The sequence below is a fragment of the Rhinolophus sinicus genome, linkage group LG01, assembly GCF_036562045.2.
Source record: "Rhinolophus sinicus isolate RSC01 linkage group LG01, ASM3656204v1, whole genome shotgun sequence".
Lineage (NCBI taxonomy): Eukaryota > Metazoa > Chordata > Mammalia > Chiroptera > Rhinolophidae > Rhinolophus > Rhinolophus sinicus.
Genome location: NC_133751.1, coordinates 48,107,420 through 48,245,953, shown reverse-complemented (window position 1 = coordinate 48,245,953; position 138,534 = coordinate 48,107,420). Strand labels below are relative to the sequence as shown.

General features: G+C 49.0%; 7 protein-coding genes and 2 non-coding genes across 27 annotated transcripts; 2 read left to right on the top strand and 7 right to left on the bottom strand.

Moving 5' to 3' along the window:
- Positions 1-55,983: 55,983 nt before the first annotated feature.
- On the bottom strand, positions 55,984-65,211 carry CHRD (chordin). 6 transcript variants are annotated; one of them, XM_074328874.1, is made up of 23 exons: positions 64,678-65,211; positions 64,341-64,444; positions 63,737-63,866; positions 63,471-63,599; positions 63,296-63,395; positions 63,087-63,174; positions 62,586-62,727; positions 62,332-62,472; positions 62,165-62,274; positions 61,942-62,089; positions 61,682-61,788; positions 61,441-61,560; positions 60,647-60,803; positions 60,075-60,295; positions 59,513-59,626; positions 58,898-59,170; positions 58,723-58,816; positions 58,547-58,603; positions 58,213-58,316; positions 57,660-57,762; positions 57,059-57,213; positions 56,789-56,888; positions 55,984-56,469 (listed from the first exon to the last, which is right to left on the bottom strand). In XM_074328874.1, exons 1-23 carry the CDS (start codon positions 64,823-64,825, stop codon positions 56,393-56,395), a joined length of 2,922 nt encoding a protein of 973 aa, XP_074184975.1. In that variant the 5' UTR covers positions 64,826-65,211; the 3' UTR covers positions 55,984-56,392. The 6 variants fall into 6 exon arrangements, with proteins under 6 accessions (XP_074184975.1, XP_074184980.1, XP_074184983.1 ...); XM_074328879.1 differs by having other exon boundaries at positions 55,984-56,448; XM_074328882.1 differs by having other exon boundaries at positions 55,984-56,445.
- A 147-nt stretch (positions 65,212-65,358) lies between these two features.
- On the top strand, positions 65,359-74,804 carry THPO (thrombopoietin). Its single transcript, XM_019735771.2, is given in 9 exon segments — positions 65,359-66,885; positions 66,888-66,926; positions 66,928-67,034; positions 68,359-68,395; positions 68,398-68,527; positions 68,765-68,892; positions 69,173-69,259; positions 70,708-70,875; positions 71,113-74,804. Coding segments are annotated over 9 exon segments (1,446 nt in total). The 5' UTR covers positions 65,359-66,798; the 3' UTR covers positions 71,776-74,804.
- A 378-nt stretch (positions 74,805-75,182) lies between these two features.
- Positions 75,183-79,993, bottom strand: POLR2H (RNA polymerase II, I and III subunit H). 3 transcript variants are annotated; one of them, XM_019735774.2, is made up of 6 exons: positions 79,856-79,993; positions 78,275-78,450; positions 77,260-77,343; positions 77,083-77,176; positions 76,466-76,549; positions 75,183-75,536 (listed from the first exon to the last, which is right to left on the bottom strand). In XM_019735774.2, exons 2-6 carry the CDS (start codon positions 78,345-78,347, stop codon positions 75,419-75,421), a joined length of 453 nt encoding a protein of 150 aa, XP_019591333.1. In that variant the 5' UTR covers positions 78,348-78,450; positions 79,856-79,993; the 3' UTR covers positions 75,183-75,418. The 3 variants fall into 3 exon arrangements, with proteins under 3 accessions (XP_019591333.1, XP_019591334.1, XP_074185025.1); XM_019735775.2 differs by lacking the exon at positions 79,856-79,993 and having other exon boundaries at positions 78,266-79,452; XM_074328924.1 differs by lacking the exon at positions 79,856-79,993 and having other exon boundaries at positions 78,275-79,452.
- A 251-nt stretch (positions 79,994-80,244) lies between these two features.
- CLCN2 (chloride voltage-gated channel 2) lies at positions 80,245-94,292 on the top strand. Of its 3 annotated transcripts, XM_019735770.2 has the most exons (24): positions 80,245-80,462; positions 82,737-82,893; positions 83,035-83,166; positions 83,511-83,639; positions 83,727-83,860; positions 83,966-84,043; positions 84,126-84,204; positions 84,325-84,450; positions 84,547-84,631; positions 84,722-84,823; positions 85,751-85,835; positions 85,972-86,127; positions 86,515-86,584; positions 86,816-86,926; positions 87,152-87,365; positions 87,694-87,827; positions 88,047-88,219; positions 88,336-88,450; positions 88,676-88,749; positions 88,980-89,039; positions 89,176-89,214; positions 89,390-89,494; positions 93,460-93,546; positions 93,689-94,292. In XM_019735770.2, the coding sequence occupies exons 1-24, from the start codon at positions 80,391-80,393 to the stop codon at positions 93,881-93,883; spliced, it is 2,712 nt and encodes a 903-aa protein (XP_019591329.1). In that variant the 5' UTR covers positions 80,245-80,390; the 3' UTR covers positions 93,884-94,292. The 3 variants fall into 3 exon arrangements, 2 of the variants coding, with proteins under 2 accessions (XP_019591329.1, XP_074185003.1); XM_074328902.1 differs by lacking the exon at positions 83,035-83,166 and having other exon boundaries at positions 80,255-80,462; XR_002137711.2 differs by lacking the exons at positions 93,460-93,546; positions 93,689-94,292 and having other exon boundaries at positions 80,255-80,462; positions 88,639-88,749; positions 89,390-89,489.
- On the bottom strand, positions 94,202-102,845 carry FAM131A (family with sequence similarity 131 member A). 3 transcript variants are annotated; one of them, XM_074328919.1, is made up of 7 exons: positions 102,653-102,845; positions 101,426-101,486; positions 100,255-100,397; positions 97,940-98,033; positions 97,513-97,695; positions 97,214-97,330; positions 94,202-95,927 (listed from the first exon to the last, which is right to left on the bottom strand). In XM_074328919.1, the coding sequence occupies exons 4-7, from the start codon at positions 98,007-98,009 to the stop codon at positions 95,452-95,454; spliced, it is 846 nt and encodes a 281-aa protein (XP_074185020.1). In that variant the 5' UTR covers positions 98,010-98,033; positions 100,255-100,397; positions 101,426-101,486; positions 102,653-102,845; the 3' UTR covers positions 94,202-95,451. The 3 variants fall into 3 exon arrangements, with proteins under 3 accessions (XP_074185020.1, XP_019591332.1, XP_019591331.2); XM_019735773.2 differs by lacking the exon at positions 101,426-101,486 and having other exon boundaries at positions 102,653-102,823; XM_019735772.2 differs by lacking the exons at positions 101,426-101,486; positions 102,653-102,845 and adding an exon at positions 101,078-101,237.
- A 638-nt stretch (positions 102,846-103,483) lies between these two features.
- Positions 103,484-122,080, bottom strand: EIF4G1 (eukaryotic translation initiation factor 4 gamma 1). 8 transcript variants are annotated; one of them, XM_074328849.1, is made up of 34 exons: positions 121,929-122,080; positions 121,052-121,108; positions 120,735-120,828; positions 120,353-120,439; positions 119,855-119,875; positions 119,098-119,274; positions 118,767-118,866; positions 117,580-117,692; positions 116,677-116,769; positions 116,408-116,474; positions 115,281-116,102; positions 114,932-115,020; positions 114,659-114,845; positions 114,442-114,575; positions 114,159-114,317; positions 113,824-114,012; positions 113,479-113,676; positions 113,110-113,256; positions 112,676-112,912; positions 112,400-112,504; positions 112,127-112,286; positions 111,817-111,917; positions 111,154-111,256; positions 110,831-110,933; positions 110,366-110,598; positions 110,104-110,222; positions 109,839-110,011; positions 109,410-109,535; positions 109,173-109,254; positions 107,436-107,534; positions 107,187-107,321; positions 106,992-107,073; positions 106,711-106,851; positions 103,484-104,101 (listed from the first exon to the last, which is right to left on the bottom strand). In XM_074328849.1, the coding sequence occupies exons 3-34, from the start codon at positions 120,792-120,794 to the stop codon at positions 103,920-103,922; spliced, it is 4,824 nt and encodes a 1,607-aa protein (XP_074184950.1). In that variant the 5' UTR covers positions 120,795-120,828; positions 121,052-121,108; positions 121,929-122,080; the 3' UTR covers positions 103,484-103,919. The 8 variants fall into 8 exon arrangements, with proteins under 8 accessions (XP_074184950.1, XP_074184957.1, XP_074184962.1 ...); XM_074328856.1 differs by having other exon boundaries at positions 113,824-114,009; XM_074328861.1 differs by lacking the exon at positions 119,855-119,875.
- LOC141568102 (small nucleolar RNA SNORD66) lies at positions 112,005-112,079 on the bottom strand. Its single transcript, XR_012491115.1, has one exon. It is a non-coding gene; the product is annotated as a small nucleolar RNA SNORD66 (small nucleolar RNA).
- LOC141568103 (small nucleolar RNA SNORD66) lies at positions 112,556-112,626 on the bottom strand. The gene has a single exon (XR_012491117.1). It is a non-coding gene; the product is annotated as a small nucleolar RNA SNORD66 (small nucleolar RNA).
- A 3,408-nt stretch (positions 122,081-125,488) lies between the features above and the next one.
- On the bottom strand, positions 125,489-134,305 carry PSMD2 (proteasome 26S subunit ubiquitin receptor, non-ATPase 2). The gene is made up of 21 exons (XM_019735769.2): positions 134,119-134,305; positions 133,613-133,669; positions 133,066-133,230; positions 132,154-132,275; positions 131,734-131,958; positions 131,284-131,442; positions 130,974-131,118; positions 130,735-130,795; positions 130,331-130,477; positions 130,056-130,162; positions 129,722-129,849; positions 129,406-129,493; positions 128,272-128,434; positions 128,047-128,148; positions 127,729-127,874; positions 127,389-127,472; positions 127,001-127,169; positions 126,817-126,911; positions 126,493-126,619; positions 125,980-126,098; positions 125,489-125,830 (listed from the first exon to the last, which is right to left on the bottom strand). Exons 1-21 carry the CDS (start codon positions 134,251-134,253, stop codon positions 125,648-125,650), a joined length of 2,727 nt encoding a protein of 908 aa, XP_019591328.1. The 5' UTR covers positions 134,254-134,305; the 3' UTR covers positions 125,489-125,647.
- Between the last annotated feature and the right edge of the window lie 4,229 nt (positions 134,306-138,534).

Below are 138,534 nucleotides of genomic sequence, written 5' to 3'. Positions count from 1 at the left end.
TGGTTTCCTTCAGTGATATGAACTGTCTCTAAGATCGACAACACTGTTCAAGCTGGAAGACACTGAAGTTATTAAACGTGCACTTTCATGCAAGTCCTTTGTTGATGGCATCAACTTTTCTAAATAGCAGTTCTCCAATATGATTGCTATGGATGAAACTACAGTGTTTATGGGCCAAGGATCTCAAACGACAATTGATCAGAAGGGTGCCTCATCAATCTACTTTCCCTCCACTGGTTACAAAAGTGCATGTGTTACCTGTATTTTGGCAATTCGTCTGGATGGAAAGAAAGCCCCACCTCTAATCATCACTAAGGGCAAGAAAGATAAGGTTGAACTTGTTTCAGGCATTTATGTTCTTGAAACCAAAAAAGCCTGGTACACTCAGATGCACCAGGTGGCCAAAGATGGGGGCTAGTCTGGGATTCAGCCAGCACTCACTGTGCTAAAGACATGAAGAACTTCCTTGCAGAGAGAAGAATAGATCAAAAATGATTCCCGCAGGAATGACTGCCTATCTCCAGACTCTTGATATTGCAATAAACAAGCCATTCAAGGACCATTTGCTCATGGAAATCAATGACTACATCGAAAACAGAATGGAGAGAAATCAGCGTGGAAACTTTTTGAAGCCTAGCCTTCAAGAGGTCGTGACTTGGGTGAAGAATTCATGGGGTAAAATCACTGATAGCTGTGTTGCCAGTGCAATACGAGCAGGCTACATGGACAAGAAGTGCTCATTTAAGGAGAGCTCTATTGCTGGACATGAGAGATTGGGGCTAATGGTTCTACAGGAAATAGAGTTGCAAGAAATTCAAGCCGGAATTCGGGGTTTGGAGAGTTACATGACGATGTTCCAGAAGATGATAACATGACTGTATTTGAATAAATGTAGATTGTTGTACATGAAAAAATAAGACATTCCCTGAAAATAAGTCCTAATACGTCTTTTGGAGCAAAAGTTAATATAAAACCCGGTCTTATTTTGGGGGAAATATGGTAGTAGAGGTTTGGGGTCCCATTGCTAATTTCTGTAGTTTCCTGTGGATGTCAGGTGCCTACTGGGTAACAAAATGTGTCCCCACTACAATGCGTCCCTTCTGGGTGGTAGGATCTAATAAAAATACATTAGTATATTGCGTAGGGCATCTACTGAGCAAGCATGAAAAAGGGCTGGGTTTTCATATGGCTCCTGTGTAACTTCCTTAATCTTATCATAGTTCACAGGCTCATGCATGTCCTCATCCCCTCCAGGAAGCACATAACCATGTGGTCTCTGTGAATAGTTCCCTCCTGCCCTGCCTGATAATTCCAGTTGGGATCTCAAGTGGGAATGGCCATCATTCCCACCGGGTATTGGTTAGGTTGAAATACACATAGGGAGTCAGCAGAAGCCTGCGATTATCCCCAAATACAAATTTTTTCCTCTGGGGTACAGCAATGAGAGAGAATAACATTTAAGCCCCTCCAGGTGAGATAAAAAAACCAGCCAAACCTTTTAAACTCATCAGTGAACTTGCCTGGATCCTCCAAGAACCATCCTAAATGGTCTCTGCAATGGTTAAGGACTGACACAGAAAAAGGGACATGGACCTGAATGGTGCCATGAGGTCCCCCTGCCACCTTCTGGAGTAGGCATAGAAATTCTCCCACGGGTTTAGGATTGGGTGGGGGGGGTGTAGATGGGCTGGTCTGGGGGTAGAGTGGGTGCAGTCTCTGTTGGACTCTCGGGAAGACTGGTGACTCCAGAGAGCCCGGGGGTCTTTAGGGCTGAAACTGGGAGTCAGGTCAGAGGAACTCTTTCTCTTGATCCCTGTCAGGTGGGGAACCCAAGTTTACATGGCGGTGAGCCAGACTGCAGGCCCAGTCCTTGGGGTTGTCTCTTAAGTACATAAATGCCTGGACATATGGGATTTCGGACCACTTTTCTGTCTTCTATAGAAGAGGCCTAACTGTAAGATGGTGTTATAATTTAGGCTTCCATTTATAGGTCACACTTTCCCATCTTCTAGTTTATACTGGGGCCAGGCAGTGTTACAAAAGAAATTAAGCTTTTTCTTTCTGATACTGTCCAGTTTTAAGGTGGCCCAATTCTGTAGAAGACAATCGAGAGGGGAGTCTCTAGGAACTGAAGAAGTATTACCCATTTTGAGTCCTTGGGATATAGCCTGAAAAGGGGGGAAGGGAGGGATTAGGGGTTTTCCCAAGCCTCCAGGGGTATGACTCTCCCGGAGAGTCTAGCCAGTGTGGTGGTGGTCGCAAGCATCCTTGGCCTATCCCTGCCAGCCTCATCACGGCTATGGCCAGTTGCCATGTGACCCTGACTGGCTCTGGCGCCTCTGAGTTTATAGTCTCATTCCAGTTACAGCCCCGGGAGCTGGGATCCCTGTCTTGGAGTCTGCAAACCTGAGGGCAAGGGCACTTTGAAATTCTGAGGAGCTTGGTAACTTTTATGCCCTATGATGGGGCATACAACACGGGTGGATTCCCCATGACCTGACATCATTAAAGTTCCAGGATCTCTGTAGGTCCCATTCCCGTCTGGCCAGAATGGAGCCTAGGAGTTTCAAACAAGCAAAAATGGCTAGTGGGGGAAAGGAGAGCTGCCTCTCCCTCTCTTGGAGGAAAGCCTCCCTTCTCTCCCAGAGGAGATCCCTTAGCTCATTTAATTTACAAGCAGTCCAGATAAGATTTAATTTCATTGATTCCTTAGGAAATCGAATGGTGTGGACCTTAGGATAGTTATGCAAACGATGGATTAAACAAACTCATAGTCTGAATTCTCTTTCTTTAGAGTCAGTAATCCTACCCTCTTTTACATCATCATGGCTCATTCTCTCATCTCCTTCAAATCTGGGCTCTAAACTCACCTTCTCAGTGAGGTTTTCCCTGACCACCCTATTTAAAGTTGCAGCCTCCCTCCCAATGTTCCCAATCTCCCATAATTTTCCACTATTTGGGTTAGGAGGAGGGGAGGCTGAAGTCAACAAAGGTAGAGAAGCCCCAGGAATGTGGTGCATGACCAAGAACCCACATGGGCACTCGAGGGATTAGACCTAGATGCTCTATGACAAAAGAAGTAGGCAAGAATCCTAGCTTCATGGAAAAAAGATGTGGCCTTGACATTCAGTTAGAGAACATGCTTCAAATGTGTCCCAAAAGCGAGACAGAGGTGGGTCAGGGGCAAGGTAGGACTAGGTTAGTGGGGAAAGGGATGGTTATGTCAGGCAATATACTAAGAACTTCACATTTATTACCACATTTAAGCTTCACAACCAATGGTAGGACACTGTGACCCCCATTTAGGTTCAGAGAGAGAAGATGACCTACCCAAGATCACATGGGTTGTCTCCACCACACTGGGCAATATCTGCGAGAGTGGTGCGTATTGGCCTGAAGCCCAAAGGAAGGATTTTCAGGACCACATAGAGTATGTTTTCCTCGATCAAGAGTCCAGGTTCCAGGGTGTTCTGGGAGGCTCCATACCCCATGGAGCTGATGCACAATCCGTACAGACCAGAGCCACAAGAGAGCTGTGACTTTGGTTTCAGAGAATGGTCTAAGATGCAGGTTGTGTCAACTCAAAAGAGGGATCCAGGGGGGCTGACTCTCCGGGTCTAGCATCCAAAGCCAAACACTGTGAAGAAAGGGCTCAGCTCAGCCAAGACTGTCACTGCAAGAGGATGGGGAATCTGGGCTGAGATCCCAGCCATGCCTTTGCCTCTGTGTTTTCTCAGTGTATTTGGGCCTCTTTTTCTCAATAATTCTGTAAGTTTATGAGCAAAGCATGCTGGGCTTTAACAGGTGGTCTGTGAGGAATGGGAAGAAGCTGGAACCACACATTTCTCTAAATATCTGATAGAACAAGTGCTCACCCATCCCTCCCACAAACACACACACACACAAACTAATAAGGATATAGAAATCTGAACAACATACCATATTTTGCCATGTATAATGCATACTTTTTGGCCCAAATTTGTGAGGGAAAAATAAGGATGCGCATTATACATGGGTAGTACTAATTCTGTATCTATATAAATGTTTTTAATTCTTTTATTTATGCTTATGAATTAAAAGTGTAACTCTAGAAATTAATATCTATATCCGTATGCAAAATAATACCCTGGAATATGATAATCAGTTTTGTTGAACTTACGACGAACTTACAACAATGAAGAGTTCTTGGCCTTCTAGTATGATGTGTAAATATCGTAAATTTGTTAGCGGTACAGAAAATTTCTTGTACCTTGTGTCTGTTCTTGTGCTTTATAATTATTTGTTACATAAAATTTCTTGCACTATAATATCTTAAAAAATAAATGTTAAAATTATTTTATAATGCAAAAAATAAGTACCTAAATGTAAACAAATAAAAATTTGAATTAAAAAATTAAAACAAAAGATTTTTTTCCTGAAAGTTTTGGCCAAAAACGTGGGTGCACATTATACACAGGAATGCATTATACATGGCAAAATACAGTAATTAAAAATTTGATTTAATTGATGTATATAAATGTGTATAGAATACTACACCCAACAATGACAGAATACATATTATTTCCCAGAATACATAAAATTAATGAAATTTATTAAAATTGACCACATACTATGCCATAACAGGTGCTTTATCAAATTTCAAAGGATTTAAATCATTCAGAGTATTCAGAGTATAGTTCTCTAACTATAGTGGAATTACTCTTAAAAAAAGAACAATAACAAAAAAGTAATTACAATATTTTCAATTGCTTGGAAATTAAACAATATACTTTTAAATAATCCATAGATCAAAGAAGATATAGATCAGAAATTATAAAATATTTCAAATGGAATAATGAAGCTATAACATCAAAATTTGTGTAATGCAGTTAAAGCAGTGCTTAGCGGTAAATGTATAGTCTGGAATGCATATATTAAGAAAGAAGAAAGGCTAAAAAAATAATAATCTAAGTTTTTACCTCAAAAAACTAGTAAAAGAACAGCTAAATAAGAGGTAAAATAGAAAATAAGGGCAGAAATCAATGAAATAGTAAAAAAGAGAAAATCAACAAAGCCAAGTGTTGGTTCAATGAAAAGATTAATAAACTCTTGGTAAGACTGATCAAGAAAAAAAAGAGAAAAAACACAAACACACAAAATACCAATGTCAGGAATAAGAAGGGGGGAAATCACTACAGATCCTATGAACATTAAGAGATAATAAAAAATATTATAAACAGCTTTATAACCAATATAGTTTGCAATTTGGATAAACTGAATAACTTCCTCACAAAATTTACCAGCGCTGAAAGAAGAAATAAAAAAAAAGCTGAGAGAAAAATACAACATGAAAAATGACCTTAGAGAAAACAAAGCTAACTCAGGGAATAAGAGAAAACTTAAAAATACATACATAAAATATCTTTAGGGAAATTTGAGAAGATATTACAAGTATACAAAAGAACAGAATGTTCTAAAATCATAAAATTCAGTAAACAAGATAGCACTCTTAGAAATTAAAAATATAATCACTGAAAAAAATTCAATAGATAAGAAAATAGATTTAAAAGACAAAATAGAAATGTGAGAGAAAAGATAAGAGCTATAGAGGATCAACCCAAAACTCCAACATCTGAGTAATAGCAGTCCTAGAAACTGGGGACAGAAACATACTGGGGCAAGAAGGGTGGATATGCTCAAAAAATAAAAGAAGAAAATTTCCTAGAGCTGAAGAACATTTGACTTCTATCCAAGATCCCAGAGCAATGAGTTAAAAATAACTCCACCAAGGCAGACCTCATCATCATCATGAAAGTTCAAGATGCTGGGGATACAGAGATTGTTAAAAGATTCCATCAAAAGTGTTAAAAGTAAAAGAAACCTCACTTAAAATGGAGCTGGGAAGCCCTAAAGGGAGAGTGCTCACACACTGTCACCCAGACCCCAAACAAGAGGACATACCACATCAGGAAGAAGGAAGCAAAACACCTGAACCTCTTTAGTGGGATGCCCTCAAGCTGGCTCCACAGTCCAGCCAATGAGAATTGCCACACTCAGCCAATGAGAAACCATCACCGCCTTGAACTCTCCAGAAAGCCTCTGCGAACTTCTTTTTTGCCTATAAAAGCAAGCCTCTCGCCTCTGCTTTTTTGACTTGCCTGTGGTTTGCCAGAGTTTGCTTATCCTAAATTGCAACTCCTCTGCTATTCTCAAATAAACGCGTTGTGCTGGTGAAATAAATGGCTCTTTTGGTTTTTAAAGTCAGCAAGAGATATAAACAAACATTCTTAATATGTCACCTACAGAGGACCAAGGGTCAAGTAAGGTTCTGAACATTTTTACCAGACAGCTTGACGCTGGGAGCCCCTGAAGGAGTGTGCCTCGTGGCGGGAGGCCTGGGCAGCCAGAGGCCTTGTCCTTTGCCTGCTACCGCAGTTACTGGCATCTTTCTTTTTTCATAAGAAAGCGAATTACCTGAGAACAAGAACACCAACTTATTTATCTTGCTATCCCCCTTTCTTTTTTATTTCTAAAATCCTACAAAGAATAGACAAAGTTCTTTTAAATAAGCTCTAGTCAGTCTGTCTCTTTATCTCATTATTTCCTTCTTTCCCATGTTCTGTCCCCTTCTTTCTCTGGTCACTTGTTCACCCTGGAAGCACTGATGGAGACCTCAGTGCGCTAGGTCGGGGCTTATCGAGTGAACAAAGACCAGTCCTGGGTTCCAGGAGTCCACATCTGTGAGGAGAGAGTCTATGAGCGGGCACATGGCCCTCCTGGGAACTTGGCCGTCTTCCTCTCCAAACTACAGCATAGAATCCAGATGGACCTACACAATAGTTTAATGCTCCCTGTTCTTAAGCTTGAGTTAAACATGAATTAAATTTTCTGTTTTTCTAGTTTACACATTTAGCTGGTTTTTACTTATGGAATTTTCTAAATGGCCAGTGGCTCCTGAGGGAACAAAAGTTTCCTCCTAGGTATTGTTAAAATCAAAAGCAAATGGAGAACAGCCTTGGAGGTTTCCTGAGCAGACAAAACCAACTTCGTTATTAATTTAGCTTAATTACCAGTCACTGTGAAGCACTGCCTTCTCACTACAGAAGCTGCTTTGTAACGGTGTTCCTTTGAGCCTCATTCTATGTTTTCATTTGCGTGCTCCCAGTTTGCAAATTTTTTGGTGTGTGCACAATAAATTTTTACTAATTACTACTTCAGTGCTTCATTGGTTTTACTTTGGCTATGTCTGAAACTTGGACAGTATAACCCAGGTAGAATCCATGTGTACTCCCTCCCCTTGTGAGTTGCTCTTCGAAAGGGAAGGTCACTGGATGCAGAGGAGGTCTCATCAGCAGACCTGAGCCTGAGGATAACCGCGGGGAGCAGGCGGAGGACCCTGGGTGCCGTGGAAGGGGGACTGGGAGGGTGAGTGAGGCTCTTCACAAAGTTTCCAGAGGAGCATCGCCCCCTCGTGGCCATAAGTAGAAGCTGCAGCCAAGGAAATGCCAAGGAGCAGTGTAGGGCTTTTCCCTCACGCACCCCACACACCCCGACACACCCCGCAAACCCTGGAGCACCTTTTCAGAGTCTGTCTTGTGGTAAAAGCACACGCCACCTAGAGTCTCCATCTATACGTCTCTCTGGGTCCTGGGTGGAACTTGCGGGTGTACTGGACTCGCCTTGTCTGCGCCAGACCAGAGCCTTCGCTCAAGCCTGTTCTGTGCAGGCAGCTGCTTCCTGCGCTGCCCATCTGAGGATCAGATAATGAAGCTTAGGCTTCGGCACCCCTCCCTTGAGTCAGTCCCTTCTAAGGCCAGGGGAGAGGCCTTAGCAAAGTGTTCCTGTGGACCTATGTCTATGCAAAATCTGCAAAAGATAATATTTTTAAATTTTATTTTTACTGAAGAGGATCCCACAAACCATAAGCTTCAGACCACGTAAAGCCTGTATCTGAGCCCGATGGCCACATAGGGACCACTCGGCCCAGGGCTCTCTGAATAGTTCTTTACACTCAAATGTCCAGTCCTCAACCCGCCCCACACCCCCACGAGGCTACACAGAGGATTTGGGGAGGGCAGTCTGTGCAGGGGTGAAGAACATGGGTTCGTAGCTCAGACGATGTAAGTCTACACCCCACCTCTGTCCCTAGGCGTGCTACTTGGCTGTGCCTCTCTTTCTTCATCTGAAAAATAAGCATGATAATTATACATACTCTTTGGGTTGCTGTGGGAATAGAATCAGATAATTCATGGTAAGATTTCTGTGTGATGCCTGGCCTGTAGGACGTGCTCCAGGAATAAAGGTTATGGGAAGGTCCATAAATAGAAACCCCAGCCTGGGAAGGAATATATATACATATATATTCCTAGCTTAAATTCAACTGTATATATTAAGTGGAACCAAATAGAATTGCCAATATTTCAGTGTTTTTTGACCTACAAAAATAGCATTTTCACATAATCCCCACCTAATAGAACGAATGACAATAATTCCATAGAGTGGCTGGAGTATGGGTGATTGGTAGGGACCCTCGGCCCCTCTCATGGTGTAGCTGTGCTTTGTCTGGAGAGGCTGAGGATTCTTTGCCTCTCTTCCCTCCTGGAGCCCTGCGCTGTAACCATAAAGACCTCTGGAATAAAATAAAGAAGTCCTGGGGATGTAATGTACAGCATGGTGACTATAGTTAATAATACTGCATTGCATATTTAATAATACTGTGTTGCATATTTGAAAGTTACTAAGATAGTAAACCTTAAAAGTTCTCATCACAAGAAAAAAAACATTGTAACTATATATGGTGACAGATGTTAACTAGACTTACTGTGGTGATCATTTTGCAATATATACAAATGTCAAATCATTATGTTGTACACCTGAATCTAATATAATATTATATGTCAATTATACCTCAATTTAAAAAACAATTAGGACCTTTGATAAAATGACCCCTCCCTGCCCCAATGCTGTTATTTTTAATGGCCTAGTGAGTGTGCAGCAAGAGTTTCAGCAACTGTAACCCCCACCCCCCATTCTCATCGGCCAGACCACAAAGAGTCCCTCTGCCCCTAAAACTCCATGAAGCGCTGTCCCCTGCTGTCAGTCTCTCTGTGGCATCCGCTGCCTCTGGAACACAGCTCCTGTTTTGGAGATGCTGGGGCTCTTTCTGTGGCCTCCTCCTGTCTTAGTCCTTGGCACCTAATGCAGAAGTCTCTCTTCACCTGACCCTCAGGGAAGCAGGGGAGGGTCTGCTGAGGAGGGATCCAGGTCCAGATGGAGTCCACACTGCAAAGGCCCCACCTGGTGGCCAAAGTCCGAGGCCTAAAGCTGTCCCTGAGAAACACTCACAAACATACCCTCTGGCTATGGTGCTTGGGCTTCTCCTGTTTAACTATTTCCCACCCAGTGGCACGCAGACCATACTCTCAGAGGGCACACGCAGAGTCCAGGAGCCCCTGCCGGAGGCATGGAGCACAGTCCTGCCGGCTGAGCTGGGTGTTCAGCTAGTCAGTCAGTCAGACTACAATCAACTGCTGTAAAGACAGGGGCCTTCCGAGATCAGAGGGAGTACGTCATGCAGGCTGGGTGGAGTTCTTGAAAAACTGAGAACTGACACACAGTTGGGAGTGCACCAGGTTCGTAGGCAAGTAATGCCCTGAAAGAAAGGGAAGGAAATGGATTGAGAATGGATGGTCTTTGCGATGCAGGCATGACAGTTTCTGCCAGCCCCACAGGGGCATTGAAACAAAAACGTCTAAGGCTTCCAGTTAGGAGAGTCCCTCACTGGGCAGAACAGACAGGTGCTATATACCATCGTCATACTCTGTCATGGGCTGGGGCCACTCCAAAAGAACATGACCTCAGCTCAAAAGCTGAAGCTGACCTTGAATGGGGAAGTGGGAGGAGATGAACATGGATTGGATGGTTGTCCAAGTTTTCCCAGCTCCATTACACACTGATGAGAAAGGAAAAGCCTCCCTTTCTTATTGTTTTTAAAAAATAAATTGTCTCATTCTTGACCTTTCCCAAAATTTAGGATAAAGCTACTTTTATAAGTAAGGTAATAATAAACACAAAATTCAAAAAGAAGGAAGTGAGGAAAATGGCGGAATAAAATGTGGTGGGAACACGGAGGTAGATGTAGGTTATTGATAATGTTTTAGTTCTTAAAACTAGTGGCAGGTTCATAGGTATATCAACAGGTAAATAAAATAAAAAACTAATCTTGGATCAATGACGAGAGTCTCATGAGCCAAACTCATAATTAATCCAGTCTGCACCTGAGATTTACTTAAAGCTGCAGATGGAAATGGCACAGAGAGTGGGTCTCTTGGGTGGAAAAGGCTGTGTGCACTTGTGCCTGAGGCTGGAGTGTTGAAGTGACAGAGAGTCCGTAACAGTAGCTCTCATCCACAATTAGATGATTGTGAGGATTGCAGATGCCTTCGTTTTTCTTTGTCCTTCTCGGTATTATGTTTATTTTTTAGGTGAATTTTAGAAGGGTGGAGAACTCATTTAAAAACAAAACTGGCTCTATCCACTTCTGACCTGTGGAGAAAGGGGGCAGGGGTGGCACAACTGGCAACAGGCTCTGGGCAAGGAGAAGGGGAGCAGGGTTTCTAGCAGAGGCCTGAGCCTGGGTAGAGAAGGCATCTGAGCAGAGTTTCCAGCAGTCGGGTAGCTAAAGAAATATGGAATACTGTGGGAACACAGAGGTAGATGCAAGTTACTGATAATGTTTTAGCTCTTAAAACTAGTGGTGGGCAGGGATAGCTAACAACTAGTGCTAAAATAGTTTGTCTTGCTGTGATGTAAAAACACCCAGTCTTTTCTTTTTTTAATTATGTTTTTTATCTTTCAATTATAGTTGACATTATTTTATATTAGTTTCAGGTGTACAGCCTAGTGGTTAGACATTTATATAATTTGTGATCCCCCAGGTAAGTCTACTACCAGCCTGGCATTAAACATAGTTTTTATATTATTGACTATATTTCCTAAGCTGTACTTTACAATCCCATGGCTATTTTGTAACTACCAATTTGTACTTCTTAATCCCTCACCTCTTTCACCCAGCCCCCAAGCCCCTCCTATATGGTAACCATCAGTTTTTTCTCTGTACCTATGAGCCTGTCTCTCTCTGTCTGACTTATTTCACTTAGCATAATACCCTCTAGGTATATCCAGGTATATCCATGTTGTTGCAAATGATAAGATTTAGTTTTCTTTTGTGGTTTAGTAATATTCCATCGTATATATGTACCACGTTTTCTTTTTCTTTTTTTTTTTTTAAGGAGGGCGCAACTCAGTGGCCCATGCGGGGATCGAACCAGCAACCTTGGTGTTATTAGCACCACGTTCTAACCAACTAAGCTAACCGGCCACCCCACTTCTTTATCCAATCGTCTACTGATGGGCATTTTGGTTGCTTCCATATTTTGGCTGTTATAATAGCACTGCAGAAACACCCAGCCTATTCAATGAAGTCTGCTTCTCACATAAATGTTTTATGTGATTGATTCTAGGGGAAACAAAGAAAAGGCCTGCATCTGGGTTGGTAGGAGCTGAAGGGAAAGAGTCATCATGAAATGTGGGGTGCAAATCATCTCAGTGATACTGAAGATGCTGGGACTCAGAGCTGAGAGGGAACCTGAGAATGTCAGCCCCCTGGAGTTCACAGAAATTTTCAGAAAGCCCTCAGACTTCTCCCAGAATGGGGAGAAGAGGTGCAAATAAACTATGTCAGCTGACACATTATGTAGATGAAATGAAATAGAGCTAAAGCAAGTGCTATAGAAATACGTATCCTTTGGTACAATTGGGGGCACCACTTCTATCGCCAGGAACCGGCTCTGTGAGATGAATAAACATAACATTTGGAGGTCTGGAGAGGCAAAGAGAAGGAAGGAGATGTCCATCGTAAACATGAAGAAAGGATCCCAAGTTGAAATCACCACTACTGGAGCTGCTACAATTCCTCAATGGATTATGTGGTCAGAAATGCTATTATCAGAGATTGGAAAGATTCAAGAAACATTGGAAGTTTTTTCCAATATGGCAGACAAGTTGAGCTGTAGTTCAAAGATATCACTGAATTATCACATAGAGAAGCAATGTTCCTGAGCATAGAAAATAGACCCTGGATGGCAAATGGTAAAGTTAGAGAAGGGGAGCAAGGGAAGGAACAGGGAGTGGGAAGGGCCTGGCAGACCCATCCTGGAGCCAACGACCAGATGTTGGAGAACAAAAGTTGCCTCATTCTTCAACTACTGGGACCAGAGCAGCCCTAGCTTCTCTTCCCAGGGGAGAGGCCCAGCCTGGACATCTCATTCAGGCAGACTTTCAGGAATCCTGTTGGTGAGCACAGCTCTGCACTTACTTGACCAAAGACACGAAGGTGAACAGGTGGGGAGAGAGGGTGAGACACGCAGAGGACAAGCTTCCAGCTGGCCTTCTGGGAGGCACATTCACACAGGTCAGGCCTGTTTATTTTACTTTTGGTGGCCCTGTGGACAATTTGTGGTTTTCTCTACACATGTGTGCTCTCACCCAGCTCAGTAGGAATCTGGCCACACAGACATATGACTCACACCAGTGGATTTCTCCTGTGTCTTTGAGACTTAAAAGAATGTCAACTTCATTATAAAAGAACTTCACTCTCAAATATTATAATTGAGATGTCATTCCACTGTGCTATTTCCGTGGAGGAAAAAATAATATTTATTCATTTTTTTCTGATCACAGAAGTAATGAAAGTACATTGGAAAACAGCTATAAACTCAGAAATGTATGAAAAAAATTAAAATTGCTCACAAGCTGAGCATTCATTCATCAACAAACACATACTGAGCTCAGACATTTTCAATTCCAGTTCTGCTCTGGGAACCGAGATGTTATGCTGCTTAGATGCTAGTGGGGAAGCAGACAAGAGACAATTCAATAAGCTTAAAATATGTCAGGTCGTCATAAATAACATGAAGAAGAATAAACAGGCAAGGTGAACAGGGAACCTAAGGAGGGGTGGCAATTTCACATTTGGAGAGGCAAGGGACATTCTGCCCAGAAAGAAGTATAATGAACTTTTGGGTATTTTTTCTTCCAATCTTTTAACTATAGTACATTAACATTTTTATTATCAGTTGCAAATTTTCAGGTGAAACTTAAAAAACAAACAAACATATTTTCTCTGACTTATTTCACTTAGCATAATATACCCTCTAGGTCCATCCATGTTGTCACAAATGGCAAGATTTCATTCTTTTTTATGGCTGAGTAATATTCTATTATATATATATATATATATATATATATATATATATATATATATATCACTTCGTTATTCAATCATCTATCGATAAACATGACAAATACCATATCATTTCATTATATGTGGGATCAAAAAAAAAAAAAGCCAGACTCATAGAAACAGATCAAACTGATGGTTGCCAGAGGGAAAGGGGGTGGGGGGATGGATGAAAAAGGTGAAGAGGAATATAGTCAATATTGTGATGACTATGTACGGTGACAGATGATTACTAGACTTAGTGTGGTGATCACATCGTAAGGTATATAAACGTTGAATCACTATGTTGTATACCCGAAACTAATATAATATTGCATGCCAACTATACTTAAATAAATAAACCTGTTTTCTTTGAAAAGTAATATTGTACCATATGGAAAAAAAGGGGACTACTAATAGCAAAAGATTCCTCCATAAAACATCAGGAGGAAATTCTAGCCCTGTTAGATGCAGCCCAGTTCCCAAAAAGGTCACAGCCATCCACTGCAGAGGCCATGAAAGAGTTGTCTCTCCTTAGCAGGTGAAACAGCAAAGGCAGCAGCCAAAACAAAGCTGATGTCACAAATAGCTGCACTGATACCTAACTCAATAACCCTACCTCCCACCCCATTTTATTCCCTTGAGGAGACCAAATAGGCAGAATAAAAGGATCTACAAAAACACCCCATGGGATGGCTAATGGGAGGTGACAAACTCCTGCTCCCAGAGGCTGACCAATGGAAGGCAATTAAACAACTCCTCTCACTTGGGACAAGACTCTCTCCTCAGGCTAGTCTCCCAAATTTTCCTAGAAAAGAAACTGACCCAGGTTGTAAAGAGAGTCACCGAGCCTGCAAGTTTTGTGCCTGCAATAATTCAGAGAGCCACCCCATTCTCCCGCCCCTAACTCAGACCTGTCCAACATGGAGGAACCTTCCAGGAGAAGACTGGAAAATAGACTTCACACAAATGCCATCCTACAAGGGCCTCAAATATCTCCCAGTGTGTATAGACACCTTCATTGGCTGGGTAGAAGCTTTCCCACACAGACCTAAACAACTTTAGAGGTGTTCAGGTTTTTACTTAAAGAAATTATCCCAAGGTTTGGATTACCCAAACGCTTACAGAGTGATAATGGACCCTCCTTCACAGCCAAAGCAACTCAGCAAATTTCTACTGCCCTAGGCATCACTTTTCAATCGTCTCCACTCCTCTTGGAGACCTCAGTCCCCCAGGAAGGTAGAAAAGGTTAATTACGTCCATAAAAAAACACTTACTAAATTCTGTCAGGAAACCACAGAAACCTGGGTTCCCCTCTTACCCATAGCCATCTTACGAATAGGAATAGCCCCCAAAGAAATGTTAACATTCAGCTCATTTGAAATGACCCACAGAAGGCTCTTTCTAACCTTAGATCTTATGTTTAATGAAGAAACCTATAAAATAATCTCTCATATAATCAGTTTAAGCCCCATTCAAAAGGCCCTTGAGGAATATGGAAATCAGCTACTATTATACCTTCTCCCACGAAGGAGAAGGCTGATTCCCCTGTCCAGCCAGGAGACCTAGTTCTATTAAAAACCAGGAAGGAAGGGTCATCTGAGGACAAACTACGGCCTCAGTGGAAAGGTCTCTACCAGGTACTGTGAAGCATCCCAACTGCGGTCAAGCTTCAGGAGATTACCAGCTGGGTTTACTTGTTGAGAATTAGAAACCTGTCTCTTACCAGTCCTGTGTAGAGCGCCCCTGGAAGCTGTTAGAATTAGTTTTGTGTGAGCAAGAATAACTCCATACTGAATGAGCAAGAGTAACTCCATTTTGGACATGCGCTGAGAACTTAGCAGACAACGCCCAGAGAGCTTCCCGATTGCCCTGGTAATTGGATGTAACCAGCTACACTCCGAGGTCTGCTACTGAAGATAAGAGGACAATGAGGGTCACCAACGGGCTGGCTGCCCTGATAAGTAACGTCAGAAAGGCACTCAGAACTGCATACGAACTGAGGACTTTTGCAGCTCAGAGAGCTGGTCTCGACTGAGAGGTGACCACGCTGTCATTTTGCTCCAACAATCCTCCACTCTGCTCTGCCAGGCGGACCTCCCTGACCAGCCACCCTTCCTCGCTCCACCTGGACTCTGATTGACGTTGGGACTAGTTCATTACTCTATTTGACCCAATTATTGCATTACTCTGTGTGCTTTACTGTGTGGTGTGTTGATGGTTGATGTTTGAGTAAAGAGCATATTGAAAGGCCTTTAAGATTTTGCGTGCTCTGTTCTTCACTGGTGCCACAGCTGCTGCGGAGGCCTCAGGTAGTGCCAGGTAGGTCCTGGGGGTCTGAGAGTCTCTCTGGGGTTAGTCCCCCTGACTTGCAGAAAGAGACTCAGCATGGACTGTGAACCTAGCAGTTGCTCGTGACAAGTCTCCACAGGAAAAAAAAAGAAGATTCTCCATCATACACCTGCAAGCCAATAGAAGACCTAAAACTACTATTCAAGAAAAGAATACCAAAATTTTAGAAAAGACCCAGGCAGGTGGACTCAAAACATCATTCTTAGCAGAGATCTTTAATACCCTTACTGGTTGGTTCGGACATCTCCTGACCCGGTGCTCCCTGAAGTGACAATCATAATTTTTCTGTTAATTTCGGTCCCTGCATATTTTACCTTTTAGTAACGTTTGTATCTTCCAGACTACAACAATTCCATGTAAAGATGATGCTCATGCCAGGCTTCCACCCATCCTGACGGAGGACACTGCCCAAGAGACCTGCCCCTGGTGTCCAGAGATTTTAACTCCCACGGCAGTCAATGCCCCAGCCAGCTGGGAAGCGGTTCCAGAAGAGGGATCATTGCCCCTCAATTCCCCATAAAGAATATGGGAGTAAAATCTCTGAGGGGGGAATGAAATAGGGCGGGGCAGGGCTACCAAGAAAACCATTAACTGCCAGTCAGAGACAAAGGACCAGTAGTAATTCAAGGTGAGACAAGGAGATCAGCCAGAACCAGCCAAAACCAAGATGATGACAAAAGCCTTGGCCAAGTAACCTCCAGCCACGTTATACAGTCATTACATCTCTGTGCTAAATGACACTCCCATCAGCGCCATGACACCTCTGGAGAGGACCATACAAGGACAAAATAGGGGTGTATTCCCAATGCCCAGAAAAACCCACCCCTTCCAGGAACTAATAGGAATATTCCTCCCCCGTACTCTCACACTAAAAAGCTTAACTAATAAAAACCACAGCGACAGGGAGGACCGAGGCTGTCTCTCGCTCAGAGGCCAACTCTGCTCTGCCTATGGAGTAGATCGTTATTCAGTCGACTACTTTCACTTAAAAAAACAGTACTACTGTAGAACACCTGGGACATATGGAAAGGTAGAAAGAAGACAAATCTCCCGTAATCGTACCACTGCAGGAGAATCCTTCTAGGTGTACTGGTACATTTCCCTCCTTCTGTGTCAATTGTTAAACTCACACAGTATTTACATTACTAAATCCTGTTTTTCTTCTCTTAATTCTCATAAATGTTACCCCATGATGGTCAGAGTTTTGAGAGAGAAAGTACCAGGAGCCATGTTTCACTTATATGTGGTTAAAGGCCTTCAGAGAAACCCAGGTACGCTGCTCCCCTGGCTGCCTGTCTGGGTGCTGCCCTGTCTAGAATGACCCTGGGCCCTCCAGCCAACGTGTTATTGAGAGAGCAGGACCCAAGTAATAACCCAGCTGCCCACAAGTCAAGTCTCAGGCAGGTGAGTCCCCTGTGTCAGACCCAAAGACAGCTAAAATTGCCAGCAGGGCCAAGGGAGTACTGGTATTAGAGGGGAGGGAGGGCGGGCACAAACCCTCAGGGACATCAGGTAGGAACCACAGAAAGGTGACATCAGCAACAGGAATGTCTGTCCCCAGAGCCAGAGTTGACAGTCCCTGTATCCCAGAGATTGGGGCAGCCCCAGACTTCCTCCTAAAGTTCCTCCTACAAGAGATTCCATTGTCTCAGAAAGCCCCAAAGACACTGACCATCCTCTCACAGGAAGAACTGCTGAAGTTATAAGCTGCTGCTATTCTGTCCCTCTCCTGCGGCACCTCTGCCCTGCTAGGTCTGGCTCCCTCCTTCTTGCTTCTTTGTCTTAGTAGAGCATCATTCTGGACCTATGACCACTCACACCCACCCCCAACCCTAGCCAACCAGGTCATTAGAGAGTTTTACAAGTAAAGTGTTGCTCTTCAAAAATCTTCAAACATGTCTACCAAACCCTAAGAAGGGTTTGGTCATCTGTGAAGGGTGGATGTGGCTGGTCAAAGGGGTCAGAGACCGTCTCAGGATCTGCGCTCACGTCCTGCCTATTTCACCATGGTCCAAATGGTCCAGTACTTCAAGCAATCTTTGCTCATGCTCCTACAAAGTCCTGCTGCTTTCTAGCTGTGTGTCAGTAAACAAGTTAGTTGCCCTTTCTGAGCCCCGGTTTCCAGGGATTAGCAGGAATTGGTCCTAACATTATCTAATCCCAAAGTTGCCTAAGGTCAGAATTCAGGGTCACCAACAAAGAGCTGTGGGAGCCCCCAAGAAGCAGGAAGGAAATCCTACTTGGGGGATAGGAGGCTAAGTTCAGGCAACAGGGGTGGTGCCATGTGGGTGTCACAGGCAGTGGGCCTTGTAGCACTTGTAGCACAGGTTTGAAGGGCATGAAGTTAGGCCTCAGTGAAAATGAGTTTGAGTCCCAGCCTTACCACTTCTAGTCAAGGTGACTATCAGCCACCTAATCACCTCTAGGTTTCAGTTTCTTCTTCTTACAACTAGAATGATAATGCCTATCTGATAGGTTTGCTTTGAACATGAGATAGATGCAGCGAGGTCAGCGTCACACCAAGGCTCATGGGGAGGGATCAAAAAGGTGTTCTAATTACTTTATGTTATGATCCATGATTATTATTTACCAGGTGGAGAAGGGTGGACAGTGGGGCCATTTCAGGCAGAAAGAATGCCGTTAGCAAAGGCTTGATAAGACATGGCGTGTTAGGGAAGGGTGACTTGTCTGCAGGGCTGGCAAGTATGTTGGTTGGTTGGCACGGTGGGGCCTGAGGGTGGGACAGAAGATGAGGCTCTGGCAACCTTTCCCACTCTGTTCTCCAGCTCACGTTTTCTGGGCTCCCCACTACTTAACCAGGTGCTCTCTCTAGATATGCCAGCCACATCCTTGCCCCTCACAGGCCTCGCCTTCTACGGAGGGGGCTCTCTCTCCAGCTCCCCTACCGCTGACAGAGCATGGGCCCGGTCACACCTACCGAGACAGCGCAATTCTCCAAAATGGTCCGCCTGGGCACAGCGTGCCCTCCAGCACAAATCCCACACAGGGGACTCATTTATTATTCGTGCTACATTGTGTGTGTGTGTGGGGGGGGAATTAGTTTTAACTATTTATTCTTAGGACAATTTTATGGGCAGAATAATTCTCAACTCATCTTTCTTATATGTTGATGAAACTCTAATTAATAGAACTCCACCTGAAGTACAAATTAAAATCAAAATGAGATACCCCTATACACCTATTTTTGAATAACTAAAATTAGAGAGATGTGGAACTAAGGGTTGGTGAGGATGTGGAACTCTCTACATTGCTGGTGGAAACATAAAATCAGAAAAACCACTTTGGAAAACAGCTTGACAGTTTCTTAAAAAGTTAAACATACACCTACTATATGATCCAGCCATTCCATTCTCAGGTATCTAATGAAAGCACGTGCCCATACAAAGACTTGTACACAAATATTCACAGCAGCTTTATTTGTGACAGCTAAAAACTGGAAATAACCCAAATGTCTATCAGATGAAATGATAAACAAATTGTGGTGTATCCACATGATAGAATACTACTTAGCAATGAAAAGGAATGAATTATTGATAAACACACAACAGCATGAATGAATCTCAATAGAAAAAGAGTATATACTGTATGATTTCATGTTTATAAAATTTTAGAAAATTCAAGCTTCTTTATAGAGCCACAAAGCACATCCGTGATTGTCTAGGCACAGAGGGTAGTGGCGGAAGACATACCAAGGGACACAGGAAACATTTGGGACTAATGGATACATTCATCATCTTGAGAACGGTGATAGCATTGCAGATGCCAAAACTCATCAAATTGTACACTTTAAATACAAAGTTTATTGAATAAACGTATTGAAAACTCAATAAAGGTATAAAAGTATAAACACCTCACTAAAGCTGTTTAGAAAAAAGAACCCCAAAGGTCTACTACTCCTCTCCCCTTTCTCCTCTTGGGACCACGTGATTAGGGCCTTGTTTTATTTCCACTTTTTATGTCTTGTCTATATCTCCTTCCATTTCATAACCTGCCTAAATTAGGCAGGACTCTTCTCTCTGGGCTGGGCAGTAATGTCATTCTTTCAAAGAAATGAAATGAAAGTGTCAGGACTCAACTAATCAGAATCTAGGTACACGGGTAATACACCTTGTATTTCCTCTTGTGGTGCCAAGCAGAACCCAGATATTAACCTCACTGATAGGGCCCTATGCCAAAGGTTCGATTTCTTTGCTAGTGTAGGCAGTGATGGATCTCAGAGCTGGGTGGCTCTCCTGATGACAGACTAAATAGAGAGGAGTATTTTTCTGGAGAGCATGGCCTCTGAGCAGCAGCCATACACCTGTTCCAAAGGCAGAAATTATTACTACACCTTCTATTACTTTCCCCAGGGCAAAAATCATGACACCTAATTGTACGTTTTTTGATCATTCAATGACAAAATGGAAAAATTTCCCCTATCTATAAAAAGAAAACTAAGAAGCAAACAAAGGTGGATTTACAACAGGGAATTGCAAGTATTTCAAATATACCTCTTGCTGTATATACATTATAGGTAGAAACAATAATCAAGTCTGTTAATCCTATCTGCTTCCTATAAAGGGGGAAATTTTCTTATATGTGGGTGTCAGGAAGCCTCAAGTCAATGCAGAGGACTGTCTCCCCAGGGTCTACCAGAACACCCTCCTAGTTTTGTTTTTTGTTTGTTTGTTTTTTGCCTTCTTCAAGCCTCATCTCTCCCACTGATGTGATAGAAAGACTCCTGCTGCCTGCCTCAGCTTTCTTCTCATCACCCAGGCTTAACTCATTTCCATTTGGCTCTGGCCCCACCCCTCAAGTGAGGACGCCCTCAAAAGTCACCAGCAGCCTCAGTGTTGCCTCGTGACCTTGTCTCAGGCTGGTCCTATCACCTCTCACACTCTCTACCTTCCTCTCTCCTCGGGCCTTCTCCAAGCCTCCCACTACCTCTCCGATCACGCACTCCCTTAGTTCCTCATTCTATCCTAACCCCTTAAGTGTAGGTAATTTCCTAAATTCTATCCTTGGCTAGCTTTTCCTCACTCTGTGCACAAGTTCTCTCTGAACATCTTTTACTCTCCCATGCTTCAAGTTTTATTTTATTCAAATGACTCCCAAATCTACATGGCTTGCCCTAAGCTCTCTCTCCAAGCTTGAGATTCAGACGGTGGACTATAAATAATACACATTCCTAACAAATAAAAGATGTTTTTAATTTTGAACTCAAAATTATGAAGGGGTCCCTTGGTGGATCCGAAACTGTAGAGAATTCCTAAAGGTGAAATGATGATGAGATTGGACTGGAGGAAGAAACACAGTTCAAAATGTGGATGGGAGGGCACCATCCCCAGAGAAAGAAGTGCCTGAGAGCTGAACAGGACCAGGGAAACTCAAAGGAGATCCACCAAGAAGAGCAGTGTTTGATCTTTATAAACCAGCCCGGCTCACATAAACACAAACACCCAGCCAGTTAGAGGCACCGAGACATCTCCTTCCAGGCAACACGCTGGATGTGGGTTTGGCTCAGAGAAACAAGGCAGTGTCCCATGCATACCAGAAACTGGAGCACCCACACCCACAAGAACAGCCTCTGCCATACCCTATTCCCAACTGCCCACCCTTCCCCTTCCCCACTTGCACTCCCATCCCACTCCTGCCCCAAGCAAGTTGCACAAACGGATACTAGAGAATCTAAGTGGCAGACCTCTCAACTACAACAATAAGCATTGTCAACAATCAGAAAACTTTTGAGTAATGCCAACACCATGAATGAAGTACAGCAGACAACTAAAAAAAAAACTTACAATCATAGCAAGACATAAACATAATCCAAATCCTCAGAGGAATAAGTGAGGGTCTGGCACCCAAGAAACAAGAATAGGCAGACTGTGATGAAGAGAACCAAGGAGAACTCTCGAAAATAAAAAATACGGGGCTGGCCCGGTGGCTCAGGCGGTTGGAGCTCCGTACTCCTAATGCCAAAGGCTGCCGGTTCGATTCCCACATGGGCCAGTGGGCTCTCAACCACAAGGTTGCTGGTTCAACTCCTTGACGCCCGAAAGGGGGATGGTGGGCTCCGCTCCCTGCAACTAAGATTGAACACGGCACCTTGAGCTGAGCTGCCTCCCGGATGGCTCAGTTGGTTGGAGCACATCCTCTCAACCACAAGGTTGCCAGTTCAATGCCTTGACGCCCGAAAGGGGGATGGTGGGCTCCGCTCCCTGCAACTAAGATTGAACACGGCACCTTGAGCTGAGCTGCCTCCCGGATGGCTCAGTTGGTTGGAGCACATCCTCTCAACCACAAGGTTGCCAGTTCAATTCCTCGACTCCCGCAAGGGATGGTGGGCTGCGCCCCCTGCAACTAGCAATGGCAACTGGACCTGGAGCTGAGCTGCGCCCTCCACAACTAAGATTGAAAGGACAACAACTTGACTTGGAAAAAGTCCTGGAAATACACACTGTTCCCCCGATAAAGTCCTGTTCCCCTTCCCCAATAAAATCTTTGGGAAAAATAAAACACAATAGAATTTTAAAAAAAAGAAAAGAAAAATACAACAATAGAAATAAGAAATTATGTAGATGAGCTATAACAAATAAAATGAAATAGCGACTAAAAAAGCAATAAAAATGATCAATGAAACTAAGAACTAGTTCTTTGAAATGATAAACAAAATTGATAAACCTTTAGCCAGACTCAAGAAAAAAGACAGCCCAAATAAACACAATCAGAAATGAAAGAGGAGCAATTATAACTGACACTTCAGAAATACAAAGGATCATCAAAGAATACTATGAACAATTATATGCTAACAAATTGGGAAACTTAGAAAACATGGATAAATTTCTAGAAACATACAACCTTCAAAAACTGAATGAGGAAGAAACAGAAAATTTGAACAGACTGATTACTGGTAATGAAATTGAATCAGTAATCAAAAAAATCTCAACAAAAGTCCAAGACTAAATGGCTTCACGGTAAATTCTACAAAACATTTAAAGAAGAATTAATACCTATCCTTCTCAAACTATTCCAAAAAATTCAAGAGGAAGGAGTGCTTCTAAACTCATTCTATGAAGCCAGCATTACCCTGATTCCAAAACTAGACAGACACCACGAAAGAAAGAAAGAAAAAAAGAAAGAAAGAAAGAGAATTACAGACCAATATTCCTGATTAACATAGATGCAAAAATTCTCAACAAAATATTAGCAAGCCACATTCAACAATACGTTAAAATGATCATACACCATGATCAAGTAGAATTTATTCCATGGATGCAAGAATGGTCCAATATCTGCAAATCAATCAATGTGATACCCCACATTAACAAAACCAAGGGTAAAATTATATGATCACCTCAATAAATGCAGAAAAAGCATTTGACAAATGAATTCAACATTCATTTATGATAAAATTCTCAACAAAGTGGGTATAGAGGGAACACACCTAAATATAATAAAGGCTATATATGATAAACCCATAGTTAATATCATATCAACAGTGAAAAGCTGAACACTTTCCCTCTAAGATAAGGCTGCCAACTCTCATTACTGTTATTCAGCATAGTACTGGAAGTCCTAGTCACAGCAATCACACAAGAGAAAGAAATAAAAGGTATCCAAATTAGAAAGGAAGACAGAAAACTTCCACTATTTGCAGACAACATACTATACATAGAAAATCCTAAAGACTCCATCAAAAACCTATCAGAACTAATAAATGAATTCACTAAAGTTGCAAAATACAAAATTAATATTCACATACCTGTTTCTATATACTAATTATGAGTTATCAGAAAGAGAAATTAAGAAAACAAACATTTACAATTACATCAAAAAGAATAAAATACCTAGGAATAAATTTAACAAAGGAGATAAAAGGCCTGTACTAGAAAAACTACAAGGCATTAATGAAAGAAATTAAAGACTACACAAATAAATGGAAGGATATGGATTGAAAGAACTAATATTGTTAAAATACTACCATACTACTCAAAATAATCTACAGATCTAATGCAATCCCTATCAAAATACCAATGGTGTTTTCAGAAAGCTAGAATAAATAATCCTAAAATTTATTTGGAACTACGAAAGACCCAAAATTGCCAAAGCAATCTTGAGAAAGAAGAATAAAGTTGGAGGTATCATGATCCCTGATTTCAAACTATACTACAAAGCTGTAATAATCAAAACAATATGGTAGTGGAACAAAAACAGACACATAGATCAATGCAACAGAATTCAGAGCCCAGAAGTAAACCCACACTTATATGGTCAATTAATCTGCTACAAGACAGGCAAGCATATACAATGGGGAAATGACAGTCTCCTCAATAAGTGGTGTTGAGAAAACTGGATAGGTACATGCAAAAAAAATGAATCTGAACTACTTTCTTGCACCATGTACAAAAATAAAATCAAAATGGATTAAAGACTTAAATGTAAGACCTGAAACCATAAAACTCCTAGAAGAAAATATAGGCAGTAAACTTTGACATCAGTCTTAGCAATACTTTTTTTGGATATGTCTCCCCAGCCAAGGGCAACAAAAGCAAAAACAAACAAATAGGACTACATCAAACTAAAAAGCTTTTGCACAGTGAAGGAAACCATCAACAAAATGAAAAGATAAGTTACTGAATGGGAGAAGATATTCACAAATATTGCATTTGGTAAGAGGTTAGTGCATATATATATATATATATATATATACACTATATATATATATATATATATATATATATATATATATATATATATAATTCGTATGTATACTTTATATATATAAAACTCATACAACTCAACATAAAAAAAAAAATCTGATTTAAAAATGGAGAGAGGGAAATCCAAGATGGTGGAGTAAACACTGTGCCTGCTTCCTTCTGTAAACAAATTAAAATTACAACTAAATTATATAACAATCAACCTGGAGAACCATCTGAAGTCTGGCTGAACAGAAGTTTTGTAACTAAGGATATAAAGAAAAAGCCACATCGAGACTGGCAGGAAGGGCGGAGACGCGGAACTGGCTAATTCCAAACTTCCGTGTGGCAGTTGAGAACTGGGAGGGATATCTCAGCCTCAGAAGATCCCCCAGAGGAGTGAGGGACCCCAGCCCTACACCAGCCTCCCCAGCCCAGAGTAATGGTACAGGGAAGAGGAGACCCCACATCTGGCTGTGAAAAACAATGGGGATTCTGACCATCCAGGTGGGATGGGAGGCGGCAAGAAACCCAGGCCTCCATTAAAGGGCCCACACAGAGTCTCTCACTCCCAGGCACTCACCTTGGGTTCCAGCGGAGAGGCAATAACTTGGGGATATCGGAGACATACGGGGGACTTGACTGAGTTGTGTGGCTTTGGGAGGAGAACTGGAGGACAGTCGGCACTATCCCTGTGAGAAGTCCTCCTCAAGTACAGCCAGCAGGCTGGCGCCATCTTTGCTGTGCTGCGGGCTCCCCCTACGCTTACATCCAAATCTGAATCTGATTGGTCCGGTGAACTCTGCAGCTCCCTGCGCTGACTCACTGTGACCCTGCCCTACCCATCTCTCTCAATGGCAGAGACTCTTTCTCTAAGAACAGCTGAGCATTATGCTAAGTGAAATAAGTCAGACAGAGAAAGACAAATACTGTATGGTTTCACTTATATGTGGAATCTAAAAAAAAAGGAAAAGAAAAAGAACAAACAAAAGAAAACAGAAACAGACTCATAGATATAGACAAAAAATTGATGATTGCCAGAGGGACGGAGGTTGGGGGGATGGGTGAAAAAGGTGAAGGGGAATAAAAAGTACAAACTTCCAGTTATAAAATAAATAAGTCACAAGGATGTAATTCGCAGCACAGAGAATATAGTCAATAATATGGTAATAACTTTGTACGGTGACAGACAGTTACCAGACTTATCGTGGTGTTCATATTGTAAGGTATATAAATGTAGAATCACTATGTTGTACACCTGAAACTAATATAATATTGCATGTCAACTATACTTTATTTTTAAAAATTATTAAATATTTACAAAAGTTAAAAGAGAGAGAGAAAGATGTGGAAAATAAATTCTGAAGTTTCAATTTCCTTCTAATAGGTGTTTCAGAAGAAGAAAATAAAACAGAGGGAATTTCTAAAGAAATGTTAAAACTACAAAATAGAATAGAAAATAATATGATACTCTGTTCCCACCAATCTGTACTGAAAATTTATAATGTTTTACCAGATGTGCTTTAAGTAATATTTTTAAAGAAACAAAACCAGAAATAAAGCTAATGGTTTTTAAGAACCCAACCTCCCTTCCTCTCCTCTTTCCTTTGGGCAGCAACCACCATCATTTGTGTATATCTTTCCATATATTTTTTCATTTACATATATATATATATATATATATATATATATATATATACACATACATACATACATATATATGTATATATACACACATACATATATATGTATGTGTGTATATATATATATATATTTGATGTGGATTATATAACATGTATGATGCTTTTGCATGTGACTTTAAATTTTACTTAAGTAATAACATACTGTACATAGGGTTCTGCAACTCGCTATTGAATATTTCATTATCTTACTGACTATACCTTTTTTTTTTCTCACAGTGCTCCATGTGGGAATCGAACCAGCAATCTTGGTGTTATCAGCACCACATTCTAACCAACTGAGCCAACCGGCCACCCTTATACCACATTTTTATACAATACTTTATAGATGAACTTATGCAGTAGTTCCAAATCTTACCATCATGAAACAATGTAATAATATGTGCCTTATGCATATGGGTGAAGGTTTTTCCAAATGTGTATCCAGAAGTAGAACTGCAGGGTGATAGGATATGCACATTTCCAATTTCACTAGATTCTGTCTAATTGCTCTTCAATTTATACTCCCACAATCACTGTATGTCTGTCCCCATTTTCCTTCAACCACACCAAGACTTAATATTTTCAGGCATTTTAATTTTGCCCATCTGATGGGTGAGAAATTATACCTCATTACAATTTTTCTTTGCATGACCCTAATTTCTAGTAAGTTGGACCATCCTTTCATAGGCTATTGGCCATTTGGAAATCCTTTCTGGGAATTGTCTCTTTGAACCTTTTTATTTTATTGAGATATAACTGACATATAGCATTATATTAGCTTCAGGTGTATAACATAACTATTCAGCATATTGCAAAATGATCACTACAATGTGTCTAATTAGTATCCATCACCACACATAGTTAAAAATTGTTTTTCTTGTGATGAGAACTTTTAAGATCTACTCTCTTAGCAACATTCCAACAGACAATACTGTATTATTATCTGTAGTCACCATGCTGTACATTACATCCCCATGACTCAATTATTTTATAAGTTGAAGTTTGTACTTTGAGCCCCTTCATCCCTTTCACCCACCCTCCCCCATCCCTGAATCCTTTTTCAATTGCATTTATACTCTTTTTTATACAAAATTTCTCAATGTTTTATATAGTCAAATTTGTCAGTCTGATTGATGGGAGATATATTTTCAAAGAATGAATGAGTCTTTCTCAAACCTGAAAAACTCGAGTCCTCAGAATTGAGAGGATACAAACACCAAGTGTCCAGCAGGATGAATATAATAAACGCTCATTTAGAGACTGTGTAGTAAAACTTGCTACAAAAAAGAAAAAGAACAAACAAAAGAAAATAGAAACAGACTCATAGATATAGACAAATGTGATCCTTTGAGGGTTCTAGGTGTTGGGTTGGGAGACAGGGGGCTTGTTATTTGTGCTAGCTTTTGCAATGAGACCACAAGAGAAAGAGGGAGCTCTTTGGGTACTGCGAGAAACTTGCGAGGGACCAAGAAGGTCTTGAGCACTCACAGGTCTCAAGCTGTCTGTTTTGACTGCCTCACAAATCACCAGGGACCTGTGGCATTCCTGCAAACAGAATTCTGGAGACTCATTATGGAGCATGGTTGGAAGAAGTTTGTTGTACTGTTATTTGCTTTTGTTTAACACAATAACTAACAATTTAGAGCTCACAAAACATTATGATAAGCCATCTGAAATTGCCATTTCTGTAGAGTAAAAAAATGATTGAATGTTGGCTATTTACTAGGGTTCAACCTAATACATGATTTCATTTCATTCTCTTAACTCTGTGAGATACACGTTATCAACTTTTTCTTTACAGATGAGCAACCAGTGTGGCAGGGAACGGAAGTCTGCTGATGGGGGCCTTAGGGCAGAGATCGGGGTGCCTGCTCCATCTCCTGGCCTGACTCTTGGGGCCATGCAACCCCCATCTGAAACATGGGATAAACACTTCATGCTCTTCTCTCCCCCAGGAAGATTGTGCCTGTCACGGAGGTTATCTGTTTTCTAGGGTGATTAGGCTCAAGATAATCAGTGGCAAGAATGGCATTTGCCAAGAGAACTTGGCCTGGACATTCAAACAACATGCTTCAGGCATAACACATGAGCTGGAGAAAAGTATGTCAAGGCAAGAGTGGACTGTAAACCAGAGAAGATCAGGTGAGTGGGGTAGAAAAGAGTGATTCTGTGTGTGTCCCAGCTGCTAACTACTGGGCTCAGAGCCCTAAGCAACTGGTGTATCGTCTCCTTGCATCAACAGTATTGCAGAGAGGAACCCTCCCCAGCCTGGAAGACAACACCAACAGGCCTGAGATCTTCCTGTTCATTCTTAGAATAGTGTCTGTGGTCACTTAGGTTGCAAGCAATCTCAATTTAGAAATCAGAATGCTAATGCAAGGTGTTCATCAAAAGCCTGAACTTATTTTTACCATCCCTGTTTCCCTCTTCCCCCAACCTGGACTTGCGCAGATGGAAGCCCACGGTGGGGACAGTGTAGAGGGGCTGGCTTCTTCTCGCTTTTTCCACTCAGCCTCCCCAGCCAGTTGCCATGGCTACGACTACTGCTGCTCTGTGGGAGCAGTCAGGGGAAGGGGCAGCAACAGCTGTAAGTTAACTTGAGGCTTTCTTGCCAGGCAGATGTTAAATTCTGCCTCTTTCTCATGAAATGCTTTAATGCCCTCTCCACAGGTTCCCTACTCAGACTCTTTCTCCCCAAGTTCTCTGTAACCTGTGGGTGTATTTCAAGTTTCATCTTATTTCAGGTGGTCACCTGAGACCCCTTCCTCAGCCCCTGGGCATTCAGCTCCAGCCTTTAGCTAGTGGAGTCCCCTAACACAAAGCCCCAGACCTGGAGCCCTTGCGGGCTCTCTCTCCTGGGAGGCCCACATTTGTCCAGCAGAAAAACGCATGCTACCCATATCCTGCTATATACGATGTCAGCGGGGTAGTAGATCAGGGGAGGGGAGTTATCACTTTGTGAGGGGTGTAAATATCTATTGCATTGTTTTGTATACCTGAACCTAAAAAAAACAAAAAAACAAAAACAAACAAACAAACGAAAAAAATCACACAAAAAACCTCAGGAAGTACAAGCTGGTCCCAGCATAGTGGCAGTAGCCCAACGAAAGCAGCTCGTGAGCCCTCCTCTCATCTTCTGAGTTTCCCCAGTGGGACCAGAGCCCAGGCTGCCACACCCCCGCTGCAGGGGTCACACATTATGCTCTTGGAGGAGCCTCCACACACACGCAGACAATCACCCTCATGAGGTTTGAGGTAAGGGAGCAGGAACTCACACTGTCCCCAAGATGGAACTCACAGCATAGCTTTTTTCCAGGAAATCGTCCTCACAACATCCTCTGATCCCCTCTGCTTTTATTTTTTTCAGAGTATCCAAGTGGGCAAGAGGTTTCAAGTCTTCAGACAGATTTTGGCATTTCCTTAAAACATCTCCATCAGTGACTCGGCATCTCAACTTACATTTTCATGTCTATGATGCATATTGGTGCCTGGTGGAAATTTTAGTTTAAAACCCATTGCATTAATAATATGAATTGACTTTTTTTATGTTCATTTTCCATTTTAAAGATGAAGAAAACTTATCTTTGAGGGCTCAAAGAAGTAAGGCCAAGGCCACCCAGCCAGTGAGTGATGGAGCTAGGATTCTAACCAGGTCTGTCAGCATCACCTGCAAGGTGCCTGCTCCCTGGCCCCCAACCCAAGGGAATAATTTGGCGACACAGTGGGAAGTGCCCCTTCATTTAGGGCGCAAGTCCCACATCACCACAAGAGGCTGTGGGCTACTGTAGAAATGGTGACATGGGTCAGCGCCCGAGGCTCGGTTCTGCCCACACCGTCACAGGACACACGGTAGGACCTAGTTTCAGAGAGAGGACTGGGAGGACCGGAGCTGTGGGCGAGACCAAGAATTCTACTGATCTGGCAACAAGCCCATCTCCATGAGACTTTCGACTCGAAGGAGCATGCCAGGACGGCTGACTCACCTAGTCTCACATCCAAGCCAAACACTGGAAGGAAAGGGCTGCGCTCAGCCAAGACTGTCACTGCAGGAGGACGGGGAGTCTGGGCCGGGATCCCAGCTGCACGTTGGCCTCAGTGTTTTCCCAGTGTGTTTGGGCCTCTTTTTCTCCATGAATTCTGTGTGCTTGGGAACAAGGCATGCTGGGGCTTCAACAGGTGGTCCAGAACCACCACAGGAAGGTGTTAAGAAGGGGGAGATGGAGGAACTGACTTAGCTGGTCCTTAAAGGAGTGGGAGGATGTGGTACTAGCTAGCTCCCAAGATGGGCTTAGTTTGGTCTCCAGGGAGGTCCAGTTCGGTGGGCTTTTCCAACACAGGGGGTTAGTGAATAAGCCATGGTCCATCCACAGTGGAGTGGCCACTGAACAGTCTGATGCAGAACATGTAATTATATGGGAAGATATTTACAATATATTATCAAGTGAAGAATGTGTAGAGCAGGATCCTATCTTTATAAAAGCAGTGTTCTTGCTATCACGAGTGCTTCTAGAGAACAGGTCTAAAAGGAGCTGTCTGGATGCTTGACTCTAGCAATCAATTGCTATCAGGTCCCGGGATCACACCCTTCAATTAAGCTCATGTTTATCCCCAGGCTGACCCAAAGGTGTAGAGTCAGGACAGGGCCCAGCGCCTTCCGCCTTCTAGCGTTAGAGCACCTCACCTCCGTCTCTCCTACATCCTCTCTCAGGGATTTGTTGACCAGACTTCGACACACTTCAAATTAGAGGGAGTTCTTATACCCCACAGCCTTTTCCCAGATGACGGGGCCACTCACTGGGCACCCATCTGTTGAATGCTCCCTTGGGTGATTCCAGGAAGTCTTGTCCCATCTTACTCCCAATTACTGATGGGGCTACATCCCTGAGACCAGAATGTGGTTTTTGCACTTCCTCAGTGAAGAAGAGAAATACACACACACACACACACACACACACACACACACACACACACAAATGTTTAATCGAGGATAATCTACTTTAAAGCAAATACACATGTAAATATTGTTTTGTTTTAGTTTTCACATGCAGTCAGCTCATAATAGGTATGTTACCTTGTCACTAGGATTGAGCTAAATGCATACTTAGGTCTGAAACATTTCTCCAAGGAAACAATCTGCAGAGGTGCAGCCCTGCCGCTCCGCTGCAAAGGTAATCTTTCAGTACATTGTGCAAGACGGCCTGGCTTCTGCGGGTCTCAGCACCTCAGACCTCTCCAGTCCAGAAGAGGCTCTTGCAGGACTCATGTAACTAAAGACCTGTAGGGAGATTTCTCAGAGAAAGGGAGCAAGGTCAAACAGCTACCTCCTATACACTGAGAACTGTTCTGCTTGTAGCTCCAAAATGACAGAACTTGGATCCCACTGGGTCTATTTATTTTGACTCTTATTCTTGCCATCAGAAGGAAGGATTGACTTCCCAGTTGTATTTATGCCTATATATGCAGGCTTAGAGCAAATTCTGGAAGTAAACACAACAAAATGTCAAAAGTAGTTATGGCAATGGCTTGGAATTAAAATATTCTTATTTTCTTTTATTGTTACCTATGTTTTCCACAATAAATGTGTTCCTTCTGTACTTCACCAAAGAAATCGAAGCCATTGACTTAACCTGCCTCAAATTCCTGTTGCCTTCTCTCCACCCACCCACCCCACCAAGTCCACACTCATCACTGTGACCACATCCTTCCTTCCCTCTCCAAAATCAGAGACTGAAGCAAACTCTCCTCCCACGTCCTATTGCCTCACACTGTGTTCTTACTATACCTTATATGTAATACATTACAGAGTTATTGTCAGCAGTCATACTCCTGATGAATAAGAGCTCAATAAATGGTAATGATAATAATGTTTTGCCTCTTGGTACCTCAGTTTCCTCATCTGTAAAATGGGGTAATTGTAGTACCTGCCTCATAGGATTGTTGTAAGGATTAAATGAGTAAATTTTGCATGAAGCACTTAGAAGAGCACCTACTACATAGTAGGTGCTCTGTGTTTGCTAGTGTTAATATTACTAGTACTAATTAGTGTTGCTAGTATTAGTATTAGTGCATTCCTCCATTTCCGACAAAACCTTGATTCATCAATTATCTCCTATATTTTAAACCTCTCTCTTCAGATTCCTTCAGTTTATTCAGAGTCAACGCTCTTCCAACTCCTAAAATCCACCTTTGATTTTACTGACCTATCTCTCCCCCCCACCTTCAAATCCTGGCATCTGAAAAAGGTAGGTTTCAAGATTCACTCTTCCACATTTACTTCTATTCAGCTCTTCATCGCTCATGACACAATGTATTCTGCTGCACCTCTCACCTCTCCAATGAAACGCCTGCAGCAAAGACCACAAATGGCCTTCTTTTGCCAAATTCAAAAGACACTATTCAGTTCTTATCTTTCTGGACTTTTCTTCCTTTTCTGACCCCACTCTCCAACCTAAAATATTTTTCCTCGACTCTCCTGTTCTCCTTCTCTGAACTCTCTTCTCTGCCTCCTTGCCTAGGAGCTTTCTCTCTACTCAGCCCTTAAACGTGATGCTCCCAGGGTCTGTGTGCAGCCGCCTGCCTCTCTCCCCCAGGAAGCTTATGCACCGCCAGGCACCTTATCCTTTTTTCCCTATAACAACCAAATCTACACACCTAGCCCTGGCCTCTCTCCTAAGCTATAGACCCATATATTCTAGTACAAGCTGGATACTTACATCTGGAGATCTCACAGCACTTTCTTCTGAACCCTCTGTGTCCGTCAGGGTTCCCTACCTAAACAGGCAAAATGTCAGGTGGTGACTCCACCGTCACCGTCTCGCAAGTGAGAGGCACAGGAAACGTGCTAGACTTCTCCTTCTAGTCACGCCTCAAGTCCAGCGGAGCTCATTTCCCTAGCTTTTCTCCCGCCCATCCACTTCGGTCCATAGGAGGCCATGTCAGATGCAGGCAATGAAAGCATTGTCTCAATCTCTTTATCCATCCTCTTCTTTACCTTCCTCCTTTTCATTTTTTTTTTTTTTTTTTTAAGATTTTATTGGGGAAGGGGAACAAGATTTTAGTGGGGAACAGTGTGTACTTCCAGGACTTTTTTCCAAATTTGTTGTCCTTTCAATCTTAGTTGTGGAGGGCGCAACTCAGCTCCAGGTCCAGTTGCCGTTGCTAGTTTTAGGGGGCGCAGCCCACCATCCCTTGCAGAAGTCGAAGAATTGAACTGGCAGCCTTGTGGTTGAGAGCCCACTGGTCCATGTGGGAATCGAACTGGCAGCCTTCAGAGTTAGGAGCACAGAGCTCCAAGCGCCTGAGCCACCGGCCGGCCCTACCTTCCTCCTTTTGCATTCCCCTCTTGCTCCATTCAATCAGTCAATCAACCAACAAACATGGGTTGAACATCTACAATATGCTAGGCCCTGGGAACACAGAAAGGAAAAAGATAATGCCCCTGAGGGAGCTGAGGATTTAGTGGGAAAGGGCCACCAAGAAGCCCAGCGCCATGAAATATGCACACCCAGGAGTCCTTCTGTCTGAAGTGACAGTTACACAGATCTGGATTATTATGATTTTTACTATAATGTTTCCACCAAATAAGTAAAGACACTAACACATCTTACATCTAAGCACTCAACATCCAGCTCTATGGAATTCTAATATTTATCTTTCCCTTATATACTATAAAATATATATGAAGCTATATATAATATTTATGTTTTCAAACTTCATGTAAACATATCACTTTCTTTAAGTCATTTTACAATGTGACTTTTTTTTCCCTCTACATTATGTTTTTGAGATTTATCCATGTGTATATAAGGAATATTTTTACTGCTCTGTAGTATTCCATTTATTTATTCATTCTCGTGTTCATGGATATGTAGATGATTTTCAGTTTTTCCAATATGAACAATGTTGTAATGAATTTTTATACAGGTCCTATATGTGTCTCCTTGTGCACATGTAAGGATTTCTTTAGAAGTCAATTGCAGAGTTGAAGGACATGCCCATCTAATTTTTATTAGACATTGCCAAGTTGCTCTTCAAAGCGATTGTACCAATTTATTCTCCCACCAGTAGCCTATGAGAGTTTCTGTTTATCTGCTCTACATTCTTGTAAATATTTGCTAGTACCCCTTTTTAATTATTGTCAATCTGATGGGTGTGAAATGGTATATCATATAGTTAAAATTTTTATTTCCTTGATTATTAGTGAAGTTGCCATTCGGATTTTCTTTCGAGTAGCAAACACCTTGTCCTACTCTGGCTGAGTTTTGTCTTCAAGTTTATTTAAGATGTCTTTTTTGAACTGAAGTTGTTCTATAAATGTCATTCATTCCTTTTATGGTTTATTTTTGTGTCCTGTTTAAGAAACTGTTACCTGACCAAAGGTCATAAAGAGCTCTCCATATTTCTTCCAAAAGTTTTTAAAATTAGCTTTTTAGTTATTTATTTTGGAGTATGGAACTAGGAACCGATTTTGAAGTTTTTCCACGTAGATAACAAAATTTCCAAGCATCACTTATTTTTAAAAGTAATTCCTTTCCCCCGCTGATTTGAAACACCAACTGCTGTATATCTTTTCCATATGTGCGTGGGTCTCTTCCTGGGCTCTCTGTTCCGTACCATCACCCCACTCGCTAATTACCATTCTTTGATAATACCACTAAGTCTTGTTATCTTTAGGTTAAGTTTTCCTTCCATCCCACCCCTTGTGTTCTTTTCCAAAATTATCTAGATCTTGCTCTTCCTTATGAATTTTAAGATCAGTTTGTCAAGTTCCATAAAAAAAAAAGACTTCATTGAGATTTTTAAATTTAAATTGAATTGAATTTTTAGATTATTTAGGAGAAATTGGCATATTTAGGCTATTGAGTCTTCTGATCCATGCACATATGTCTCTTCATTTATTTTCAGATCTTCTTTTGTATTCTTCCTACAATGTTTTATCATTTTCTCCATAAAAATTCTCCTGTCGTCTGTTAGATTAATCACTGGGCCCCTCATACTTTATTGTGCCATTATGAATGAGATCTTTGTCCTCTTACATTTTCTAACTGATCATCACTGATGAGTAGGAAGACTAATAGTTTTCCTGTGTTCACCTTGTGTCCAGCAATATTGCTGAATTAATTTAATACTTCTAATCGCTTATCTGTAAATTCTTTTGAACTGTCTATGTAGACAATTATAGTCTGCAAAAGAAAACACTTGCATTTCTTCCTTTCCAATTTTTATACCTCTTCTTTTTCCTTGAGTGTTTGCACAGGCTAGATTCTCCAACGTGGAAAAGAAGTGAGGATAGCAGGCATCTTGTCTCACTCCTGAATTTAAAAGAAATGCTTCTGAAATTGTGCCATGTGAGTATGCTTGCTGTTCATTATCGCTAGGTAACATTTATCATGTTCAAAAAGTTTCCTTCTGGGGCCAGCCCGGTGGCTCAGGCGGTTGGAGCTCCATGCTTCTAACACTGAAGGCGGCTGGTTCGATTACCACATGGGCCAGTGGGCTCTCAACCACAAGGTTGCTAGTTTGATTCTTCGACTTCCGCAAGGGGTGGTGGGCTGTGCCCCCTGCAACTAACAATGGCTTCTGGACCTGGAGCTCAGCTGCGCCCTCCACAACTAAGATTGAAAGGACAACAACTTGACTTGGTAAAGTCCTGGAAGTACATACTGTTCCCCACTAAAGTCCTGTTCCCCTTCCCCAATAAAATCTTTAAAAAAAAAAAAAAAAAAAAAAAAGAGTTTCCTTCTGTTCCCATTTGGTAAGTTTTATTATGCATGGATATAAAATTTTATCAAATGCTTTCTCTGCATCTGTTAAGATAGTCATATATTCTCTCCTTTAATTTTTTTAATATAGTGAATCACATTAACAAATTTTCCTAAGTTAAACATTCTTGTATTCTGTGATAAACTCTGATTATACACTGCTTAATTCATTTTGCTAGAATTTTATTTATAACTTTGCATCTAGGTTCTTAAGTGAGTGTATCCATTCTCCATGAATATGGGAGCAACTTAACAGGAGGTTGCAGTCAAGACATCGGCCACTGCTGCAGTCATCCGAAGGCTTGACTATAACTGATGATTAGTCTGCTTCTAAGATGATTCATTCATATGACTGGTGCTGGCTGTTGGTAGAAGGCTCAGTTCTGCACCATGCGGACTTCCCTATAGGGATGCTTGAATGTGCTCGTGACATGGACACTGTCTTGCTCAAGTGAGCTACCCAAAAGAATAAGGCAGAGAAGCTTTGGTATCATTCATGAACAAGCCCCTAAAGTCATACATTGTCACTTCTGCAGTGTCCTACTGGACACACAGACAAGCCATGACTCACTGTGGGAGAGCACTACACAAGGATGAGAATAGCAGGAGATGAGGGTCATTGGGGACCATTTTGGAGGTTGGCTACCAATGAGATTGGTTTATAATTTTCTTTTCTTGAGTTGACCTTGTTTGGTTAGTATCAAGAATATGCTAGCCTCAAAAATTAATCTCCCTGTTTCAATGATCTGAAGCAGTTCTTTGAAGCTTCAATAAAACCTTCCTGCAAAACTCATGTCTTTTGAAGGGGGAGATGTTTGATTAATTATATAATTTTTATTGGTTAATTCAAACTTTCTATTTTTTCTTGGGTCAAGGTTGGTAATTCATATTTTTAAGAAAAGTATCCATTTCTTGTTTTCAATTTCATCAACATGAAGTTGTTCTATCATTCCCTTACTATTTTTTAAATTTTTCTACTCCATTTCTAGTTTTGTCTATTTTTTGTTTCTAATATTGTTTATTTTTTATTTTTAACTTTTATTCTTTGAGGAGTCTTGCTAGAAGTTTGTCTATTTTGTTAGTTTTCTTTTTCAATTAGCCCCTTTTTGGTTTTTGTTTTCTATTTCATTAACTCCCATTATTTTTACTATTCTCTTCCCCCTACTTTCCTTGGGTTTATTCTGTTATACTTTTTCTAACTCCCTGTTACATTTGTTCTAGCTCTTTGAGTCCTTACTTAATTTTAAATCTGTCTTATACTTTAAAATTATTATTATTTTTGCTTCATATTACAAGTTTTAACATATAGTATTTTTATCGTTTAGTTCTAACTATTGGGTAATTTCCATTGTGACTTTTTTTAACTCATTTATTTTGGAGTGACTCCTTACAGTTCTAAACATGTGGAAAATATAATGTCATTTTTATTGTTAATTTTTAATGTATTTGCTTTGTGGTCAGCGTACGCAATTTGCATAAAGTTGACTTACATCTCTTTCACCTGGTATGTAGTTAATATTTCATAATTGCTCCATGCATACTTTAAAATATATATAACTTCAGAATTTTTTGAGCATATTAGACTAAGCCTAATAATTTGTGGTGAAAATCATATATACTTACTATATTTTTGCCTACTAAATTTATCAGTGTCTGATAGAAATGTATGTAAAATCTCCTATCATATTTGCTCATTTCTCTTTGTGATTCTTTCCATTTTTGTTATACTGCTAAGAGCATAAAAGTTCATGATTGTCATATCTGCTTGGTGGAATTTTTTTTATTACTATCTGATGTCCTTTTATTCCCTATATGTCCTTATAAATGCTCTTCATCCTGATTTTGTCTGATATTAGCATAGCTATACCATCTTTCTTTTGAATAATATTTGTATAGGATAAGTTTTTTCATCATATTATTTTCAATGTTCATGGTTGGTTTTGTTTTAGATGTGTGTCTTATAAGCAGCATATATGTGGTTCATGTGATTTTATCCATTCTGATCATCTACATTTAACTAGTTAACTTAATCTATTTATATAAATAGTAGTTACTGAACTATTTTAACTTATTGATACCATTTTATTTTGCTTCTGTTTAATAACCTCTTCTCTTTGTCTCTTTGAGAAAATCTTTGCTGTTTTCTACTGGATTGATAAAGTTTTTGGTATTCACTCATTTTCCCTCCATTGGCTTTTTAATTCTTCAGCTTATCCTAAATTCTTTACTTTTATTTCTAATCATAATTTATTCTAACAAATCTAAAGTTGTTCCATTTTCTTCTTCTTCCTATACAGCAGGGACTTTATCACACTTGATCATTAAACAAATCCTCAGTCTTTTGTCACCTAGAATAGTGCTGTCCTATAGAAATTAAAAAAATAATCCATGTACTTAATTTTATATTTTTAGTGGACACACTTTAAATAGTAAAAAAGGTGAAGTTTATGTTAATAGTATATTTTATTTAACCCAACATGTCTAAAATAATGTCATTTTAGTATGTAACTACTTTTTTAAAATAATAATGGGATATTTTTACATTCTTTCATACTTAGACTTCATACTAAGTCTCAGAAATCCAATATATACTGCACTGTAACTGTAATACATCTCATTTTAGACTAGCCACATTTCAATTGCTCAATGGCCATAAATACCTAATAGCTACCATATTATTGAACAGTGAAGGTGTTGGGTTTTAGTTTTACCTATTATTTGGAAAAAAAAAAAAGTTGCAAACTTCTGGTTACCAGTTACTCCAACTCCTTCCCAAATCTCTATTTTCAGAACTGCCTAAAATGATTTTTTTAAAAAGCATAGAACCACAAAGGAATGGCAGACAGATTTCCAGTCAAGATGGCAGAGTAGGTAAACACTGTGCTTGCCTCTTCTCACGACCACATCAAAGTTACAACTAAACTGCAGAACATTGAGAATCGTACAGCCTAGTTGAACTGAAGTCCTATCTCTAAGGACATACAGAAAAGCCACTTTGAGACTGCTAGAAGGGGCAGAGATAAAATAAGACCGGTCTTATATTAATTTTTGCTCCAAAAGACGCATTAGAACTGATTGTCCAGCTGGGTCTTATTTTGGGGAAAACACGGTAGTGCTGCAACACTGAAGGCACTCTGAACACTGGGTCAACCAGCCTGGCCCATGCACCTGAGGAGGCTCTTTCAACAGCTGAGCCTCATGGGCCGCCAGCAGGTAGCAACAGGCCTAGGGAGCCCCGAACCTTTTGCTAAGATGCTTCAGGCCCAACACTGCTGGCAGTGGCCTCAGTTCACAGCAAGGCCACCCCCACATGCCTCCAGGTCCAGCAGAGGCAGCACCTAACCACATATAGCTTTGTAGCTCCTACCAGGTAGCCCTGGGCCAGTCACAGCCAAGATTGAAATTGGCCTGCACTGGACCTCCTCCCACGATACACCAGAAATAACATACACATAGGCCAGCTTCAGACCACTACTTGGTTAGCCCCACAAGCAGCATACCCAAAGGGTGGTCTCAAGAAGCACAAGAGTCCATGTGGGCAAATCCCCCTTTGAAAGGTCAGACCCCAAACAGTAGCTCATACACTATGGGCATAGCCAATCCTCACAGTCTGTCAGCCTAGAAGTCAATCCCACCCATTGATATGCCAAACACACAGATAAAGAGCTTCCCAGACAAGAAAAACCTAAAGGAGTTCGTCGCCACCAAACCAGTATTACAAGGAATGTTAGAGGGACTTCTTGAAGATGAAAGGGGGGATTTTTTAGGAGGGGCCAGGCCCAATTGGAGTCCACACTGCAGAGGCCCCACATGAAGGCCAACGTCCTCTGGCATGAAGCTGTCCCTGAGAATCACAAACACACCCTCTATCTGCAGGTGCCTGCATGGTTCCTGCCCAGGCTCCTGTTTATGTATTTCCCACCCAGTGGCCTGCTGACCATACTCTTAGAGAATACATGCAGAATTCTGAACCTGAACCTGAGGCGCGATTCAAGCACAGCCCCACTGGGTGTTCAGCTGGTCGGTCAGTAAATTATCAGGCACCTGCTCTTTGTTTGGCACTAGGGTTCTAAGGGGAAGGAGGTGATCCCTGCCCTCAAGGTACTCACAGCAGGGTGGGGAGACTCACAGGCAGACCCTCAGGGCATGACTTTCCATAACTGCTTTAAAGAGAGCTGAACCACACAATACAAGCTCAGATCAGAGTCAGCCTGGGATAGTCAGGGACAGCTTCCCAGAAGATGGGCCTCTGGCTGGGCACTCAAATGTGGGGTAAGAATTTGCCAAGGACAAACTTCATCAAATGCAACTCCACTTGTTCATGACAATTCCTTCATGTTATCACGAGGGGAAAAGAGAAAACAGACGCCAACGCCCCCACACACACTTTGTGGGTGACCCTGCCAGCTCTCCCTGTGGATGTATGTCTCCCTAATCCAGCTGGGAAAAGCCTGTCCCTTTAGTGTAGGTCTAACAGGATTACCCAGGCCAAGCATCTGTGTGGTCCAGTGTGATTTTGTAGTGATGGAGACTGAACAGATTTTATCACCAGCTGCAATTTATGTTCCGGAAAGAATACAAAAAGAAAGGAGAGTCTGCCTTCTCTCCGCTGGCAACATGAACTGGAAATTCCCTGCAGCAGCTCAGGGCTGTGGCTGCAGGTGTGAACACACACGCACACACACACCAGTACACCATCATTGCACCCCAACCTTAGCCAGCTCAGAGCCACTCAGCAATTAAAGTTTTCCAGAGAAAAAGGACTGAAAGTGATACAGCTGATCTCCAAGTACCGTGTCAGCATTGGCATTTAATTGAGAACAAAAGTAAACTTTTGACTTTTTCTGTCTACAGGTGTCCTGAGATTTCTGCTTTATTGAAATTAATAGAATCCGCCACGAGATGGGTGAACTCTGATTTAGGACAGAGCCTAACAAATGCTATGCACAAGATTTCGAATTTTTATCCTGCTGCCAGTGGGGAGCCGTGGAAGTATTTTGCACAGAAGGGAGACATAATCGGATTTAAATGTTGAAAGATTGCTCTGATAGCTTAATGGTGTTGGATTGGTCCCACACATTCATCCTCACTGCTTCCTGAAATCCTTCTCTCTTTTTTTAATTAAAAATCCATAAGGAAAAAGAATGCAGGAGCGGTGTCAATAGCAACATTTTGGAAGGTGGAAAGCAACTAGACAAAGGGTAACCAATGTAGCAGAACCAAGAAGGCTCAAGCCTGAGCTGTGGGGCAAGTAAAGAAAAAATCCTATTTACACCCCAGAACTGCCAGGTTCAGGAATTGGTGGCACCAGGTACATCTGAAAGTGGAGAGAGGGGAGAGATGCTGGCGAAGGTGGAGCCAAACACAGGATTGAGGATTGATTGCTTCCCCCACCCCGCCCTAATTCTTTCCCTCATTCCAGCAGACAGCGGAGGTCGTTTTCTTCTAAAAGGCTAAAACTGAAGGTCTCTGAACTGACACGCCAGGCAGTGAAGACAGGGCACCACACTGAAAGTAGGCTCCAGCGCAGGGTTACATAGTGAATGTTGAGGCACGCCCCCTCCACCGCCTCCTCCCCCATCTGCTCCCCAGCACGGGCAGCCAGATTTCTAACCCCCAGCCAAGACACTGAAAGAGCCATCGCCAGCAATCTGACCAGCGCAAGAAGAACTCCCTGAAGAGCCTGACAGCCATGCTCCCTGGGAAGCAGCCCTGCGCAGCCCAGCCTGTCCTACATCAATGCTTGCCGCTTGCTGGCCCCTCACAAGTGGTAAGGGACTGGAGAAGCCCATACAGTGCCCTGGCTTTTGTTTGCCTGCTCTCAAGAGAGACTGCCCCCATGCCTTCTCACCAGTCTCTTCCTCCTGACTCGTGCGCTTTCCCTCCCCACTCTTATGCCATTGCACATCTCTTGTGCCCTGTGCCCATCTGGTACATAAGACCAGGCAGGCACACAGGCACAGGATGCAGGCCTTGGGTCCCCGAGCAGGGCGCCCATTATCTCCAGGCCAGGATGGATGGGGCTGTCCACATTCATCCCCAGAAGTACTGCCCAAGGCAGGACCATCCTCACGGTATGCAGGCTCTGGTGGAGCCCGTCAATATAAATAATTTGATTTTATAATCTATTATCAAAATCCATGGGCCCACATGAGCTATCCTGGTAATTGAAGAGGTACTTACATGTTTGTTTATTGTCCAATCAGAGCACATGAAGACTCTCCATGATGTGCAGGCACCATCTCATCCTGTCCAGTCCAGGAACCATCTCTTCATGTTGTTTATGGTCAAAGTTGTCTTTCCTGGCTAACTTCATAAATCTCACTGTGAGGAAAAGGTAGCAAAGCGGTTATTACTCACAATGCCGTGGCTCTTCAGAACCTGTTTACATTGAAAAACTATAGACCTTCCTGCCTCTGCAGTTCCCTAGCACCGTGTACTTAATGTTGGTTCCATTGCTACTTATGACACTGCATCGTCCACAGCACAGCCGTGAGTGCTGGCTGGCTTCCCATGACTCTCTCAAAGTTTGTAATGGTGCTCCCTTGATAAAGATCACAAACGCAAGTCTTCCCAGAGCATGCAAAAAAATATGAGCAATTATTTCAGATCGTGTTAAATTTACCCTTGGGGATTTTATGGCATAAACACAGACAGCACATATTCCAACCATGACTCCTCTAGGAACTCTTCAGGCCATAATCACTCTTTCCCTGTTGACCACACCCCTGCCTTCCATAGACCACAGAAAGAAAAGGTGAGGGGGCCATTGGCCAGTGTGGAAAGAACCGTCTCATTCATGCTCACCATAACCATCACGGCAAGTAAAGATATCCATGGGCAAGGCCCCTTATGGGTGATCTGGCGTTGAAAGCCCTTGGAGGAGATGGGAGATACCCAGGAGACTGCTTGGGGTGACTGTCCTAGTGCTATTGGCAGGTTGGAGAGGGTGCACAGGGAGCCCTTGCTGCCAATCCCACCACCTTCAGGTGCTGCAGACCCATGGGCACAGTTGGGGCACTGCTAGGGGAACGCCAAAGCATGAACAAGCACACAGTCCAGCCCAAGACTTGGCGGTTGATCATCAGTAGCTCAGAGCCTTGAATTTGTCCTCTGTCCTAAGTGACTCAAAGTCATGTGATCCCACAAGAAAACATACTGCACTGGCCAGCAGGAGCAATGCACTCACCAGGCTGCTCTCCTGGAGGTGGGACCCGTGCATGGGCCCCAGGACACCACTGGCATGACTTCTGGAGCTCCTCAGGACATCTGGTTGACCCACCCTGGGAGCAGAGGATCAGAGACACCACAGAGGAGAACAGGGCCCAAGGCCCACATGGGTCCTGGGCCTGGCTCAGGGAGGGCAGTTCTGGCTGGTCTAGGACATCAGAGTGGAACTTAGAAAATTTCAAGGAACAGGCTTCTGGAAGCCATGACCCACACAGGCACAGTGCAGGCTCAGGGCACCCAGCCCAGACATCCCAGGGTGGGTGGAGGGGGTGTTAGAACACTGAGGAAGGCACTCAAAAGGGCCCTGGGGCAGGTACCTGCTTGCCCACAGTAGTGGCCCAAGGAGATAGTTTACCTCCAAGCCATCTGTCAGCCCTGACTTTTGGGGACCCTGTGTTCTTCTGGTGCAGATATATACGGCATTCAAAGCCCTCTCCAGGCTTCCCCAACCTGTCTGTCCAACCTCATCTTCATATTCCTTCTTCAACCCCACTGAACACATACTCTCCCCTGGCGATTTCCCATCCCAGGGCCCTGAGGCCTTCCCTCCACATGCAGCATCTAAAGCTTAGGGACACTCAAGGCTCAACTTAAATGCCACCTCCTCTGTGTGGTCTGCTCTGCTGCCCCAGCTGGCAGTGGGTCTGTCCCCAGATCTCTACTGGCCTCACCTGTTGTCCTCATCACCCTCTCCTCAGTGTCATGGGGACTTTATACACAACTCAGGTCTCGCTTACTAGACAATAAGAACCCAGAAGACAATGTGTCAAAGGGGCAGGGCCACGCTTAGAGTGGAGGGTTGGTGAGGAGCCCAGGAAAGGAGTAGAGGGGCCCAGAGAAGACAGGAGGAGGGGGCGCTTAGTGGAAGACAGGTCCTGCCATCTGCAGGACACGAGAAAGCAAGTTATCGGTGGCACCAACACCACTGATGCCCACACAAAAACGTGCGCATCGCATAAGAACTCTTTGGCCCCTAGGAAACACCTCTTGGGTGCCTGCCTGGCTCCCGATGGTCCTTGCTGTCTGTGAATTCCTCTCCCGCCTACCTCCCCAGACCCCCACAGAAGTGGTTCCTGGGAGGCCACAACTTTCCTGTGTGACTGCATTCTCTGGCTAGATTCCCTCTGCAGGGATTTGGAGCTCAAACACAGCCAGGGACTCTCTGAGTATAGCTGGGACTGTGTCTCTATAGGCCCCGGGCTGTGGGCCCCTCACTCTGTCCTTGGAAAGGCAGCGAAGACCTATGTCCAAAAGAGGGAACAGAACAGATGAGCCCAGATCAGGGGTATTGGTCGGGTCTCATTCAGAAACAAGTGACAGAAACCCAGATCAAACCAGATGGAACAAAAAGGGGCAGCTCTGGCTCACCAACTGCTGAGCAAAAGACTGCTTTGCTACAGGCCCAGCTGCACCTGGCCCTCCAAACTCAGCTCCTCCTGGAATGCAAACATCTGAAGTTAAAGCGGCGTGGGGAGGGAGACATACGTCATGGGGAACCTACTCAGCTATGTTGCTGTGGAAAATCACTTCTACGTGCCTTGTTTTCCCCACCTGCAAAATGGGTATGGGGTGATAATCCTAACGACCGCATGTGGTTGTTTCGAGGACCACATGCATGTTAACCCTTATCATAGTGCCCCTCAGTCATGATAATATTCAGTCGGTGATCATGAGGGTGATGACGAAGGAGGAGGAGGCACGCCTCATCCCAGAGGGCTCAGAGTAAAACCAGGCCTGGGACGATGAGAGGAACTACCGCTAGGAACACAAGCATGGGACACATACATACACTTCCCCCTTTAAAAAGCTAAACTGAAATAGGATTGTGAGCCCCAGAAATCTGGGGCGAGGTGACAAAGCACTCTTAGGTACAAGGCAAAAGAGTGAGCGCTGTCCCATGACCCAAGGACGGGGTGAGGGTGGGCGGCCAGCATGGCGGGAGAGGTGCGGGAGGAGCCAGCAACTGGTGGTCAGAGATGATTGGCAAACAGCAGGGACAGAGGCCCACGTCAGGGAGGTGGGACATACTGGACAACAGAGCAGAGATTTGGTGAAAACAGCAACTAAGAAGAGCTTCAGGGGGCTATTGTAATTTAAATGAGACACCCACACACACACCTGCCTCATCCCTGTCTCCTTCTTATGTCTGAACCCAGCACACCTGGAGAAATGCAATGGGGGAAAGGCTTTGGCCCTACCTTTTGGCAGGTGACGGCACACTGGAGGGACGAGCCTTGCCCAGAGCCCACAATATGTGTGGTTTACGAGGCTTCTATGAGCGATCCGGAGCCCTGCGGTACCACCCTAGAACTGTCTTCTCATGGGTGCAGGTAACAGATTGTCACCATTGCCCTTGACCGTAGTGCGCCAAAGAGGCTGCTCCCTTCCCTGGCTGGCGGCTCTGAGGGAAGCTCTGCACTGAAGAAAGGCCAGTCACGTCTCCTGGGCACGCTTCCAAGGCCTGCTTCTGTCCTCCTCCCTCACCGGCATCACAGTCCCCTGGGGAGCTTTCTAAACTGTTGTGGCCAGGTGCCCACTCCCAGAGATTCTGGTTTAGGGGTCAGGCATAGGTGTCTTGTAAAAGCTCCCAGATCGAAACTATTCCTCTACACAATTTATACATTGCTGACCTCTGAAGACCTGCTGTGAAACATACAACTTATTAGAGAATACCGCGAATGGGATGAGACCCCATAAATCCTCAAGGGGACCTGGATCCTGGGCACTGAGTCTGGGGACCCTTGGACATCCTATCCCCTCCCTTAAAACTGAAGTGATCCCTTGAATCCGTGTTCCATGAATCAGACCTGCATTTGAGCCCTCATTCAGCCACTCACTAATAGTGTGTCTTTGTATGCCTTGCCTAATCTCTTTAAGCCTCAGTTTCCTCTTCTGTAAAGTGGGAATAATAGTATGTACCCTAACCCAGGGCAGTGTAGATGAAAAGAAGAATGCATGGCACACAGTAGGCAGCTAATAAATAACAGCTGCTGTTATTCATTGTACCGTCACTCCAAACCAGGAAGAACAGGATAAGCACATTAGTACATCCGCTAAACAACCTCCCGCACATACTACCACCACCACAAAGCACAACCGTGGGGGAGCCGGATACCACTGCCTGCAATGTAGCAGTATCAGGACCAAATTAGAAACCCACCCCCGTACCAGCGACAGGCCTCCCTAATGTGGGCTTGCTCCAGATTCATTACTTAGCTCTGCCTCTACTTACCTTCCTCTTCTCCCATCTTCATTTCCCTGTAGTTACTTCTATTTTCCTCCCTCTCCTTATTTCTACCTGCTCTTACCCTATTTGCATCATCAAGTTTCATGACTTACAAACAACAGAGACTTACTCAACCAAATTGGTAGGAGCAGGAGAAGGAAGCAGGGAAGTTCTCGCGAGCAGTAATGAGAATGCCAAGGCCTCAGCAAAGGGCCATCTGTCCACCAGCCGCTGCTGTTGACACAATGAAATTCATTGGCCACCATCCTCAAACCTTTGGTCACACATTCTCAAGACTCAAAATCCCAGGAGAGGGTATCCAGTTGGTTGCCCACTCGCAGCAGTCCGGGAGCGGGACAAGTGTTCCCTCTGATTTACACAAAACCTCTCTGAGCGGGAAACTCAAGAGACAGTGGGTGATCTGTGCGCTGGATGGTCACCCAGGTGTTCTGCTGCTAATGGGAGCGGGAGGTTTGATCGGCAGCCTCAAAACGACAAGTGATCAGCACACCCCATTCCCCCAGTTTATATTAAGGTAACTGACATACAATATAATTTACCCTTTCTAAGTATTCAGTTCTGTGGGGTTGTTTTTTTTTAAGATTTTATTGGGGAACGGGAACAGGACTTTATTGGGGAACAGTGTGTACTTCCAGGGCTTCTTTTCCAAGTCAAGTTGTTGTCCTTTCAATCGTAGTTGTGGAGGGCGCAGCTCAGCTCCAGGTCCAGTTGCCGTTGCTAGTTGCAGGGGGCGCAGCCCACCATCCCTTGCGGGAGTCGAACAGGCAACCTTGTGGTTGAGAGGACTCGCTCCAACCAACTGAGCCATCTGGGAGCTCAGGTCTGTGAGTTTTTGATAAATGCACACAGTTGTGTAAACACCAGCACCATCGAGATACAGAATTGTACCATCACCCCAAAGTGATTCTCCTGTGCTCCTGTGTCCCCACAGGATTCTCCACAGCCCCAGTCCCTGAGAACCACTGATCTCTTTTCTATCTATATAGTTTTGTCTTTTCTAGAATGTTATATGAACAGAATCATACTTTTGGGTCTGGCTTCTTTCGCTAAGTATAATGAATTTGAGATTCATTCACATTGATGAGCGTATTAGTAGGTCATTACCTTTTATTGCCTAGTAGTATTGTTCCATGGAATGACATAGCACAGTTTGTTCCTCTGTTCACCTGTTGAAAACACTTGGGTTGTTCCCAGTTATTGACAGTTTTTAACAAAGTTTCCATAAACATTCATGTGCAGGGTTTTCTGTGAACATAGTTTTCATTTCACTAGGTAAATACCTAGGGGTGGAATTGCTTGACTACAGGGTAAATAATTCTTTATAAGAAACTACCAAACTGTTTTCCAAAGTGGCTGTACCATTTTTCATTCTTACCAGCAATGTATGAGAGCTTCAATTGCTCCACATTCTCACCAGCACTCGTCTAAAACATCTTTTTCGTTCTTTCCTCACTTCATCCATAGACCATCATCACTACAGGCAAACATTCGCCAAGTATCAGCTGTGTACAAAGCCAAGAGACAGGCATGGGGACTTCTCACTCTTTGCTTTCCCCTCTGGCTGCACCTGGCCCCACCTGGCGAGCTACAGAAGCTCTGAGGGGCCAGAAGCTTCATCTCAGAGCCCTGGGCCAGGCCCGGGCTCAGTGGTGCTTGTGTGGAGAGGGGACAGACACTCTCTGTAGGGCACCTGAAGAAGGAGCCCTGCTGCCACTGACTGTTACTTCCTGACGCTCCTCTTTTCCCATCAAATGCAGCTCCAAGAACTCTAATCCTAATAAAGCCCAGAGACCGGGGTGGTTCATTCTCAGAGCAGATTTATGTTTCTGAAGTACGATTTGTACCTCTTGATATGACCCAGTGGGAAATACAGAGCACCCCTATGAAATATTCCCGTGGAAAACTTGAACCAGAATCTAATCAAGACTCTATATTTAACCTCCAGTTTACAGGAAATGTAGGGGATGCAGGAACAAATTAAATGGCACTATGAGGAGGCAATAAATAAATCTAGACTGTGAATCTGTAGAGACAAATAACCCAGTGTCTCCAAAAAATCATTGGCATGAAATAAAGAGGGGAAGGGACTATAACAGAATGAAAAGATTTGAGAAATACAATAAGAACAAAAGATGCACAGCCAAAAGCACTTTGAGAGGAATTCTAAAGCCAAACATAGTATGACCAGATAAGCCAGCAACTTCACTTCTGGGTATACGAGTGTACCCAAAAAATTGAAGGCAGGGACTCAAATAGATACTTGTATACCAATGTTCATAGTAGCAGCATTATTCATAATAGCAAAAAAGTGGAAACGATCCAATAATCCATCAACAGGTAACTGGATAAACAAAATGTGAACTATACATACAGTAGAATAATATTCAATCCTAAAAAGATATGAAATTCTGTTGCATGCTACTATATGAATGAACCTTGAAAACATTGTGCTAAGAAACAAGCCCAACACAGAAGGCATATATTGTATGATTCCACTTCTACAAGGTGCCTAGAATAGGCAAATTCAGAGAGACAGAAAGTATGATAAAAGTTACCTGGGGCTGGAGGGGAATGGGGAGCTAGTTATCGCTGGTTATCGGTACAAAGTTTCTGTTTGGGATGATGAAAACATTTTGAAAATGGGCACTGGTGATGGTTTCACAACATTGTGAATGTACTTAATGCCACTGAATCGTACACCTAAAAATTACACTGGCTATGACAGACTCTCTTTGACAGTAGAAAGGCTGCGGTCAGGCCCACAGTAATCATTTTTATCCCATCACATAATAGAGGCCTGAGTGCTCAGTTTCCCGTACTCCAAAAGAACCTCCCCCTGTCATGGGCGTACCACTTTCCACCTCCCTGCTGATTCTCACACAGTCAGATCTAATTACAGTGATGTCATTGAGTGCCAACTATATGCTGAACATGTTACATACTTTTCCTACCGTCCTTATAACAATCATGCAGATAACCATTATTTATCACCAGTTTGCAGAAAACAGGCTCAGGAAACATGACCTGTCCAAGATCACACAGCCAAAAAGTGTCAGACCTTGGAATGGGAGAAAACATTTGCAAATGAAATTTCCGATAAGGGATTAATATCCAAAATATATAGGAACCTTGTACAATTCAACAACAACAAAAACCTCAACTAATAAATGGGCGGAGGATCTGAATAGACAATTTTCCAAGAAAGACATACAGATGGCCAATGGGAACATGAAAAGATGTTCAACATCACTCATTATTAGGGAAATGCAAGTCAAAAAAACAATGAGGTATCACTCCCATCTGTCAGAATGGTTATTATCAAGAAGACAAGAAAAACAAGTGTTGGAGAGGATGTGGAGGAAAGGAAACCCTTGTGCACTGCTGGTGGGAATGTAAATTGGTGCAGGCACTATGAAAAACAGTATGAAGATTCCTCAAAAAGGTAAGAATAAAATGACTATTTGATCCAGCAATTCCTCTTCTGGGTATTTATCCGAAGAAAATGAAAATGCTAATTGGGGGGCTGCCGGGTGGCTCAGTTGGTTAGAGCACGAGCTCTCAACAACAAGGTTGCCGGTTCAATTCCCACATGGGATGGTGGGCTGCGCCCCCTGCAACTAAGATTGAAACGGCAACTGGACTTGGAGCTGAGCTGCACCTTCCACAACTAGATTGAAGGACAATGACTTGGAGCTGATGGGCCCTGGAGAAACACACTGTGCCCCAATATTCCCCAATAAAATTTTTTAAAAGATGAAAGAAAAAAAAGAAAATGCTAATTCGAGAAGATATATACACCCCTATGTTCATGGCAGCATTATTTATAATAGACAAGATATGAAACCAACCTAAGTGTCCGTCAATAGATGATTGGATAAAGAATAAGTGAGATACACACACACACACACACACACACACACACACACACAATGGAATATCACTCAGTCATAAAAAAGATGAACTATTGCCATTTGCAACAACATGGATGGACCTTGAGGGTATTATGCTAAGTGAAATAAGTCAGACAGAGAAAGACAAAACTGTATGATTTCACTCATATGTGGAATAGAAACAAAAAAGAAGCAAACAAACAAATAAAACAAAAACAAACTCATAGATACAGACAACAGAGTGGTGGTTACCAGAGGGGAAAGGGGTGGGGGGGGGTAAAATGGGTGAAGGGTGTCAAATGTTTGGTTATGGATGGAATTAGGCTATTGGTGGTGAGCATGCTATAGTGTATAGTGTATACAGGTATCAATTATAATGTTGTACACCTGAAACATATAATATTATTAATTTATGTCACCTCAAATTTTCTTTTAAAGTGTCAGGCCTTGGAATCGAACCACCACTATACTAGGCTGCTGCTAGTTGAAGATATGCCATGTTTCTGGGAACTTTTTACAAGTAAGTTAACTGGGGTGATGGAGGTCAAATGACCAAAACGGTCTCTAGTAAAGCAGGCTTTTCTTGCTCTAGTAAAGCAGGCTTTTCTTGCTCCTCAGCTCCGTCACCACCATGACCCTCAACAACTGCCTCCTGTCTCCTCACAAAATGTCATCTAGTGAGCCCAAATCCACTCAGCTGAGTTTTCTTGGCAACCAAAACGAATACACACATTGCAAACTATGAAGGTAACCACAGCTATGTGGAGGGAGCTGGTCCAGCTTTGGAGCAGCTTTTGCCTGATCTCAAGGGGAGCAGCCCCTCCTCCCCTGGCGGCACATCTCTGACTCTCTGCCACTTTCCAGCTCCTTCATGGCTCCCCACTGCTCCAGACTGTGGCTCATCTTAGGTGTCCAAACTCATTCCTTCTTCCTCCCAGGCACAGTCGGTCGCCAAGTAACTGCCCTGCCGTTGGCTGTCCCACTGGCCCGAGGGCTGAGTTTATCCCACCCCTGCACTCAGGCTACAGGGGTTTCGGATCGCCCTCAGCCTCTGTGTCTGGCTTCACCCAGATATGGGGAAAAAGTCTCTTAAAACTCCAACAGTCCATGGCAGAAGTTCATGAGATGTGTGATAACAGGGCCAAGTGAAGAAGAGGGATATAAAACTATCAATGCATTGTAAATGCAACAAAACACACAGAAGGAAGAAAATACTTACAAAAAAAACTTTGTATTCTCTACGAAAAAAATTTGTTTTTTTTTTTCTTTAACCAAACTTTCTACTTCACACAAACATTGTTTTTATAATTTAAAAAGGTGGTTCACTAGAAATAACCATCTGAAATGTTGAAATAAATCATGGTATGTTCAGAAAAAGATTACGGGGGAAAATCAAAGATAAATGGGGATTTTTCTGAGTTGTTCTAATTTTATTAAGTAATTAACATTCAATTTTCTTCACTTTATCCTGTTCGGCTTGCCAAAATTTTTCCAATGAAAAATTATTACATTTATGATCAGACAAAAATAAAACACTACTTCTTTTATCTCTCTCAGGATGTTCTCTCATTCATCTATCCCTGGCGGAGAATAAAAAAGCTGCTTCTCAAAGTCTTCCCTGGTACCATTTCCAGTGGTACCCCAGTGGGAACCTAAGTGACACCTCAGTTGAAACCTATGAAAAAAAATTTCTTGCATAATGACATCAGCCTTTCTTAAAAAAAAAAAAAGCCTCTAAAAGTCAGGAAAAACACAGTTGATGTGAATCATATGTCTAAGTGGCCAAGTTCCCGCTAAGCTGGGAGAGTGCACAGATGTGCAGGACAGAAATTCAATCTCACACAAAAACTATACCTCGGGGAGCTCTGGAAGGTAATGGGCCCCGCCCTTGTCAATGGCCCCGCCTGGAAAAAGACTGTGAGTTCCCATTTCCCTACCTCCTCACCCTTCAGTGGCCCATCTTTCTTCCATCTAACTCTCCCCTTGTTAAAAAGGAACAGTATCTGACAATAATCATTTGCATTTGTTGACAGATTATATAATACTTTAGCAGAAGACCTAATATCTTAACCAGTCGTTAGCATTTTAAAACTCCCGTCATGCAGTTGTGGAAGGAAAAATCTCTTTATAAAGGAATTTCAGGCATTAGCCAGCAGGTGCAGTAACGTTTGTGTCAAGAGGAGAGGGGGAATGAGTCCTAAAAGTAAATCTGATTTAGATCTCCTGGGACTGGGGTGGGTGGGGGGGGTGGAGTCAGAAGGAGAGGTTCTGGGCTGTTCCCTAGGTGGGATCCCTCCTCCCCTGGGAAGACAACCTGGGCTGATGTGGTTCCAGCTGCAGAAGCTGCTGGGGAGAATAAGGCATCTTTTGTCCTCCAACATCTAGAGTCTGCCCTCCCCGGATGAGTCCACCAGGTACCTCCCCCCATCATCTTTCTTTGCTCCCCTTCTTTCACGTGAACCCCTTTCCTGAGCCTTTCCACGAGCCTACCTGTGTTTTCTGCATGGTGCTTTAGGTGGTGTGCAGTGAGACTTTCCAACGACAGCTCTACAGGCCAACCTCTGCTGCCCACCTGAGGACAGGGCAACCACCAGGCCTGCCCAATACCCATCACCTGAGGAGCTGGATCCCCACTGGTGGACTCTAGTCAATTTGCTAAAAATCAAATCACTGAATGCCAATTTGCCAACTTCTCTGAGTTGGTGAGAATTTTTTCAAAACTTCTGGGGTTTTCCTTCCCCTGCCATGTTAAATACAAACGGTCAGATTTCCTTTAAATGCAATTTCCTGCTTTCCCTGTTTGTGCAGACTTACAGGTGCTCCAGCTCCAGAGGTTATCATACAAATACTCTCCACTGGATCAAGGACAGACATCACAGCCACTGCACAAGTGGGGACAGGGGTGCTGCAGGGGCAGGGCCCAGAGTAGGGGCAGGACTGGGGCCGGAGCTGCGGCTGGGGCCAGACCAACTCAAACTTCAAAAACCACTCAGTGAGTTATTAATCGCAGTTATCCAGGAATTGAAATTCTTTCTAACAGGTGAATTTTTCTTTATTCCTCATACATTTGTGCATTACTATAATTGTTCATGATGATTTACTTTGATTATGATGAGCAAAAATAATTCTGGAAACACATATCAAATCCTAAAAACATATATTAAAACCAAACAATGTTAAGAGAGTAGCCTTTCTCAGAAATCTAATCATCAACAGTCCTTACGAATCCCTCCCCTTTTGTCATTCCTGAACAGTGTATTTCCAGTATTCTACACATATTCGCTGTGTTTTGTTCCTTCGTACATCATCTCTAACTTAAAATCTAATGAGCCAAAATGTGTCCCTTCCAGCATGCCTGGAGAACTCCCTCCTTGTGCCACTGTATTACTTTATGAGACCTCCCCCTTCTGTCACTTTTGTTGTGTCAGAGGTGTCACACTTTTGTTTTTCCATTTCCCATAAAAGACTAGAATGAAATGCAATAAAACAGTTGTTCTGAAACTTTTTTGAAAGCAACCAACTCTTTGGAAAACAAGCTTTCCAAGAAGTGGCGCAGCCAACTTGGAAGTAGAGTGGGAGTAGGGGGCAGGACTCCCCACTCCCAGTAAGCACCTGGGCTGCTCCACTCTCCCCAGGCCCCATTTTTCCTTCTGCCTGGAAGCACCTTCACACATCTGAGACAGGGTTTGAAAACTACCGTTCTTAAGTCACTGCTGTAAATTATTCAAATATCTGCACAGACACGGCTCGGGTTGACTTGGCCTGACGTGAACAGAGGCTGCCAGCAGCGCCACCATGTGATCGCTAACAGTGGCTGTTCCTCACCTGACAGATTAAAATTTGGATGTGGCAAATTAAAGGTGGCAAAAGGGTGTCACTGCTGAATGCATAAGAGGTGTTCACAAGTAGAAAGTGGCAAAGTGGAAGATAATGCGAAGGAGTTTTAAAAAAACAGGTGTAACAGAAGCACCCATTTCTCCCCCAGCCATACAGAGCCCCTGTGTATTACTTTCCTGCTCCCCCTCAAGCTCAGAGGCCCAGTGAAACCTTCTACAAAGCAGAAGGCCTGACGGACCCAGGGTTAGAGACCAAATTTTAAATCCTACCAGCAACCGTTTGGAGACACTAAAATACTCTACCCAGGAAAATGGGCCTCTCCTTGGGTGTTGTTGTTTTAGGGTTTTTTGGTTTTGCTTTTTAGGACAGGGAAGGGCTCTCTGAGGTGGTACAGTTGCCTGAAGGGGAATGCATCGGGTGTCCTCTTGAGGTCTCTGCAGATTGGGGCTTCCAAGTTGTCTGACATGTGTCACTCACACCGTGCAGGGATGGACCTCTGCGGTCACTATACCACCTCCCCAGGACTCAGCAGGGCCTGGGGACTGGCCAGCCTTGGTTAGAATGCAGGCTGTGAGGGGGAAGGTGTGTCAAGGACTGTTGTCTAAGGAGAACAGTGGTCTGCCTGGACCCACTAGCTGTTCATTCCTTCGCTCAGCTGACATCCACTGATGCTGTTCTGAAGCCCGGCTGGGCGCCTGAGGGGCAGTAAGGCCCCGCCTCTCGGAGCCCATCAAGCCCTCCTGCAGAAGTTCACTACTTCTACCCTTCCTCTTGTCTTGAGAGCATCAGTAGCAAACTCATGTTAAATCTAAGGATCACAATTTCCCTTCACAACCCTTCTTCCCACCAAATTCTCTCACCAGGGAGGACAACACTGTCAGCACATTCATTTCTGGGCCAAGTCCTCCATCACACCACACCTGGCGCTGTACTTGGATCCCTGCATGTAGCCCCAATACGATCCTGCTGCTTTTTCTTCCCTGTCTGACCCTCACAATCCCGCTGCTGACAGCCAGGGCTCTAAGGCTAATATCCCCTTCCTCATCACCCCCTCATCCCCAGCCTGGCCTCCCCATGCCCCCAGGGCAGTCAGCAGAATATCATGAAAACATAATTGAAACCCATTGCCACTCTCCTTCCCAGATTTCTCCCTGCCTTTCATTTCAAACTCTGCCAGGAATCCTACCTCGGCTAGAATGCCTTTCCAACGAATATGTGTCAAGCACTGAGCTGCGTGATTCACAAGTTCTCATCGAATCCTGCGAGAGAGATACGTTTTACAGAAAGGAAACAGGGACTTGTGGAAGTTAAATGATTCAGCTAGTTCACAGCAGGGCTGGCACTTGATGCTTCAATAGGTTAAGATAGTAACTTCTGAAGCACACACAGCATGCCTAACCCTAAATAAGAAGGCTATGATTTCCCTTTCCTACTATCCTACTAGATCATAAAACTCCAGACTCATTTTATCCCACATTATTTATACAAAAGGTCGATCATGAGCTGGTGAAGTCTGTGGGAATGCCCAGTTGCTGGTGGCAGGAATGAGGAGAAAGGTATAGGGATCTTATTCTGTACATCACTTGGTCCCAAGATAAGCTCAGTCAACAACTGGACCAGGGCTGACTGCAATCCACTCTGATTCAAATCTGCCTAGAACTGGTCCAGAACACAACCAGTTTCCAGGAAGGAAGAATAACAGGAAGTGTTTATCTCATTTGAGTCAAAGACAGTAGCGGCTGGGTACATTTTTCTCTTTGGAGCAACTTCAAACATGGAATCAGCAAAAACGCCTGCCACGGGTAGGCCAGTGGAAACTAAACTTACATCTAAATTCTGCTTCAGGTTGCCTTTGTTCTTGAGGCTCTAGTCCATCTCAAAGACAGTCCTAAGTCCCTCTGCAGAAGCCAGGCATGCCAGCCAACTGCTGTGCCGTCCTGCTCCCTAAGGGTCCGCCCCTCTCTCCCCTTTTACTCTCAGACCTTCTCCCCTGGCCACAAAGAAACAATCTTTAGCTCAAAGACTGAAAAAAAAACACAAAAAAACTTTTAATAAATACAAAAATCTTCAATAATGACTCTGCTCAGCTCAGGGGCAGCAGGAGTGAAGTGGGGGAACCCTTGGTGCTGAGTGAGGATAAATTAAAAATCCCAACAAGCCAGTGACATTATGTACAGAAGGAAAGGGGTTGGGCTTCCAAGGCAGAGGCCAGAGGGTGACAGGGCAGGAGTTGGGGTAGACATGGCCTTAGTCAGCCCTGGTTGCCCCTGGCCCTTGTGGAGTCGTGGTTCCCAGAGGTAGTAGGGGAGGGAGAAGAGGCGGAAAAGAGGAGCCAAAGGCACTGGGTTCCCCACAGGAAACTGCAGGGTCCTCGGCACCACTCCTCCCCCCAGCCCAGGCCCCGTCCTCTTGGTCGTGCGGCCTTCTGGCTGCTCTCTAGGAGCCTTCAGCTTCTTTTCCCAGCTCTGGAACTGTCCTGGTCTCGGGGGCTGCTGGAGACAGAAGGGAGTAAACTGGAGGAGGAGAAGAGAGGGAATGAATGGGGTGGCATAGAATGCCCAGCAGAGCAGCTGTTAGGGCCCCAGAAAGGTCAGAATTTTCTAAGCAAGTCAGCACACACCAGCTGTGTGACCTTAGTCTAATTGCCTAGTTCCTCTGAGCTTCAGAAATCTCCTTTGTAAAGAAAAGGTAATCCAGAGAAGTCTCCAAGGTAGCGGTGAGGGCAGAATGGGCTGACACTTGTGCAGCAGAAAGCGCTGCTCCTGCACACGGCAGGTGCTCCCCACCCTCCCAGGCAGCCCCATTCTGCTGCCCCGAGACCCCCTCACTTACCCTGCCGGGACGTGCAGTGGGAGCAGCAGCGACTCTCCTTCCCTGGGCTGCAGGACAGTGGCAACGAACAGTCGTCCCGCTCACAGTGGGGCACCCCTGCCTGGGGCAAGACAAAGCAGATCCGGAGGGTCCCCAGGAGCACTGGGGCTCAGCGGCCTTCAGCTTCTCTGGGGAGGCCTGCTCCCAGAAGCTCGCCCTTCCTGGGAAGGTCTCCCCACAGCAGGCAGTGCCCCAGCGCCCACCTCACACAAGCCCTCACGCCCCACTTACCCCACATCTGCAGGTGATGCAGCTCATCTCCCCAAAGGGGGGCACTGAGGGGTGCCAGCTCTGGCTCTCCGGAAACCACTGCCCTGCAAAACGGCAGCCCCTGGGGCCATCGGCCTGCATGGGGTCCCCTAGTTGGGGGTGGGCCCCTGACCCCACTGTTGGAAGAGAGAGAAGAAAGGAAGGAGAAACAACAGGTCAACAGATATGAGCTCTGTGAGGGCCACCCAGGTTTCATTTGTCTTTGAATCTCAAGCACCTAGAGGTTTCTGGCACTTAGTAGGTGATAAATTTAAACAGATGGGTGGATGGATAGATGGATGGATGACGGATGATGAATAGGTGATGGATGGAGGATGGATGGATAGATGGATGGATGTGGATGGGGCAGGAGCTGGAATCCATCATAGCCCACTAATGCATGCACATTCCTTCCACTGTGTTTAGAGCCCTGGCTCCAGGCTAGGAATAGAGCAGTGCTCAGTAAATGTGGAATTGGCTGAGAAGTCCCTTCCATCCACCCTCACTATTCATCCCCTCACCCAGACAAGGCAGTGAAGGGCCTTATCTGCCCCCAAGAGGCCTCAGTGCCCACCCCCCTCACCTGGACACTGTTTGCAGCAGTCAGTGGGGTTGGCGCGGACAGGCTGGGCACAGGCCAGCCGGGGACACTGCACCTTCTCACAGTGCACCTCTCCAGTGTCCCCCTGTAGGGATCCATTATGTGAGGGGTGTCAGGAAGGAGGGGGGGCACATAAGCCTCCTGCTTCTTCCTTCTCCTTCCCCATACCTTGAGTAACATATCCACGGTCCTTCACTCAGAAGCCCTGGGTTGGTGCTTTATATACCTGAACTCATCAGTGTAGCCCTGCCAGGTAGGTGCTACCACATCTGCTTACTGGAGAGGAAAATGCAGCTCGGGAGGTACAGAAAGCGCCTGGGATTATGCAGAGCTAGGCAGCTGGCAGAGCCAGCATTCACACCAGGTCAGGGAGCCAACCTGCCGTTTTCCTATAGGAAGCCACCTCTCAAAGCCCACATTATATTGATCCTTGAGCTCTCCTCACCAAGGCTGGGCTTTTCTCTCCTGGCAGCCCTCTTCCCATCTCTACAGACCCAGCTGGGCTATGGCACTGGAGAAGATTGAACAGCCATACCTTGCAGGTGCAGACAGCACACTTAATTAAGCCAAATGGGGGCACGACGGGGTGCCACCGGGTACCCGCTGCCCGCCAGCTCCGGTCACCATCAAAATAGCAGCCTAGTGGGGGACAGTGCCCAGCTTCCATTAGTATTGAGTCCCAGGCCCACCCCACACTGTCTGACCCCAGGGCCCATTGTGGGCCTTAACTCTAAGGATACCTAGCAGGTGTCACTGAAACCGGCGCCCGCAGCCCCCTCCCACATACACTCTCGCCCTTCTGTCCCCTTCCTGGTCCCACACACAGCTCCTCTGGGTTCCCCACCCCAGTTCATATACTGCCAGCTCACCCTCTCCAGGGTCCCTGCTCCGTGGCAGCCCCAGAAGGTCTCTGACATCTTGTTTCTCTGTGGAGCCAAAGAAATAGTGAAGGCAGAGGGTGACCCCCCTTCCCTCCGGAGAGGTCTCACCCCCACACACACACATGGAACCTCCAGGACCCTTTCCACCCCTGCAGGGCACTCACCCAGACATACAGGGCAGCACTGGTCTGGCGCCTGCACCGGACTCAGGCAGCTGGGCGGTGGGCACACCACGGGGTCACAAATCACTGTGCGTCTCTGCAGGGGGAGGTGAGGGGGGTGACTGGGGACCCTTGATCCTGAATCCAGGCCCCAGTGCGCCCTACCCAGGCTTCCTACCTGGCAGGTGCAGAGCGAGCAGAGTGGGTCATAATTAGGCGCCCAGCGAGCCCCATGGGGGCGCTGCTGCCCCTCGAAGAAGCAGGTGTTGGGGTCTCGGGCTCGCCAGGGGCTGCCGGGTTTGGCAGGTGCTGGGGCGTCAGGGCCAAGCACAGCGGGCAACGCCGGCAGTACGGCCGCCACTGCATGGGAAGCACCAGACTTCCGCGCCCCCTCGGCCCCTGCCTCCGCCAGGCGCAGGCCCGCCACTTCGCACTGATTGGCGATGTGCACCTGGGAGGAGAGGCAGGTTGAGGCAGCTCCCCGGGTCCCCCATGCGTCTCCACCAGCAGCGGCCAAACTGCCTGCACGCCAGCCGGAAACACCTCGTCCCCTGAGCGCCCCTGAGCCCCAGGAGGATGCTGCTAGCCACCGCAATCATGCCGGCTGCCAGGGACAGGGTGGTCGGCTGCCAGCCTCGTCATTTATGGACTTCGTATGACTTCATCCTCCGGAGCAGCCAGGGAGAGTGACACTACCACCCCCAGGGCTTGGAGAGAGCAAGTGCCTAACGCAGGGGCACGCAGTGCCAGCTCTCCTCTGACGCGTCCCCACCGGCCAATACTGCCTGCCTACCTGCCCTCGCAGCTCCCCTTGGGGGCTCCCCTTGGTGGTGATCAGTAAGGCGGCAGTGCCCTGTGCCAGGTGCCGCAGTAGTTCTGGCTCCAGGTCCTTCACCACACCCTGGGCCTGTGAGTAGATAGGATAGGGGACGGGAACAAGGCACTCTAAGGCTGAGCCTGCCATTCCCAATCTGCAGATGATGAAACAGAGACTCGGGGGAGGTTACATAAGGTCTCCAGGGGAGCAAAGCCCACAAGTGATGCTGCGGAGCTCAGAAGCCCAGTTGCTCCGATGCTAAGTTTATGACAACCGAGCCCACTTCAGGCGGCTTGGTCATCTCACCTACTCTGGAGGTACAGGACATTACATACTATTAAGGGATCCCCCCAGAAAAGGATGCAGGAAGGAGAATGGATAATAAAAGGTTGAGTCAGATTCTCAGCCAGTCTGTCTGACTCCTGAGCCCACGCCAGCTGGGCCACATTAGGCAGTCTGCTCTCTGCTTCCCCAGCCACAGACCTTCCTGCTAAAAAGCAGGTATTTTCCAAGCTGCCTCCCACCATCACATCCTCACCTCCAGGCCATAGAATCCCTTCAGCAGCCGCTGGGGCCCTGGCACCCCAGGGGGCCCGAGGAGGTGGGCAGTGACGGTACCCTGTTCTGAGCCACCGAGCCCGGCCAGCAGCACGTCATAGTGCAGGTGACAGTGGGTATCCAGGGAAAGCCAGGCGTGCCCTGCTGCCTGACTCTGCACAGGGGGCAACACCAGGGCTCCTGCCAGGGGCACGGGCAGCGCTGGATCCAGACAGAGGAGAGATGACAGATAAGAAGATGGCCTAGAGCAGCCACTCAATCCCAGCATTCCCCATGTTCCCCAGCACAGATTCCACAAGCTGGCAGACACTGTGCACAGGCCCAGGGCTGGAGGAGCAGAAAGCTTTAGACACCTGCACCATGGCAACAAGGAGGGTCTCCCAGCAGGGCCACCTCATACACCCCCACCTATACATCTCCATGTGCGAACCTAGAGCTCAGGCACAGAGAAAGGCACACCAGGCTCTGGCCCTCTGGCACCTCCCCTCACATGCTGGAGTCCCTGGTTAGAGGATAGCAAAGGGCAGGCAGGCAGACCCCTGGGGCACTCACTGTCATGGCGGGCGCTGTGCCCACTGTAGGACAGGGCAGCCACGTGCCCCCGCAGCTCTCCATCTGGGAAGTCCTTGGTGGCCACAGTCAGGAACAGCTCATTCTGCAGCAGCATATGAGCCCCTCGGGCCCCCAACCCAGGGCAGACACCCACAGCCTGGGGGGGCAGGGAAGGGTGAGCCCCACCTGCAGCCTGCCAGATCCCAGATGAACCCCTCCTCAGCTCACACACAAGCCCAAGATTCTGAAGTCTGTCCATGTTTTGTGCCCCCACTACACCCATGCATACTTCCGGAAACCAATAACACTGGATAAGAACCTTGGAGGCTCAGGTTCAAGTCCCTTCTCTGCCACTTCCTACCTACGTAACAATCCTGAGCAGTTACTTCTCTGATCCTTCACTTCACCTTCTCTAACATGCGTACTGTGAGGACCAAAAACAATATTAGTAAAGCAACCAGTACAGTATGCAGCACATAGAAAGGCTCAACAAGTGGCAGCCATTGCTCTCGCGATTATTACTGCGTGATCTCCTGCACTGGCCTCCCTGTCTAACACCTCCCACTGGATATGAGCTTGCTGAAGACAGGGGCCACATCTGATTTCCTTTGTATCCAGGCCCTCACCTGAGGCTCACTACAAATGTGTCCAGTGCGTCAATGTATCAGTGAGAGAGCCTGCGAATGAGTGAATGATACTGAACATCCCTGCTCATCCCACCTGGTTTCCCACAGCACCGCACTGTCCGCTACGGTACACGGGCCCCGTGGCCCAGCTCTGCAGGTAGCACTCACCAGCTGTCCTCCCGGCTGGAGCCCGGCCATGTGGCACAGCACAGTGCGCTGGTCCTTCCTCTGAGGCTTGGTCTCCAGGGTCATGGCCACCACCTCACTGCCTGTACCGACCACTTGCACCTGGTGGACAGAGGTGGGGAGGGCAAATTGGAATGGCAGAGGCCTGGGGCCTGAACCATTGCAGCCCAAAGCCCCACCCCACCCTGCTGCCCTCCCACCTCCTGCAGCCCCTGACTCTTACTTGGTAGATCAGGGAGCCATTTCCTAGCAGTGTAAGAATGGCTGAGCCAGCAGCACCCGTCTGAACGGGCATCAGGGTATCGGCCCCGCAAAGGACACTTTGCAGGACTGCAGAGAAGGAAGACAAGTGGAAGCAGGCTGGCCCCATGGCCATTCATACCACCAGTCCCCAGGATCCCTCGCATCCCCTGGCCCGGCCCCTTGTACTGTCTGTGCCCCTAAGTTATGTGTACCCCGGTGCCAGGCCCCACCCTGCCTCACCATCACAGCTCTGCCTGGCAGCAATGTGTCCACTGATACGCAACCCTGGCCCACTTGCCCTCTCCAGGGCTATCTGCAGCTCCCCCAGCACCAGCCAGTCCATCTCCTGGGCTGTCAGGTTGGGCAGCACCTCAGCGAAGCCTGGCTCCTGGAGACAAAGCAGGGTATGGTGGGCGCAGCTCGAGGCCAGAGCAGGTGACAGCAAAGCCAGACTTTCACTCACCTGGGCGGAGGCATTGGCCTGCAGCTCTCGCAATAGCTGCCCCTGGTGTAGAATCTGGAGCCGCAAGGGGACCTGGGCTGGTCCTGCAACAGTGGCACATGTGGACACCTCTGAGAGCTAGGTGTTCTCCCTACCCTTCTTACAGGCCCTCCCCGTATCCCACTCACCCCCACTCCTGGATTCCAGCAGCCCACGGAAGAGCAGCAAAAAATGCAAGGAGTCCTCTGTGTCACTGAGAGTGAGCAGGGTGATGCCCCCTATGCCCTGCTGTGGGGGGCCTTCCAGGGTCAGGATGGCACTGAAGGTCTCTGGGGGAAGGAGGACCATGAGAGCCCATCAGAAAGTCCCGTCCTCAGCCCACTCCACTCCTGGAGACAGAGAAGACAGAACTTCATGCCCAGGGGCTGTTTGCTCCCCTCACCTGCAGCCAGGGCCCGGTGCCGGATAAGAGGCCCCCAGACCTCCCCTGAAGGATGAGTGGGTGTCACAAGTGCCACATGCAGCTGTTCTGCCCTAAGGAGCCGCAGAGACAACCGAGGCACTGCTCGCCACACCCCACAGACCTGGAGCAGAGAGACAAGAAGGCCCCACTCAGACAGTATGCAGGATAGGCCAGCTAAGAGGCCCAGCTCTAGCGAGGAAGGAATATGGGAAGACGCCCCCAGGCCCTCCTAGGAAACTTCAGAAGAGACCCTGGATCCAGGTGCTTGGGTCCAAAGCCTGGCTCCTCAACTTACTAGCTGTGTGATCTTGAGCAAATCACATTCTGTTACTGAGCCTCAGTTCCCTCATCTGTAAAATGGGCATCATAATGTCAGTGACTTCCTCTCACTGGGCTGTTGTGAGGACCAAAGGAGGCAATACAGAACACTCTCAGCACAGTGCCCACACCGTTAAACACTCATAAATGGCATCATCTCACCAGGCCATCTTGGGTGGGGGCTGCAGGGTGTTCAAACAGGATGTTGCCAGTGGAGTCTGAGAAGCGGATCCGGGTGAGAAGGTCCAGCCTGGGAACGAGGGTCCAGTGAGCACTGACTTTGAGCCCCAGCTACTAGCAGCCCCTCCAGCTTCTCCCAATTCTCCCGCCTCCGGTGCCCAGCCAACACCTCCCTCTTTCCCCTTTCTCACTGCCGGTAGGAGATGGAGAAACGCAGGCTAGAACGCAGCAGCGACACTCGCGCCCGTGCCACAGCCTGTGACCTTGGCCCAGTCAGCAGCGCCACAAAGTCTGCAAGAGGAGAAATATGTCCCTCGTACTGTCACCTGCTGGGGCAGCCCTAGTCCCTGCCGGGTCCCGGCCTACCTGTGTGGCCGTCTCCACGAGCCCGATCCTCAGCGCCCGGCTCCCCGCGGTCGCTGTAGCTGTGGTGCTCTGGGTCGCGCGGATACTCGAAGGCCAAGCCCATCGGCTGCCTCTCGGGACCGCTGCGCTCTGCACCGGGAATGAGGGACACGGGCTTCAGCTGGGCACTGGGCACCCCTCCATCCGTTCCATCTGCCGCATCCACGGGGCTCAGGACCAAGCACCGTGGTCCCGCTGCCCTTCCCTCACCATGGAACGGGCCTTACCCTGGGGGCAGGTCTGGCAGCAGTGTCCTGGCAGCTGGAGCGGCTGTCCGCAGGACAGGGTTGGGCACTCGGGTTTAATGTTCTTGCAGCTGACCCTGCCCAGGCCCCTCGCGCGGCGACCCCACTGAGGCTGCTCGCGGAAAAGACGGGAAAACCAAGTGAGTGAAAGACACCAATCCGTGAGACCCAAGGGCGAGGTGGGGAGTCACAGGAGCAAGGCAGGTGGTCCCACGGAGGCAGACCGCTCTGCTACTTACAAGCTGCGGGACCCTAGACAAGTTACTTAAACTCTCTGGACTTTGGGGTCCCTATCTGAAAAAATGGGGATAATAATAGTAGCTATGTAGCAAAGTTGTTCTAGGAGTTAAGTGAGAGGGATGAATGCAGCTGTCAAAGAGCCTGACAGTGGGCGATCAATAACAGTCAACACCTGAGACTTGAAGGGGGCGCTCCCCCCCAACCCCGTCCTCCGCCAGAAAAATATCCCAAATATCTGCAGGCTCACTTCTTTCTCCTTAGCAGCTCCCAGTCCACTCCGACGTCCCAGAACCCCAGCGCTACCCCACCCGTGAGGGCCCCGGCCACTGCCACTGAGTCCACTCACCGTCTCACAGGCGCACAGCACGCAGCGCATCACCCCGAAGGGCTCCCCCAGGTCTGGGTGCCACGTCTCGTCCAAGGCATAGACCTTTCCGCCGAAGGAGCAGCCTGCCGGGACGGGCTTGGCTGGCAGCCGCTGTCCCATTCCTGCCGTGTGCCCGCCCCAGGAGCTGCGGGCCGGGCCCGGGTCCCCGGGCACTACGCGCCTCGCGCGGCCCCCCGCCCACCCCTACAGGCTGCCCGCAGCGCGGAGCCACCTGCGCCCCGCGCCCCCTCCCGACCGGCGCGGACTTGCCCCAAGCAGGACTCCCCGCCCGCACCTCCTTGGGGCGCCCACCTACCTGCCGCTCCCCGAATGGGCAGTGGCTCCTTCTCGGGCCGGATGGGCAGCGCAGGGAGCTCGGGGCCGGCGCCGCGGGTCGGCCGGGGGCCGAGCAGCAGCAGCCCGAGGAGCAGCAGCGGGGCTGGCGGGGCCGAGAGGCTCGGCATGACGCGAACGGGACAGCTGGGGAGGAGGGAGGGAGGAGGGAGCAGGAGAGGGAGGAGGGAGGAGGGAGGAGGGCCGGGCCCGGGGCGGTACAACCGGAGGGGGCAGGGGCCAGGGCCCCGGCAGTGTGAGGGGCTCGTCGGGCCGCGGTGGAGTCGGCGCGGCGCCGGCCGGGCAGAGCGGGAGGAGCGGCCGGGAGGAGCGCGGGCGAGCGGGCGGGCGCTGACCCGGGCCGTACGCAGCTCTAGTGCCCCGGGCGCCGGCTCTGGCCCGTTTTATGCCCAGCGCCCCGCACCCCGGTCGGGGGCCTCCTCCTCAGCAAACGGGGCGGCGGCAGCGGCTCGGCGAGGGGCCGGGCTGAGCCCGGGGGGTCCGGCCCAGCAGCCGCGGCCCGGATCGCGAGTGGGGGAGGGGAGGGAGGGGCTGGGACCGGGCAGGGGAGAAGGGAGGGGCTGGAGGGGAAGGGGGAGCGAAGGGGGTAGGGGGAGGGGAGGGACCAGGGGGCGCGAAGAGGGGAGGAGAGGCAGGTCTGAAGCCCCCACCCCCACCCCCCCTGCCGGCCGCCACAGGGTGACTGAACCAGGAGGTGCGTGTCCGGCCCAGGACCAGATCCCGTGGCCAGGGAAGGGCAAAGGCTGGGCCTGAGGCCTGGGCCGGCCACTGGGCTAGGATTCGGTTCCTGCCAGAAGGATGAAGCCTTGTCTTCAAGGATGACAGCATGCAGGAAAGGCCCCTCAACTGACCTCCCTGACTCTGGGCCCACAGCATCTCTCAAACCCCACGCTACCCACTCTCACTGCCTAGCCGGTGTCCCTGTCTCTTCTCTGAGGTCTCTCCTCACACTACTGTTCCCAGGACAGGAACTTGGCTGGAAACAGTGTCTCCTTTCTGTCTGGTGACAGTGTTTCCCTCCCTACTGTAACCTGTCCTCAGGCCCATCCAACCATCATCGTCCCCAACCTGACATGCTTTCTCACCTTCTTCCTTCACCCAGAGGACCCTCATTCTCTCCACCCCACCCCACCCTCCTCAGTCTTGGTTTCCTGGTCATGACTGCCTCCCTGTCCCCTCCCACCCCCACACACCCACCATCCTCCCAACCATCCCAGCACCCTCCTTCCTAATCTTGGGAAGCATCTCATCTGGCTGAACTGGAGAATTCTGGGATCTAGGCCATACTCCTTAGCAGACAGCCCCATCCTGGAGAGGAGGAGCAGGAGAGAGCCTGAGGAAGAATTGGAGGGGGGCGGGAGGATGGGAACAAGGTCAGGCCTGGACGCCTCTGAGGACAGAGGCTGTGGGGAGACTGGGATTGAGGGGAAAGTAAAGGGACAAAAGCCAGGACCAAAGGAAGAGGGGGGCCAGTAGGAGGCATTTGCGGGGGAGGTTCAGCAGCTGTCTTTCCTAAGACAGGGACACATGGGCCTGGTTATTCCTCTTGTCACATATGGAATGGTAGGAAATGGAAGAGAGAGAAAGAAGGGGCAAGCAAAGGAGGGCACAGGGCAGAGATAAGTGGGCGTAGCTGTCGGAGCCAATGGGCCCCAACAGAGGAGCACCTGAGCCCAGCACACACACCCTACACCTCCCAGTCCTCTCAAGCTGTCCAAAGCCCCTTCCCCCATAACACTGACCCCTGACAGGGTCATTCTCTAATACTGGCAACCCACATTCCCACTCACAAAGGGGGTATAAGACATGATCCCCTAGGAGTTATAGGAGAGAAAAGCAGGAAAAGCAAGAGCCCTACTGGATTTTGGCAGCAGTTGTAGTGTCCAGGGAAAATAAATTTGGCCAGCCAAGAACTGAAAACAAAAATGTCCTGCTAGATTCCTCCTAGAAAAAACCTGTTCCCCTCCCATCTCCTCTCCAGTCAGGTCCCAGGTTTCCTATCTCCTAGGAAAAGATAGATTGCCCTATTCAAATCCTGTCTGTGGTGTGTGTGGGTGGAGGAGTCGGGCTCCACTAGTGGACCATGGTCCGGGCAAGGGGCTCCAGGTCCAAGGAGGGTGGGAGGAAGGCGTCACTTCCGGGGGCCCTCGCCAGTGTCTGGTGGCTCCCTGCTCTCTGATTGGCCAGAAGTGGCCTGGGCAGGCGTGTGACCCCACTGCCGTGAAGGGGCTATGCTCCAACGCCACATGCCTTCCTACCCATCTACTCCCCAGAGTACTGCCAGCTCTGCACCTGGGTCCTGGAGCCCTCCTGCACCCGGTGAGTGGTAAGCAGAGTTTGGAGTTAAGTGAGGGTAGCGAGGACAGGACAGAGGATTGGGCTCCCAGCTGGGGGAGGGGCAGGCAAACTGGAACCTACAGGCACTGACCTTTGTCAAGAAGAGTATGGCCTTCCCAGAATGGGAGGAGCAGGACAGTGCAGGGGGAGGGGGTGGGTGCTGGATCCTAAGGGACTGGTCACAGATTTAGTGGAATACAGCACAGTCCCGACTGGCCCTAAGGAAAGGGGACATGGGCTCAGGGAGAAAATGAGAAAGGTACATTAGGGCTTAGGGAACACAGCGCCAAGATGGACTCAGCCTCAATCGCCATGCTTACCCAGTCATTCCCAGTTAGTTTAAGGTTCTTAATCCAGGGTCTGGGGAAGCTGGGTCAGGCAAGCCAGGGCACAAGGAGAGGGTGATGGGAGGAGGGCTCGTGCATGTTGACAGACCTACAGGAAATCCCAATATTGAATCAGGTGCAGGCCTCTTTGCACAACTTGTGAAAGAAGGAGGAAGCCATGTGGGGGGTCCTGTGAAGGAACAGGAAGGGATCTGAAGAGGGGGCAGGGAGGAAGTTGTGGGCTACCAGACAGACATGGCCGGTGTCTAAGGCAAAGTATGCCATGTAAGGCGGGCATCACCTCACTCAGCAGGTGCCCATTCCTGGATAACTTGCCTCAGGAAGGAAGTTCCCAAGACTGTTAGTGTATCTCTTCACCTTGGAAAACCCAGTATTTCAGAATTTGGAGTGCAAAGAAAAGGAGGCTTTATGTGTATGGGTAACGGGAAAGAGTGAGGTTAACTGCTCCCACACCACCTTCTCTTAACCTTTTAATCACCGCCCTCTAGTAATCTAGTTTTTTAAAATGTTTGCCTAATTTCACTCCTCAACCGCACTTCCCAAGCTACTTCTCAATACATTACATATGTTTCCTAGTTCCTCATCCTGGCCCTCTACCCATTTCCCCCTCTTCTCCAGGCTTGTGCCACAATACCTCCATTCTCTATCCCCATCCCAGATTTTCTCCAACCAAACAACCAAGGTTGCTCAGAATTTGAGGCCAATTAAAATGTGTGTATGTACATATCCTGTCCTGCTGCTCTCAGCAGGCGGCAGGGGTACCGAACCCATATCAGATTCACTGAGGAACTCTGACAGAGACACCGTATGCTACAATCACAAGAAAACACCGGAGCGGTCAGAGCTTTAGCAGTTCTAGGCTGGTGAGCATCACAAGCCTTCCCAGCATCTGTTACCCCCCTAGGCAGAGTCTCTTCCTTGAAACTTGATTAAGTGTTCATTATTCCTGTCACTTGCAGGATAGATTCCAGACCCTCTTCCTTGGCCCACCTGTGCCGTGCCCCACCCCTCTCTGCCCAGAAGTTCAAGAGCCCAAGCCGCCTCCATGGCCCCAGGAAGGATTCAGCGGAGAGGCCCCGTACAGGGTGCCACTCCAACCAGACAGCCTGGCCAAAATGGAGCTGACTGGTAAGAACACACTGGAAGGGCCAAGGGCAGAATCAGACTGTGGAAAAGGGGTAAAGAGAAAGGAGATGTGCTGCAGTGGGGAAGGGCTGGGGGAATTCCATTTCCCAGGAATAAGGCATCTGAGTGGCAGAGTCCCTGCATTTCAGCGCTGGGTCCTGAGTGGGACTTCCCGGACCCCCACCCGACAATGTTTCCTTCCTTATCCACTCCTTTCAACGTCACATCTCCTGATCTAAGAACTGCTCCTCGTGCTCATGCTTCTCCTAACTGCAAGACTGACTCAGTCCAGCCTGGCTCCTCCCGCCTGTGACCCCCGACTCCTAAATAAACTGCTTCGGGATTCCCACGTCCTTCACGGCAGACTGGTGAGAATCCCCAAACACTCTCCCCTCCATCCATTTAACTGAGAAGATACCTTCCTTTCCATCACTTCCTCTTGCTCCCTGATCCGATCACTATTTTTCCAATATTGTCTTTGGTGAGGCCACCATTTCCTGATCACCACTCTTTGCCAAGGATTATGATTTACAATCAAGCCCTTTAAAAGCTCTAATCTGGATATATTATTCATATCCTGATCATTGGGCCACCATACCCCCGTTTCAGCTCCCTTCTCTCCCCTCCCCCAATAATCTTTTTCAACAGAGCCAGTGCCCAGACATTAACCCTCTGTCCACACCTGTCCTGCTGCCCGCTGTGGACTTTAGCTTGAGAGAATGGAAAACCCAGACGGTAAGAAAGCCATCCCTACCCTCGGTTTCTCTACATCCTGTCTTCATCAATTTTGTGCTGCTTCTTATGGAGTCTTCAAAATTCCTGAGCTCCCTGAAAAGACCTCACCTCAGCTTGGCCACCCTAACCCAGTCTACATCCTACTATGACGATATCCTCTGGCTGATGGCTTGCAGTCCCAGTACATTAAGTAGATTCAAAGCTGAACACCATGAAAAGCTAGATAGAGGTCTCTCGTGGGCCATGGCTTTGACTTATTTCTGTTCAACCTTCTTAAGTTGGCATGAAGAAGTAAGATTGAGCTGTCAGCAACAGATGACACAAAGCTGGGAAACAGCAAAAAAATAACAAACAAAAGACAGAATCAAGATTCAAATCACTGAAAGGCTAGGTTCAAAACATAGTGAAATTTCACAATTTTACTCTACACGTGTAATTGAGTAAAGCCCTACTCCAGCTTTCAGGCCACAATGCCCCTGCTTCCCTCATATAAACTTCTAACCCTAGAACTCACTATGAAAACAATCTGGGAGGGTTGAGTTGACCCCAAACTTAGCATGTAACATTTCTGAAGCAGCTATTTAAGAGCTAGTGATTCTAGGCAACTTTAGATGTTTAGCAACCACATTATGGAAATAGTCCTATAAAACTGTATTCTGAGTAGAATGCACTTAAAAATACTGGACTGAGTACTAGACATTCTCCTCTAGACACGTGCTAATTTATTCAGAGGGATCTATTAAACTAGCATGTGTCCAGGATGAAGCAGCCTGCACAGTGAGAGGTTAGAAAACATGTTATGTGAGGAACAGTGGAAAAAAAAAAAGAAGCCTGTCTGATTGGCTTGGAGGAAGTGGCAGTCTTGTGCTATAGCATGAAGTGCTTCAGTCTGGGACCCTGAAACCTCCTGGGAGGGAGTACTCCTTAGTAGGTCTGCTTTCAGGATCCCTGGAATCCCCTTCTTCCCTCAGATTGTCGAGGGGGGCTGGGCCAGTTCCTTAAGGGGCCCTTGTAGTTCCAGCTCTGCCATTTATCAATAAGCCCCTTCCTTTCTGTTTTATACTCTTATAATGGTTTCATCTCTACATTTTAAAAATAAATCATATGATCCTAAGATGTTTGCAGCAGAAAGAGATTTGCAGCACTAGAACCAAGAGGTAAAGCTATCAAAGGGCAGATTTCAGCGTAATGTAAGGAAAGAAAACCACTTTTCTGACTGAAATTAAATGTAAGACCAGGCTGGGTTACCGGACACTAGAGTTATTCAAGCAGAGGCTGATGACCAATTGTCGGGAGACTGTGAAGGAATTCCTGTGCTGGGTGGGACCATGGTCCTGTCCAATTCTCAGCTCTTATGATTCATTCTGCTGGCTACTCCTACAGGCTCCCCACCCGCTATTTGCATGCCCTTTGAAGCAATCCGCTTCTCTCTTCCATCTCTTTCCCAGGAGCAGACCAAGGCACAGGACGTTCTGGGAGCGACGACCCTTCTGCTGGAGGGAGTGATGGCAGCACGGGGACAATTGGGACCCACTTGCCTCTCATCCCTCCTGGGACAGCTTTCTGGACAGGTCCGCCTCCTCCTTGGGGCCCTGCAGGGCCTCCTTGGAACCCAGGTAAGGCCCCAGTCAAGGGAACTATAGAAATTGTCCTTCCTTTCTGACTCAGTCTCCTTAGGAGACCTGAGGGAAGAAAGGAATTCTAGGAATCTTGAGGTACAGGGGATGACATATCAAGGAATGAATGCTTCCTCCCATCCATAAAGTCCAGGTGCTGGTACCCTACCTTCCCACATAGACAAGGGAGGCATTTCTGGCCCAGTCTCTGGCCTCAGGCCCATCCTCTGCCCTCAGCTTCCTCCACAGGGCAGGACCACAGCTCACAAAGATCCCGACGCCATTTTCCTGACCTTCCAACAACTGCTCCGAGGAAAGGTGCGTTTCCTGCTTCATGTAGTAGGGCCCACCCTCTGTGCCAAGCAGGCCCTCCCTACCACAGCTCTTCCAAGCAGTACCTCTCTATTCTTCACAATGAACAAGCTCCCAAACAGGACTTCTGGATTGTTGGAGACAAACTCCAGTGTCTCAGCCAGAACTACTGGCTCTGGACTTCTAAAGAGGCTACAGGGACTCAGAGCCAAGATTCCTGGTCTGCTGAACCAAACTTCCAGGTCCCTGGACCAAATTCCTGGACATCTGAACAGGACACACAGACCCTTGAATGGAACTCATGGACTCTTCCCTGGACCCTCACCCAAGGCCCTGGGAGCCCTGAATATTCCGCCAGGAACTTCGGACACGGGCCCACTGCCGCCCAGTCTCCAGTCTGGATATTCCCCTTCCCTAACTCATCCTCCCACTGGACAATATACATTCTTCTCCCCTTCACCCACCTTGCCCACCCCCATGGTCCAGCTCCAACTCCCACTTCCGGGCCCTTCTGCTATCATGCCCAATCCTACCAGTCCTCTTCTAACTGCAGCCCACCCTCACTTCCATAATCTGTCTCAGGAATAGTAAGGTACTCAGGCACTGTCTCCCATGTGTAATTCCCTTACCCGAAGGAAAGGCCCTGGGAGACAACTGCAGCTACACCGGATTTCCTGCTTTCACCTGACACCCAAAGCCCTAGTAAAGGCGGATACGTAGGACAGAAAAAGGGATCATTTTTCACTGTATAAAACATCAGAGGCTATTTTTTTAAGCTATCAATAATATTCACCAGAGCTGCTAGTTATCTTTGGTCTATTTTTCTGCACAAATTTACAACTTACGAATTCTGTGTTCTTTTCATATGATAATTCCTCAAAGGCCTGGGCTGGCCTGGCCTCTGAACAGAGGTAGAGACTAATCTTATGTCAGAAAACAAGAGAAAAACGAGCTTTGGTTTTCTACTTAGAAATAAGGTTAGTCTCTTTAACCCTTTTACCATCATTCTCAGAGGGACGCTGATCTCCTTTTCTTTGGAAATCCTTACTCTTCAGAAATGAATGAGAAGTTGTCCCCATAAAGCCTATTTCTACATAACAGACAAAACTGAGCCTGTATAAATAAAGACTAAATAAATGCGAGGACCCAAAAGCTAACTGAAAAGGACCAGAAAGATGCTCTTCTCAGGGGGCAATAGATCTGTCCCTTCCTAAAAAACGAAAAAAAAGAAAAGCTAACAGGAAGCCTATGAGAGCCTCACACCTCAAGTAAGGTGGTGCAGACAGTTCAGTCAAGACAAGACCTGGATGTGACAGCTGAGCAAACAGCCACAGCTTCAGCAGCTCCGCAGGAAGCTTCACCAGGCCTGGGTTCCTGCCTCCCTCCTGTGGAGGTCAGGGGGAAGTGCAGGAAGTAGCATGAGTCAGTCTCCTGGGGCTCACACAGCAGGAGAGACAAGTACAAGTCAAGTACAAGTTGAAGACTCATTTCCTAATTCCCAGAAGTGAGTTGTATCCCAAAAGTGGCTTTGTGTTACCACCATAAACTGTTAGGGTACCTTTAGAAAAGAAGCCAGGCTGATGGGACTTTGCCAATAAATGCAGACTCGATGCTTAGGAAGAGGTTTATATTGCCCACAGAAAAACTCCACTGCAGACGTCAGCACTACCTCCAGAAGCTCTTGTAGGGAAAACTAATGGAAGCTTTTTCCTCCTCCTTCCTCACCAACTCCCCAAAGGATAGGAACGGCTACCATGTAGGTAGAGGAACCAGGAACCCAGAGTTCCAAACATGGCCACAAATACTCCAGGATCACTAAAGACATTCTAAAACAGGATGAAAGTCAGAGTATGCCTGGAACCTTGTGCACTCTACCTTTCTGTAAGGCTTTCATGACTCTTAAAGGTTGGTATTATCACCTCTATTTTTACAGATGAGGAAACTGAGGCTCAGAGAAGCCAGGCATGTTCCCAATGGTTTCACAGCCTGTGAGTAGGAAAAGAAGATACACCCTCGGCTGCCTTAGCCTGGAGTCCATACTCTCCCCACTGTGACACTGTCCAACATATCATTCAGTGATTCTATTTATTGGGAAAGATTTCCAAGTCCTTACATCAAGTTAAAGAGTTCTGAGTAGAAAACCAAAGCTCTTGGGGGCGGGGGGACCAATTTAGACATCTCCAGGTGTCCTTCTCTCCCATCATGGACAGAACAGTTGCAACGGAGAAGGAATCAACGAATGCACAAAGCTCAGTGTTGTCTAATCTCGGATGGTGTCAGTTTCTGCAATTCATCCACACTACAAATTCCAGCATGCCGTAAAGGGAATAGTAAGTGGAAATTTTAGTTTACTGAAGTACCAAAATAGATTAAATCTAATAATCAAATGAAACACTTTATGGTACATGAAAGAGGCAGCACCCAGCACAAGATATGCCAAAGGGAACAGAGACAAAGAATTAGGGGTTCTCAGTACAGTCAGATGAGAGACAAAGATGGCAAAACTGCAAGAAGTATGTAGCCAGAAACTTTCAGGCATCCAGTATTGACTTATTCCAGGGCAAATGCAAATAACTCATGGTCTTCTCCAGCGTGAACTAATCTGCCCCTATTGAGGATCTAACCCATTCCCAAATCGTTCTGTTTCTTCTTCCCTTTACACACACCAAAAACAAACAAACAACAACAAAAATTATAACAACAGAACATTCCTACCTCTATTCAATTGTACACCAGTTCTCTTTCTTCTGCCACCCCAGAGCAGTTAGGACAGTTTGCTATGCTACCCCACAAATTATTACCGGTAATTAGATTCTCCTACATACCCACTCTAACCTAAATTCATCCTATTCCAACCCTTTCTCCCCTCAAATTTGACTCCATGGAAAGGTTCTAGGATTCCATAAAAATTCATCCCAACTCCCACTGCTTCTCCAATTTCTCTATCCACCCTCCCTACCCCAAACTAAAGCAAGAGAAACACCTTTTCCTCCTCTCTGCAGGGACCATATTTCAACCCATTTCCCTAAATACTATTTCTAACACCTCATGTAAAGACTTGAAAATGATGGGGAAGGAGATACCCCAGGCATCCCAGCAGGGGAGGGACCAGCTCCCATGGCAAAATAGGAAATCAAGAGACAACTGCTTCATACCCACTCACACTGTGTCAGGATCTTTAACCTGAATTTCCCAGGGGACATCAGAGACCCGGAATACTTTCTCAGAGACCTCGAATGCCAGGCTGAAGTGCCAGCTCCTATGCTGGAGTCCTTGCAGGCATCACCATTTCTTCAACTGTGTTCTTCCCCCACTTTTACGTTAGTGGCTGCACTCAGGCTGCTGCATTGTCCGAGGCACTGGCACTGGACTGCCAACCTCATTGGTATTGCTGCCCTGTCCACTTCACTGGTCTGTGCAGCAGCTCCCTGTTCAGTGTCACTGGTAAGAAACCACTTACCCTCCCTCGAGGAAACCACTAGAATGTAAAGCAGACAACTAGCTCCTCCACCTGCTCCCACAACCACCAAACCCCGCTCTTCCTGTTCTCTTCATAGTCGTGTCCCATGCATGTGTCTAAAAGCCTCTACCCAAAGCTTCCATAAAAATGATGAACATTTCCAGGCTATGCAAGTGACTCATTCAAGTCAACGTGACCTGACTTCCTAAGAGACTGCAAGTGTTAGGACACGAACAGGGCTCCTTGCCAATTCAAACTTCTATGCCAAATGGGTGGTATCTTCCGGACCTGGGGTGTGCTCAGGCGCCAAAAGCACGACGCTCTCTCTCCCAGATAGAAAATCACATTGGAGGATAACCATTGGAGAGAGTCAGCCAGGAGACTGAGAAACCCTGAACCCAGATACCAAAAGGCAGGGACAGATCCTGCATTGACACGTGATCATATAGCTCTGGGCCAGAAATATATCATAGGCAAATTGGAAAAAATGATTTTAAAGTTAATGGACCAAAAAAAATGTTAAAGGGGCGAAAAGTCTGAAAAAGTAAAGTTTAATTGTAAAAAATCATATATACAAAACAACTTCTGACTCATGTTAAGCTCTCCCACTGTGTCTTTCAAGGCAAGTCAGTTTCCCGTTGAGCCCAGACCACCTAGCGATGCACCCACAGTGCCCCTCCTGAACAGGTGAACAACAGCAACTGCTGCTCAGGCTTGAATGAGTATTCCTGACTGGAGTGTCCAGGCAGCAAGGTTGGCTCCCCAGGTGGTTCAGAAGGCCAGCTTCTTCATCAGCAGATAAACTCTGGAGTCCACTTCAAATCCATGCAGGTTGTTGGCATCACCCTGCAGCCTCATGAGCAGGCCCCCATAGGACACATAGGCAGAGCTGAAACAGAAGGTCCAGTCTCATAAGTCTGAGCTCTGGAGCAGCTGCTACCCTGGCTCTGCAGACCAGCCTAAGAAAAGAAGCACCTTTCTAATGTTTTGTCATTAGGAACCAAAATTCAGACAAAGATAAATGCACAGATATGTGCAAGGCAGTGTTCTTTATATTAGCAATGGTGGAAAACACTACATACCCAGAGTAAGGGAAATGGTTAAATCAATTAAGACATAGCCATTTCCTGGAATGTTATACAGCTATTAAGATGTTTAGGAAAAGCTTTAAAGTGACATGGGAAACATGTTTTACATAACATTAAGCAAAAAGAGAAGAAAACATGTAATAAACAACATGATCTCAAAGAAAAAAAAGCATACCTAAAATAGTCAAAACCTAAAATAGTCAAAAATTTTATGTAAAAGGTTCCTCTGGGTATGGAATTATAGGTGACTTTTTTCTTTCTTCGCATTACTTCTCTGCTTTTCAAATTGGTTACAAAGGGTACATATTGTTTTAATAAGATTTTTTTAAAAATGAAAAAATAGCTGGGCAGGGAAACCAAATAACTAGGGGTTGGGTTGCAAAGTAGCAACACACAAACACAAACAAACACACACACACACACACACACACACCCTAGCAGTTTAATTACTTAATGCTGCATTTATTTCCTGAGGAAGCAACTTTCCTTTGCATTGCACACAGCAATATTACCAGTTTCTCATTTGGACCCCCTGGTCCTAAGGCCTCAACAAAGGCCATAGAGACCAGCCTATATTTCAAATAGAAACCTTGTTCCCAAAAGTTTCTTTCTGGGTCCCACCTAGGTCTGAGGTACTTGGGACTAGGGACCCAACACAGAAAGCATATGCATGGCCCAAATTCTCAGAATAAGGTGGGGGAAAGGGTTCTCACAAGATCAAGGAACTTACAGACGTGTTGCTGCTTCAGTAGAAGTCTCGTCTCCCTCAATCCTGTACACCTTCCCATACATTACATACTCAAATTGGTCAGCCCTGCGGAACAACAGTGGTAGTTATTCTCAAAGGTAGTTAATAAGAAAACGTCCTTTTAAAAGTGGTAACTGGTAACTAAGTGCCAGCATTGTAACAGGCACTTTCCAAACACAATATCATTTAGTCTTCACAGCAACCCTGTGACCTAGGTATGACCATCTGTCTTTTACTGATGAGGAAACTGAGGCTGAAAGAGATTAAGGGTATTCAACAGATAAATGGTAGGGCTCAGATTTGAACTCAGTGGGGCTCCAAATTCCCATCACACCAAACTCCCTCCCAAGATGCAAGGCCCACACAGTCTAGGTCACTCAGTGCTCATTTCCCCCACCATCAAAAAGCTACAACTCACAAACATGCAACCTCTGGATAAATACCTGGGTGTCTGAATTCTTAAAGGCAGCAATTTCCTCAAGGTTCCTCAGATTATGCTAATAATCATTTATTCCATGAATTAAATAAGGGTCTTTCTATACCACTTATCTACTTAATCCTCAGGCATATTTCAAATACTCCCTTCTCCACTCCCTCACCTGGAAGGTCTATCATCTGTGGGGTTGTATTCACCGTCATCCAGCGTACCATCTTCATACAAGGTACTGGCTATGACCAATCGGAACTTGTCACCTGAAAATAATGGTAATATCTGAGGGTGAAGAACAGCTGAAATGACAAAAAGTCTCCTTCTATTGTCTGTGTTCAATACTTACCCAAGTCAACAGGGTAAATCTGAATGTTTACATCTAAGATAAGGTCCATCTTGAAAGATTCACTCTCACAATGCAGTCGAGACACTAGAGGGAAGCAGAGGAAGAGAGGCAGAGGTAATTGCCTGCAGACCCCCCTTTTGGGGACCATATGCAACAGAACACTCAATCTAACACAGTGTGCTTCCACTGGCCTCTCATCTGCTCTCACAGAAGTTCAGGCTCAATCAGAACCAAACAGGCAATAAGGAGAGAAAACTATGACCAGTGGGCAGAATCCCCAGAAAAGAATCAAAGGTCCCCTGGAGATAAATAATACCCAGATTCTAAGCCTGCCTTGGTGATTAAGAAACAGCCTGACTTTGGGAAAGTTATTCATTCATCCAAAGGTTTTGTCTTTCTGTGCCAGGTGCTGTGCAGAGGGGATTATCAGGAAGTGTAAGAACTGGTGTTGTCTTGAAGAACATCTCAGTCTCTAGGCAAAGGAAGGGACACCAGAAATAATTATCGATCAATGACAGAATAAAGAGCTACTCTTTATTTTTTCCAAGCAGTCAACTCTAAATCAGCGAGGAATTCACAAAGAGCTAAAGACTCTAAGGGCAATACAAGAAAATAGGTTCTGGAGTCGGACAACTCGCTGTGCAGCTAGCTCTTAGAGCAAAAGGGGTGAGACGCCACCTACCTCATGGAGGCTATTGAAACGAGTAAGACAAAGTGTGTATAAGGTGCACCATACAGCGCCTAGCACAGACTGGGTAGCGATTAGAAAGATGCCCAGGAGTTTACTAGCACCACGCGAAAAGGCCACGCAGGAAGAGGGCACAACATGTATGAACCCAGGGAGAGTTCGGAGTTTCAGTTTTCTCATCGTTAAAACGTTTTCTAAGAGAGGTCGTACATCAGGACCTGTCGGTACGGGCAGACCACGTGAGTTGGGTGGACCAAAGGCACAGGGACGTGTCCCCAAGGACGAGGTTAGCCCATAACCCCAAACCGCCCTACATACCTTACTTACCTCGGTCAAACTTCTTGCCCTCCGGGTCAATGTCTTTTACATCAAAAATATCCTCAAATAGGATGCCCGCCATGGTGAAAGGGCCACGAGAGTAGCACAAGGGCTTAGCGCGCGACCACGACTAAGAGTACGCGCACCCACTCGCGTGGAGGAAAGAAGAGGGGAAAACGCAGCACCTGAAAAGCAGCAGCCAGCGAATACAACAACGCATGCGCACCGACAAGCACTAAGGAGGCCACTTCCGTCGCCTCGCTCTCGGGGCTTCCTAACTTCCGCCCCGAACAATTGCTTCAGTGTTGAGGGCGGGTCTCAGGTCCAGATAACTCCGCCCTAGGGCGGGGTCACGGTAGGTCCCACCTCTGGCCGAGGTGGCGCGTTTTCTCACTCTCTGCTGAAACTCTACTGCGCCCTCTTTAGACTCCCAGTAGGGAAGACTGGAATGCCTGGGGGCCTACGCCAGCCAGGGACCTTGATCCTTGGCCCAGAGAAGCCCGGCCCTAGCCCTACCCTGCCGGTCCGCGTGCCCGCCGAGGGCACAGTCCGCGCCAAGGGAGGGCGGAGCAGAACCCCGCCCCCAGAGCACTGGCCCAGCAGGGCGCAGTACCCAACCCCTCCGGCTGGTACTAAGGCCCCCCAGGCCGGCCCGGGCCGGCTCTGCCCAGCTGGATGTTACCTGAGCTGAGTCCTTTCAAGTTTGGGAATTTGCCATGATGTCACTAAGGGGAAGAGGAAAGCCTGCACTGTCCCTTCCCCTGGAACCGCACCCTCCCCCACTGCTCTCTTCCCCCACGCCGCCCTTTCAGCCTGGTATTGACCCCAACACACTACGCTCCTGAACACTGCACCTCCAGCTTGGTACTGCCCGTTCACCCACCACTGCCCTCTCCCTCTGGACACTGATCTATGTGCCTTTTCATCCTGGCACTGTCCTCTCCCACAGATACTCTTCCCTTAGATAGCCCCTTCCTCTTGAGAGCTGGCTCCTCTCACTGACCCCTTCCTGGGCAGTGCCTCCTCCTCCTGGGCACCACCTCTGCTTCCCATATGCCCCTTCATCCTGGTGTTGCCTCCTGCGCACACTGCCTGTTTCCTGGGCACTGTCCTCTCTCAGACACTATCTCACACACACAGTCCATCCAGCCTGTGCTCACCCCACCCTCTGCTCTATCCTTCTCTGGACCCTGATAGAGAACGCAGAACCCCAACAGGCCGTTCCCCTCAGGCAGCGAGACGTCAGCAGCTACTCGGGTTTCTCCTTGGGCCCTGCCAGGGAGAAGCGACCTCTGTCCCCTCACGCCCGCCTCCCAGGAGCGGCCTCTCCGGCACCTAGACCTCCCTTTCCTCAGGCTCACTTTTTCCCTCCCTACCTCCAATCACCGGCCCCCTGGCCCCCCGCATCCCTCTGCAGGCCAGGTTGCTCCAGGTGTACCTCCCTGGGGCAGCCGCGGGGGGGGGGGGGAACAAGGAGGGAGAGGATGAGAGAGACCGAGGGTCTCAGCTCCGAGCATTCCACACACCCCCAGGGCCCCCCCTCCACGGGCCTAGCGTTCCCCTCCGAGTCCCCGCAGCTTTGCTTCTCACCCCGGGCGGAACAGCGGCGCATCAGAGCCGCTGGCCCCTCGGGAGAAGCAAAAGAGGGAGCCACTCTAGAGAGAAAATTGGGCCCGAAGAGTCTGATTTAGACGGCTCTGCCCTCCTCCGCCCCAAGCCGAGCCCCAGCGTCTCCAGCTCCTCCCGCCAGGGCCGCAGATACCGCCGGGCCCCTGCACGTGCCAGCGGAACCTCCCGGTCTTCGCCTCAGGCCTCCGCGAAGTGGGGGCGCCCGCTCCAGCATTCCCAGCGCCCCCTACTGCCTTTCCCGAGCCTGGGAGGCCGCCCCAACTCAGACCCCCACCAGGCTGGGCCGGTCCCTGTGTATGGGCTGGCGGGCGGAGCACCACGAAGGGCACCGCCCTCTGCCCGCCCGCGGAGGAGGGGACGAGAGCGTGAGGCTCTCTGCACTTGGCCGCCGGGGCTGCGGGGAGCGGACGGGTGCGGGTGCGGGCTCTGCGGGCTGGGAGCCGAGTCCAGGCGGGAGCCCGAGCCGCAGTGGGAGGCCCGAGGGCTGTGCGCGGAGATGGCGGCCGCCCCGGCCGCCGCGGCAGAGGAAGGGATGGAGCCGCGGGCGCTGCAGTACGAGCAGACCCTGGTAAGTGAAGCCGAGCCGAGCTCTGAAGTGTACGCTCCAGAACTGCTGCTTCGGGTTACCCTTGGAAGCACGAGGACCGGGGGCCTATCCAAACCTCGCCCCAGCCTTCTGAGCTGGGGAAACTGAGGCTGAAGGGCTAAGGGGTGGAAAACTGCATGCAGGTTTTTGGCTGAGGCTGGGGACCTGCATAGGACAAGGACATCAGGTACTTGTCCCAGGTGTCCTTCCCTTTACCTCCCCCCCCCACGTTTTCTTTGCTCCTCCCCCTCGCCACCTGAGCCGTCTCAGCACCCCACTACTCCTCCCCAGCACTGCTCACACTGTTGAACTTTCTCTCTTTACATTCTTATCTCCACCATCCAAGACATTCCCTCTGTCCCCAGTAAGTGCATTTTACTGTGCTAGGCATAGAAACAGGAGTGTATATGCAGAAAGATGATCAGACCCAAATCTAGACCCAGCCCCTACCCCTGCAGGCTGGCAACCCCTCAGTCTATTCCCTGGAACAAGGGTGGCCTGCCACCCTAGGGGACAGGAGCTTTAGGGAGGATGGGTCAAGCAGGAATGGATGTGGGAATTGGGACCTTTGTCCACGCTCACTCTTGAATAGCCAGCCCCCACCCACCCCAGGGATGTGCCTTGACCTCATTAGAAGCAGGGGTCCTGGGGCTCAGAGCTGACTCATGGCCACTGTAACTTAGTGTTTGAGAAGCCTTTTGCCCCTTCTTGTAGTCACTGGAGTGCGGGACCCAAACTGTAGGGAAGGGAGTGGGCCCTGTGGCTCCTTTGTAACAGCTGGTCCTGGAATTTGCCCAGGAAGGAGTCTGGGAGGGAACCTCTCCAGGAGGAGGGGGCCTGGGCTGTAATTGAGGCTGGGAGTTGCCCAGTTAAGAGAGGGAGTGACTGGATGGAACAGGATGACAGGGAGAGGTGGCAGGGGTGGGGGTGGAGCAAGGGTAGAGGGGCAAGCCTTCACATGGGGGGGAGGTGTCTGTCCGTCTGCACAGGCTGAGAGTGGGCATTGGTCACGGAAGCCAGGCACCTGGCTCTGAAATGGTGTCTATCTGTTGCACCAGCACATCTCCATCTCCTTCGCCTGGGTCTCTATCTCTGGAATGAGTTCCCAGGGTCAAGCTCTCTCCCGGGCACTCTCTGCTCCGGTCTCTCCCCCTTCTCCTCCCAATCCCTTTGTCTTTCTCTCACAGGCTCACCTCCCAGCTCCAACCGACACTGTTTATCTGCCTCTTTATACTCTACTTTCTTTCTCTCCCTTCCTCCTCCCTTCTTCCTGTCTTCCCTGCACCTTCTCCTGGCCTCTCTTTCCTCCTTTTCTCCTCCCTGATTCCCTCTCTTCCCTTTCCTTGCTCTCCCTCTCCCTCTCTCTCCTGTCTCTCTCTCTCTCTCTCTCTCTCTCTCTCTCTCTCTGTCCCTATCTTTCCCTCCCTCCCCACCCCCTGCCCCAACAGGAGCCCTTTGTGTCCTGAAGCTCTGCGGGTGGCAGCCGGAATCTACTCCCCACCCCCCAACACACACCCAGCTTGGCTGGTCTAGCCTTGGCTCAGAGACTCTCCCACCCCATCACCCCAGCATCCGCAGTCACAGCCCGGCCACAGCTTCTTCTGTCCCCCTCACCCACCACTGGACTCAGGGCAGCTCCAGAGTGGACTGAGGCCACCAAGTACTGTCCACCTACCCAGAGAGACTTTCTACTCCCAGCTGGGCTGGCAAACTGGTGGGGGTTGGGGGTGGAGAATGGGAACAAGGGGATTAGGGTAGGTGGGAGGGGTGCAGCTGAGTGGGTCACAGGCCAGAGGCCTAGCAGGAACGTGATAAGGATTGGGGCCCCGCCTGCTCCTAGGCCCAACTCAGCTGCCCCCAGCTCCTTGAGGCCCTTATTGTTACCCATATGCCCTTGACCATCCCTTATTCTCTGACCTTCCCTCCTCCCACTTTCAGACTGTTAGGTTTTTCCATCTTTCCTCCTCTGGGGCCTTCCCTCCCACTCCTCCTCAGTGAGAAGAGGACTGATTATTTTGCCACCCCCCAGAGCTGTGTTCCTGTACCTTGGCTGTCCCCATCACTCAGGCCAGGACAGCCCCCACAGTCTGCAATGTGCATTGTTCCCACACCCCAAGCCAAAGTGGGGAGTGTGGGTTCAAGAGATGGTATATAATGTGGGGGCTGGGAGAAAGGGAGCTGAGGCCCCAGGGGCCCTCCCTGCATCCCCACTCAGCCCACACATGTCTGCTAACCCCCATCTTTCCCATTGCTCAGATGTATGGCAGATATACCCAGGACCTCGGGGCCTTTGCCAAAGAGGAAGCTGCTCGGATCCGCCTGGGAGGGCCTGAGCCCTGGAGGGGTCCACTGTCCCCACGGGTTCCCCCAGAGCTCCTGGAATATGGACAGAGCCGTTGTGCCCGGTGCCGCAGTGAGACCTGGGTTGGGGCAGGGGATCTGGCTGTACTGTGCTGAGGGGGACGGAGGCCATTCTAGCTGCCCGTTGGGGCTGGGGGGGCAGGGGTAGGAGCACTCTGGTGACAGCCCGCCATTCTTCCCTTCCTGCTCCCAGTCTGTTCTGTACGCTGTCATAAGTTCCTAGTGTCCAGAGTTGGTGAAGACTGGATCTTCCTGGTCCTGCTGGGGCTCCTCATGGCGCTGGTCAGCTGGGCCATGGATTATGCCATCGCTGCCTGTCTGCAGGGTGAGGACAAGGGCTGGCAGCAGGAGGGCTGGGAAGCACCATTCTGCTTCCTCTGGGCCACACTTGTCCAAGTATCTTGGCTACTTGGCCAGCTGAATGCCCATCTTCAGACATAATCACGGCCACTCCCATAAGCCGCAGCTTCTTGCCTCCGCTCTCCAACTGACCCTCTTACCTCAATGATCTCTGTCCCAGAGAAGGCTCTCCAGGGCCGCCTCCCTGCTCCTTGTACCGAGGTTCTGTATGATATTCCCTGGACAGCACATCATATCAGTATGTCCCAGTGGCCAGGCGGGCACTGGGTATGCACACCAGGGGTCCGGCAACATGTCCTCTCCCCACAGCTCAGCAGTGGATGTCCCGGGGCTTGAACACCAGCCTCTTCCTCCAGTACCTAGCCTGGGTCACCTATCCTGTCGTCCTCATCACGTTCTCAGCGGGATTCACACAGATCCTGGCTCCTCAGGCTGTTGGTACAGTAGGAGAGGAGGGGAGGGCAGAGGTGGAACCCCCTGAAATGGGCACATCAAATAACTCTCCTGGGACTGTACCCACTCCAGGGTCCGGCATCCCCGAGATGAAGACCATCTTGCGGGGTGTGGTGCTAAAGGAATACCTCACCCTCAAGACCTTTGTAGCAAAGGTCATTGGACTGACCTGTGCTCTGGGCAGCGGGATGCCCCTTGGCAAAGAGGTAACTGCAGGTTGGGGAATCAAAGAGGCCCTCCTGGTGGAGGAAGAAGCCAGGGCAGGGTCGGGGTGTACCCTTCCCCACTCACTACCTGCCCCCACCTCCTAGGGCCCTTTTGTGCATATAGCAAGCATGTGTGCTGCCCTGCTCAGCAAGTTCCTCTCCCTCTTTGGGGGCATCTATGAGGTAAGGGGGACCCTGGGGAAAGGCAGAGGAGGGGATGGGCTGCTGAGCCCATGTTGACACGCCTTTCCACCACTTTGGCCAGAACGAATCCCGGAACACAGAGATGCTGGCCGCTGCCTGTGCCGTGGGAGTGGGCTGCTGTTTCGCCGCACCTATCGGAGGTACACAGCCAGGCCAGGCCCCAGCCCTGCCCTTGGCCGCACCTCCTTTGTCCTCCCACCTCGGTCTGAGTCCTGAGGCCAGGCCCAAGCCCTCACTGGTGTTCTCCTTGCCCCTCACAGGGGTCCTGTTCAGTATTGAGGTCACCTCCACCTTCTTCGCTGTGCGCAACTACTGGCGGGGCTTCTTTGCTGCTACCTTCAGTGCCTTCATCTTCCGGGTCTTGGCAGTTTGGAACCGTGATGAAGGTGGGGTGTCATGGGGGATGAGGGGAGCCCTGAGATGGCTTAGGGGGGGCCTCGACATTACACCTACCTCCCTCTGCTGTTCTGCCTTCCCTTCAGAGACCATCACTGCTCTCTTCAAAACCCGGTTCCGGCTTGACTTTCCCTTTGATCTCCAGGAGCTCCCAGCCTTTGCTGTCATAGGGTGAGGAGCTGAGGGAGCCGGGGCATGTTGGAGAGGAGGAGGGAAAAGAGGGAAGATGCCCGTTGACCCGGATGCTTCTTTCCTCTCCAGTATTGCCAGTGGCTTCGGGGGAGCACTCTTTGTCTACCTGAACCGGAAGATTGTCCAGGTGATGCGGAAGCAGAAAACCATCAACCGCTTCCTCATGAAGAAGTGAGTTGGGTCTGGGCTCCTCTCTAGGCCACTTTGGGCTGCTGTGAGGGTCACAGTGGGGTGGGGGTGGGAGGCAGTGACAGTAAGATGGTATATAGTGTAGTGGCCCAAAAACCTGCACTCCACTGAGAAAATCAGCCAATGGTGTTTTCCAGGCGGATTGAACATTTTGGCTCTTATATGAATTACCGGAAAATTGGCACTTTTGAATTTTTAGTCAGTGACAGGGGGCATTTTGGATGAAAGACTAAGGCTTCCTTAGGCACTTGGCCTGACACAGATAGCAGTGCTCCCTGGAGAGTATGTGAGCCTTCGTTTCCTCCAGTGAAACGTGGAAATGGGTGAGATTTTTTTTTTTTTTTTTAATCTCTGGAGTACAGCTCTCAGTTGTGACCCTGAGGATTGGGAATGGGGAGGCCTGAGACGTGCCTTCTGTTGGGACTAACGTCCTTCAGGGAAAGGGCAGCCAACTGAACCTACTCCCTATAGCACCTTCAGTCAACTTCATAAATGACCCCAGCTTCCCCTAACACTGACCTTCACTCTAAGTCACCACAGAGAAACAGACAGAGGCAGAAACTTGTCCACACTTTCACACAATGTGCCCTTGAGCCAGGGCTTCTGAGGGCAGGGGGAGGAGACACAGCTCAGAGGTGTCCAGGAGACAGCTGGGGGATGGACTTTCCGTCACTGCTACCCACTTAGACAGTCGGGAGCCAACAGAAAGTTGGTTGGGCTCATAATAACCCCGGATGGCCATCACCCTCGCGGCCGTCATGCCATGAACAGCAAAGGGGACCTTGGCTCTTTCATGTAAGAGCCAAGGCTCTGCTGTGACCTCAGCCTTGAGGTGTATGAGGGCACCCAGTCTCTCACCTGTAGTGCGTGCACCACCCATGTTTGATGCTGTGAAACCTATCTCTCTAGACGCCTGCTCTTCCCGGCTCTGGTGACCCTGCTCATCTCCACTCTGACCTTCCCCCCTGGCTTGGGACAGTTCATGGCTGGACAGGTAATCCCAGGCAGAATAGGCACTTGTGCTTCCCATTGGAATGCATCCCCTCTAAAGCCAACAGCCCACGCTCTCTGAGGGGCCTCTCCCCTTCATCTGTCTGTTCCCCAGCCTGAGGCACCCTGTTCACTTACAGCTGTCACAGAAAGAGACGCTGGTCACACTGTTTGACAACCGGACATGGGTCCGCCAGGGCCTGGTGGAAGAGCTAGAAGCTCCCGGAACCTCCCAGGCCTGGAGCCCACCACGTGCCAACGTCTTCCTCACCCTGGTCATCTTCATTCTCATGAAGGTGGGGCTCCTTACAGATGTGCATCTAACACTTACCTAGGCTTACTGAGGGCCATGCGCTGTCCCCAGCACTTTCCATATATTAACCCCTCTAAGCCTAATAAGTGATATGGGAAAGTACTATCAGTTCCCCTGGTTTAGAGATTGGAAGTCGAGACACAAAGAGGTAAATAATTGGCTTGAAGTCACACAGCTAGTGGCACAGTTACGATTCGAACCCAAGCCATCTGGTTCCCAAGCCGTTCCCCATCCCTTCACCTCTGGGGGACTCTGAGCGACAGCTGGATGTTTATTACCTGATAAGCAAAGTAGGCTGCTCGGGTGGAGCTGGGGGCTTCCTGGAGCCAGGTGGCACCTCCAACCTGTTTGAACCACCTCCTGCCTGCAGTTCTGGATGTCTGCACTGGCCACCACCATCCCAGTGCCCTGTGGGGCCTTCATGCCTGTCTTTGTCATTGGTGAGTCCTCAGCTGCCTGTTCTCCCAGCCTGCACCCTTCCCACCCTCTGGCCACCCCTTGCCGGGGTGTGGGTTTTGGTACAGCCCCCGCCCCACCCCCCACCCCCACAGGGCTGTCCCCTGCACTGAATGACCCACTGGCCCCTCCCCTACCCTCTGACCCTCTCTCTTTCTAGTGCCCCCACCCTCCCCCTCCACTACCTGTTTCTCTTCCCAACCCCCTCCCTGAAGGAGCGGCATTTGGGCGTCTGGTGGGCGAAAGCATGGCCGCCTGGTTCCCAGATGGGATTCACACGGACAGCAGCACCTATCGGATTGTGCCTGGAGGCTACGCAGTGGTGGGTGAGTACTCCAGGTCGCCATCTGTCCTGAAAACCCCTGAAGAGGCCACAGGGTCTGAGACTCTGGTGCCCCCTGCTGGCAGAAACCTGGCTTTCCCTCGCCGCAGAAGCCCAATCCCCAAGACTGTACTGGGCAGCCTTGAGGGCCCTCACAGGACTGTCTCTGGGTGGGGAGGGTTGTCTGGGGCCTGGGCACCCTGAGGAGACTGAAGGTGGCTGTCCCCAGGGGCGGCTGCACTGGCAGGAGCAGTGACACACACAGTGTCCACGGCTGTGATCGTGTTCGAGCTCACGGGACAGATTGCTCACATCCTGCCGGTCATGATCGCCGTCATCCTGGCCAATGCCGTGGCCCAGAGCCTCCAGCCCTCACTCTACGACAGCATCATCCGAATCAAGAAACTGCCTTATCTGCCTGAGCTGGGCTGGGGCCGCCACCAGTACGGAGGGCCGGGCGTGTGACAAGGGGAGTGTGGGTGAGGGGCAGGTGTCCTCCGACCCCCCTCACACCCTCTTCTAGCAAGGTCCTCAGCCAGTGAGGCTGGGACACCAGCCACCTTGCTCCCTCCTGGCCAGAGCTGCCCTTCTCCACACCCTGGGGGAGCTGTGGCAAGCCCCGCCTGATCCAAACAAAGGCAGGGAGTACTCGTTGGCCCTTAACCCCTGTCCCCATGGGCTCTGGGGCATTCCTTATGGCCCTGGGATGGTAACGCTCCAAGCTGCTCTCCCCATGCTGGTCACAAGCCAAGTGCCTTTCTGTGCCCGCAGGCAGTACCGGGTGCGAGTGGAGGACATCATGGTTCGAGACGTTCCCCATGTGGCCCTCAGCTGCACCTTCCGGGACCTGCGGTTGGCACTACACAGGACCAAGGGCCGCATGTTGGCCTTAGTGGAGTCCCCTGGTGAGACCAGGAGGGCGGCCCAGATGCTATACATCTCCCGGTGTCACTGCTCAGGAAGGGGGAGGGAACAGGACCAGTCACCTTGGTCCCAAGGGAATGGCCAGCATTTGCCAGTCAGGGCTTTCCGTCTGGTGTGTGGCCTGTGTCCAAGGCCCCACTCTGAGTGTGAGAGAAGGGCCTTACCCTCGGGCCCTGAGTCCTCCCATCTGCTCTATCCAGAGTCCATGATCCTCCTGGGCTCCATCGAGCGCTCACAGGTAGTGGCATTGCTAGGGGCCCAGCTGAGCCCAGCCCGCCGGCGGCAGCACATGCAGGAGCGTCGAGCTGCCCAGGCCTCTCCACCACCCGACCCGGAGAGTGCCCCCAGCCCTGAGACCTCTGTCCGCTTCCAGGTGAGAGGAAAGCCCCATAGCCACACAGATTTCCTTCTCAATGTGGTTGTATAGACTAACCGGGAGGACAACCTACAGGTAGCCACAGCCTTACCAGCCCCTTCCTACCTGTGCAGGTGAACACAGAAGACTCAGGCTTCCCTGCAGCCCGGGGGGAGACTCTCAAGCCCCTGAAGCCTGCTCTCAAGAGGGGACCCAGCAACTCCATGAGCCTTGGGGAGAGTCCCCCAGGTGAGCCCAGCTCCCGCTAGCACCTGCCTCCATCCTCCGACAGAGCTAGAGCCCAGCCCCTGAAACCACACAAGGGTCTCTACGCACCTCTTGGCTGGGGCACATCCCAGCTAAGAAGCTGCCTGTATGGGCCAGGGGTGTAAAAGCAGGAAACCTCTCCCCTTGCCCTCTTCACCTCTCCCCTAAAGATGACGTTGCCCCGGGGCCTTGTATTTGGGAACACAGGGAATGTGGAGCAGGCTGGCATTGCCCTCAGGAGCCTCTTCTGTGGCAGTCCACCCCCCGAGGCTGCTTCAGAGGTGAGTGGCTGGAGCCTCTCTGTCTAGCTCTTTCTTTCCAGCTCTCTGATGCTCAGATCACCTCTCCATGAGCCCTGTAGCACCTGCCTCCGTTCTCCCTGCCCTTCTGCCCTCCGAGCCGCCAGCTCTGTCCCTGGCGTGCGCCCTTCCTCCTGGGCTTCACCATTCCTCTCACCTCCCTCCTCCCTATAACATCGATTCCTCTTCTCTCCTGTTTGGCTCAAACACAGTTGGAGAAGTCAGAATCCTGTGACAAGCGCAAGCTGAAGCGGGTCCGAATCTCCCTGGCGGTAAGGGCCCCCTTCTGCAGCTCAGGAGCACTAGGCAGGGCAGGCCAGGGTCTAGGCAGTAAACGTCCCCTACTGGGGGGCCACACCCCCTTTCCCCAGTCACAGCTTCCAGCCTCCCTCCCTTCCTCTCTCCTAGAGTGACTCGGACCTGGAAAGCGAGATGACCCCTGAGGAGGTAAGGTGTGACTGGACTCTGGACCCTGTTTCTTCTGGGCTGTGTTCAGTCATCATCTTGGCTGCTGTCCCCATGGGAGGGACCACGGGGTAGGAAAAAGGGCAGACCAGCTTTCAGGGAGGTGTGAGGCGCTACTGGCACCTTCTCCCTAACCCTCCTAGTCTCATACCCTCAGATTCTGGAGTGGGAGGAGCAGCAACTAGACGAACCTGTCAACTTCAGTGACTGCAAAATTGACCCTGCCCCCTTCCAGCTGGTGGAGCGAACCTCTTTGCACAAGGTAAGGCCAGCAACCCAGGGCTGGCCTGGGGTCTCGGGAGCACAGGGTGGGGCCAGGTCCTTCCACAAGTTTGGACTCAAGCCACCGGGGAAAGAAGGGACAGCAGAGGGTGGGCTGTGTGCTGAGATGTTGTGCAAACATATTGCTCCAAACGATGGGAAGCCAGGAGCCAGATCCCCTTAGCCTCCTCCTGCCTGCAGTGGAGTCAGGCATCGTTTTTCCTCTTCTCAGCCTGCCCCCCAGGGAATTCTGGCCCAAGGCAGCAATAAAGACAGGGCTCGAGCTGGGTAGAAGCCAGAAGGCCAGGCTAGGGTCAGAGCTAGGAGGGAGGCTGCCAGCACCCAACGACGCTGATACACCCACGCTGAAAAAAATGGGTGAGAAACAGGCAGGATAAGAAAATCTAATAAACAATCTAACAAACATCCAAGTAGGGGTGGGGACACTGCAGAGAAGAGATAAACAAAGATGAGAAACGCCCAGTGGGGGGTTTGGAATGTCAGACCCCAGAAAGTCTGTAGGCCAAAGGAAAAGTGGTAGAGACGTAGGAAAACAGCTCAGCAGAAAGGCAAAATGGCCTGCAGAAATGGACAGAAAACTTGAGTGCAGACAGATTGCTGGTGGGTGAGGCTGACACTAGAGGGCAGGGGCTCCCCACGAAGGGGCTGTGGCATCACTGGGCACCTTCGGGCTTCTAAGTGAAGGCAGGGAGTTCAGGCACACCCAGCAGCAGGCAGAAACCAAGGGGTAAATTAGCTGAATGATTAGATTTATGTGCAAATCCGAGGCATGGGGGCAGGGGCAGTGGGGGAGCATTGCCCAGGTCTTGGGCTGCTAGCCTAAACACAAGTTGTGCCTGAGAGCCAGCCTCTGAGGACAAGCAGGGCCTGGGCAGGAAGGACAGGGGACAGAGGAGAAACAAAAAAAGCAAAACGTTAATAAAAGAACTTACAAGCCTTTGGGTAAAGACTTCAGATCAAAGTGAGTGGGGAACTGCAGTTGCAGGAAAAAAAGGAGACACGCCTGAGAATGATACACTTGGCTTTTATTTAAAGCCTTTGTTCCTAAAACCTCTAAAGCTTTTCCACCGTCTTACTTAGTCCTCAAACATCACATAAAGATGATGATGATGATGATAATGCTGACCTTTTTTCAGTTCCTGCTATGTGCCAGGCACTGGGCTATGCTCTTCACACGTTTAATTTAAGCCTCACTATAAAACAGATATTGTGATATTCCAGTCTTTATAGATGAGGACGTTGAGATTCAGATAAATTAGACAAGGTGACCAAGGTCACATAGCTAGTAAGAAGCAGAACCAGACCTGAAATCCAAAATGGTCTGACCCAGAAGCCTGTGGATTTAACCATTTTAATACACAGAGAAAGTGAGGCAGTGAAGAGGTCACTTGCCTGAGTCAGTGCAGCAGAGTCCGGCCCAGAGGCCAGATTCCCTGGCCCCAGTCCCAGGATTCTTTCACAGGCCCATGTTCTTCCTCTCCCTGTCAATTCACTGTTCCCAAGCCCAAGAAATACAGGCTCTCCAATGCGCTCCCTGGTGTCTAACTAAATTAAAATGAAAAAGAACAAAGTAGGTGTTTGTTACAAACTTAAAAATCAGAGGAAGAGAAGAAGCCTTTGAGGAACCGACTAACAAAAGTACAAAGAACTGGAAGCGATAAGAACATAAAAGATTAGAATTCAAAACATCCTTGCAGGCCTAAGGAGTAAGTAGTAGCCCAATTAAGTTCAGGAGAGGAACATTTAGAGGGGAGAGAGAATACACTGGAGGTTATTTAGGAACCTGTGCAACTGGAGATCACCATACCAGCTAAGTACCTCATTCATTCAGAGGCCACCCACAGAGAAGCAGTGGGTGGAGGTGGGGCAAGCTCAAGTGCCAACGCCAGGCCAGACTGGCTGAGCCGAGCCTCACTATGCCACTTGCTGGCTAGCTGTGTAACCTTGTCAAATTTCTTAGCCTTTCTGTGCTTCACTTTCCTTATCTGTAAAATGGGGATCATACTACTTACACCATAGGGTTTTCTGAGCATTAAAGGAGTTGCTACACACGAAGCACTTAGAATATATGGAACATAGTAAGTATTCAATATATATTCAGAACTAGTACTATTACTGCTACTACTTATACTGAGAGGAGAACAGTAGGAGGCTTTAAAAGGTGGTGTAATGAGGGAGGGGCTGAAGTGTGGAAGAAATTGATGTTTTCAGAAAAGGATGATTACGTGAGTCCGGAAGCAGGGGTGCCTGGCTTGGAAAGGATCTTATGGGCCATTCTGGAGAGTCCGGGCTCTAACTCAAGTTTGAGAAAGCTGATAGGATGGCAGCGCCAAGTTGGAAGGAAGGAAGACAGAAAGCAGAATCCCTTTGGGTGTTACAGCCCTGTCCTGGTGAGGATGGTGAGGGAGTCGGGCAGAAAGGCCAGGATGTTCAGGAAGTGGATCAGTAAGGCTTGGTGACTGCCCAGGACAAGTGGTTTGCAAACCTAAAAGGGATATAGCCTGCCAGAAGCTCACTCTGATTAGGATTGTAGAGAATCAAAAATCCAGGGAAATGATTTAATAGGATCCTTGGGGAAAGATGAGGGATTATTAAACCATAAGAAGACAAAGCCAAAGGACTATTAAAATAGGAACTCTTACAAAGTTAGGTTTCCCTCCGAAGTCAGATGAGGAAATTAAAGATAGCTTGTAGCATGTAGGATTCAAGTTAGATATGAGGACACATGACAGTTATGACATAGGTATTGAAGGAGCACAGAAAAGCTTATGCTAAAACCGAACTTCTAGTTCCTTGCGTATGTACTGTCGTGCCTTAGAAGGAGAAAGTTAGGAAAGTTCTGGAAGTTCTGTCCTAAAGAATTCAGCAACTGTGTAAGAAAAACATTGTAAGTGTTAAGACAATGACTTCTAAGTAACTGGTATTCAAGAAGCTGGGATATTAATGCCCATTTTGATTCAAACATTAAGCCAAGAGGCTTACAAGTAAACTCAAAACAGTGTGATAGATGATAAGCCAAAAATTCCAGGAACTGCTGAGTCAGTAGAGTGTTTTTCAAGACATCTGGCCCAAGAAAATCCACTTAGAGCACAAGGGGAACTGGCTGACAATTTCTGAACCCTTGGTGATTACATTTGAAAGCTTGGAGGAGGGCCCAAAACAAGAAAAACATGAGAGGGTCAGGGAGACTGTTGTCCCCTGGACTGCAAGCTACATCTCAACAGGACCTGGGGTGCTTTGGGCCCCCAAAAAGGCAAACTATGAGAGATCAGGATTGGAGGGTTGGAGCCAGGGTGAAGGGATACCTTCCTTAACTGGCCTGCCCGCTGAGGGCAAAGGAAAAGCAAGTGTCAGCCACTAAGGTGGGGTGAGAGGCACAGGATTCAGGGTCAGTACCCCTAGGGGGTGTGGCACCTCCCTCCTTCCCTCCCCCCTGCCTGGATATACCCATGACTAATCCGACATCTGCACAGGACCACTAGGGCTGTGCGTCCTCCTTCTAGAGTGATGAACAGTGGCCCAAGGCCCCTTCTTACCGATGACCAAGTCACTTCACCGCTGAGCCTCATGCTGCCTGTCCTGTAGAATGGGTATCATACTTCTCAGGACAGAGCTGAAACTAAACGCTAATGTAAGAAAGACCTAGCCGATCATTAGATGTCATAGTTGAACAGTTGTTCTCTCCTCCACCATCCTCCTTTCTAGCATGGGATGAAGACTCCTTCCTCTGTCCACTTCTTCATCAACATAAGCAACATACTGTCCCATTATCAAGTTTCTGAGGATTGGCTGTCCATTCTCACTATTCTTTCCCTCCAGGGGTCCTGCCCCCTCCTCCCCACCATCTCTGACACCGCTTCTATTGCCCCCCAATACCCTGACCCGGGCCCCTCTCCCCTCTCCGTTCGTGAATAAAGTCCAATGTATTTTCTCCCCACCCTTCAGACTCACACCATCTTCTCACTGCTGGGAGTGGACCATGCTTATGTCACCAGTATTGGCAGACTCATTGGAATCGTCACCCTAAAGGAGGTGAGATGATAGTGGCCATCTAAGCCACGTCCACTTCCAAAATGGCGCGAAGGCTTATGCCCAGCTTATCCAGGGGAAGTGCTGGGCAGGAGTCTGAGCAGGAAGCTCCGAGTCCACACATCTGACCCTCCTCCCTTTCCAGCTCCGGAAGGCTATTGAGGGCTCTGTCACAGCACAGGGCGTGAAAGTCCGGCCACCCCTCGCCAGCTTCCGTGACAGTGCCACCAGCAGCAGTGACACAGAGACCACTGAGGTGCATGCCCTCTGGGGGCCCCGCTCCCGCCACGGCCTCCCCCGCGAGGGCAGCCCTTCTGACAGTGACGACAAATGCCAGTGAGCCCCTCAACGGGCGGCGTGGGATGGCGATGGCTGTGTCTGTTGGCCCAGATCCTGCAGCTCTCCTGTTCTTCTGCCCGGGGGAAGGAAGCAGGTGCAGCGAAAGGCTAGAGCCCCATTCCCCTCCAGATGGGGCACCAGCTTCTTCCTCCCCCTTCCTGGAACCTGACCCAGCGCCCACTTGCAGCCAAGGCAGGGAGCTCAGCACTGCCCTGGCGGGATGGAGCTGGGGCCGCCTGACCCCTGCTGCCCCTTTGAAGGTGAAAAGGAGTAGAACTAAGATGGGTTTATACTGGAACCTCCAATGACCAGATGTATATAGAGATTTACAAAGATTTTTATATTAATTTAATAAAACAAATTCTTAAATAGAACAAAATAAACACCTAATGAGCCACTTATATATAGAATACCTGTGCCCATCAGCTCTTGTTCTTACCTTGGGCCCTCTCACCTGCCGAAGCCTACAAGGCCCGAAATCTGCAGCCACCCACACACCCACAGCCATAAAACTCCAGAGCCTGCTGTCCATGGAATGCAGGATTTGCAGAGGCCTCCACTGGTTGGAACAGAGGCCCCCAGTACTGTAGTTTTGGCCTTTCCTTCAGCCAAGAAAGGCACTACCCTCTTTTCCCCAAGGAGAGACGCTCCCTCATGACTGTCACCAGTTGGCACAATTCCTGCCCTGCTCAGGCATCTGCAGACAACTGCCTGGCGATTGGTGTGGCCCCCTGGTGGCCCTCTCTGGAATAACAGGAAAGTCAAAACTAGCAACCATCCCTTCTTCCAACTCCACCCTAACGAACGAACTCGTTGAATGTGACAGCATGGTAGGCTGGGAGCTGCCAGTCCCCTGCCCATACTTCCTACAAGGGGCTGGGCAAGGGCCCAGACCGTGTCAGGGCGGTCAGGAAAGCGGTGGACGGCACATGCTTGCATCATTCCAATGCCTCCTAGAGAAGATCCGACTGAAAGAACAGACCAAGACCCCTCTTTCTTTAGGAAAAAGAAGAAGATTTAGAGACGATGGAGAGGTGAAGCACAGCACGAGCCCAGCAGGGAGGGAGGCCCTGGGGGATGACGGCTCAATCCATAGGCTCCCGGCTCCCCGGGTGGGGGTGATTCTATCAAGCACTGCACTGTGGACTTAGAGGTGAGGAGAGAAGCAGAGAGAGGCAGGGGGAGGGGGAGGCCGGGCTCCCTCCAGCTCTATCCCACACAGCCGTCACAACCACCCCTCAGGTTCACATCATCCAAGGAGGAAATATGTATATGGCATTTTGGATTTAAGAACATGAACATCACTGTCTGCCACAGCTGTAGCCATGCCCCAGGGGCCCCGGGCAATCCCCGGCAAACCCCAGGAGTGGGGGCAGGACATGCGCCCCCAGCCTGGCCCCTGCCTCCTCTCCAGACACTTTCATGCAAAACACACAACAAGACGGAGTGCTCCCAGGAGCCCTCTAGGCTTTGGAGCTCTGCTGGAAGCCTCGTGCCCACACTTGGGCAGAGAGGCTCTGCCCCCAGCAGTAGCCAGGGGACACATGCCACCACCAGGCATGATCCAGGTCACTGTTCCTCCGTCTGCACCTCATCCTCGTCTAAGGACACCACCCCAGAAGAAGCCACGTCGGAGGCTTGCCGCTGCCGTTCCCAGCTGCCCACTGGTGGCGGGCAGAGCGGCTGGCTGTCCTCGCAGGGAGCTGGCTCCTCATCAGCGGGGGAAAGGCAGGACTCCGTGAGGGGAGAGTTGTAGAGTGAGTCCTGGGCCTCCAATGGGCCCAGGCTGCGGAAGGCACTTTCCCGGCTGGGGGGCAGGTTGGCAAGGAGCAGCTCTTCACCCAGCAGCGGGGAGGCCAGGTGAGCTGGGGAGCCCAGCAACCCGTCCTCCAGGCTGCACAGACTAGAGCACAGGGTCTCTGGGGACACGGTCTGCGAGCAGTCGCTCTCAGGTTCCACGGAGCCCTGGCGCACAGGCCGGGAAAATCGGTGGCCAGTGAAGAGGTCCTGGAGGTGGGGTCCCAGGGGCAGCTGCCCAGCCATGTCTGTCGGGGGAGAGAAAAGAAGACAGCCCTCTAGCCCCATCTTAACTGGACAACCTGGAAGCCACAGTCTCCCACTCTATCCTCAACACAGCTCTGGGGATGGTGCATAGGAGCTGGGAAACTTTGGGCAGGTCACTTAACCTCTCAGTGTCTCAATTTCCTTAATGGTGAATTGGAGATTCTAATTGCCTCCCTTATGGGGTTGTTGAGAGAGTGGCACACAGTAAGAAAGCAATAAATGCAGGGACACCATACAAGGTCCTGCAGGTTATTTGCTGCACAAGGGACGCCTGTCCAAGGCAGTGAGTGAGGGCTGAATTTCAGCCCACACTCTGCTCACCAAACAGCATGCCCTGGCATGGGGCTGTGCCCACCAGAGAAAGGGGTACCTTTCTCATTTGCACAAATATTCTACATGGGTTAGTAGTGGCCTTGGATAAATTTTAGTCATTATACCAGGGGTCAAAGCAGGCCTGGAACTCAATCAAACAAAAATGCTGTGGTTCAGGTCTGTCTTGGTCTCAGTCATCCAAACCAGTCCCCTCTGGACCACAGAAACAGTCTCCGACCTGCTCTAATGTATTGCCCACCTCCGAGAACTTGTCAGTTGGAGGGGTGAGGGTGGGTGCAGGCAATATTTCAAAGGCAAAGGTGGTGCGGGGGTGGGGATGGAGGCATTGGAGGCTTCAGTCCAGAAGCTAGAGAAAGTCACCCGTGTAGTCCAGAGAATGGATGATGAAAGGAGGGCCGTGCACAGCTGCACAGCCCCGCAGGGTCCCCTCTGCAAGCAATGGCCCAGAGAAAGGCCCCCAGTCAGGTCTCAGCTGGAATGTGAAGATGCTAAGCTGGAGCCAGCGGCTTTGCGAGCTGTCCAGGCCCAGCAAGCCTACCTATTTACTTGGGGCCACAGCCTCATAAGGTGCTGTGCTGCTGCACTGTGGCTCATTTCAGAGGCAAGGTACAACACATCCTCCCAGGGACACAGTAGCATATAGGTGCTGGTGAGGTCTCTGGGCTTTTTTTTTTTTTTTTTTTTTTTGAGGATTGCAAGGCCCAACTGCACAGACAGGCTGAGAAGGCTCAGCACCTGTGGGAAAGGAACTGCTCCATTTCCTGCTGGTTGCCCACCCACGAGCACGGACAGCCCTCCTGCCCTGGAATGTCAAGGACTGCCAGGACAGAGTCTGCAGCATTCGTCTCCCCTTCCAAAGGCTGAGCTCTGAGCCACAGGGCCTGCCAGGCAGGCCCACCCCAGCTGGCAGCACTGGCATGGGATATCCCCTCACCTGAGTCAGTTCCCCCAGCGAAGTCCTCATCATACGATTCATCAGTGGAGTCCTCGCCATCCACTGAAGACCATGCCCGGAGCTTGGCTTCCGCAATGGCAAATTGCTCGGCCACTCCTGTTGGGGATGACATGGAATTCATTAGCAGAGAAGGTGAGCTAAGATGAGGGCTCGGCTTGGAGACAGGAGAGGGAAGACAAAGGGATCTGGAAAGACTCCAACCCCCACAACAGGCCTGAGGAGATGAGAGAAAGCATCCCTATGACAAAGGTAGGGCTGACCCCCTTTCTGTCACCCACCTGCTGCAAAGCGAGCCTCTTGTTCACCCTCACTGAGATCCGAATAGGAGGAAAAGGCAGATTCCAGGGCAGCAGGCGAGTCACTCGGCTTGCTCCAGCCCTTCCACTCAATGAGGTGAGCCACTCGGCCCTGGGCCATGGCGGTGGGCTTGGTCACGTGGTCCTTCACCGCCTGGGAAATACCTGGAGGTGGGGCAGAGTCAGGAAGCCTGGTAAGAGCTTGGGCCAGGGAGCATCTGGGAAGGAAGTGGAAAGGTGGTGATACTTAAGTTCCACATGTGCCTTTGGGTGGGAGGAGGAGGCTGGGGTTTACCTGAAAAAGGGAGGAAAAGGGAGATCCCTGCAAGAGCTCACAGGATACAGTCCCCAAGGGCATGTGCGAAAGGGAGAAGGACCAAACGGCCAGAGCATGGGAGGGGCTGCATACCGTGCAGAGAGGATCTGGCCAGCGCAGCTATCTCCTGGATAGTTAGGGCTCTCCGGGACTTGGGCAGCATCGCGACTGTGTCTCCAACATTCACCTTGAGAGACAGCATCAGAGGGTGAGTGCTCCTCTGACAACAGTGTCCTCCCACATGCCCATACCCCACCCAAGGCTTCAGGGGAAATAGGAGCTGGTGAGAGATGCCAGGGTAGCACGTGTCCCAATGGCTGCTGCGATATGTAAAAGGGTAAGAAGACTGGACCAGAAAACTATCCTTCCAGGGACCAATGGCGACTTGGTCAGGCCCAAAGGAGCAGACCTTCAGCTAACCCTCCACCTTCCCAGCTCCCAGAAGGGAAGGAGGCAGGTTGGGAAGTAAAGAACCATGCAGTAAGGTCTTTGAGAAGAGAAGAAGGGAGAAGGGTACGGCATCTAGGTCCCCTCCCTTTTGCTCCTCTCCTCGTTTTATGTCTTCAGACCACATCCTAGCTGTTTCTAGAGCCTACCGAGGCCACAAACTCAGCATGACCAAAACGAAACCAAACACCTTCTCCCCATATCTGGCCCTGCTTCCAGACTTCCTTACTTTGCATCACCCCACCATTCTCCCACTCAACCTGGCTCCAAACCTCAGCATTCCCATCAACTGTCCCCTAATGCTTACTTACCTCAGCATTACCATCAACTCTCCCATTTTACTTATGTTAAGACCTAATGGTTCCATCTCCAAACTGCGTCTAATACAACCCTCATCCTCTAATACAACTCCCACTGCCACTGCCCTTCCTCAAGTCTTCAATGCCCACCCCCCAGATTAACCCAAGTGGTGGTCCCCCGAGCTCCTCCAACTCCATGCTATTTTCTCAGCCTCATGTGTGTTCCCCTCCCCCCTGCCTATGTCTGGCTGGCTCTTTCTCATCTTTTGGGTCTTGGTTAAAACATTACTCCCTCAGAAGAGCCTTCCTGACCACCCTACTTTGTTGTCTACTTTCTCTCTGTCGTCTGTAACAAGTCAGCATCCTCTATCAATGTACCCCATGTGTGTAATTATGGCCTATTGTTTGTGTTTCCTTATTTCTTGTTGGTCTCCCTCACTGTTCTTTAGCTCTTTGAGAAATTCTGTCTATTGTGGTCACTGCTGTACCCCAGCATTCAGCACAGTGCCTGGTACAGAGTGCTCTCTCAAAATGCATAGGCTGAATGAACGAGGCAAGGTATAAATGTCAACAATTTTTCTGGAGTGCAACTGGTCATAAATATGTCTCTATTTACAATCTCTTCTGGGCTCCTCCACTATCCAACGAAGTGCAAGCTCACAGCCAGGCACTGAAGTAACCCACTCTCTGAGGCCCCTGCCTCCTTCCAGGCCAGGCTGGAATCCACCACTGATCTCTGCCCAGAAAACACCCACTTCTCCACCTTCCCTTTCAGCAAGCAGCCCTCCTGCCCGGGGAACCCAGCTTTCCCCTGGGCTAAGAATGCCATTCTTGCCTGACAAAACGCTTCCGACCATTTAAGGCCTGACTCAAGTGCCACCTCCTATTATGTTTTCAGTTCAGTTTTTTCTGTCTTCTTCAACCCCGCCCCCACCCCCAGCATTGCTCTTGCCTCTCTCCTGAGGGATCTCCAGATGACAGCGCCTGAGTCTGATTCACCAGGGTTCCTACCTCCACCCTGCACCTGGCTCAGTGCTCCCTGGCAAGCCCCTGGCAAATATTTCCCTCAGCGAATACATGAAGTCGGAAGCACACGCCCCCTCCCAGGCATTGCTTAGCTCTCCTCCATCATTTTCTACCCCTCACAGGAGGGGCTCTACGGGCCCCTTGACCTCAGGCCCACCCTCTGTCCCTTCCATTCAGTACCTGGCTGACAGGGCCCCCAGTGTGGCGCTGGTAGCCTTTGGCCAGGCCTGGAGGGAGGAGCACCTGCTGGGTGTTTCCTGGCTCGCTCACCCTCCCTCCCCTCACTCCCCACAGTCGCCGCCATCCGTGCTGGCGCTCCGCGCAGCTGCGGCCCAGGCCCCGAGAAAAGGTGTATGTCTCCCTGGCAACCCATCACCATGCAACAGGGTCTCCCGGGATACAGCCCGGGATGCGCTGACGTCAGCGACTAAGGCGCGAAGCAGCCCGCCCGCTGCTGGCACCGCGCCGAGAAGAGCAGACCGGCGCGGGGGCGGCCTCGCTCCCGGCCGGATAGCGCCTCCGCTCACAGGCAAAGGGAGCCAGAAACAGGCTGGCGAGGCGGGGGTGGGGGATACAGATCACTTTCACATGGTCGTGGTCCCCCCTTCCCCCCACCAACACCAAGGGGTCCAGCACCTCTGGCAAGTCCTGGCTGTCCACGGAGGAAGGGCGGGAGGACCGGCTCCAGCCTCGAAGGGTCCGAGCAGATCCCAAGGAAGATAGAGAGAGGCCCCGAGGAAGTTCGATCCACTCCACAGCCCACGCGGGGTCCGAGGCCACTGCGGGGTGGTGGAAAGGCTGTTTAGCTGGGCTCGCATTTCTGCCAAGATCCCCCTTTTCATCCGGTGTTGCCATATCATTCTTCCTCCCCCCCTCCCCCATCTCCCAAATTATCAGCGACCACCTGGTGCACTCCACAACTCTGAAAGCCCCTGTCCCACAGTCCTGACCTTTAGGCCCCTTGGGGCCATTTTGTGGCAGCCACTGGCCACCTTCCTCCTCTGGAGATATTTTGCCATCAAAACCCTAGGATGAAACCTAAGCTTTGATAAATTCTGAATCTTCTCCGGTTTCTCAGTCTACCCACTCCTCTTGGAAAGCACAACTCATTCTTTCCACCATCATCATCATTTCCCTTCCCCTTACCGTCCCCCTCCCCACCACCACCTTAGACCCTTTGCAGGCTTGCTGCCTTCCTTCCTTGGGTCTTTGCTCTTGCCAGCCTCAGCTGGTATGCAGCTCTTCACTCTTTTCCTGACAAACCCATGTTTTTTTTCTGACTTTCATCCCAATCCCCCAAGCCTTTTCCCTGATACCCTGTCTGGCCCCAGCCTGGTTGTTCCTGTTTCAGCCAGGTTCCCAATATCGAAGCCAGAGTAATTTTCCTCTTGCCACCAGAGCACCCTACTCCTAAGCTTCCCATCACCTCCCAGATCACATCTACAGCCCCTGGTCTCACCTCTGCGACTTGTCTGACAAGTCCATCGTCCTCCAGGCCCTTCACGCTGCCACAGAAACATTTTACCCAGCACAGAAATCATAGGCATGCTAGCTGTGTTGATGCAGACAACCAAAAGCCCAGAACTGCTCCAGGCTCCGCTCCCAGTTCTATTCCTATTTTGGTTCCGGATGCTGAGCCAGTCCCCTCCCCACTTGGAACCTGTGCCTAGACACATAAGGAGAACATGCCTGCCTCATGGCTTTGAGGAGGTGGGAGTGCCAGAGGCCCAGCCAAGCTCTCTGGAGCTCAGTGAGCTGAGGCCTGTCCCCTAGACAGTGCCAACAGGCAACATATATCACAACTGACCTTTAGCTGGAGCAGCCGTCTCTGTCCCTGAGCCTCAGCCAGCTGGTGGTCCCCAGAAATGCTACCAACCAGAAGGAAGACACAAGGTTACAGGCCATCCCTGGCCCCCAGCTGGTACCTAATCAGGGCTCTTGAGGCCAGTCCTGAGATCAGCCAAACTCTCCCAACTACAGGAGGGAATGACTTCCAGAACTCCACGCCTTAGCAGGGCCAGAGGAATCATAGCAGCTTGCTACTTCTCAGCTTCAAAAGCCATGAGGTTCATTTAGGACTACAAATCCCAGAATTCCTCATGGGAACCCAAGGAAAGTACAAATCTCAGCTAGAGTCTTAGCTCCAAAGAACCTCAAGTACCAACCACACTAAGGCCTGTGTGACTGACCATTTGCCCTGAAAACCCAGGACCCATTCCAAACCCTGCCCTCAACGTCACAAGTCCCTGCCTGGCCTTAGGAGTGGAGAAATCCATGACACTGGAGTAAAGTAAGTTGGCCAACCTCAGACGCAGAGGACTAAGGCCAGGCCCAGCATTTACCATCCATGGGAACCAAGGCCCAAGCAGGGTCAGCAGTTGTGGGAAGGAAGCCCTGATGGCCTCCCTCTCGGCTCGTTTCCCTCCACAGGGTAGGATGACTTTTTGTTGTTGGATGTGGAGGAAGAGAACTAAGAGTTTTAAGAGGTAAGAGGTGATCAGGTGCTCACAGGTGCCCCAAGTGGGGCCTCAGTCCCCTTTATCCACCAGCTGACTCTGAAGTGCGGAGTAAGGTTTAATCAAAAACTCCCTGGTAGGGTTCTTGACCAGCGTTTGCAGGCTTAAGGGGCTTGGGACACAGATGGGAGAGGCAGATTCCCAGCATAGGGCCACTCCCAGGGCAGTGAGACAAGTGTATGTAATAGCACAAGGCCAGTCGCCATGGGCTGAGGAGGCTTGACTAGCCCCTCCCCAGGCCGTGCGCCTCCTGCCCTCAGCGGTGGGAATCCAGGCGGAAAGACACGAGTCTGCCCTGCAGAGCCCAGAAGCAGGGAGGCCAAGGGAGCGAACCCAAGTCGGTTTAGCCCCCTCCCCGCTCGTGCCTGCTTCCTCCTCTCGCCTGGCCCGCCTCCTCGGTGCAGGCTCCTCCCTCTCCCGACATCCGACCCCTCCTCAAGGCCCCCACCCACCCGCGGCCCGCGCACCCGGCAGTCGTAGCCCGACTCCCCAACCGGTGCCCGGCCTCCGCCTCTTACCCTGACCCGCCGGGCTTCCAGAGCTGATACAGCCCATGGCCGGGCACCCAGGCACGCTAGCCGGCACTCGGGACCCGGGCCATCAGCTTGCAGTGTCGGACCGCGGCCGCCACCAGGGAGGGGAGAACCCGTGAAGAGGGAGGGGGTGGGAGCCGCGCGTCCGCCGCCGCTCCCCGGAGAGAGAACCGGGCTGGTGACGTCAGCACGGGGGCGTGGCCATTAGCGTAACTACCCGAAGCGGGCGGGACCAAGGCGACGTCATGGCCACGCACGAGCGGCGTATGGAAAAAGCTCGTTCTGGGCTCTCAGGCCCAACTGCGGAGCGACCCCTTAAAATGGGTGGGGCGGGGGTGAAAGGGAGACGACCGAGGTAACGATGGGCGGGCACGCACCGGACCCAGGCTGCCAGTCACACTGCACGGACAGGGACAGTAGACCTCTGCATCCAGCCCCTTCGTTTTACAGATGAGACCTTGAAACCATAAAGGGCTTTGCCGGCTATAAACAGCCTGAAACCCAAGACCTTCTACACGCAAAGGGGTCTGGAGCACATTGTTAAGAGCAAAACCAGCTAAGTGTGTTCTATGAAGTACTACACAGCTACTGTCTCTTCCTGTCCTAATCAGGGCACCCCACCACATCCATTTTGAGGGCCCCACCCTCCAGGAAAGTGACGTCCCCACCCTACACAATTATGGACAGGGGAAAAGGAAAGAGGGGTGCCAGGTTACAGGAACAGTGCTATAGGTGAGTGCCAGCTCTTGAAAGGAGGCTGCCCATTGATCCATACCTTCTCCAGAGGGAGTAGGCCACAAAGTACAGGCAGTGAGCTTAATTGAATTCATGTTTAATAATTACAGGCACCGTGCCCCCCTTCCCCCTGCCCAGGCAGCAGCAGGGGTGGTGCAGGGGCTGGGGCATATGCCCCCAGCAGCGAGGACGGCAGTCCCAAGAGTGATTTTCAGAAAATAAAAAAAGGACCTCAGGGGCAGGCAGTGGTGCCCCCCCCCAAGACACACCAAATTTCAAGACTTTATATATATCTCTGTGCCCCAAGGGGAGGAGAGGGACACTTGGCAGCATCCTGGAGGGGGCCCCAGGCAGCCCCAAGCCATCCTGCGTCTTCAGCCATTTTATTAGCTTAGACACCACCGCACTACAGGCACCCACTGCCGCCGCCACTGCTGCTGACTCCCCTGCAGTCCAGGCGGCTGGCTGGGCCATCCGAGTGTCCATGGGGCTCCAAGTCCCCGGCCCCACCCCGCCCTCAGTTGTGGTCAGACTCGTCCTCTGCCTCACGAAGCCACTTGAAGAAGGCTGTGACAGATTTAAGGGCCACGCCCTTGCCCTGCTGCTCAGCAGGGTCCTTGCTACTCTCCCAGCTGTAGAAGGCGTCCTCCTTCACCACGTCCTCATCGTACAGCTTATCAAAGAACGTCCGAAGCAGGTCTGCAAGCAGGCAGGACAGAGTTAAGGGGCGTACTGCCCACAGCGACCCCATCCCATCTGCAAAGGATCCCTCCCCAAGCTCCAATGTTAAAACAAAACTCTTGACCCACCATCCTGACAACTGTGTCTGACCATTTCAAAGTGACTAGGTCTCTAATAGGAAGCTAATAATCTCTTGATCTAAGAGACAGGAATCAGTCACTTGGCCAAACCTTACAAATCTGCCCAGCCTCACCTCAGCAGCTTCAAATTTCTCCATTCACGATATGTTTAATGGAAAAAACTACATGCAGAATTGGTACTCCTGAATTAGGGAAATTACAAAAGTCCCAGCTGTTATCACTGACAAGTCTAGGGTATAACCTAGAACATCCACTGGCCCCCATTAGATTCTGACAAACTCTCAATCCCAATTTCCTTTTAACTTTCCACACATCTGAACATACACACCCTCTCTGACACTTTTACATGTGCTACATTTTTTGGCAAGAACATCCTTTCTCTTGTCACCTTCCTGGTGAACTCCTTTAGGATCAATTCAAGCATCTCTTGCTCTGACCCTCTTTCTCCCTCACCCACTGGCTACTACCCTTTCCAAGCATTTGTCCTATAACCCTGACCACAACTGATTCCCTTCCCCACACTGCACTGCCAGTATTTCCAAAGCAAACTTAATGCTTCTAAAAGCAAGAGGCTGAGTAGTGAATACATTTCTTCTGAATAAAGAAATGAACACAGCGTAAGATCTAGAGTCCATTTGTGAAATACTGAGCCATTTATGTAAGCCAGGACACCCTCAAATCTATGTACAGCCGCCACCTGTGGACAACCCCCCAACTCCTGTACCACTGCAACAGCAGCCGGTCACTTATCCCAAACGTGTGCTCTAAGTCTCATGCATACCCATCCTAGGGACCCTATATGATCGATTATCCACTCTGCCCTGTATTTTTAAGCCCAAGTTTCTCCAATCTCAACATAAAAGGCCTCCTTTACAACCACTATCTCCTACAACCAAACAAAAGATTTTTGTCTTTTGACAACAGATTGAATTCAGATTTTGTCTATATTTGTTGTTTCCTTTTTCCTGTCTCAGTCGAATTTTACTCAGTTCTTTCCAATCCACATTCTGTCCCTTGCTCCACCAAATATTTCTGCCAGGGTGGCCTCCATGTTTTTATATTCCAGTAGCCCTTAACTTTCAGGTCTCCGCCCATGGGACTCTCAAGTAGCGTCTTGCATTACTGACCACTTCACTCTCCTAAAATTACTGTCCTTTGTTCATAGGACCCTGTTCGATGATTCCCTAGCTGTGGGTCCTGCACTTCAAGGTGCCATCTTAGGCTCTCAACACTCTCCCTCGGGCAATCCTGTGTCTTCTTGTGACTTGCATGTGCCAGCAACTCATTGATGAACCTCCACCCCTGACCTCTTCGTCTCCAAATGAATCCACACAGCCAGCTGTCTGCCAGCATCCCTGATCACCGCTACCCCCAGACCACAAATTCATGATGACCAAACAACTCAGTCCAGTGCTTCCTACCACCCAGTGGATGGTGCCACACTATCACCTCACCTGCTAAAACCATACTGGGAGTCATATGACTTCTGATCTCTCATCACCCTCTCCCAGGCCAGTGCGTCTTAAAACTGCCCACTCCTCTCCCATCTCCACTGTCACAGGCAAGGCTGAGCCACTACCAACAACACTCCTGATCTGCTGATCCTGCCACATTCAGTCACCCCCATTCCAAACCACTCTTCCCACTATTGGCCAGGATGATCTAAAAACTAACATAGAATTTTTTTATTCCTTGCTTAAAAATCCCAAAGGCCTCTTCCTGTCCTGAGGCTAAAACCCAAAATTCGTCCCATGGCTTACACAGCCCTGTGTGACCTGGCCCATGTCCATCTTGCCTCATATATGACTGGTTACTTGCTCTCCCCCAATGGCCTTCCTTCAAAAGTTCTTTTACCTTGTGTCCAGTTCTTTTTACTTCAGGGCCTTCCTTTACATACAGTTCCTTTGTTCTAAGTCTCTCCCCATCCCATTTGTCAATTCCCACTCATTCTCCCTCAGACTAGGTGTACCCTCCAGACCCATCTTCCAATACTTATCACTGTTATAGACTCCAGGCCAGCACAGAAACTGTGCGTGACTTACTCACTGTAATATCCAGGGCTTTGGCACGTACCCATTTGCTGAAAGCACACAACCTCAGGCATGTTAACCTAAGCCTCGGTCTTTCAAATATGAAAAAGAGGGTAACACCATCTACCCTAAAACAATACTTGTGAGGATTAAATAAGGGAAGAAAAGCACCTCAGCCCTGTGCCAGGCAGAGGAAAACGTTACCATTTATCATCTCTGCACTCCTGACACCTAACAGCTAGCTGGCTAAGCACAAAACAGGTAGCCAGCCTTCAAGGCTGAGTCTAACTCCTTCCATTGGTAGGCAAGGAAACAAACATCACAGAGGTCAAGAACCAACCATCAGAGCATTTTGCTGTCCAATGACCACCCAACCTTTCCGGGGTTGAGGCGCTTTCCATGACTGACCCCCCTTCCCCCGCCCCGTCCCGTCCCATCCCTCCAGCCTGGCTCTTACTGGCGGGCTGCTCTAAGGTCACTACAAGGGCCTGAAGGGCGTAGAGTGCCTGCAGCTCCTTCTGCTCATCACATAGGTATTTCTGTAGCAATTTCGCTCGTGCTTTCAGCACCTCAACATTCACTCGGAGCGGAGTTTCAACTACAGGAAGGAAGACACGGATAAGTGGAGTAACACACCCTCAGCCTGGTTCACAACCAGGAGGCACAGACCAAAAACTCCCTCCCTTCATTTGTCTGTTGGGCCCACCCTTGCCCCGCCATCTCCCTGGCTCCTCTTACAGATAATTGCGGAATAGCAGACAGTTGTCATGAGGGCTCGAACAAACGTGTTGGATGCTACCTGCTGCTCACTCAGGTTGGCCTGTGCAGGAGAAAGAAAAATACATGGTCCACAAGTTCTCACTGTATCTCCATCACCACACCAAGAACCACCTCTCCTTTATCCCTCTCTCCCAATACCCAGGAGAAACATACTTCTATCCAGTCAAACACGCGCTGGTTACTGCTGCTCTCCTTGAGCAGCTTCTCCAGTTGCCTGCTCAGCTCCTCGGAGGAGAGCAACCTCTGGCCAGGGACTTCTGACTCCTCTCCCAGGGTATAGTCCACTTTCTGCAAGTCAAACGGCCCATAGTCAGGAGGGAAGTGTACCAAGTGAGTGAGATGAGGAAAGAGGGAGAAGACCGGCCAGCCCCACATGGAGTTAACCTAACGGCAGCCACAAACCTGTTCAGTGACGAAGGCACCAATGTCCTGGCCTTCAGGTAGAAATTCTTTCCAGCTGAGTCCAGCCTCTCGCCACAATGCCCCCACCTTTTTGGGACCCTGAAAAACAAGACCAACTCAGCAACTCTCTCTCTTCAATAATCTAACAGCCCCACAAATGGTCTCCATCAGATACTTACTCCAAGTTCACTAGGTGCCTACTAGGGGCTAGGATCTCAGGATGCTACCGAGGTACCAAATAGGCACAGTCCCTCCACAACTAGTCTAGCACTGGACACAGACTTCAGTCCTAGACACGAGAACTCACCCACCGCAGTGCTATGAGGCTGGTGGGGGATGACCTAAGAGTCTCCAGGAAAAATGTTCATTAGCTTCCACAAGATTCTCAAAGAATTATTGGACCACAAAAGATATACAACTAAATCCAAATATCTTATTCCAGCTTTCCACACTCATCTGCCTTTTTCTAAAATAGTTTAGTTTTTCATTATTCCAAGTAACAATGCTTATGGGAGAGGAAGACTAACAAGTATGTTTGTTTCCCAAGTCCAGAACATTTTAGAAGCAGATATACCCCCCACCCCCAATGCAAACGAGAAATCTTCACACAAACAGCAGTCAGCCCATTTTCTGTACAAGGCAAGAGATTCTGAAGGCATTATTCTTTTATAACAGATATTCAAAATGACGACATCAACCCTTAACACGTTGCGTACGGATCACGAGAATCTTCACGAGGGATTTAAACCCCGCCATACGCAACGTTGTTAATAAGATAGTAGCTCGTGGACTTTAAAGATGCCCATTTTAACACCACTAAAATGGAGCTGTCTCACTGCTGATATGTTACATTTAAAAAATATGACCATAAGTCTTTTCTTAGCAGAGCATAAACACATCCTATAATCTATGGCACCATACGTTCAATAAAAACACCTAAGTAGTTCAATATGCTTTTTTTTTTTTTTTTTAAAAACAAAACAAAAAAAAACCACAAATCATCCTGGTACATATTTCTACCTAAAACGATTAATATGCTACCGAAGGAACAATTCCTTTCAATTCAAAGTCTCACTCTTCCGGGTTCCAGATAGCTGAACTCTTTTGAAACTGCACTTTCCAAGTTCTCACTACCAACATCTCACTGAGAAGCTGGAAGGTACCACACCCAGCTTGCCTTTCCCATCTTTCCACATGCTAGTCACCAATTAACTTTCACAAGGCAGCTTCAGTGCCCTTCCAGGAAAGCTTACTGTCGTGAACATTACCAAACACACTCCTCTGCAACCTCACAGTACTTTAAAACATTCCATTTCAAGTACTTTATTTCACGCTTTATTACACACTGTTGTTTTTATGAAGCTGTCATTTCTTACTTTTTTCTCTTCCAACTTGTTTCCTGTGTTTTATTCACTGTTGTATTCCCAGGGCCCAGTATGTGGTAAATGTTTTAGAAAAACAAAAACAAAACACTAGTTGAATGAATGAATGAATCAATCAATCAACCAATCAAGAGCCTAGGGTCTTAGATTCCCATTCTCCTGCCTCGTCCAGAAATCACAAGAGGACTGGTCGGAGGGAGTGTGCCAGCCTCTAAGGTACCAACACAACAGTACCATCTCCATTAACCCCATTCTACCAAAGGACCATGAGGCGTCAGGGTCACCACAAGTAGCCCAAACCGCACGGTGCCAAGAGAAGTCCTGAACGCATCACCCCCGAAAGGCTCTCACTCACCACGCTTTTGCACAGGAGCCCCAGGATCTCCAGCAACAGGGAGGCAGCTTTGCCCAGGGGCCTCAGAGGCTTCGTAATCTCCCTGTAAGAAAACTCAGTGTTCATAGCCTCTACAAAAAGCTCTCAACACACTACCTCATCTTTCCCTAAACCAGGTGTGGAACCTTCCACTCCTCCCTTCCCTCTCCCCTTTCTTTCTGTCTTTATCCTCCCTCAATTCCACCAAACGGAGCTCACCTGAACAGCTCCCCCATGGACACGCCACCATCCTGCAGAATCGGCGTCACCAGTTCTGCTAGGTAGAGCCACACATGGGGGATGTCGATTTCCATGTCTTCAGCCAATTCTAGGACTTCATACAGCCTACAAAGGGAATTCAAATCAGGACATTCTAGAAAAGAGGAGCCAGGCCCTGACCCTTCTTCTGGGTCAACAAGGCATGGCTAAAGGATCAACTGTGGAGCCCCTCAAGAACATTTCCTCAATCAACATGGGGCAATTATCTCCTTCTTGTCGTCCTTAGATGGCTCACACCCATCCCTGCCAAAAGTAATGTTGACCAGGATGGTTGAGGAGCCTACACTCTTACCCAAGGATCCACAGGCCTTACAAAGGAGGGAAATCTGTGGGTATGTAAAAGTGGAGGCCCACAGAAGTCAGTCTTACCCTTGGTAGTACTGAGCAGTGGAGAGGTGCCCGGCACTGAGCAGCTGGTGCAGCAGCCGCCCCATATGTTCACGAGCAATGGTGCTGCGCTCCAGTGTGGACTCGATGCCATGCCGGACAAAGATAAAGAGCAGGGAGGGTGAGGCCAACTCCTGCACACACTGCACTGCCTCCTGCGGGGGCACAGGGTGGAGGAGGGAGAACAGTTGGCGTGTGACCCACCCCCCACCCCTCTGCCACCACTCAGCTCCCTCCCACTGCCAACCTTCATGTCATTGAGGTGGAGGTATTCCTCAATGATGGCCTTGGATTTCTTCTCCATCTCCTCCTCAGACAGCACAGCCTTTGGGGGGCTTACCGGGGGGAGGGTGGCTTCTCGCTTCACTGAGGGGATACAAAACAGATCAGAGACTCTTCAGTTCCCGTCCTCCCAGCAAACGGGGTATGAGCTCTGAAGACGGTGTGGGGACTGGCAAATCCCAAAACAGCGCACACCACTCCCCTCGTGTCCTCTCCTAGCTGCTTACCGGCATCCCGCCCACGGTCCCGATCCTCTGAGAGGCTGGATGCCTTGCGCAGCCCCTCAGGCTGGGAGGGCCGCTCTCTACTCCGCTCCTCCACCTCCTTGCTGAAACTCCGCTTGGTGGCAGGTGTCCGAGAGCGATCAAGGCGGTCCCCACGGTCACCTCCCCGTTCACTCCGTTCTAGGCGGTCTCCCCTGTCCCCAGCTTTCTCACCGCGTTCCCGACTCAAGCTACTCCTGGAAGAAAGACAAGCACATGGTCTCTCACCTGTACTACCCAGGCGCTCTTTCCTTTAACTACCCAACCTGCTGAGCAATGGTTGGGCCTTGTTCTTGGCACCAGGAAAACTGCCCCAATCTCAAGCAAGGGCCCCTGAACGTTGGAGGTGTTAAGGATTCCTATGGCAACAACCCAAACCCAATCATGGTCCTCTCCGTGTGAAGAACAAAGACACCTAGAAAACCTCACCTCTGGGACACACGCCTGTTTTCTGTGCTTTCTGTAGGCGCTGCTTGTTGAAGGGCTGAGAAGCGATTCAAGGTACTAGTAGCTGGACGAGCAGCTTCTGATGCTGAGGAGGCAGAAAAGCAAGATTAAAACCTCCATTTTCTTACATCCTATCACCTACTTGCCAGTTTAGGACACTTGGAACTAATCCCAACACTAAAGCTTACCAAGTAGACAGCCCCTGGATTACCCAACCACTCTGTACCGAAAGCCTCCCAGAGACAAAGCTCTACCCTCAGGAGCTAATAAATAAGCACACAGCTCTTTACAGTGACCTCCCATACCTGCGTCGGAGGGCTTGGCTCCTGAGCCTCCACTGCTGCCCTTGCCCCAGCTCAATCGCCCTCCAGGTGCGAAGAGCTGGTTGTTAGAATCAATGGAGCCAGGCTGAGGAAGGAAAGGAAGTGGAAAGTCATGGGTCTAACTGGCTAACTGGCCTCAGCCACACACAGCCACGAAAGGCCTAGACCAGGGGCCAAGAAAACTTTTCCCGTAAAGGGCTAGGCAGTAAATATTTTAGGCTTTGCAGCCACACAGTTTCTATTCCAACTCCTCAACACTGCCACTGTCACGTGACAGCAATCACAGACGATACTTGAAGGGAATGAGTGTGGCTGTGTTCCAATAAAACTACGGACATTGAAATTTAAATTTCACATACTTTCACATAACAGTATTTACTTTTCCCAACCGTTAAAAATGTAAAAACCATTCTCAGCCTGTGGGAAGTACAGAAGCAGGGAATGGGCTGAATCTGGTGTGCGCATCAGTTTGCTGACCACTGAGGGGCCAGAAGCAATGTGAATACACCCCTCTAGTAATCTAACCAGTTAGTCCAAGAGGGAAAATGCAGCTGTAACCTTCCCCACCTCAGGGAGTCAGGGGACTAAGACCCAGTTGTGTCTTCACCCTCCATCCACATCACCCCTTCCGACACACAGTCCTACCTTCGTGATCTTGGTGAGTCGTGAGGTGTCGATAGGGCGGCTGCCCTTACTGATGGGGACCGTGTTCCAGCCGCCATCATCCACAAGGGGAAGGCCGCGGGCTGGGACGGAAGGAGAGCACATGGGAGCTGTGAGTGAGGCCGGCAGCCCTGGCCCTCGGGCCGCCCCAGCCCCAGCCCCAGCCTCGCTTCCTCAGATCCTCAGCTCCATCATGGGGTTCAGTGGCCCAGACACGTGGCACTAAGAAGAAGTCATCAGGGGAAGCACAGGCCCTCACACTGCCCGCCCCCAAGCCTGGCCCCCAACTCACTGAGCGGTGGGCCTGGGGGGCCGCCCCGCCGCTTGTCGCCGCCCTTGGCCATCAGCTGCTGTACTTTGATGTGCTCCCGGTGCTCCTCCAGCTCCGCCTCCTTGTGGATCTGGTCAATGGTCTTGGGACCCTGGTCCCCCCGGCGTGGCACCCAGTTGCTCTGTGGGGACAGAGGCATTTAAGACACCAGAGGGCCAAAGCAGTGTCGGCAAATGGGGGCTGTGAGGGCAGAGGCAGAGGACTAGCGAGCGACGGCAAGGAGGGGACACACACCCGTCGCAGATCCAGCACATCCTGCAGCATAAAGCGGATTCGGGATGAAGTCTTCTTCTCCTTAATGATTTTTTCCATCTGGTTGAAATATTGATCCATTCGGGGCTAGGGAGAAGCAAAGGGATCAGGCCAGGAACTTCTAATCCCTTACCTCCAGCTGCAGGCCCTCAGCTCCATCACTGTGGCTCAGTGGCCCCGACACAACAGGGAGTGTGTCAGCGCACAGCAGGCCCCGCGCGCTTCAGCCTGTCCCCCTCCACCTCCAAGGACTCCTACCTTGGCTTTTTCAAAGTCCAGGTCTTTGCCGATGGTGGTGAGCAGACGGCAAAGGCATTCGAGGGACTCTTCGTCATGGTTCTTAAGTAGTTTAACCACGCAGTCGTGCATTATGGCCTCTGTCAGCATCTTCAGCTTGAACAACTCCCCGATGAACTTGATATTCCCTAAAGAGCGCCGTCGGGCTATGTCGCGAGCCTCTTCCAGCTCTTCCTTCAGGCGTCCCCGTTCCTCTGCCTACCAGTCATGGGACAGGGATCACATCAAAAGATACCCAGCCACACAGCTAAAACCCTCTCCTACATATCGAATATCTAAACTCAGCAACAACCACTCATATCCTAAGGCAGAGACACCCCCAAACTACTCTCCCCACCCCCAACTCTACAGCTGAGGGGCATCTGGCTGGGCAGTGGAGTTGGGTTTTCTCTTACTGTAGCAGCTTCGTCCATCTCTTTCTGCTTCTTCTCAAAAACTTCATCATCATCTTTGTCTTTTTCAAACTCCTTCTGACATCGATTCAACAACAGTTTTCGAAAGTTCACAGTCACTGTTGGCTTTTCTGTAGTGGGCACTTTGAGCTGTATGTTGAAGAGGATGTCACATTCAGACTAGTCCAGGACAGGAAGGCCCTCCCAGAATCTTTAACTACCTAACCCAGGAATACCTCTAGCCCCAGCCCTGCCTCCTCCTGGCTGCCATCAACAGCACAGGCTGGAGGAGAAGCAAGAACTGGACTCAAGGAGTCTTGGGAACAGAAGCGGAAGCCAGACCACAAGGTTTAGAAAACAGTGGAAACTAACCGCCATGAGGCAGCGGCACATGTTGGCATAGGCCACAGAGAAGTTGGGTTCTGAAATGGCCTTCTCGAAGATGAGGTCAATGACCCCTTTGAGGCGTTCCTCCGTGTCGATAGCCAGCTGCGTCACCTGCTTCATCAGCTGCTGAAACATCTGGGGTGTCAGCTTATTCAGAATGGAGCGCACCCTGCGGAACAGGTCCTGGTGGGGAGAAGGCACAGAGCAGACACAGGATCCAGTGAGCCTCAGAACAGAGGCCACTGGGAGGGATTAGAAAGGGTGGTGGGGACTTAATGCAGATGAGGATGAAACAGAAGCAAAAAAGCCAAGTTGGCCAAAAGTTGGTACCTGGGTTTTGCTGCCATCAGCATCCTCTTCCCCTCGGTCCTTATCAGCGGCCGTCCGCTTGCTGCTAGGTTTCCAGGCCTTTTCTGCTTTGTTCAGTTTTATATCTTCAGTCATTAACACTGTGGCAATAATCTTGCGTGGCTCCTTTCGGGGGCCCTGCTGAGAGCGCCGGGGTCCCAGACCAGCCTGCTAAATAAGGGAAGGTACAGAAGTAGTCAGCACACTCGAGACACCACCACCACACATCTCCAAGGCTGACTTCTTCCCACCCCCTAACCAGAGGGCCACACCCCCACTCCCCTTGCCCATCTGCCCCTCTAGTCAGTCCCACTCACCGGCCCTCGGGGCAGCTCCCCACCTGGCCCACCCCTTGGGGGCCCACGGTTGCTGAGGGCTGGTCGGCCAAGGTTGGCAAAGGATGGAGTGAAGTCTGGCCCACAGTTTATGCCTTGAAGTCTAGTGGGATCCAGTGGCCGCAGTGGTGTTTTATTGGCCTGTGAAGAGGACGGAGAAGGTATCAGAAACAGGCCAGGGCTACTGACTGTTCTTTCAGGACCTCAGGCTCCTCCCAAGCCCACCAGTCAGCACCGAGTTAGCCTCCCCCTCAAGCCCACCCACCTTCTCCAACACCACGTCGCTGATATGGGGCAGCCCCTCTGGCTTCTGCAGACTGGCAAAGATGAACTGAAAGCCAAGCAGGAACTCACGGTCATAACGCTTTTTTTCCTCAAGGTTTAGAGGTTTCCACTGATCTGCAAGAAGGACGGGATGAACTATTATTGTCTCCCGGGGCCCTAACAAGAGCAGCCCGCATCCTAACCCCCCTTCAGCATACCTGACTTGTACTCGTACTTCTGCTCCGCAGGCTGGATGTTCTCAGCGTTGTGAATTTTGTCCTCCTTTGAGTCCCAGGTCTCCTCTGAGTCTTCGGGCCGTGGGGGCTCACTGCTGCCCTCAGGCTCTGGGCCGGGATTATTGCCTACGGGAGGCTGATTTTCCACCTCTGGTACTCCCGGGTTCACCTGCAACCACAGGAACATTCTGTCGGTTGTAGTACGACCAGTTCCACACCCAAACTCTGCCCTCTCCCCTCCCACCGCTCCCTTACCTCCTTGAAGGCATCTAGAAGGTCTCCTACAGCTTCCTTCTTATTGAGCTCCTTAATTTTCCGTCTCCTCTTTGGCACAGATACTGCCACTATTTAGGGGGGGAAAAGGACAAAGGAGTGGGAATAACTTAAGGAGTACCCCTAACTCTTGGGAAGAAGAAAAAGCAGCCACTGTGTAAAATTTCCCCTTTCCATTACACCCTCTCTAGAGTTAAAATTCCTTAATCTAGTTTAGTTTCCATCACAGGGCTTCTTACCCAGTCACAATGGCACAAATGAAAGATTACCAATGAACAGAAAGAACCACACCCTCCGCCTGCCCCACCTCTACCATCCAGCCACACCTCACCTGGGGTGGCTGCTGCTGCCTCCAAACTCTGGGACAGGTGGGCTAGAACAGGGGTGCTCTCTGGGGGGAGCAGTTCCTCTCCTCCCTTCTCACTCTCAGCTTCTCCTTCTTCTTCCTCTTCCTCCTCTTCTTCCATTTCCTCCTCTGGAGCAGGGGAAGTAGCTGGAGGAGCCATAGCTGGAGTGGCAGAGAGGACGGCGGGGGAAGCCACTGGTGCTGCCACTTCCTTGGCCGGCTCCTGTGGCTCACTGACGGGGCTTAAGTCCTCAGCTGGTGGCGAGGGGGCTCCGTTGAGCAGTTCCTCAGGTTGGGCAGTTGGAGCAATGGGCGTGGGGGACTCAGAGGGACAAGCCAGGAGAGGAAGAGGGGCAAGCTCTGGGTTCGACTCCAGCTCTGGTTCCAGATCCTCGGATGGAATCGTGCCGTTAGGCTCAAGAAGCACTTCCGCCTTGGGAGATGCCAGGGGGATGGCAACCTGGAGAGGACTGGAAGAGAACTCAGACTCTGGAATTGGTTTGCTAAGTGTCACTTCTACTTCCAGTATGGGTTCAGCGAGGGGAGTGGGCTCTGGAGAGAGGCAATACGGCTCCCCAGTCTCACGGGGCACAGAAGTTGATTCTTCTACAGACATCTGTATCATCCCCGTTGTCAGAGTGTCCCCAGGAATAGAAAGGACTGCGAGATTAGGCTCAGACCCTGGTTCCAAGATTGGGGGTGGTGACGGGGTCGGAGAAGGTGATGAAGGCTGGGATTCTGAAGGGCTGTGCTCTGTGCCAGGCAGCCCCGACCGGCCCCCAATGATTGCTCCCTGTGACCGGTCATCTGCACCACAGGAGAGAAGAATGAGTAATTAAAGGCAAGTCCTTCACTGCTGTGGTTTCTCTTCCTCCCTGCCAAGACATTCCTAACCTATCCATCCACCACTACCCCCCCGCCACCACCACCATGCCACAATCTTCTCCCACCTTTTCCCTTTTCAGCCAAAAACCAATCTACCCTCAAAATTCCACTACCTGAAACCTACATCATTCTTTTCTGGCACCCGGTTCAAGTCACCCCCACCTCCCTGGCATTTTACATTGTTACATTCCTCCCCCATAAAAGTTCTGCCCCACGTGCCCACGTACCTGGCCGGACAACGACAGCAACCTGGGGTGTCTCCCCATTAGCTTGAGGCTCCAGACTGCCTCCCGTCTGCAGGACACAAAGGGTTACCAAGTTTGCCCTGCAGAGTCCCACAACCCTTCTTTACTAGGGCCATTTCTACTTTAGCTCTGCCTAGAAATCCAGGAAAGCAGGGAAATAAATCCCTCAGTGAAGGAAAAGACCAAGGGACCTGGGATCCAGGGCAGAATTGCCATCCCAGCCAGGGCATTACTCAGAGAGCAGACAGTACCTGGGGAGGGGTGGGTGTGGAGGCGGTTCGCGCCCCAGACATAATTTCCTCCGTGATATCCTTCCCTCCTTGGTTTGGATCTCGAATTCGGATCTGGGGAAAGAAAGCTATGGGGTAAGTGGGAAGCAGGAGGAGCCCACGTCTCTGCCCTGCCCCACTCCTAAGACTCTAGACCAACCCTCCACCCCCTACTGGGAAGCAGGTGGGTGGGGGCCAGAAACCCCATGAGTTCTACTGTCAACCCATCTGGCTGCTCTTGTCATCCCTGCCCTGGCTCCCACCCCTCAGAGGCCCTTGACCTCACAGAGCCACCCGTACATCATAATGCCCCTCCCACCCTCATCCCTGCCCTACCAGCAGTCCCCCAGGCAGTGGCCGCACACCCTGGGGCCCAGGACCCCTGTCTAGCACCCATCCAGCTCACTTGTGGCTAGTCGGCCTGATCTCTGGGGGCAGGGCCCAGATCCAGTGGGTGGAGCCAGGGTGACTCAGCGGCTTCCCCAGCCCTGGCACCCTATTCTGGGCACCACGCCCAGGGCTTGAGGATTGAGCAGAGGCGTAGGCCTCAAGAGCTTCCAGGACTGGGGAGTGGGGGAGGTGGGGCCACAGAAAACAAACCATTTCTAAAGCAAGCCACCAGAAACCCCAAACCAAACACAGATCGTATGGACCCCAGAACCCAGGTCTCTCAGGAATTTCTCCACTAGCCACTTCAGGCTTCCCGTGAGCTTCTCCTACACTGTAACCTCCGTGCCTTACAGAGAACCTGAGCATTTCACAGATCCCCATTCTCTGCCCACTTCAGCTGATGAGCTCCTTCAACTTCCTGCTCCCTGACCCACAACACGCCCGACCTTGATTCTCCCTTTCCCTGATGTCCTAGGGCCCCTTGTTGCTACTCACCGTTTTCCGCTCCCTCTTGGGAGCAATCTGGGGTGGCTGGTTCATCAAAACTGGGGCGGGGGCCACACCAGGGGTATACTGCTGCACACCCTGGGCTGGGTAGTAGGCGCCAGCTTGGATGGAGGGGAGACATACACGGAAAGGAAGAATGGTGGCAGCGTCAGGGCCCAACCATATATACAAATGCCTCCTTGAGCCACCTCCCAACCCCAGAACCTCTCATCACCCACAGCCGGCCCCTTGCCCTGCCCCACCCACCTCCCCAAGGGAACTAGGTGTCTATCAAAGCTGGGGAACCAGTCTGAACTGCGTTTACAAGAATTCCTGACACTGACACACACCCCTCGTAGGCAGGCGCTCCTTTCCCACCACACACCAGCCACCAAGACTCTGGCTCTTCTTCTTCTACCCTATAAGGTGCTGTGTATGTACCCCACTACTGGGCACCACATACACATATACTCTGAGGGAGCAGCAACTATTTAACCTGAAACAGAATCACGTCTCTGGCTGAGAATGTGAAAAACAGATTTGCCAACCCTGAGCCACTCAACCTGAGTCCAGTTCCTGTCTCCAGCCCTTTACTCAGGGGCAAGGAAACAAAAAAGTAACATTATGAACCAGGCCCAGGATGAGGTAAAACGAATTCCTTAAAGCAATGGTCTCCAAAATGGGATGCACTCTTTAATCTCATCCATAATCTCCACTTGTTTGTTTTTCACAAGCAACACTAAGTGTTGTTTAAATTATGCATACGTATAAACAAACAAAAACATACACGTATTAGAGATACATACTCAAAATCTTTCCTGATGATCAAAAAATTTTGGAAACCACTGCCATAAAGAACAGACTAATCCTTTCCTAGAATGTAAATGAAAAACAGCTACAAAAACCTCCCAAATCCATGTTACAAGGACTCCCCCCAACCATGGAATGAGTGTCAGAGGGAATGTTTACTGACAGGTCCTCAAACTGGTGCCTGATCCAGTATTTCTTGAGGTGGGGAGGACTCCAACTCTCAGCAATAGGATAAAAGCTCCACCCCCCACCCCCATATGAAGCACCAATCCCTACTGCCTATCAACGCTATCATTTTCAGACCCAGAGACCAGCCTGGAAAGGATCTGAGGAACTGGTGGATTTAGACGCTCCCTGGGACTCACACCACTCCCTCCCCTGCTTACCGTAGGTCCCAAATTCTGTAGGGCTTGCACCCGGATAGAAGCTTGGGGCTCCGGGCTGCACAGGATACTGCTGTGTTGGGACAACATATGTGGAACGCCCCTGATGGAGGGGGAAGGGAGAGGAGGAGGGGAGAGAAAGAGTTGAGGGAGCTGAGCACCTTATCAGACTACAAAGAGAATGTAGGGCAAGATGGGACAAGCCAATTCTGGGCAGTGACCAGAAGGAAGTCCCACCTCTGGAGAAGAGATGGGACCAGAGGGTCAGGATAGGGGAGGTAAGGGTTGGGGTACAAGGTCCTCTGACTTCCGGTGCCTAAACCTCCAGCCTCACCTGTCCAGGGATGTAGTAGGCCCCCTGGGAGGCTGGGTAGGAGATCTGGGAAGGGATCATCATTACTTGGGATCCAGCAGGGTAGACATGGGCAGCTGGGCCAGGGCGGGCGGGGGCTGCACTCTGCACTCGGGAGGCTGCACTGCTCGGGGGCTGGGCCCGGCTAGGGTAGAAGTGCTGTCAGGAGGGAGGAAGATAGTTGATATTGGGAAGGGGAGGAAGTGGACAGCAAAATGGCCACTCCGTAATGTCTCTAGTCTGGAGAGAAGTACTGAGGGCTTCGGAGCATGGGGACCAGTCCTTCCAAGTCCCACTTGACCAAATGATGGTTAGGTGGCCTCTTGTACTCACACGTGCCCTCCACACTCAGGTATACACTTTGCACTCTCTGTTTTTACTCCCTCACTGCCATGCACACTCATATCACCCCCACCAGGCTACCCCTCCACAGTGGCTTCCTAACACCTAGGTGCATCATGCCTCAGTAAAGCCCTTTAGGGCAACCTACTCCCCAGCATGCACTGCTCCACCCGAAGTCACTGAGGAGCTAACAGCTAACATGCAAGATGCCCGGTTCCCAGGTATGCACTCTGCAAGATTTAGTCCCTAACATGCACCGGTCGGCCTCAGACTGAGGGTATGGACAGCAAACAAGTCCCCACTCTAAAGCCTCCCAGTCCCTACGTCTAGCCCCTGACTAGGGTGGAGGGTAAGCGTGAGACCAGGAGAGGGTCCAGGATTAGCAAAAGGGTATTACCTGCAGAGACCTGAATCCTCCCTGAGAGCACACGGGGACAGGAAAGAAGAGAATTATCCCCAAGGTGATAAGGGGGAAGTAAGACAGGAATCCTCCCATTTAGTGAGGAAGAATTTAGGAAACAAAGGCAAGAACCAACTAGAATGTTTATCTTACCACAGTCCAAAGAGAAAGAAGGGAAGGGGAATGGAGCAATGGCAGCCTCCCCGTAAAAGGAGGAAATAGGAAAACAGGAGCTGGCAGCAGAACCCAAAGCACTGCCCCCAATTCTCATGGCACCAGGACCCCTAGGAGTGCCACCCCCACCGAATACACACTCCCCAAGGGGCCATAAGTAATCAACAGTGCAAAGTGCAGAGCCGCATGAAAGAACAGAGCAACTGTCAGGAAATTGGGGCAGGTACAGGGCCTCCAGAGTTTCCATCCTAGGCCCAAGCTGGTCTAAGCTTTCCATGGCTCCCACCCAGATCCCCTACTCCCCTCCCCACAGCCCCTCACCTGACGGGGCTGAGAAGGCGTGTTCATTTGTGTCGCTTGTGGCGTACTGAACACCACCGGTGCTGTCTGCCCCGGGGGAAACGCTGGCTGAAGGGGGGAGACCAGAGTTCAGCAAGAGGGGAAACCCGGGTGGGGCAGAAACCCAAGCTGGTAAAGGGGAGCAGATCTGTGGCAAGAGCCTCAACAGTCCACACACCCCCTCCCCATGACAGCCAGCCCCTGGGAACAACTAGGGGCCCTGTCTCAATTTGGCAGCAGGAAGCTGCACTTTGCCCTGACACAGATGGGGGTGGGAAAATCCAGAGGGTTGGAACCTGTTTCTGACCAGCTGCTTGGTCTCCCCCACCCCCACCCCAGTGTCTGCTAATTCCTCCCTAATTACCTGTGGGAGTCCAGGGGATGGGGCAGGTGGGGGGCCTGTGGGCTGTGGAGCTTTGTTCATTTCATTTGGTGCCACATCAGGGTCCCCCCAGCACCTGTTAGGAAAGAGTGGAGCTCGGAAAGGGGAAGGGACCCAAGCTTAAGGCAAATGGAGTGGGGGAGGGGGTGAAGCAAAGGCTAGGTCCCACACCGAGCCCCGGAGGTGCCAAGGGGGTAAAGGAGCAGAAAATATACAGCTTATGTCCCCACCAACACGTTGTCAAACCCGCATCACCTCCTACCACCCCCGTCACCTGCTGAAACAACCCCCTCACTCACCCCCTCGGTTAAGAAAAAGTCCACGGTGCGGCCTACAGGTTCTGGGCATCCGAGGGCCTGGGGTTGGGAGGTGAGGGGTATCAACCTGGCTCCGCGGGGCCCAAGACCAACCAGACCGGAAATTCCAGGTCTCGCTGGCACCAGGCTCCCGGATCACAAACGGAGCTAGCAGCTTCGGCCGTGGTGTCCCCACCCCCCACCTGGGGACACCGGGTTCGGGGTCTGGCCCAGGGGCACACAAGGCACGCCTGCCGCGGGTGGCCGCGGGGGCACCCGCGCGGGACCAAAGGCAAAGCCTGCCGCCGCCCAGAAGCGGAGGCCAGGAAGGGCGGGAGTAGGGCCGTAAAAGGCCAGGCGGGCGGCGGCCGAAGAAGAGCCGGTTTCAAGCAAGTGAGGGTCGGCCTGGAGGGCGGGCGGGGCCGGGGGCTCCTCCCTGCCCGCCGCCGCCGCCTCCCTCTCCTGCGCCCTCCCTGCGCAGAGCCGGCCAGTGCCAAAGAACAACGTGTCACTTCCCGGCGGCCGGGCCGCAAAGGGGGGAGGGGGCGGCGGGCCCGGAGCCGGGGTGCCTGCGTCCGCCGGGCCTCCTCGGGTTGGGCCGCAGTGGCACTTCGCGGCCGGCGAACCCGGCGCCCTCCCAGGCCACTGGGACCGCATATTCCGGCCCTGCGCTCCCCCACCCCCACCCAGCGGCCAGGCCGGGCCAGGCCGAGCACACGTGGGCCGGAGATCGGGCCCTGGCGGGCCGGGGCCCGGACTTGAGCCGCGGAGCCTGGGCGCTGGGGCGGCGGCACAGAGTGGCCGGTCCCGGCCCGGATGGCGGCGGATGCGGGGGGAGGGGGTGGGGGGGCCGGGTCGGGCCCGGACATGGCGGCTTTACCTTCAGTCTCCTTCAGTCCGCGCGGCCGAGCCCCACGCAGCCGCACAGACGTAGTCCACAACCATTTCCGGCTCCCCGCACAGATCCCGCTCGGCGGCCACCGCTTCTCCGCAGGCGCAGCCGGCGCCCCCACGTGACCGGCGCAAAGGGCGGAGTCGCGCCCGGCGCCGCGGAGCACATGGGATTTGCCCCGCCTCGTCATGTGACAGCCACTGCCCGCCCCCCATGTCCCCTCCCGAACTTTAGAACTCCCAGACAGACCCCTTTCTGAGTTTCTGTTCCGCGGTTCTTAGTTCATTCATACCTTGAGCAAGCAAGCGTTTATTGAGTGAGTCTTCAGTGCTAGATAAACTGCTGGCTGGGGGCCTAGAATCATGAAATTAAAGACTCAGTCCTGCCTAAGTAAATCGTGGTACGAATACGGAAAGAAATACCAATTATGCAGCCTTCGAAAATAATGTGGATTATTGAAAGAGCTTAATCGAATGTTATGCTAAAAGAATTGAAATATTCTAACTAGGGAATTCATGTGACTAGATTTGTTTTTCACAAAGTTCAGCCACTCCCAGGGAGGGTAAAAAACTCAATCATGGAAAATTCAGAATGATGGGAAAAGTAATCCCAAGACCCCTGCCCGGTTGCCAAAAGGTTTGGGACACCAGAAGGGTCTGTACTAGAGTCAAATCCACGTAGTCAAAATCAGATAGCTTGGTTTCAATCCAAACTATTTACTCCCTGACAATGTACCTACTACCTACCTACTACTTCCCATTGTAAAATGGGAAGAAGCCACTGATGCTTTCTCTCACAATTATAATGTCCACTCTACTGGATTGGGGATTAAAGGAGTTAATTAACATGAAAGTGCTAAAAACAGTGCTTAGGTACCTAGCAAAGATTCTGGCTCTCTCTTTTTTGTCTCTCCTGTCTGTGTATATACATAAACTCAGAAGAAAAATTTTCTCAGCAGCAATGGTTAACTGGTCACTTAATACATATGACCAATGTGATCTCAATTCTCACAACTGCCTACAGAATAGATTGTATTATCATCCCCATTGTGTATGAGGAACTGAAGCTCCAAAGAAAGAGCGAAATAGGTCCATTGAGGAGAGACTATAGTGAGAATGAAAATGCAGATCTAGAGTATTCTCTGTGACACTCTTCGAGTGCTGTGACTTTATCATGTATGGCTCCTCTCTCTACTCTTCTCATTTCTTTCTCCCTAAGCAAACTAATAAATAAAAACCAATTACTGCCTACATGCCAATTTGTTCCTCAGAAAACACTCTTGAACTCCAGTCAGAACAAGGTACTACCTAAAAGGTATTTCACCTAATTGCCACAGGCATCTCAAATTGTGCATTCCAGATAGGAATTTGTCATTTCTCTTTACTCAGGAGTCCTCCACCTTGCCCCCAAACATGTTGCTCATGTGTTCTTTCTCAAAGAATACTGCCCAAGCAGAAAACCTGGGATTTATCCTGTCCTTCCTGTCCACATCCTGCATCTAATCAGACAGCAGATCTATTGGCGTTTGGATCAAAATCCAGTTCTCTTGATTTTATCTTTAAAAAATCTTCTGCCCTTCCCCATCTTCCCATTTCTACTGTCCTAGTTCAAGCATTCATTTCCCTTGCCTGGGCCTCCGTGGTGAACTTTCCCACCCAGATGGCTGATGTCACTTTCCTGCTCTCATTCAGTGATTGAGAGATACTTGTCAATTTCTTAAACAACAACGCTCCTCTAAACCTAATCAGAGAAGGCTTAGAACTTGATCTCCTGTTACACTGTTCCCTCATTCTATATACTTAGCCAAACCAAATTATTCATGGTTTCTGAAAACAAATACCTTTTTCTCCTTCCAGCTTTTGCTACTCCCTTAGCTGTATCCTACTCTCTTTTCCTCTGGACAAACTCATCTTCCTCCAAGCGTTTCCTCAAAAATTTCCCGTCATTTACCCAGGTGCTTAGGCCCTATTTCAATGATCCCAGGGTACATTGTTCACACCCCTGTACAGTTTTGATCACAATATCTCACAATTGTTTTCTTTTTCATTACATCATCTTTTTGAGGATTTTTTTCAATCTTTGTATCCCCACAAACTATAATAATGTCCAATGCAGAATAAGGTTCCACTGATATTTGTTGCTGAATGAACCACTGAATGTTAAAGAGCCACTGTGAAAATTTCTCACTCTAAAGCACAGTCACTGTTGTGGGAAGGACTTATCCTTTTATTTTTATTTATAAATCACTTTCTAATTTTAACATCACTATTGGAAATCAGGTAAGGCAATTACTGTATCCCCATTATATAGGTAACAGAGGCTCATTAGACACGCTCATTTGCTCAAGACTACAACAGTTCCCATTAAAGGGGCTTGACAAGTCTGCTGTCTCCCAAGTTCAGTGCTTCAACCTTTTACACAGGTGTTTTATACAGGCTCCAGAGTGACAGCAGGGACTACAATAGATACAAAATCCAAAACTGCCACTTCTCCAGCTAGCCAAGAGTTTGGACTACATTGAGGTCCACAAGTCTCCAAGGCTGCAGAGGCAGATAAATATAGTGAATAAGGGCATGGGCTTTGGAGTCAGATGGACTTAGATTCCAATCCTGGCTCCACCACTTACTATGCAACCTTCAGTAAGTTACTGAACCTTTCCACACTTTACATTCCTCACCAATAACACACGGGTAATACCTACCCCTCAGAGTTGTTGTTAGGTCTCAGAAGTATGTAGAATTCTTCTTTCAACATTTATAGACCTATTAAGTGCCAGTCACTGTACAGAGGCTAAAACCACAGTAAGTGTTGGATAAATGCAAGTGATTACTGCCAGGGCATGTTTTCCTCCACTGTATCCATGGGGTCCAGGCCTCAACAGGCTACACTCATACCGGCACCAGCTCTACTAGGAAGAAGGGCTGCAGATCAAGTGATTACATTCCAGGAAGGAGGCCACGTTTTTCCCATTGCTACACTAGGAGGAAGGTCAGGGTCAAGCTTTCTTATGCCGTTTCTGCACAGAAGTAGATGCTAACATGATCAAATCTCTCGAAGAGCAGGCTCCCAAGAGGGACAGAGGGTCACAGGAGGTAAAGATGCCATTTTCATTCAGCAGCACAGAAGTCAAATTAGAAAGAGTAGGGCTAACTCTGCCTCTTAGACCAGGGATCTTTAGTCCAAAGTCAGGGAATGGTGGGCTTCAGGTGGGTGTGCATTGATGGGGTGGGAGTAGGGGGTATATGGGATCCACAAGCCCCTTGGAAAGTTATTTGTAAGAGTTTGTGTAAAACTTTGTATATATGCAGCTCCTAGAAAGAAGGTCCATTATATTTATCAGCATCCCAAAAGTTCATGCCCCTAAAGATGAACCGATGTTTTAAGATGACTAGGAAAGAGAAGGAAAAGGGGTTTAGTTCTTTCTGTTAAGGGCAGCTTCCCCACTAGCCTGGGCTCAGAGTTGCTACAAACAGCGCCCTCTCACATCCACCCCCCACCTCAGTCTGGCCTCTAGTCACGATACCCCAGAAAACAGACAGAAAGGGACCTCAGGGATAAAGGTCTTTATTCAACAAAGTTATCTCACCAGTAACAAAAGAACAGGAGCTTAACAATTCCCCCAAAGGTCTGCAGTAGTGTTCACCGCTAGCAGAAGGAACCAAAACCCGCTTACGTATCAGTTGCAGCTCAGAGCCCATGGTGGCCACTTAGAGGTCATAGTTGGGGTTCTTCCGAAGGATAACAAAACCTTCCAGAATGGGGGTGACGGGAAGATACTCCTCCGTGGCCAATTCTGCCCGCTCTCCATGGGCCAGCAACACTGGAGTTGTGTGTGTCTGGAATCCTGTAATGGTCTTAGGCTTGCCAGCCTGGCCCACCACATCCACTGCCTGTAGGGTGAGAAAACTGAGATGAAGAGACTCCAGATGGCAATGTAGCAGCAATCCAGATCCCATACCAGTGTCAGAGAAGCAGGTCTATGGGCATTCTCCAAGTTACAGAATATAACCTGAGCCCTCCCCTCTGCTTAACGCCTTACCTGGCCCACTCGGACAGACACTTGCAATGGCTGCAGCTCCTCGTCAAATGTAACCAGCATTCGGGGCTGCATGGCAGCCACCAGCCCATATAATACATAGTGTGATTTGCCTAGGATGACTGAGAGCACAGGACATAGTTAGAAGCATAAGGGCAGACCTGGCCTAAACCTTGGGACCTCACTCCAGTCCTGACTCTTTAACCCCACAGGTACTACGAACCAGAGATGCCCCCACTTTACTCTGCCCCCAGCCCTCAGACTTTATATAATCAGTTTCTCCCAGTCACTCAAGAGCAGAAACTGGGTTTATTTCTCCATCCTCAAATCTCTTTGGGCCAGATCAAAAGTGTGGGAGATGAAAGTCTCATGAGGCCCTCACAGATCCTAGAACCTCAGGAACCCAGTGTTATAGAGCTAACTCAAAGTCCTGCTCCTAGATTATCAAGGTGGCCCTGGTAGCGGTGGAGACAGGGCACCATGTGCCACCATATAAGATTCCTGACAGGAACTCACTGTTGCGGACATCCAGGAAAGAGACAAGCACAGTGAGCAGCCCAGCCACGGCCACTTGACTCATAAGCTGCCGGTCACTGTGGTAGGGGCAGAGGGTGAGTGTACCCTTCCCTAAATGTGTCAGGCCCTGAAAAATACAGAGAGAAGTGGAAGTGGGGAGTCACATCTGAAAAGACATCAGCTAACCTGGCCACACAGAAATCCCACCACACACATCCTCCCTCTGACCAACTCAAGTTCCCCTGCATGTAACTACATGTCTCCCTTCCATCCCCACAGATAGTTCCCTTGGCACACTCTAAGGAAACGAGTTCTATTCTTTACCTGTGCCAAGCGCACCATGAAGAGGTTGTTGGGATCCTTGGCGTGATACTGGGCTAACTGGCGCAGCATTGCAGCCAGACGGGCATTATTGGTACCTGGAAACATTAAGCATTACAGCAGCTTGAAAAAGGGGCCTCAAACCTTCCTCCAAGCTGTTTAAGATCTTTTTCTGACTGATACTCACCACTGCCTACCATGCCCATGGCAAAGATGGAGTTATAGGAAACTTCTGGGTCAGCATCATGAGAGAATTTGCTTAGGGTATCCAGGATGTTGAGTCGTGGATTTGAAACAGAGATTAAGGCCAAAGCTAACGGCACAGCCCGTCGGAGTGTGGGCTCCCCATATCTCAGCTGGTGATAAAACAAAACAACAACGGTGTCACAGAAAGCAATAAAAACAAGCTCAGTTACAGGAACAGACTGATGAGTAAAAGGGGCTTTAATCAAAATTTTGTAGAAAGGGCACAGTAAAAAACACTTCTCAACCATGAAAAACCATCAGGAAAGTCTCCTCTGGGGAACCCCAGCATCAAAACCAATATATTCCCATATTTTCCATGCGATACTCACCAGGTGGCCAAAGGTTCGTAGTGCCATCTCTGCACCAATCTCCTCTCCCATAGCAATGAGGGCAATCCCGAGCACAGCCACTCCCTGCAATTGAAGAGGCGGCAAAACCCAGTAAGCTCAGGAAACAAAATACTCACCCTTGACTTGAGTCCCGTCGAAGAAGAAAAGCTGTCCTGTGGGGCACAGCCTTACCCCTCATGTACAGAATCCGGTCTCATGCTATTTCAATACCCAGCAACACCCAGAGAGGCCCTAAAACAAACCCAAACCCAGCCCACTTGCTCTCCGACATGCTTATCTTTTCTCAAGAGCCCCCTGAGTGCCCAGCTGCCCACGGAACCTGATGTGCTCCCATGTCGGCGGGGGCTTCCTTCTTATCCTTCTCTTTCTTTTCCTTCTTGTCTTTGTCTTCCTCCTTTTCCTTGGAGTCAAAGTGTTCGCTACAAATGTGGAGCAGCTGCTGCACCTTCAGTACATTCCCAGAGCCTGCAGCAGGATGGTTAAGGGGAAGGGAGGGGAGAAATGAGAAGGCACCAAGGAAAAGCTTCCTCCGGGAAGAAGAGAAGCTAATGCAGATCAGAATGACTGAGAAAGGACAAGTCTGAAAGGAGGTCCAGGAGAGAAGTGAGGAGTTACTGAGAAGCACAAAGACACACACCTGCATAAGCACACACATCCACCAATGTGTTGGCAAAACTGCGGAACGGCTCTGACACAACCTCCAGCGCAGCCAGGATTGCCTCAATGGCCTCTCCCTTCCCTACAGGACAGATTCAAGGGGTCAGAGGACACCTGTTTCCATACAGCACAGCCTGACACATAAACCCTCCCTGTTGTATCTAGTTACTGTCAGCCTTTTGCCCAAACAGAGACATCCCCTCACCCAGGTGATTGAGGCCCAGGCCAAGAGGAAGCCAACGGGCGTAAGTGTCCTTGAGCTCAGTCTCTGACTTCTCCATGATGGTCTGAAGGATAGTGGAAGTGACATCTCCATTGCAGGATCCCACTGCTATCATTCCACAGGCTAGAGCTGTCACACCTGCCACCTAGAAATAGGAAAATCAGTATTACACAGTGTAAGTTATTAAAACAGTTGTTTACCTATGTCGATTCAATACAGCCAATCCTACAGTGTGCTATAACCATACTAGGTAATAATCCATTTCTGATGGTAGTCAAGTAACAACAGTAGCAACCACTCACTGAATACTTTCTATATGTCATCCACTATGCCAATTACTTTGCATACTATTAACATTTAATCCTCACAACAATCCCATGGAACAGGTCTTTTTTTTTTTTTAATTTATTGGGGTGACAATTGTTAGTAAAATTACATAGATTTCAGGTGTACAATTCTGTATTACATCATCTATAAATCCCATTGTGTGTTTACCACCCAGAGTCAGTTCTCCAGAACAGGTCTTTTATTGATGAGAAAAATGAAGCCTAAGAAAGAGACTGAGTTATGTGTCCAAGATCACATTGCTTATAAGCAGAAGTGGCAGAATTTGAACTGAGGTCTTTCTGTCTAAATCCCCTGCTTTCAGCCACCATACTATATTTACCCATCACTAAAACTACTGTGCAAAAGTGAGAAAATTTAGGATTGGCCAATAACTAAAACAGTGACAATCACCCACCACCAAGCTGGGTTAAGTTACTCCCCACTCTAGTCTGGCACTTCCTCGTAGATCCCAAGGGCTGGAACTCAATACTGAAATGTTAACTCTTTAGCCGTTAACACCACCGGAGCTTAGAATCCCAGTTTCAAGGGATTTCACTAAAAGTGATACACTTCCCCCGCCCCACCCCCACCCCCACTTCTATCTATCCACCATTCTTTCTCCTTCCCTCCCTTCCTTCCTATCTACCTGTATCTATCCATCCATCCCTCCCTCCCTCCCTTCCTCCATCTATCTCCCCAACTTCTTTTTTTCCCCATTATCTATCACAGAGTGGTAGGACTCAGAGAACCTTCCCCACCTCCCTTAAATGACCAACAGCCTCTACTCACCTCCATACTGGACTTGGAATCTCCCATCACAGGCAGCAACAGCGTTAGGACATCTTCGCGATTGGAGCCAGCATAGGCCAAGCCTAGCCTGAAAAAGCCAGGGATAGGCAGTCCCCAACACACATCCAAGGATAAGACAAGGAAGAAACAAAACGAGGATTGGTCATTCATGAATGATTTCAACAGTCACCAAGAACCAAATACACAACAGGCACAATGGTAGTTCTTGGCAATACAACACTAAGGTGAAAAGGGCCAGTTTCTGTTTTCACAGAGTTTTCAGGCTGAGTGCTATGAGAAGGAGAAGCAGCCTTACCCAAAGATGGAACCAAGTCTCATAGTGTTGCTGTTGTGGAGAACATAGTCTGAGAGCAGAGCCAGAGCCGGGTCACACTCATTCCGGACCCCCGAGTTCACGATGCCACAGGCCAGGAGGGCTCCTGACTACAAAATGCAAACAGAGTCTCCACTTAGGCTATTCTACCTGCCTCACCACGGAGGACGCAACGTGAGCCTCAGTGCAGCACCCATAGCATCAACTTTTAACTGGAGTTGAAAGCCAGGTAGATCTTACCAGTGAAAGGGAGGCCCTGCGGGCCCTAGAACACAGAAGGGGAATGTCCCCATGAGTGGGCTATGCCCAGACCAACCTTGATGTAATCCTCAGAGGAGTACAGGTACTTGTCAATCTGTGTGAGGCCACCATCCACGTCCCACAGTAGAATCATGCCAAGGGATGCAGCTGCACTCAACATTCCTATGTCAAGGAGAAAGCTTAGTTTTAAAATGGTCCCACACTGAGAAAACTATTATAAAGAGCTCTCCAAGGACTTGCATTAGGGATTGCTTGTCAGGTAATATACGGACCTAGAAAACAACAAGAGTGACCAAAGCAACACAAAGATAAAGTGGAACAGAATTATACCATGATCCTTGTTCTTGTAAAGCCATTTGTTGCCATCATCAGTCAGCAGCTTGTCCTGGCCAAAGGCTGCATTCACAAAGCCATTCACGAAAGAAGAGGCCAGGTTCATGCGGGCAGAGTCCACTTGAGAGCCACTGCCCCCAAACCCTGCAGAAGAGGGAGAGAAAAGGAAAGGAAGGCTGGTTTAGAGTAGGGCAAGAAAGGAACACCGCACGGCGGCTGGTCTCTGGTTCTGAGCTAGCCCCTTGGGATCCTCTATCTTTGCCCCCAACAGTGACCTGGAAAAAAGCTAAGTGGGAATTCTGAGCTCTATGGAATAAGTGTATTGGGCCAAGCTATCACTCCCAATACAAGGGGTAATTAACAATACTCCAATCTCCACACACATGCAGATGGCTACTCACTGTTGTTCTCTAGGTGGGTTTTATAGATGTCGTCAGGCACCTTGGGCTCCATGATATCCAGCTGAAGAGAAGTCAGAGGGTCACAACTGCTACCCCAGGCCTCCCCTAGCTGTCCCTTCTGCTATCCCACTAAATGGCAATTCTAACCAAGAGTCTAGTCAGTTTTAGTCAAAGAAGTGAAATGTCAGATAGAATCACAGCCAAGAAGAAAGCCTTGATGGTGAAAAGGGCAGCCTCACCTCCCGAGCTAACGCCAAGAAGTTGCTGTTGAGCTGCACATTGGACATGATCTCTGTCAGGTCCTCATATTCCTCCACATCTTCACTCAGCTCCAGAAACACCCCATGCCGGCCTAGCATGAAAGCCATCTGCTTCTGCACTACCCTGGGGGAGAGAGCCATCACATCAACTCGGCCCCCGTTCACTAAGGGCACAGAAAAGCACCTCAAGTCCTAACCAGAACCTGCAAGTCCCAGATCTTCATGCAAATGTCCCCGCCACCTCCCACGCAAGCTTATCTCTTCCTTTGGTGACTTCTTCCCTACATACACATCCTTGCAGGAGGTGAAGATGTCTTCTACCAGCTCCATGTCATTGAGCATCAATGCCAACCTCAGAGCTTCAGGGAAGCGACTGAACTTTCGGAACACACCCAAGGCACAACGTAGTAGGGCAGAGTTCTCAGGCTCGGGCACGTAATTCACACAACTATGAAGGTAAAAATAATAAAGGAATCAGAAGTTCCAGACATTCATTTACCCCATTTAATTCACTTACCCGAAATACTAAATGCCTGCTATATACATACCAGGCACTATACTAGATGGTGGGACTACTAAGGAGACACGATGTCTCTGTCCTGAAGAAGCTTACAGACAATAAATTAACTATAATCTGACACTACCCTTGATGTGGATGTTCTGGGAAAATAGAGGAGGCACAATTAAGAGAGAAGTGCTGGGGAGGGAGGCCTCACCATGCCCTACCGTGCTCACTCACCTGGTGAGATAGAGGCAGACCTTTGCATATGCATTCTCGTCAATGTCCTTCTCCAGCATATCCACCTGCTCAATTTCCATGAGCAGGTCGCAGGCCTCATGCTCCGCATTGTGGGCCATGTTGTAGGGGACAATCTCCTTCACAAGGGTCAGCAGTGGCTCCCGCTGTGTCTTCTCTGCATCATCCAGCTCCTGCCACTCCTTAGCCACTTCTCCTGCTAGATGCCTATGGAGAGATAGGCCCAAACCATCAGGGGAACACAGCTTCCCAGGAAGCACTTCCTTGTGGGTCAAGGAATTTAACGTCTGCGAAACTCAATCCATTGGTACTCCAAAACAGATAGTACCTCCAGGTCCTCCCAAGACTAAATTCAGAATTATGCCTCAGCACCCCTTTCAGATTCCCAAGGAAAGGTCTTACCTGACATACTCATGACCCCATGATGCCAATTCCTCTTGGGAGCCCACTAGCCGATACTTGAGGCATTCACGCTCCCCACTCATGGTCATGGCCAAAACAGAGATGATATCAGCAGCAAAACGCTATAAAGAAATAAGTCTTTGAAGTCATATCCAAGGTAAGGGAGGGTGTTAATTATGTAATCAAGAACACTATCACTAGCCCCCAAATTAAGCACTAACTACACACCAACCTCTTTACTAGAAATTTACACACGTTATCTAAGCTAAGCCTCGTGATAACGCTAAGGTTAGTGCTGCTATCTCCCTTTTTAACCCAACATGGCTAAAGGGCAACAATAAGGGGAGAGTGGAGAAAGATTGACTATTGATGTTATTCTAATCACAACAATAAACTATTAATTTAAAAGTTTTCAGCAGAAAAGACTCACAATCTAGAAAGAGTACTATGGCTGCTGTATGAAAAACAAACTGTGTAGGAGGTCAAGAACAAAAGGAAGAAGGCCAGTTAGGAGGCTGCTTCACTAATTCAGGTGCAAACTGAAGATTTCCTGGATTAGCATTATTCCAACAGGCAAGGAAGTGATTGAACTGGGGATATATTTTAGAGATAAAACGAATGAATGTACATGGGATGTGAGGAAAGAAAAAAGTTAAGGTTACACTGAAATAAATAGATCATAACAATGAACTCCCAAGGTCCAACATAAATGACAGAAACAGTATCTTCTGTTCACAAAAGAAAGCAATCCTCTTGTCTGCTCTTATGTGAGTATTTTGACTGTGAGACGCTCTGTTCAGCCAGCTCAGATCTCAGGTCTACCAGGCTTCCTGTGACTTCCCATGAGCCCCATGGTCTTGATGAAAAGGAATTCCTAAACTAGACCTCCATCGAATTCGGAAATAATTTTACCTTATTCTCTCCAGGAGCCATGTTCTCATAGATTTCCTTCAGCTTGCCATAGTGTGGACGCAGAAATTTGAGAGGCTTGGGCACTGACGTCATGGACGTTGTAGAAGAACGAATCTGCCTTCGCAGTTCCTCCAGGGCTGGTCGGTACAGGGATGTGTCCTTCTCCTGAAAAGGAGGTGTAAGGATCAGACAAAAAGTTATAATACATCCCTCACGTCATAAGACACAACTGTTTAACGATTCCCCCTGGGAAAAGTCACTGTCTTATTCATCTGTGATTCTCCAACTACCTGCACACTGCCTGGCACAAAAACAAATGACCCCAGTGAAGAGTTCAAGAACTGCTTTTCCCAGGAGAGACAGCTACAAAATCTTTTAAATATCCTTTGTTACTTTCCTCTCACAACTTCGCCATAACACTGACCCTAAAATACAGTCCACCTTTCCCTATACCTCATATAGAAGTTCTTCCCCCAAAATGGACTAAAACAAACAAGTGGGAAAGCTCCAAACACGCACCAGCTCATGTTAACGTATCATGACTCACCCCCAGTCGTTCCACGAGCATCTCCAGTTCATCCTGAAGTTGTTTGTCCTCCTCAGACTGGAGAGTTGGGGTAAGAGGCTCATCAAGAGAAGGAATCCCAAACACATCCTCCTCCCATTCACCCTGGGGCAGGTGGAGAGTGAGTCTGCCTCCTTAGAGAGGGACCAGGTGGACAAGGAGAGACAGCGGGAATGGGAAGCCCTGGCGGGAAGGCAGCTTGGCTTCTGGACCAGGCTCTGCTTGAATGCCATTCTAAAAACTGGGGTGACAATGACCCGCCCGGGTCCACCTCACGAGACGGTGGAGAGGGCTGGCGGGGGTGGCGGAGGTTACCGCGCGGAATGGAGGATGAGGGGCAGAGAGGCGGGGTGCCGGGAGCCCCGAGGGTCTCCCCATCCGCCCTCCCCCGGGCGCCGCGGGGCCGTTGGGAGTCGGGCCCGAGGCCTGCGGCGCCTCCGTGACTCAGCCTGCGGCCTCCTCCGCCGGCCCCCGGGGCCACACCTCACCAGCTCCTGCTCTTTGTCTTTGTCCCCAGCATCCCGCCGGTCCTTGCCGCCCGGCTTCTCGTCTGCGCCGCCTGGGGCCGTCACTGGGGGCTGCTGGGGCTGCAGCGGTGCCTTGTCTCTGCCACCCTCTTCCATCTCCACGGCCACTGCCGGCCAGCTGCGTGCGCACCACTCGCACCGCCCCGTTTCCCAGGTAGCCTCGCGCGCGTCGTTCAAGGCTCCCTCCACCTCCAGAGCCGGCCTGCGACGGGAAACGTCACCGAGACCTAAGCGCCCCAGCCCTCGGAAGCCAAATGAAAACTACAATTCCCAGCTTCCCGCGCGCCATAAGCACCGCCCCTGGACTTGGAGTTTCCTGAACTCCACCGGAGTGTGCAGTCTGGGATCCGGATGTGTTGGCTGTTGTACGGCTAGAGCTGGCTGCGAGCCGAGAGACCGCCCATAGGTTTCTTCATAACTGTGTGATAAGTGCTCCCAGTAGTTAGTACTCCAGTTGGTTGCGTGGTGGGACAAACGGACGAGATTCTTGAAAGCCGGACGCTTGATTGCCGTCTATGTGAAGTTTGTGTAATGTAGGTGTAGCTCCACACCACTGTGGAATATTGACCTCATTACATTCCCTCCTACCCCCAGTTGAAGGAAAGTACTCCAGTATTACCGAGAAGATATGGCTACTACCTTAAATCCACCTGCGGAGCCAGGTGGAGTAATAATTAATAAAGTCTTACGCTCCAATGCTAAGTTCCGGAGCTGAAAACAGAACAAAACAAGGTCTTTGCCCTGTCTCTTTTGGTATTCCTCTCTCTGTTATGACTTAGAAGGGGTGTGACCCACACTCTGTGTCAGGACTGATTTTGAATATTACATTTTGTTCTCACAACCTTTTGAGTTTGGCGGGGTTTTCAGTTGGGCTAGGTATGAATCCAGAAGCTGAGAAAGCAGGGAGTAATTTTTCTCCCCTTCATCTGATGAGAACACGCATCATTTGGCCTGGCGTCTTATTTTATGGGTTCTCAGACATTAAAGAATGCAGAAAATTTGTTTTAAAAAAAACTAGTACAACATGATTAGCACTGAAAGAATGTTGGCTAAATATTTGTATACATATACCTGTGAAGGTCTGAAGCCCATTTTAAAACCTGTTGCTCATTTCCACTCACTGCTAGGAATCTGGGGGTGACTTTGCCTTTGCCAATGACTCCCCAGTCCTGCTCTGCTGACAGAAACTGGGCAGCCGATAGCCGTTCTACCTCGTCTATCGCTGGATTCAAGATGTCCTACATTGTCATGCTTTCTTCAGTCATCTGTAAAGCTATTTCTCCTAAATCTCTTATTTTTCCATGACTTCTTTCTCTCAATTCTCAGCTTTTGTCTTCTATACCAGTCATGTCCCAACCAGCACCTTAGAAGAGATGGGGTGATATGGCATAAAACACAGGTTGTTAACAGCTGGTGACTCCAGATGAAGAGTACATGAATGTTTGTTGCACTATGTTTCAACTTTTTTGTAGGTTTGAAATGTCGAAAATAAAAAGTTGGAGTGAGTAGGAGAGCATAAGCTTTAGAGAGAGACAGACCTCGTATTTAAAATCTAATTCTGCCCTTCATTAGTTGTAATGATTGGTCAAGTTTTCTAACCTCTCTCAGCCTGGTTTCTGCCTCTGTGAAATGTGGGTAATAAAATATCTCCCTCATAAGTTGTTATGAGAATGAAATAAAACATTTCATTGTATATAAAGCCCCTAGCTAGGTACCTGGCAACTGGAAAGCAGGGAGTTGTCATTTTCCAACTACCTCAGATCTGCAGGGCTGACTGAGGTAAACATTCTTGTTTCCTGCCCCCCACCTCCAAGCATTCAAGCCCCCAAGCCTCTCTAGCCAAATGCAAATGTCTGGCAGTAATTTTCAAGACCCCATGATAACACTGATGTCCTACCTCAAGCTTCGGTTCAGTCAAATTGCCTTCCCAGAAGCACTCCTTCCTACCATTTGGCCAAACTCTGTGGCCAAATTGCTCTCCAATAAGGGACGAGCTCATCACCAGTTCCTTCCTACCACCTTCCTTCAAATTGCATCCACAAGCCTGCCATCCTGCCCCCAAACTCGTGGCCTGAGATGTAGAGGTACACATCTGATGGATGGCTCTACTCATCTGAGAACCATTCAAGACAACGCATCACTTATGTAACACCAGAAGTGCTCCTGGCAGGACACAACTTTGCACTGTTTCCACTAGGTTGCTACTTTCTTTGTGTGACATTTTAGTCAGGTTGCACTGTGGCCCTTCTTTCTATTAATTCCCAGGACAGCAGGGAATCCCCTCTTTTCGTACCTACTGTCACAACTTCCCTTTTCTGGATTCTCACCTCTCATTATGCCCCTCTGGTCATCCTAAACATTTCACCATGTCTGAACACACCCTGCCCTTCAGGCTGATCAGCCTTTTCACGTTACTTATTCCTTCTGTACGGAATGCCCTTCCCTGTTTTCAGCTAACAAATTCTCCCATCCTCTGCACTCTAGCTCAATGTCACCTGTTTAGGAAGCTTTTCCTATTCTACCCTTCAAGCTATTAATTTCTTCCGTGTGCTCTCACCGTGCTTGATACATATGTCTCCCTCCCTAGACTCTGAGCTCTTAGAGGACAGGAACTGTGTGCCCCTAGCACTCAGCCTCATGCCTGGCTTGTGGTAGGCCTTGACAAATATTTCTTGAATGAATGAATGAATGAATGAATGAATGAATGAATGAATGAATGGCTTTGCATTCATCGTCAGGTCATCTTTATAGTAATGGCCCATCAGGGGCTGTCTTTGGAGCCCAGAGCTGGGCATTGGGAAACTGTTCAGATTTTGCATTTGTGAGTCATTATGGGCCCACTGAAATTGCTTATTTTATTAGGGGACTCTCTTCCAGCCTGACATGCCCAGCGTGTTTCCAAGTGTGAAATCATATTGTTTGGCATTTGTTACCTAATTGTCCATGGGATTTAGTCAAACTTCCCAATGGGATAGTGTAGGGCATGGCCCAGCACCTGACCAATAACGGCTCCCACGTGCCCATCCAGGAGCACCATCTTTAATCCTCCTCCTGCCTTCACACACCAGAGCATTTCACAGGTGCACATTCATCAGCTTGGCAAGGCTACTGAGGGTACAGGTCTGTCACCTGATGTTCGCCTTGCCTTGCCTCTGGAACCAAGCACCTGCAGAGTGCTCAACAAACAGGTGTTACCTGGCTTAATTTCAGCTCAACATGTGCCTATGTTTCCTGCAGCTGCCTGGGTGTCACATGTGCCTGGCCCAGGGGAGCTGAGTAGCATGGAAATGTACCTGCTGGTGATGGTCTCACTTGGATGTATGAGGAAATCGCCCAGAAGACAGATGTCTATGCTGGAGTCTGAACGCTGTCATGACTTAGAAAACTAAATGGTGGTGATTAAGAGCATCTGAGTTCCAGATGTTAGTTTAATGCAATCTGACATTGGAAGTTATGTAATCTTTGCCCTTAGTTTCTCTACTTGTAAAATAGAGACAATGATAGAACCTCCTTATAAGTTACTGTGGGAATTTAATGAGATGATGTTTTTAAAGAGCTTAGGACAGGCTTAAGCCAAATAGGGACTCAATAAATGAAAGTTGCTTTTTATTATGATTTTATTATCATTATTAGACATTTTAACCTTTCTGCAAATATGGAGTTTCTATGTCCCAATGGCCAGCTGGTCAGCATCCTAAGTTGGTCCCTGAAATCCGATGTCAAGGGAAAAGCAAGACTTTATGCTGCCAAGCTATTCTCCTACCTCATTATGTTGTCTGACATAAATCTCATCTTCTGTGCAACACCCAAACTTCGCAAGTCATTTCTCAATATTTCTTTGGATTCTGGAATTTGATATGTCCATGAATTCCTTCTTAAAATATTAAAGCTGAACTGGTCCTCAGACATAACCTCATCCAACCCACGTATTTTAAAGACTGCTAAGGATACCGAGCCCTGAAGAGGGGGTGAGATATGCATAATGTCACATAGTTAAGGGGTGGTAGAGTTGGAGCCAGAAGCAGGTTTCCAGATGTGATGGTCCCCCTCTTTCCAATACATTTTGCTGTCCCTTCTAGAGTCAATGTTCTCAGAGGCTCAAGCCATGCCTTCCCTTGGTCTTAGAGTTCCCAAGGCCACTTTGGTCCTTTCTGAGTAGACAGCTATTTCCTTCCATTGATAAGCAGCCAGCACTTTCAAGTAACTTGACAGAGGCCCAAGTATAGCTCTTTATGGGGAAAGTCTGGTGCTGGGACAGGATACCAACTATGGGAACATACTTGTGTTATCGCCTGGGGACCAGGGACCCCAGCACCAATCAATGGCAAAGCCTCACACTTACCCTTCCAAATTCAACAAACCCACCCCCACCTCGGG

What these genes read in the sequence shown, in the direction of transcription:
- CHRD (XM_074328874.1), bottom strand. Translation starts at nt 64,825, where the DNA reads ATGCCGAGCCTCTCGGCCCCGCCAGCCCCGCTGCTGCTCCTCGGGCTG. An exon ending in CCCCCACCCAAGATGGCCTG is followed by an intron (nt 62,728 to 63,086) that starts GTGAGATGATGC and finishes TCTCTGCTCCAG; the next exon opens with GTCTGTGGGGTGTGGCGAGC. An exon ending in GAGCAGGGACCCTGGAGAGG is followed by an intron (nt 58,317 to 58,546) that starts GTGAGCTGGCAG and finishes GTCCCCCACTAG; the next exon opens with GCTGCTATTTTGATGGTGAC.
- POLR2H (XM_019735774.2), bottom strand. Translation starts at nt 78,347, where the DNA reads ATGGCGGGCATCCTATTTGAGGATATTTTTGATGTAAAAGACATTGAC. An exon ending in ACAGATGATAGACCTTCCAG is followed by an intron (nt 76,550 to 77,082) that starts GTGAGGGAGTGG and finishes GTTGTTCCGCAG; the next exon opens with GGCTGACCAATTTGAGTATG. An exon ending in ACTGAAGCAGCAACACGTCT is followed by an intron (nt 75,537 to 76,465) that starts GTAAGTTCCTTG and finishes CTTCTGTTTCAG; the next exon opens with CTCTGCCTATGTGTCCTATG.
- CLCN2 (XM_019735770.2), top strand. Translation starts at nt 80,391, where the DNA reads ATGGCGGCCGCCCCGGCCGCCGCGGCAGAGGAAGGGATGGAGCCGCGG. An exon ending in CCTTGGGGAGAGTCCCCCAG is followed by an intron (nt 88,451 to 88,675) that starts GTGAGCCCAGCT and finishes TTGGGAACACAG; the next exon opens with GGAATGTGGAGCAGGCTGGC. An exon ending in GAATCGTCACCCTAAAGGAG is followed by an intron (nt 93,547 to 93,688) that starts GTGAGATGATAG and finishes CTCCCTTTCCAG; the next exon opens with CTCCGGAAGGCTATTGAGGG.
- FAM131A (XM_019735772.2), bottom strand. Translation starts at nt 101,165, where the DNA reads ATGCCTATGATTTCTGTGCTGGGTAAAATGTTTCTGTGGCAGCGTGAA. An exon ending in GGCCAGATCCTCTCTGCACG is followed by an intron (nt 97,696 to 97,939) that starts GTATGCAGCCCC and finishes CCCCACCTCCAG; the next exon opens with GTATTTCCCAGGCGGTGAAG. An exon ending in CGCTGGGGGAACTGACTCAG is followed by an intron (nt 95,928 to 97,213) that starts GTGAGGGGATAT and finishes CTCCCCCGACAG; the next exon opens with ACATGGCTGGGCAGCTGCCC.
- EIF4G1 (XM_074328849.1), bottom strand. Translation starts at nt 120,794, where the DNA reads ATGAACAAAGCTCCACAGCCCACAGGCCCCCCACCTGCCCCATCCCCT. An exon ending in GGGAGCTGCCCCGAGGGCCG is followed by an intron (nt 114,013 to 114,158) that starts GTGAGTGGGACT and finishes TCCCTTATTTAG; the next exon opens with CAGGCTGGTCTGGGACCCCG. An exon ending in TGTGCCGCTGCCTCATGGCG is followed by an intron (nt 113,257 to 113,478) that starts GTTAGTTTCCAC and finishes TTCAACATACAG; the next exon opens with CTCAAAGTGCCCACTACAGA.
- PSMD2 (XM_019735769.2), bottom strand. Translation starts at nt 134,253, where the DNA reads ATGGAAGAGGGTGGCAGAGACAAGGCACCGCTGCAGCCCCAGCAGCCC. An exon ending in AACCCACCTAGAGAACAACA is followed by an intron (nt 130,478 to 130,734) that starts GTGAGTAGCCAT and finishes CCTCTTCTGCAG; the next exon opens with GGTTTGGGGGCAGTGGCTCT. An exon ending in TGTCTGTCCGAGTGGGCCAG is followed by an intron (nt 125,831 to 125,979) that starts GTAAGGCGTTAA and finishes CTCACCCTACAG; the next exon opens with GCAGTGGATGTGGTGGGCCA.